Genomic DNA, 128,385 nt, shown 5'->3' on the forward strand with positions numbered 1-128,385 from the left:
GACATATAATGTTTCCTTTACCTGAAAAACTCTTATCTGACTAAACCTATCAAGCCTCTGGATCCAATATTGACATCATGACCTCAGGGAATCTTCACATAGACACCACTTACCCAGGCAAAATTTTCATGGTGCTCTTTTTGGTAGAAATTTCTTTCTTTCATTTCTTTCTTTCTTTATTTATTTTATACAAGTTTAGTTAATCAATGTTTATCTTCCCCATCTTCCTCTGAGTTCCAAGATTAGGTCTACTTTGTCAGTCTTTGAACCAGTGTATTCCAGAGTCTAGTTCAGTATCTGCCTCATAGGAAGCTCCCAGTATATACATCTACTCAATGAAAACTAAGCTCTTAGATATGAATCAGCACAGCTAAGGACAGGAAAAATAAGGATCATCAGTCAAGGAGATGACACCTGTTTTGCAACCAGCCTTCGCTGTATGCATGCATCAGGTGCAGTGCAATAACTAATTGAACTCCAATGAGTTTATTCTAAAAATTGATGATTTATATTACTTTGTTATATAAAGAAAGGGATAGACAATACATGGCCACAAGTAAAACCACAACATCAACCACAAATGGCACATGACCTATTCTTCTTACTTATACTACATTTTTTTCTTAATACAAGATTATTTCAGAAAAAAAGTACTAAATGCAAACAGCCAATCCAACTGAAAATAATTAACTTTAAACTACCAGGAATTCCAAAATCCATATGCCACATTTTCTCTATATACTCTCCAATTTTCTCTTATGTAAGCATATACATAATTTTTCTGAAAATGATATCATACAATATATTGTCCTATTATGTCTCTCTGAGTATTTGTATAATTCTTTTCATGTAGGTCCCGTATTCATTTGGCTCCTTGGCAGGTTGCATATCACTTTTCCTATTAATATTCTCATGTATGAATCTGATTAACTGATTAGCATGAACTGGAGAAAGGACTGTCCTGTGTAGGGCTGAACTGGTCACCTTGCTAAGAAGTCAAATCAAATGAAGTCTAACTGCCCACAGATGATCACTGTGTATATATAGTACCCCAGGCCAGAGCACCCCAGGACCTGATGGTTTGTGGATGAGCTCTACCCATGCCTTCAGCACTTTTTCTTATAGATTAAATAACCTCCCCTTCATTTAAAGTGCTCTGATGCAATTCAAGGAGACCAGGATGTTATAGAGAAAGGATATTAAATACAAGGCACCCTGATCTCTGAGTTTCTTTCAGCATGCTCCCTGTGAGAGCTCTGACAGTGAAAAATGCTGCCATGGTATAAACGACACTCTCCAGAGCACTGCAAGCCTAAAGCTACTGACAACAGGGCATTATGAAGGGTTCACCACACAAGTTCAGCAGGAAGTCTGTGAATCCAAACAATACCCTTGTGCTAATATGGTAAGTGGAGAATTTCATTAAGAGTTAATGGAGGATGTGACAGTCATATAAAGCTTAAAAGGACATAAATGTCTTTCTAAATAATAAAATATTTATGGAAATTAGTAAGGCAGTAAGTAATTTTGCTTAGCAGTGAACAGCATGGGCTATGGAATAAGATAGAACTGGTTTGAGTCTGGCTCCAACACCCACTAGTCAGATAATACTGGGAAAATAGCTTAAATGGTTGCTATATACTGGATTGTGTTGCCCAAATTCATATGATGAGCCCTAACCCCCAATGCTATGGTATTTGGAAATAGGGCCTTCAGAATGTGATTAGGTTAAGAGGTCAGGGTCCTCATCATGGGATTAGTTAGTGCCTTTGTAAGAAGAGGCATCAGAGAGCCCTCTCTTTGCCTCTCTCTGTCCTCTCTGTCCACTAGATGAGGGCCCAGCAAGAATATGGCTGTCTGCAAACCAGGAAGAGGGCCCATATGAGAAACTAAATTGGCCAGCACCTTGACCTTGGGCCCCCCAGCATCCAGAACCAGGAGACATGCCTGTTATTTAAGACATCCAATCTATATGTGTCATAGTAGACCAAACTAAGATAATAGTCTTCTTTAAAAAGAAGAAACTTTTCCTCATAGGGTTGATTTGAAAATCAAGGGACATAATGCATATACATTACTTATCACAGTCCCAGTGCATCATGAGAAATCAATATGCAGTAGGTACTATTATTCTTACTAAGGTAAAGACGTTAAAAATGCTGATAGAAGAAATGTTACCAACAAATAATAGAGAGAAATGACATAAATAATAATGCAACAACTGAAACTCTGATTTGTGTAGAAAGGTATAGAAAAGGAAAAACAAGGCCAGAAAGATAAAAAAAGCTGCCTTTTGTCATAAAGAGAAATGGAAGCTTCTTTGTATTAATAAAAAATAAGTACATAATTGAAAGATTTTATGCAAAGGAATGCCTGACCACTCTAACATTTTAGTAAATACACACACACATATATACACATACATATATATGTATACACACAGATATAGCAAATATATATATAATACAAATATTATATATATACACACACATACGTATGTTCTGGCAATTATCCTGAGGAATGGATAAGAGACACAGGAGGCAGGCGGATGAATTGAAAGCACAGGTGTGCTGGAGCCCACTCATTCCCCAGCTGGAAATTAGAAAGAACTGATTGTTAAATATTCAGTAATTTTTCTAGCTTAACATTTGACATAAAATCAACAGAAGTGGCGATATTTACACCATTGCAATTGGCAAACACTACAAATCAGGGTTCTTCCATGGTTATTGATATAGTTTAAATTAATATCTACCATTTTTGTAACTGTATTCTATTTGTTGCATTTGTTCTTTTTTTCTTTGTCCCCTCTTTTTTGCCTTTTATAGTTTTAACTGATGATTTTGTGATTTCTTTTTCTTTCTTCTCTTAGCATATGAACAATACTTATTAAATGTTTTAGTAGTTGCCTGAATGTTTCCAAAATATATTTTAAGTTATCTAAATCTACCTTCAAATAAGACCATATTGCTTCACATATAATACAGGTAACTTCAAGCTGAGAATTCCCAATTCTTTCACCTCTTTCCGTATGACATTTGTATCACTCATATCATTTATCTATATGCTTTAATTATTGAATACATTGTTCCTATTATTACTTTAATGAAACGGTTATCTTTTAAATCAATTAATAATATGAAAAATTTTTGAAATTTATCTTATCTTCATATATGCCTTCTCTGATGCTCTTCTTTTCTCCATGTAGATGTAAATTTCTAACCTACATCATTTTTCTTTTCCCCAAAGATTTAACATGGGCTTGCCTCCTGACAACAAATTCACAGTTTTTGCATGTCTGAATCTTCTTTATTTCTCCTTAACTTTTCAATGGTAATTCTTCTAGCTACAGAATTCTGGGTTGGTATATCTTTTTTTTTCAATCTTTTAAATATTTCACCCCACCCTCTTTCATCTTCTTCCTGCTTCGAATGTTTCCAACAGGAAGTCCACAGTAATTCTTGAAATCATTTTTGTATAATAAAGTGTTTTACTTTTCTCTGACTTCTAACAAGATTTCCCTTTTCTTTAACTGCACTTTGAATATAATATGCTCAGATATGATCATTTTATATTTATCTTCCTTAATGTTATCTGAGCTTCCTGCATCTGATGATTTCAGCCTCTGATTAATTTTTAAAAATATTTGGTCTACTAAAAAAAATTTAGTCTACAAAAAATATTTTTTATTCTACCAAGACTAATTAAGAAAAACAAGAAAAAAATAATATAAGTGAGCAATACTAGGAATGTAAAAAAATGACACCACAGATAATACATATATTAAAAAGATAATAAAAGAATATTGTGAACAATGTTATTCCAGGAAATTCAGTTACTTAGACATAATGGATGAAATTCTTGTAATGTACAACTTACCAAAACTGTCTCATAAAAAAATAAAATATCTGAATATGCCTGCATCTATTAAAGAAAATGAATTCATAACCAAAAATCATTCCATAATGAAAGTTTTGGGAATAAACACTTGATGAATTCTATCAAATATCTGAAGAGAAGATATTAACAATCCTAAACATACTCTTTTAGAGATGCAGGTTTAATGTCATACAAAAATTAAATAAAGATATTACACAAAAAGGAAAAAAAGGACAATTGCCTCACAAAAATAAATGTGAAAACATTTTTTAAATATTTTAAAAATAAACTTATCAATATGTAAATAAATGTTAAAGCATCATGAAAAAGTATGTTTTATGTCAGTGATAATAAGATTGGTTTAACACTTAAAATGCAGTCACCCTTTCCTATTTCTTGAGAAGGAAACATCTATTTTCTGGTGCAAGTGGCTGATGACTCTATAAATGTGTAAATCAATTTTGCTAACTGAAGCTGCCATACTAATAGGTTGGTTTCCTTCTTACCCTTAGGGATAATCAGTTGGTAAAGGACTTTAACACTCTCCATTTACATTTTCTTCTCAGAGACCACAAACCTTCACAGAAGCCTTGATCCATGGGCCTACAGTGGACCTTAAAAGCTCTGACTGTGGTTTCTTGATCTGATTGCTCTTCTACTGCTCTTGCTTTTCTTTCTCCTTAGAATCTTTCTGCTGTCTGTTAGACTGATGGCTGGGTACCGTGACAAATGTTTTCTATGAAAAGCCATATAGTAAAATCTTTAGGCTCTGCAGCCACATGAACTCTCCTGCAGCTTGTCAACTCCACAGATGCACCATGGAAAAGATATTGACAATGCATAAATGAGTAAATATAGCTGTGTTTCAATAAAACTTGATTTACAAAAGCAGATGGTGGGTTTGTTAGTATTGTCCCACAGACAGTAATTTGCCAATATCTTATATAGGACATCACTATGGTGAGAAATTTTCCCAGGGACCTTTAATGACACTGGGAATTAGTACTTCAGATGTTAAAAAGTCACACAGGTTTACCCAGACATTTTCCCTCATGTCAGGTGTTCTTGTATGTTCTATAGTGAGCTTTCTGTGTGACAGGACAAATGAATAACTGGCCACTGCCTCAGAGTCAGGAAAAATGCCCATTTTTTAGCATTTCTTTGCTCCATCTATTAAAATTTCATCTGGACAATATGGATTAGGGAGCATTTTTCTGAATTGTCTTTATTGGTGATAGCAATTTGTGTGTTGTATGCTGAAGTCCCAGTTGAGGACGTTATCACACATCAAAGGATCACAAGTAAAGAGGTAGAAAAATGTCCTGAAACATGGTCCTGCCATGTGTCCCTACCCTCTAACCTCTGGATTGGGTCCTCTCTAACATCCCTACCAAGTACCTTAAGACCACCTCAAGACACTCTTATTAACAGCAACATAAAGCCTACGAAAGGAAACTATGATATCCAAAAATGTTTGTGGCCATCGCTCCACAGATCTTCCTTGCTTCCTCTTGACTTACTCCTGCTTTGGAAAAGGTATTCATAAGGTTTCACATGAAGACTTCAACTCTTCTGCCATGACCCCACTTTGGAATGAGACAATCAGCTTTATTCTGCTCATCTGTAGCCTCACATCATTTGTCTGTGTTACCTGTGAAGGAAACCAAAATATTTCTCCCCAAAACGTTGAGCATTTTTAAGTTAAAGACACTGAAAACGCAGAGGGACACTCTGCCTCAGCCTCGCTGTCCTGATGGCAGGACATAAAGCCATCCTTACTAGAGACAGCACTTGCTCATCAGCTCAGAGAAGGCAGCACCAGGCACCCAACAAATCTGGGAACAGACTTTACTATTTTCTCACATTTTCCCACCTTTTAAAAGACTGGTATTGCTCTCTCCTTTGTCTTGTCACTGCATAGATTTCTGATTCTTTGTTGAATACCATTTGAACAAGGCTATTCAGTGACTGCCTGGAGAGAGAAATGTTAATACTTTTGAGCTGAGGCCTCTTCCATGTGATGAGTACAGCAGGTATTAATACATGTCTGCAGGTTTTTCTTTTGTTAATTGGACTTGTTTTTAAAAAAGTGTCTCAACTAAGAAGCCAAAAAGGGGGAAAAAAGTAGAAATTCTGTTTTTTCCCCTACAGATGTCGTTGGGCCACTTTTTTCAGTCCTGGCCACATCCTGTTTGCAGATCAGATGGTGAGTTAACACAACACCGTCTGCTGGCTGCTGCCCTTTATTTGACATCTGGGAGTTGCAATACCCTGAAGGGCACCCAAATCCTTACAAGAAAAAAAACAGTGCTAATCCAAGTGTTTACCACTCTCCTTACCCTGCCAGAAACTCACTACACTTCCAGAAATTCCCAGGCTTCAATGTTTTCATGATATGAACCTACTATCCACTTGTTTTTATCCATTAGTAATGCAGAAAGCAAGAGCAATCAGGAATTTAATCATTGAGGTAAAGCAGCCTAGTCATAGGCAAGGGGACAGAGAGTGTCAAACTCTCTTATGTATATTGGAGGAAGGATTTACATGTTCATAATGATTTTCTGATCTGTCAAGTCCCAGGTTTGTCAACTAATAACTGGGTGAATGTTTCAGGTAGTATTTAAATCAATAGTGATTGCATAGCAGACATTCCCCCATCCAAGAGATGCAGCCAAGTACCAGTAGCAACAGATGATTCTACCGAGATCTCCTCCTGTCTCTCCATGCAGTGTGAAGGAAGGAGGGAGACCTGGCTGGGTGGCTCATTTTGCTTCTCTTACATCTGAGCCTCATTCAAGGGAATATAGGTCTCTAATGACCATGTGTGAGACTGCTCCATGAGAAAGTTCTAATGTCGGAAATTCTTTCAGCTATTGACATTTGTAAAGAAAAAAAACATTTATTGTACAAATTTATGAATTATAAGTGTAATGTTTTCACATGAATATGTTGCATAGTGGTGAATTCAGGGCTTTTATGGTACTTATCACCCAAATAATATATGTTGTACCCACTAAGTAATTTCTACTCATGCACTCCCTTCTTTGCCCTCTCTCTTTTTATTTTGGTAAAGATAATTACAGGAAGGAAGCTGGTTATTTTCCCTGACAAAGAAAATCAGAATCGAAAGCTAAAACCATTGATGGGAGGAGTCTCAACATTGTTTCACAACTCCTCTCTGCCTGGAGCCATTGCACAGTATGAGCCAGCCAGCACTAGTCAAGTTATTAAGTGACTGTAACCAGGGCATTTTTTTCCAAGATTGTAACATCCTGCAGCTCAGTTTCTGAGAGCCAAACAAGCATTGATTCCTGCATTTCTGAAGACCTCCAGATCTAGACTACTGTTGAAAAATTTCCAGTGAGGTGAGTTCTGTGGCTATTATTTTTAAAGAAGATCTGGATTCTTCCTTGAAATCCACTAGATCACAAAGAGAAAATCAGTATTGGTTCTTCCAGGTATGTGGGGAGGGGAGTAGGGTTGATGTCGGCTATTCTCAGGAAAATGAAAACTGCAGTTGCTTGGTTCTAACCCTTCATTTACTTAGAAAGAGAGTGGATAGTTTTTAATTCCATCACAACTGAAGCCTGAAAAAGTGGAAATGCATTTTGACCATTGCAGATTTTAAAATTAATTTTCGGAGTGTCTATTAACATAAGTTGTAATGTGGAAAAAGCCTTTGGTTTTCTTTGCTGGAGGTGCTCAGGAACTCGGTGGCTGTAGTGGGGCCTGGGTAAAAGACAAGAGAGTGGTGTGAACAGTATCATGAAATAATATTAAGGAAAAATCACATCTGAAGATAAAACTGTATCTTATGGTATTATTCCAATTTTACAAAACATTAGAATCAATGAACACTCAGAGTAGGAAATTTTGTTTCACAAGCACAGATAGTCCAATAAGTGGTATGTTAATATTTTCATAAGTATGTTTAACTTACTTTAACTCCATTCTACCACAGGTGTTCAAGGGAGTATTTCTACCATTTCTTATTACTTTATGCTTTCTTGAAAGTTAATTATTTTTTTGTCTGTTGGTAAGGTGGTGAAGTCAATTAGGAAAAGATTTCAACTGCAAACTTTGGGAATTTTTAAAAGACTTTATGTACCTTGGTACAATATTTATTACATGTGTGCTTGAATAGAATGGGAGATTTTAAACTTTGATTTCTGAACTATATAAATGTTAGATAAATCTTGTTAATTTATTGATCATGCTGCTCAAGTTTTTATATCTTTACTATTTTTTTACCTTGTTCATTTAGTAATTAAGAGATATACTTACTGTTTTCCTATCATAAAATTGTGTTATTCTTTGTCATTCTCTCAAATTCATATATAGTATGTAATATATATACTCACACACACATATATATAATGAATATTATATGTATTTTAATCATCTGTACATGTATACAAACATGTATGCACATATATAAATATACACGTGTGTAGGGGTGTGTGCCTGTCTGTGTGATATGGAAAGAAATATATAATAGTAATTATAGGGACATGAAGGATTATAAGATAATTACATAATATATATTTATTGTAAGGTTTTTGGATGATTGGCGCCAGAGAAAGACTAGTAGAGCGGAAAGGGGCAAGTAACAAGGCTTTATTTGAGCGGTCCCGAGAGAGGGGCCAGAGAATTCGTGCCACCCAGAAGTTTTGAGTAGGCTTATATATGTTTTTTTAAAGTTGGGGGATGGGGTCTATTGGCGCAAAGAGTTTTGGCGGGAAGAGTCGGGGATTTTCCGTTGCGGTTTCAGGGCAGAACGTGGAACAGCCAGGTCCGGGGCTGTTCCTGGATATGCCCACAAAGTTGAGTCTGGCAGGTGTTGGGGGAAGGAGGATAAGAATTTAGAGGGGGGTGGGGGAGGCATCTCCTGGAGACCGGCTCTGTGCCAATCTTACATTTATCATTATTAGATAAATTCATAATTTAAACATTCATTTTCCTATGAATTGAAACTTTTATCATTATTTTGTATATGAAATTACTTTTTGTCTCAAAATCTATTTAATGTTATACTAACATAGATAAACTGGCTTTCGTTCAGTTACTCTTTGCAAGATTTTTTAAAAATTTCTTCACCTTTAAGTAATTGTTTGTTAACAACATATATGTAGATTTCTTAAATCAAATTTGATGAAAGTTTTCACCTAACTGGTTAGGATTTTTAAGTAGATACTGATATTATCTATCTGCTATATTCAATTTATGACACTTCTATAATCTCCTGTTTGTTTTGCTTTTTTAAATTTATACCTCTATCTCACCTTCTAAGACAAATTCATTAGTAAATTGTCATATTCTTTTTCCTTTGTCTTTCCACCAAGTTGGTATACTTTCTGTTTCTCTTCTCTCTGATTGGGCTTTCCTTTTTAAGATATAAGCACACATAATCAAGTTTGTTTTTCCTACTTGCTTATCTTTTGGTCTACATTACTTATTAATTTTATTTATTGCTTTCTTACTGAATATTACTTCCGATATATGTGTTCATGTTAGTCTTTCTCTTGCAAAAATACTTGGGCCTTCAGTATCAAGGAAGAGTTATTGAGGCTTTTATGCTTTGAATGTCATTTTAAGTAGATTAAAATTCTAGTTTTGAAATTACTTTTTCCTCAAAACAAGTGGATAACACCCTTTCTATACCTGTGTGATTATACATTTTTTGAAATTCAGAATTTGGAGCATTCAGAAATGCTATTTAATGCTTATACTCTAAATATTGTATTACTGGAAACTCCATTGTATTTGATTTCTTATTCTAAAATCAAAAGCCCTAATATTTTACAACAAAACATATGAACATTGACATTTAAGTGAAAAAAATAAATATTATATATAGCGTTCTGCCACATCACATTTTTTAATTTGCAAATAAATTGTGTTTTCATAGTGACAAAAAAATCACAACTTACCATTTTTAAATTTTTTTGGTTTTGCAATAGGTTAGAGATTTTGAATCAGCATTATATAAAAATTACTTCATAGTCCTACTGTTGGCAGTTTTATTATTAAAAATCAGTTTCAATCTGATACTTGAATCTTTGTGGGTGATCTATTCTTCATTTCTGGAGCCTTCCAAAGTAGTCATTTCGTATCTAATATTCTTCAGTTTCACTATAATATGGCTTTGTATGGATTGTCTCTTCATTCTATGAGCCTTTGCAATCTGAGGACACTCATGTTCCTCAAGAAGGAAGCAAATAACAGCTCCAGGAATTATTTATAAAATATCCCAGTTATACAAAAGGTGCACAAAGACATGGCTCTTAAACTAAAAATATTCATTAATTTAAAAAGAAAATTGGAATCCATACCATGCATTGAGTATTGTCAAGGAAGTGCTAAATACTTCCAGGTCAGTCTATGTGGGACCTGGTCTATGTTAGGACTCTGGGTGAAACTTTTAGAAGACAAAGACTCCAGTGAGACTGAAAGGTTGTATGGGAGGTAGTCAGAGAAAGAAATGTAATATTGGCTTTTCAGACATTGAGAAAGGAATTAGCAAATTCATGAAGCATTAAAATACAAGGTGTGTTGTACATTTACAAAATATAGGATATAAGGAATACAAAAGTATCAGAAGTAAAAAAGATGCAGATATTCAAGGTCTTCTGAGACATTTTAGGAGTAAAAAAATTTTCAAAATGAGCATGGGGAAATATTGAAGGATTTCAGTGGGATAAAAACATGGCTCTGTGAAAAGAACGAATTAGATAAATCAAGCCTAAATAATAATAAACAGCTAATGAAGTAATTCCAGCCAACAAATGCTGTGTCCCTATACAAGGGAGCATGCAGATGTTTAGCAAAGTGGTGGCATTAAGGGCATGGAGGGCACAGAAGACAGTCCCAGATCAAGGCAGACAGGATGCCAATGAGGGCTGACTATGAAAGAGACAAGGGGACTCAGATTGAGACCCCAGCTTGGAACTCAGAAGGATATTCTATAAAGTAGGAGGCTGCAGACCATTTAAACAGAAACCAGTTTAGTCACAGTGGGAGTGAGAAGAGTCAGTAACCAATAGGCAGACATTGGGTGTTGGGGTCCAGCTCCAACAAAGGATGGGATAAGGAACCAGAAACTCTGGCACTGCACAGCCCATAGCCTAAACTCTAGCAATTCTATGTTTCAAAACCTCCTTCCACTACACACACCTTGAGTCACCTCAACCATCCTCACTCATTAAACAGGATGAATTTCATACACATCCCTAATGTGGCAACTCACGACCCAATGTCAACAGTGACATATCTGGTCATTAAGTCCCTTTTTGTCACACACATCCATGGAAAACACTTTCATATGGGCTCCTCACTCAGGTAGGCATAAGCAGTCATTTAAATTGTCTGTATATGTGTGTAACATTCTATGCCATTTTTCTCTTGTATGCTCACCCATGTCTTTAGAAATGGCAAATCAACGTGGGAGGATTATTCTGCTTAAAGTATTATATGAAATCAATGCTGATCATTTTAAGATGATTAAGTTCTTACTGTCTGGTGCTTTAAATCTGACTGAAAAAATGCAAGAAGAATATGACAAAGTTCAGATTGCTAACTTGTTGGTAAAAAGGTTCCCACGTGATGCCGGTGTGGACAAACTTATACAACTCTGCAAAGATATACCAGCATTCCAAGGATTTGTTAAAACTCTTAAAGAAGAAAAGTCAAAAGGTAACAGGGAACAGGGAACACTAACTACCTCCCTGCTACTCTCCCCAACTCTTCTCAACCTTGACTAGAACCTCACCTTGGACACAGTGGATACACCCCTGTCAAGATTTGTGACTGCGGCCTTGGCAGTGTTGGTACTTCACATGCCATGTTAACAACTTAGAGCATTCCAATTCTAATGCAGATTGTTGTATTTTGGAGGGTGTATTTGGGATACAGTGAAAAAACAAAAGTGAGAGGGAGTTGATGAGAGACTGAGACTTCCAATACATTAGAAAGACCAGGTAATGACAAAATAAAATTTTAAAATTTGCAGTGTATATTAGAAATATGTGCATTTAACCAAAAATGTATCTGTCTCATTGAGACTATTTAACCCATCATCACCCCTTATAACAAAAAAGAGGTAGTACTTAAATATAACCCTACCTCTAAGAAGTGTGAAAAACTTTCCTGTTGTAAAGTCACTGAATTTAAAAAATATACATATATATATATATATATATTTGAAAAAGTCAAAGTCCAAAATCACCATATCTCCCCTCACAAATCTGTACCACATTTCCATGCACTGGTTTCTGTAATTTGAATATATTATCTGCAGAACATGACCAAACTGTCAGCATCATGAGCACATTCAATTTTTAAAAGGAAATGATAGGAGAACAGGATGGGGAGGGTCTTGACTAATCACATAGAGTTCAGAGGACAGGAAGGATGTGCTCAGTGCATGGGGGTGGGTGGTGTACAGGAGCACGAGACAGTGCCTGTACCTGTGCTGTACTGCCGGTTACCTTGAGGCCAGGATGGACTGATGCAGTGGAGTAAAACCTGAGCCTCCAGCAGGAGCTGGGAGGGATTAACATAGAAACTACTTCAGCTCTCTGAGACCATGAGCTCTGGGTTTATATGTCCTTTTTTTCTTGCAATAGTTGTGAAAAAAGTTAAATCCACACCAGAAAAAGGAACACCCTCAAAAAAGAGCAAGCAGAAAGAAGAGGGTCCTTCTACACCTGCCCCCTCCACAAGCAAAGTTCTCACACATGAAGGAGCAGAGGTGACTCCTGGACCTCAGGTAAGATTGAGGAAGAGGAATAGGTGTCACATCCCACAGAAGAAACTCTTCTAAGCTCTTCCTCTCAAGCTCTACATCAGATAGTGATGTCTTCATTAGTTTGCCATCTGGTTTAAGATTCAGCAAAATGCCTGATAATTGATGATCCTTTTTGTGCAAGATAGCTTTCCAAAAACTTTAGTAAACATAAAATAAATATGCATATTCATATATATTTCCTAAATATATCTTCATCTCCAGTAGAGGAGTGTTAACTTGAGAATCAGATAGGAAAATACTTTACCTGAGTTTATGAAAACCTAGTTTTTCTACTTCCAAGTCTGCACATTCATGAACAGAGGTAATTAGAGAAATGAAATGATTTGTATAACTTTCTCTGCCTCCTTTGTTTAAAGAAACCATATATGTCTACCTCTTACAACTGGCCAAGCATGGACGGAACCCACTCAAGTTTCCATGAAACACATTGATAGGTATAATAAGCCTACTTCCCAGGAATGAAAATGTGCTCTACTTTTTTTGGGAATAACAGGAAAATAAAATTACTTTCAGAAAAGAAAAAACACAGCCAAAAGAAAGGACGGGACTAAAAGGAGTAAGGTGTCGGAGGAGCAGACTCAATCTCCATGTCTTGCCGGAGCCAGCACATCCACAAGCATGGGCCGTCTCCCACCTCCCCAGACCTCATCAGCTCCATCCAACACTTTCCCACCTGAGGTATGCTCTTCCTGGTCCCTTTTGCCTCAATTTCTTCTACTAAAAGCACAGAAATCTGATTTCAGCTTCTACTTTAAAATAGCATCAATAATTAACAAGTTAATCAAAGGTATATATTGAGAATTCACTACGTTTTAAGCTTTTGCTTCCACAGGGATATTGATGAACCTGACATTATGTCTCAGTGCAGAAAGTTTTCTGTGCTGAGTTGTCCCTTATGGTGTAGGGTCCATAACAGTACAGGGAGATACAGCAGTTGGGTCCCTGTCCACTGCTCCCATCTCTTTCATAGCTCTTCTCTTGCTCACTAATTTCTTCAAGTTTTTTTGACCAACACCATGCTCCTTTCCACTTCAGGATTTTCACATGCCATGTTACTTTCACCTGGAAGACTCTTACCTGGCCAACCCTACTGACCCTCTACATCCCAAACACTGATCTCTTGTCCTCAGGAAATGCTCACTTAGACCACAGTGACCTTGGTAAAAACTTCAGGATGTTCTCTGTGGTAGAAACTTGCTTCTTTCTTTGCTACTATTTATGACAACTGAAATTAAGAAATGTTTATCTTTCCTGCTTACTCTGAGTTCCAAGATCAAGGCTACTTTGTCAGTCTGTGGACCAGTGTATCCCAGAGCCTAGATCAGTGTCTCCTCCTAGGAAGCTCTCAGTAAATACATTACTCAATGAAAAAGTGAAAACTAACTTCTAAGACATGAATCAGAACAGCTTATGAAAGAACAAGTAAGGATCATCTGACCCAAAGAGACATGGTGTCTATTGTGAGTCCCAAGGGTTGTAAAAACAAAAAGAAGTGATGCAACAGACAGGTGCAGTTGAGGAGTTTAGAAAAATCTAGGCTGAAAGAACACCATATACCAAGATGTAGAAATGGAAGGAAGTGAACTATAATTTATAATTACAAGTTTCTGATGATACTTCTGAAGTTGTCCCTTTCTCACACTTGGACAGGCCAACCTTTCCTGTATGCATATATCAGGGACAGTCTAATAACTAATTGAAACTCCAATAAGCTTTATACCAAAAATGAGTGACTTATATTTCTATGACACACACCCAAATGGATAGTCTATAATGGGCCACAAGTGATGAACCAAAAACATCAACCACAATTGAAACAAGGTCTATTTCTTTTTCTTACAATAGATTTTTATGTTAACACAAGATTATTTCAGAAAAGAATTACAAAATGCAGACAACCAGAAAATCAAACAGAAAATATTTAAATTTAAATTACCAGCTATTACACCATCCATATTATGCTACAATGTTTTTTGTATCCTCTTATTTTCTCATATGGAAGTACATACACAATTATGCTTAAAATGGTATCATACAATATATTGTCTCATTCTTTCTCTCTGAGTAGCTGTACAATTCCCTTCATGTATGCTCTGTATTCCATATAAGTTTTCATATTTCTGTTACTATTAATATTCTCATGTTTGCCCTATATTCAAATGACTCCTTATAAGATTGCATATTAGTGTTGCTATTAATATTCTCATGTATGAGTCTGCTGTTACTGATTAACTTGCATTGGGGAAAGGACTTTCCAGTGTTAGGTTGAACTGCTCATGTTCATGAGAAGACACATCCAATCAAGGCCAGTCATCCACAGGTGATCACCGTGTGTGGTATCCCAGGCCAGAGCATCCCACAGCCTGCTGGATTGTGGATGAGCCCCACCCATGCCTCCCACAATTCTCCTGATTGACTACACCACCTCCCTTCATTTAAAGTGTTCTGCTGCAAATTTAGGAGACCAGGACATTATGGAGAAAGGATATTAAAGACAAATCACCCTAATCTCAGGTTTCTGACAGCAAGCTCCTCCTAGAGCCCAACATTGAGAACTGCTGCAGTGGTGGAAGTGGCCATCTCCAGAGCATCACTACCCTGAATCTTCTGACATTAGGGTATCAGGAAGGCTTCAGACCACATGTGTTCCCACCTGCTGTAACAGCACTGAATGTTAGACAGAGGAACTATGACTTACACTCTCAAAATTTCCCAGTCTACACTAGTGATAACTGAAAATTCTTCATGTCTGTGGTTTGCAGTGGGCACCATCTTCCATTTTCAGTGCTATTTAATAATATATGTCTATAGTTGTGCTCTCATGCTCTAACTTGGTAAGCCTAAGACTACAATTTATTATTTTGTTCTTAAATTTCTTTAAAAGTACTTCATGGCAGAGCTCTCAGAATCCACTGCTCTGATGTTCCTCTTATGCTTTATTTCTTGAGGATTATTCTTTCACAAAATGTCTGCCTGCTTTCCACACATGCAGTCTCCTCTATGACATCCTCTGGCTATGGCACCAGTTCAGGATATGCTCTGCTGCCCTGCACAGCGACCCTCATCCTGACCACAGCTCTAAACATCTGTAAATGTTGCTGGGCTCCAGGTCATGACTGAGGTCACTGGGTAGTGGTTCTGTATTCCCCACTCAAAAATTTTCCTTTGTTCTCCTGTGCTATTGTACACAGATCCCAAAACCACCGGCCACCTCTCAGACAACCACTAGAAAACTTGATCTCCAAAAGGGCCCGATGGTGGTGATGGTGCTGAGTGCAGCAGATCCATTTGCATATGAGTCCTCAGAAAAGGAGACCAAAAAAATGTTTCATGCTACGGTGGCTACAGAGAAACAGTTCTTTCATATGAAGGTTTTCAACATCAAGTTGAAGAGAATATTCACCAGAAAGAGAATCATCACCATATCAGATTATTTTGAATATGACCATCTCCTAGAGGTGAATGAAGCCTCTTCTGTATCTGAAGCTGGTCCTGACCAAAAGATTGAGGTTCCAAACAACGTCATGAACAGAGCAAAGGAAACCCTGCCGATAGATATTATTAAAACGCAAGCTTCTGGGACTATTGTATATGGATTATTTACACTACGTACGGTAAGTCCTCAAAATTCTTTTGTTTCATTTCTCCACCAATACCTGGAAAAAGAAGACTTTTGTGGTGCTAAATGCAGTTTTGCCTGTTTCCTGAACATTAGAACCCAAGATTCTCTCAAGACTAATAAGTTGGTAAAGTCTTTTCTCAGGATAACACTGGGAATTAGGGAACCTATTAATATTTTCCTTCCCACATTTTCCTTCCCAGAATATTACCCTGTACTTTTTAGCAAAGTGATCCTGGGAAGACTTGAGATTTCATCAGCTCTGAACTATGTGTTATTCTAAGCTACGATGATTAAGCATAGTGTAGGGTCTAGATCCATATACATATTCTACTAAATTTATTTGTTTGTTTGTTTGTTTGTTTTTAAACAGAATCTCACTCTGCTGCCCAGGCTAGAGTGCCGTGGCATCAGCCTAACTCACAGCAACCTCAAACTCATGGGCTCAAGCGATCCTCCTGCCTCAGCCTCCCAAGTAACTGGGACTACAGGCATGTGCCACAACGCCCAGCTCATTTTTTCTGTTTTTAGGAGAAACAGCTCTTGTTCAGGCTGGTCTCCAACTCCTGAGCTCAAGAGATTCTCCTGCCTTGGCCTCCCAGAGAGCTAGGATTACAGGCATGAGCCACTAAGCCCAGCCTAAATATATTTTTGATTATTACCTCAGCTGTAGCAATAATCACTCTATTTTCATTTTGGATGAAGTATTCCCCTTTGAGATTTGAGTTCTGTTTTTTACAGTCAGAGCAAGTAATGAATCGCCTGATCATGCCTGGAACACAAAGGCAGTCAACGAGTTAGGATGATGTTGTAACCAAATGAGAATCATTCATCAAAAAGATATTGAACAACTGAGAAGTCTGAATTTAGGTGATACTTAGAAATTCAGGTAATCTAAACTTGCCATTTAGATATGACAATTAAACAAAAAGCACACAGTGGTTTACCATAAGACATTCAGACCAAAAAAAACTATAACCTGCTATTGATTCAAGTAATTTCTCATATGATCAACAGCTCACAACATAGTGTATTTAATTGTTTTCTAGCAAAACCCCTTATTTCCCCTGTATTATTTTCTGTCCACACTCTTAAAGTGATCATTGTCATGAACCCAATTCTAGACTTGAAGAATTATAGCCTTGGTGAGCAAGAAAGTGAAAAGTTTCAGCTCAAGGACCTGAGCTCAGGAGGGTGAGAAGACTCAGTAAATGGAGAAGGTAGAAAAAGTAATTAGGGAGTTACTAGAACCTTCCATTTTATTACAGATCTCTCATAAGCTACTGAATACATAGATGTAGCAGATGGCCATCCTTTTGCATAGGGGAAGAGGTCAAAAAAGCCTCCCAAGGATTTCAGATTCCTCTGGATAAAGGTGCTTTGGGAATCATAGCTGTCCTGGAGGAGAAAGCAGCAGAAATTTGGAAAATAGCCCACTGTTCTAGAGCTGTCAGAGAAATACCTAGAATATGATAATAAGAAAGAACTCACTGAGAAATTCTGGTTTAAGGCACATGTATGTTTGTACAGTACTACCACTTGCTGTCCTGCTACTTGTTTTAACCTTATGTCATACATAAGGTATGTTCTCTTATGTATGATAGTTAACTGTGTTCTCAAGAATTGTATATAAATTTTCTGTTCCAGAAAACAGTAAATAAGAACAACACAATCTATGAAATCCATGATAATGAAGGAGAAATTGAAGTAGTGGGGAAGGGAAAATGTCACAATATTCCCTGTGAGGAAGGAGATAAACTTCAACTTTTCTGCTTTCGACTGAGAAAAAAGAAACCGACATCAAAACTGATTTCTGAAATACATAGTTTCATTCAGGTGAGAATTAGTTTTCCAAAGAGGAAATGATTTGCTTCCAGTTTTGCAAAATCCATATAAGTGCTTTCTAAGACATAGAGTCAATCCAAAAGCATGAGAAAGCAGGTGGTGCCTAGTACTCATATTTCAACAGTGAAAATTATTAAAATATATTAAGAGAATGGCATCCATCATAGGCTTCAACAGGATTTGAAACATGCGCTAAATGCTAAAATATTTGAAGAAATTAGGAGGGTGGGTACTAATTTACATAGTGGTAAAAAAAAAAAAGCAAGGAATTTAGAGTAGCATAGACTTGGTCTACATCTTGCTCATTTGTTGCATGATATTGGGGAAGTAGCTTACATGTTCCTCATCAGATGCTTTGATAATTAATGAGATTATGGATGTATATTTATTATCTCCCTGCCTTGTACATTATTAGAAATCAGCATGCACTACTTACTATTGTTCTTAGCAAGGTAAAGACAGACACTGGCAGAGAAAATATCAAATACAAAAAGTCAAAATTGTAAAAGAGCATGTGAGTTCTCTACAACTGTGGTATATGTTGAACAGCATGGGAAAATGGTGGTAGAGAGATAAAAAGCAGCCTCTACTGAGGTGGCTTACGTCATAAAGACAGAAATGGAGTTTTCATTGTAAAAAAAAAATCAATAAGTAAATATTGAACAATTTTGTGCATAAGAATGCCTAATCATTTTCCATGTTAGCAAAAAATATTTTGGCAATTTTCTGCAGCAATACATTGCAGACAGGCTATGTTTGGAGGTAAATAACATCTATTAGAACCTAATAAAGGATGACATTCTCAAAAATGAAAAGATGCTGTGTTTCATGTAATATTGCAAACAATTAAACAGAACAATGAATAATTTCAGGTAAAGACAAAAGCAAACCAGAGAAAATCTGATTTGAAAACCATGAAACCTCCCGAGGAGCAGAGTGAGGCTCCAAAACATTCAGAGGCTGGCACAACCCTGACTCAGAACCATCCCCAGATTCCTCATATGGCTCGAGCGGCCCCATCAAGCACTTTCTTATTTAAGGTACAATTTCCTGAGTCCCATTCCTCGTATCTCCCAACCGTAATTACAGGATCATCAGAATGTTGAAAGAGCTTCTCTTCTCATCCCTAGCTATGTAAAATCCCTTTATGAAATCAAATCACTAATACATTTATCAAATGCATACACTGAAATTTTAGCAGGTACAGTCCTTTGCTATTTAAAAGGTGTGCATTTATGAAACGATTGCTGACCTCCAGAGGGTTACTCTCTCGTGTTGGTGCAGCTGTAAAGAAAGGGAGGGGAAGAGGTCAGACAAGTGTAGATGAAGACCAGAGTGTATTCAGACTCTACATTCCAGTTTCTTTCACCCCGTTCCCCTTTGCTTCAACTTCTTTCACCCCGTTCTCCCTCTGAATTTATTTCCAAGCTTCCAAATTCCTTCCAATGTTACATATCTTCACATAAGTTATTTACTTGTTGGGAATCCACTCCCCTCATCTCATTATTGGCACAAATTTCCTCAAATTTCATGTGCCAAGTGAAAGTTTTTCTTCTGGCAAATTCTCACTGAGACAGGACTGCCACATCTGATGAGCTTTCCCATCCATTCCTTTTACAGGTCTTCTTTGTCAATAAGGTTAAACTGCTGCTTTCACAGAAGTGAATCAAAAAGCTTATTTTAAAAGATGTCTCTCATACCAACTTCATCTGGGGTTTCCCCTTAACAGAGTCAACACAGCACAAGAAATGAGTTTGCACCAAAGCAAACTCCAGCATAGAACATGGAACAACAATGACAATATTGTATTTCTACTTTTTGAGCACTTACTAGGGACTTGTTCTAAAATATGTGTTTCTTATATACTTTCTGTCATTCATTCTTGACAATAGTAAAGAGGATGATATTCTCTGTTCCAGTTCATATAACATAAGGTTGAGATGCACAGAGCTTAAAAATCTTCCAAAGTTTTCAAAGTTAGAGTCAGAATCAGGACTCATATCCAGCTTCATTGAAATCTAAAACTTAAAACATTAATGATTATATCTAGCTTTAAATTAAGAGTTGAGATATACCAATGTCAGTAATTTATTTATAGAAATTTCCAAATTGATAATGTCATGTTCTGCATATGTTTGCATTTCCCAGGATCTGAAAACCTTCTCCTAAGGAATTAAGTCCTAAGGGTGATCAAAGGGTGTTCCAATAAGGAAGTAACTTTCCAGAATTAGAGTTCTGTCATCTTTCCCTCTAACAAAGAGTGCATTTTATATATTAGGTTACTGAATGCTAGAAGTAGCAAAATGTATGGAATTAACCTAACATAATGAATGGTCAAACTGGTAAAAATGAGTAAGAATAAAGGTAGTAAATTATATGATGATAAATCCACTACCTTACCTGGGGAAAAAATATAAAAAACGGCTTACTGAGAAGGTCCATGTAGATTCTTGAATATTTCTAAATATTACTGAGAACCCTAAAAGATGATGGCTATGCATGATACAAAAAAGCAGAATTCTGCATCTGGATTTGTGTATTTGACAGACTCCTTCTAGCATGGTGATGATCAAAACACATAAGGCAACATAGTGCTGGGTTTCCTGGGACCTAAAGAACATGTAATAGGAACCATTTTGTATATTTGCCTGATGAGAAAAACTTAACTAACCAACATTTTGTGAGGCTTGCTCCCTTGTAATCAGGCAGAGTTACCTACCAAAACATGACCCAAAGAATTATGCTTCACTAAGTTAGCTTAAACCAGATTTCAGCATAGGTACAGCCAGTAGTCCATGCCAAACCAATGACATTTCTAGCCCCTGAGCTTTGACATTTTCAGGGTGCATATGGTAATGCTGGTTTCTCTGTATGCAGGAGAGGGGATTAAGGACTCTACATCTACACTATTATTCCAGAGAAAATTGACAGTGAGGATCCTGTTAAAAGGCATAAGATACAAAAGAAAATATGTATAATTTTTCATCTCATCCTGAAAATCATTACCAGGAGAAAATAATCTATTTTCCTTCAGACAATTTAAACACAATGACCAAACTTCTGATCCCACAGGGATGAAGGATCCCCAGAGCAGAATCAGCCACTATAAACTGCAGCAATCAACTTACCTTCATTCTCATTTTTCAGGCACTTCCATAAACCTCACCCTGCAGTATTGTAAGCAAGGAAACACCTTTCTCTTCCCATTCTGTGTGCTTCCCAGCAACATAATAACAAGTGTAATCAGATCTTGAAAGACCATTTCATTGAATCCCTGCTAAATACAATCTCTTTCTTTGTGCATTAAGATCCTAATAGATGCTACGTCCTTTGCTGTTCACAAGGTTTATGTTCATGAACTTATTCCCAACTCAAGAGAATTACTGAATTCTATTGGTCCAGGTGTGGAGAGAGATTGAGCAGAAGTAGCCAGAGGAGGAAAGATGAATACAAGATCATGTTCATCATCTCTGTTCCAGTTTCCCTTCACACTGTCACTTTGTTCATGACCATACTGCAGGTTTTATTCTAAATAATCCATGTTCTTTCCCAAATCAGGAGTTTTGACAAAGTTGTGACTTCCTTTGCTGGGATCGCTTTCTCCAGTCTCTTCTCTAACCCAGCTCTGCACAGCTGCCAGCCTATATCCCTCCCTGTGGCCAGTCCTCACTGGTACCCTCCTTTCAGAATACACCAGACCCTCCCATTGTGGGTTCTCGCAGGTCCTCCTTACGTGCTTTCCCAGGTGCCTTTACTTTCCTTGTAGCATGTAAACAACTGGAATGAAGGCGTCATTTTCTTCCTTCTAGACTGGAAGCTCAGATGGTAGGTTCTCTACCCCAGGGAACAGAGCACAAGGGGCAAAGTCAGTTCCTGCTGTGCACATCAACCCCTGTCCCAGATCACCTTGACCTGTCCCATGAAAGATCCCTGCACTCAGAGCTCTGAAGCCCGTATCTGAGGTGAAAGGGCAGGAATTTAAAGGGAAAGCAAGAGAGTTAGATCAATACTTTCTGTAATTGCTTTTCACCCAAGCCTCAGGCTGCATTCCGAGGCAGAGGCTGACACCTTCCACCGCCATATACGCACCCTGGAAGACAGGCTTCCTATGTACAGGGGTTCTTGATTTTGTTTGTTGTTGTTATTGTTGCAGTTGTTGGTTAGTTAGTTTCAATAAAGCATAGTTTCCTCAATAGTTTTTACACGTTTTATTTGAGGGATGGAATCAGTAGCCTGTACCTTTTTGTCATCTTGGCACAAATGGCTAAGGCTGGAGCCCTTGTCCAGTCACTGCAACCTCAGATTCATATTCTCTCTGCCACTTCAATAACTTAAGTGGAAATTTCCAGACTACTATACTTTTGTCACTCATATTTCTTGGAAGTAATTATGTTAGAATTTCTAAGTTCCACCTCCCAAAATATGAATCACAATCCCTTCTACAGGTATACAAATTACTGTGCTATACCTGAAATTCCTGGAGCGCAGGAATGTCAGGAGGATCTTAAGCCTAAACACACCATGAAGCCATTTGTTCTCTACTGTCCAGCCACCAGCTGTGCAAAGAGTGTCTCTCTGAATAGTTTCTTTATGGCTCATTAGAGGAGCAGGACAGTTTGCTCCACTCAACACAGGACTTAGCAAAGATTTTTTTCCATGATAAAGGTTTTATATGCATTGTACATTTCTCTCAGGAGTATCTACAGATTTTACCTAGAAGATCAGCTAGCTCACAGTGTGTTTTTGTCATATTGCCAGAAAGAAAAACATGAATAGAGCCAATACCTAATCATTATCAGTTCAGATCCATTCTTCCTCTGCTACGTCAAAAACATAAGTGGACCCTAGGACAAGTATATATTCTCACATAAACTGAAATGGAAAGGAAGGTGTGATGTTCTTTCAGCTCCCACCTACCTAAACTTGGGACACAGACATTTCTGTAGCCACAGGAATCATTTGGCTATACTTAAATCGTGTGTTCAACACAAGAATTCTAGGGAGGGTCAATGTCTCCATGACCTCATGCACTTAAGCATGCCATACAGCCATTCCCCGCTGCCCACCACCTCTATAATATGCCTGTAAAGTGAGGCTGACCACTCCCGCTATGACCCAATCTCTCCTAAGGAAGCCCTTTCCTTTACTCTTCTTGGGTTCTGCAAAAGATTTTCTACAGGACATAGTGTGTTATGCTTTTGGATTCAAAATCAGAAGACTGTTATTTTCTGTGATATCTTCTAACTTGTCTGCATTTAGAATGGCCTGAGTAATGACCAGGGGCAATGGGAGGAGAAGCATGCCTCTGTGGGAGAAAAACTCAGTTTATGTTTCTAAATTGTTAGCCACTCAAAGATTTGTTTTAAGAGATGTAATAATTTACTGGTGCTGAAAACAACTGGGAAGGATAAATAGTGACAGAAATGGATGTAGGTAATCTTTTGTGTAACTGATGCATTGATTTGTCTGCATTAATCATCATCTCAAAAATTCAAAGATTTATCTTCTTAAGTTAATGACCTACAGACCACCTATGTTTTTCTTTCTGATGTTATTCTGTTTCTCATAATATTTTATTTCTTTATGTTTTTCTACCTTTATTTATTTCAAGCATTGAAATTCACCTGCCAAGATGAAAGTATATATTTTAACGGATTCTGAAAAAGAAAATAAAAAGAACAGTGTATCTAGAATTCCTAGATATCAAGTAGGAATGACAAAATAAAAAAACAGACATTTTTACAAAAGAGAAAATAAAAATGAGTACTGAAAACATAAAAAGAGGTTCACCTTTAAAAATAAACAAAGAGGCCGGGCACGGTGGCTCATGCCTGTAATCCTAGCACTCTGGGAGGCCGAGGCAGGTGGATTGCTTGAGGTCAGGAGTTCGAGACCAGTAAGAGCGAGACCCCTTCTCTACTAAAAATAGAAAGAAATTATCTGGCCAACTAAAATATATATAGAAAAAAAAATTAGCTGGACATGGTGGCACATGCCTGTAGTCCAAGCTACTCAGGAGGCTGAGGCAGTAGGATCGCTTAAGCCCAGGAGTTTGAGGTTGCTGTGAGCTAGGCTGACGCCACGCACTCACTCTAGCCTGGGCAACAGAGTGAGACTCTGTCTCAAAAAAATAAATAAATAAAAATAAAATAAAATAAAAATAAACAAAGAATGTAAATAGGGCTATAATACTGTTCTATATGTAAACACAAAATTACAAAAGTGAAACTACTCACATCATCCATGTTGATGAGCATGTGATGCACTGGGCAACACTGTCGAGGGAAATACAAATAAGTACAGATCTTTGGAAACCAATTTGGCATTATTTCAAAACTGAAAACCTGCATACCGTACAAATCTTACAATTTCAATTGTGCCTATGAATATGAGGAGAAAGTATAAAAATATTCACAACAGCATCACATGCACTGGCAAAATTTTGGAAGAATGTATGCCCAATGACAGGTGAATGAACAAATAACCTTTGGAATATTATGCTGGCTTAAAATTAAGTAAACCGCAAATTGTGCATCACAGATCATCTTAGGCATATAGTAGTAGGAAAAAGCAAACCACAGTAAATTTTAAATAATATAATAACATTTTTGTAAGTGCTAAATCTAATAAAAAATAAATGCCATACTGCTTAGAAATGAATAACTTGTGCGCTAAAGCTATTTTTAAAGCAAAGATTTCATGAGAATTCAGAACTGTCCTTACCCTATGAAGCTAAAACGGGTAGAGGATGGGTTCAGAGAAAAGCAGGCTAGTAATCTTTTCTTTCTTAAACTGTGAGTGTTTTCTTAGCCACTCATGCTACAAATTATGTAGCATTAAATGTCAAGCAAAATGAAATGCTTATTTTCTAACTCAAAAAAAGGTACTCTTGTCAATAAGATCGTATTACTATGTGTGGCATACTTAGAGAAATATTTTTAACAAGATGATTTCCACCTCACCTTGATCCAGAGAATCCATCAACAGAAACAATATAAACCATTAAAAATCTGTAGATTGGGCAGAAATCCAAACCTTCCTTGACTAGATTGTGAACTAACAAGGGCAATAGTTATATTTCTGCCTGTTAAGCATTTACTAAACTTATTATTTGTGTATTATATAACTTAATCTTCATTACAACGCCATAAGTATGATACTGTTTGTCTCACTTCACATATGACAATACTGACATTCACAGTTTTGGAAAATGTTCCTTCCAGTATGAGAGAGCAGACTTTAAGTTGTCTGAAGTATATTTAGATGTGTGCATGTGTAGGTATTTCAGCATGGACATTGGCAGGTTTGGCGTTGTTTAGTGGCCTGAAGTCTGCAGCCTCCAATGCAGGAGATGCAGGAGAGTGGTCAGAGACCGCTTTGCTCAGGGAGCTGGGGTGCAGCAACAGGCTCCCCTAGCCCCTCCCACCCACCACTTTTTTAGAAAGTGGTACAAAGGAATTAGATTGTAAAAGCTGGAAATGAGAAAACTTTGGCAAATTGACATCAAAATTGTAAATTTTTTACAATCAAAATTGTAAATTTTACAACTGGGATTCACTATTATAATTAATAGTAGTGAAAATATAACAATTTATAGACATTCTTTGATATCAGTTAAATGAGGCACAAAGAACCAGGTACTGGAAATTCCCTAGGTGGAACCTGGAACCCCTGAGATTATGACCATGAATCCTAGAAAATTCTGTTTGCCTCATATTACCAGCAGTACCTCATATCATTCCTCCAAAATTGTTACTACAAGACAATCCTTACAAGGCAAAGATCAGTTTGCCCAAATAGATGGAGAGCTGGGTATACTAGAGACAGAAGAGCACATGACAGGAACCTGTTTATTTGAAGAGAAAAGATTGCTTGTAAACATTCCTCAGTTCGCCTGGCTTTATTCTCCAAATTTCTGCGCTTATCACAAGAGAAACTCATCTACCAACAAATAAGCCCAAGAGATGTGCTTGACAAAGTTGTTGTACATCAGTGTATAATAGAGGTAGAGCCAAGAATCTAAGATCAATGTTATTTTAATCATCTGAGTTTTGACTTTTCCAGACCAAAGACTGTAATGCTGTTACCTATATGTGCTGTAGTATGGTTAAGGAAGCTGAATTTATGCTAGTATTCAGAGAAAATTAGCAGAGGAAAGATCCTATAAAAAAGAATTTTGGAAAAAAAAGAATGTATCACATTCAACTCATGTATAAAAATGGGCCCCCCAAAATATTGCTTTCCATCATAAAATGAAAGACTAAATCACCCAAATTTATTACTTCAGAAGGAAGCACCCATTCCAGGAGCAGAAACATCCTCTGCAAGCTTCAGAGGCAGCACATCAACTGCACCCTATGGTTATTTTTACATGCCATATCAAGGAATCCGGTCGGACAGTTTCTTTAACAAGGTACCACCTTCCTGTTGCCACTGTTTTTGCCTCCCTCAAACATAAGGGTTGATCAGGGTTTTGAAAAGATTCCCATTTAATCTCTGACTAAATATAATTTCATTATTTTACTATACCTCTCATTATTTGTCAATATGTAATTGAATATGTCATTGCATTCTACCTCCTTCGGTATTCACAAGGTGTGCATTTATGAAGTCATTTCTGTATGCAAAAAGATTATTGTCTTTCATTGGCCCAAACAAAGAGTGTAAGGAGAGGCATCCAGACAAGGAGAGATGAAAACAACATCAAATGTATGTTCATAACTTACATTCCAGTTTCCTTTCACAACTTTCCACTACAACTAACAACCATCAGTTAGGGTTGATGTTCAAAATTCCTTCTCCTTCCCATATAAGGTGTTTTGACATATGGTACTTCCTTTGCTTAGAATCATTTATTCCCATCTCTTCATTGATGTGTGTCTGGGCCAAGCAAAATCCTTTCTTCAGACAAAACTTGATTGATACCCTCCTTCCACAATAGAGCACCTCATGCCAGTGTTATCTGAACAAGGTCCTTTATTTGCTTTATAACATATATCAAAATCTGATAATTGAGTGTTTTTCAACCCTCCTAGAAAATAGGCCCCGATTACAGGTTTCATGTCCAGGGAAAAAGCAGACAGCAGTGCACAAATGAGTGTATCTCTCTGTCCAAATGAAATACATGTCTACCTTTGTTTGGCCATGATGTGACCAGTGTGCTCACCTCTGCCCAGGGCACAGAAGACTGTTATCTAGAGTGAGTGGGGAGAAGCTAGAGAGAAAGGCAGGGGGAGCATTTCATCACCACTCTCTTACCCAGATTCTCACCCAAGGCCCAAGCTGCACTCTGACCCAGGCTGCAGCCTCCTCCACCACCCCACATGTCCTCGTTGAAGACAGGATACCTATGTACAGGGGTTCGCAATTTATAGTAGTTTTTCAGTTTCTTTATGTGTTTGTTGGTATTGGTAGGTCCAAGAATCCTATTTTCTTCTATAAATTCCACGTATCTTATTTGAGGGTCAACGGTAGCAGTCTCTGCTGTTTGGCCAAGTTGGTTTAGGTGACCAAGAATGGAATTCATGCCTAGTCATTATCAGCTCAGACACATTTTTCTTTGTTACTTCAAAGACATAAGTGGACACCCCAGGACAACATTCTAGGAAGGAACTTATTTCTCCTACATTCTGGCTTAGAAGGGAGCATGTGAAGTTTTCCTAAGTCCCATCTTTCTAAATAGGCAACATGACCATTTCTACAGCCATAGGAGTTATTTGGCTGCACCTAAACCACCCTTAGCACATAAATCCCAGCCAGGGTCCTATGGCTGCCACACTTAGCCACCTCATGCATTCATTTCTCCTTTGATATACAGTATCTCCGCAGGGGGCCTAGTAAATGTCTGATCAATTCCTCTATGATTCACTAACTCTGAAGGAAGTCCTTGCTCATATACATCTGAGTTATCCCAAAGATATTGTTTGCAATATGATTCTCTATACTTTTCTATTGAAAACGAAAAGCAAGTTATTCTTATTTTTTATCTTTTGTCATGACTCCTCTAAAGCAAACAGCACAGAATGGTTTGGAAAACAAATGGAGATATTGCTAGTTTAAAATTACTGTATAGGGAAATAAACAAAGTATTATTTTTATTCCCATTCACCATAACTTTATTTGGGGTTTCCACAAAACGGTCAACATGAATCATGATATATCTGTGGACTGGGAAGACATATAAACCTTGCATAGACTGTGAAATAATAGTGACAATAGTGATATTTCAGCTATTTGAGCATCTACTGGGTAAAGCTGGAAGTAAAAGTTGTATTTTTATGTACATCATTCCATTTATTCTTCAATACACCCTGTGAACACAGTAGGAAGCTCATGTTCCAGGCAAAAAAAAATGTCTTCTTTTCTGGACAGGTTAAGTTTGAGGTTGCCATAGGACATATACAACCTATCCATATGATATGTATGTATTATACTTGACAGATAATTTGAGCTGGGCCTTTGAATTACATCAGTATAGACATAGTTCTCTAAGTAATAGCTGTGGCTAATATTATCTAAATAAATAGTGATATTAATGTCACTAATTTAGTGAATACTCAGAATGACTCAGCCTCTTCTAAGGGGTTTCCAATTATCTTAATTAAACTTTATAAAAATCCAGTTGTTTTATGTATTAACTAATGTAATTATTTGTGATTCACAATGATGAGGAGAGGGAATTTAATTGGAGGGCGGTCAGCAGAGCTCTTATCAGACTCAAATAACCAAGGATGCACCTGAGAGAATCAGAACCTGCCTTCGGTGAGATACATATACTACCACAGACAGGGGTGGTTGGATCTACATGACAAAGTCCATGCGTTTTGTCACACTGACAGACACATTCATGTGGGATTCTTGGAACACTAACAAAGGCTAATACTGGAATGCTAACAGCTCAAAATGAACGCTGACATATTCTGGCACACAGACATGCACATGCTCTCAGATTGCTTTAGTTCAGGAGGCCAACAGTCAAACATTCCAAATCTTTCTTGATAGCAGTTGCACCAGGAATACCTTTGGTACCCTCTGCTCACCTTTCTGCCCAATAAGAACCTTCCCCTCAACTCTTGGCATTGGGTTCACCAGCTCCTTCCTCTTTACTGTTGTTCCCTGACATCTCCTGTCTTCCACTTGTGCTCATGCTGGTAGCAGTATCTCATTTCATGGTCCCAGAAAAGGGGAGGGGAGGCATGACTCAAAGGACAAGAATTCATTAAAGTAGGTGGGTGAGAGTGAGAAAAGAGTCCTTTAGAAGGGAATGGAGGAAGAGATGTGGCCCATGCTGGGAGACAGTGTGAGTAAAGGGAGCAATGTATGACCACCTGCATTTCAACCTTTTTTATCTTTATTTCTTTCTTCTTCAAGGTCCCCAAGGACGAGGATACCAAATAACCATTCAATCTAGACTTCACCTAAAGTCCTCTTTCTAAAAACCTGGATTCCATTGATAATAATGTTTATGGAGATACCCACTGAAATATAACAGGGTATATACCAGCTATTAATTCTAGGGAATGGGGTGTTAAGGGTGTTTTTTATTTTTTACTTTTTTATATTTTCTTAATATCAATTTTTATATTTACAACTTTTGTAATTTGAAAAAATAAATAAACATTATTTCTAAAAGAGTGCTTCCCCAGCAGTCTCTTTAATCCATTTGTAAGTTGCTTAAGAACAGTTTGTAGCTTGCCAACCAAGGTGGGGCACAAGAGCCTCAAACAATGTTTGGACTTTTACATTTGGTGTGATCTTCACAGGGTTAGCACCAGCTGTGCCCTGCCCGTAGAAACCAGGCTGAGCGGCAGTAGGGGTGAAACCCAGCCTGTGCTTCAATTGTCAAGCCCTGTGTCCTAGGGAGGGGTTGCTCTAGCCCAGAGCAAAGGATATTCTTTCAGAATTGGTTTCCTGAAGAGGGCATAAAGGGGTAATTTGTCAGCCAAATGGGGCATCTTGTGGTGATTTGCATGAAGGCTCTTGAATGTTAAAAGAATTTCTGGCCCTGTCTGATGTGAAATACCTGGTTTCATTCATTTCCTCAAGTACCAACAGCTCCTCAGTAGCTCTCAAATCATATTTCCTGGTTCTCACATTCCACATATAGGGATCCATGAGAAAATTGTTTCAGGCAAATACTTATTTAGGCAAACCAAAGAATAATTAATTTACTTTAGTGTAGAATGCATAAAGTAGATAGAAAAACTGAAGCTTACAGTGTATTTATTGATCACATATTTGGTACCTGGTATTTTGCAATTATTTTATGTCACTTAATCTTCATACCAGCTTTAGAAGGTTGATCATTTTCTCCTTCTTTATTGCCCTATCTAAGGAAAAAAAAAAAACGGAACAGTTAACAGTAAGGCAAAATCACTTTCCCAGTGACACTTCTATGATCATTTATAGCCTCGATATAGAATGCAAGCTTGTCATTCTGGTTTGGGGTAGACATGCTAATGTCCCAGGAACAAGGTGAGATGAAAATTAAACAATGAATAAGACAGGATTCTACCTCAGATGGAGAGAGCTGAAAAGAGCCTCACTCTCATTCTTAAAACAAAATAAAGTGAAATAATATGAAAAATCAGAACCTTATAAACTCAGAGAACTGTGGTGGTCTGAAGCTATTTATGCCTAATTACTACATGGAAAAGAGACATTACAGTTATGCCCTTATGGTTTGAGTCCAAATATCCAAGGAATAAAAGTAGTTGGTTTTTGCCCTTATGTCTTTTATGAGAAGCTATGGTAGATTTAAATGCCATGACTAAGATCTGTTATACATTTTTTTGTTTGTTTCCAAATATATTTTTAGTTTTCGTTGTTTGGAGAAACCAGATTTTGAAGGAAGTTTAGAAGCTACAGAATCCTGTTTCCTCATCTACAATGAGAAAACTGAAGATTAGAGAGATTAAATGGTCAAAATCACAACATCATTCAGCTAGTTAGGAAACAAATTTCATTCTGAGAAGATGTCACAGACGGCTAAAATGTCCTCTAAATTCAAATTTAACTATGGATACTGGGGAAATGACAACTTTATATACAACTGATGTTTGTATTCTGAGCTATTCTAGCATATTCATATTTATATTACTTTATGTAACCATGTGTGATTGCTCACTAGTATGTAGGTGATGGTGATTAAGAGTGAGAGAGGGAGTCATTTAGGTGCTTGGCCCAGTGCCTTTCCTTTCCTTTAGATCATGGTGATTCCCCTGTGAAATTGTAATTTCTAAGGACAGTCTGTCTCTACATGAGATAAGAAATTACCCTCTACCCAAAATAATTTGCTTCTTTGTTTTGTTTTCAGTTAAATAGTTCATCCTTTAATACCTTGAACCCACTCTATCTTATCTTTTTGCACCTCAGCCTACATCTGAGCTCCTCCTTGGGATCAAAATCAAGTAGGTAAGAAACTGGAACTTCCCTACATTTGAAGTGTGTTGACCAAAGAGGATAGAACAGGTCACAGAGATCTTAATCTCCTCTCACAGACATCTTAGAGACTAGTCTGTTCCAAGTGGTTTTAAGGTATGCAAGAGGCAGAAACCTATCTTTGGGAGGATCTCTGGAGTATCAGAATATATTTATAATTAGAATAGGCATACCCCAGTATATTGGAAATATTATTTCTCTAAAACTGCATAGTGAGGCATGTATTATTTGTTTATTGTGATTAGAACACTTCACAAGAGATCATCTACTTAAATGTGAAGTTTACAATGCAGTACAATTAACTATAAGCACAATGTTATATGGCAGATCTATAGAACTTATCCATCTTGGGTAACTGAAATTTTATACCCATTGAATAGCAACTCCCATTTCCCACTTCCTCCATCCACCCGCAACTACCATTCTACTCTCTGCTTCTATGAGTTTGACTCTATTAGATAATTTATGTAAGTGGACTCATGCAGTGTTTATATATCTTATACATCATATATACCTTATATGAGTGGGCTTCTGCAGTATTTTTTGTCTCTGACTAGCTTCTTATATTCAGCATAATGTCCTCAAGATTCATCCGTGTTGTCACGTATTACAAAATTTCCTTTTTTAAAAAAGAAGAAATAATATTTCATTATATGTATACAACATTTTCTTTACACATTTATTTATCAGAGGAGCATTTAGGTCATTTCCACATATTGGCTATTTGAGTAATGCTCCAGTGAACACAGAAGTGATTGATATCGCTTCAAGATCCTGATTTCAGTTCTTCTGGATAAACACCAAGAAGGGGGAATGGTGGATCATAACTGTTTACCATAGTGGCAATACCGTTTTCATTCCCATAATAATATACAAAGGTTCCCACTTCTCCAGGTACTCACCAACACTTGTTCTTTTTTTTTTTCTTCTTATAATAGCCATCTTAACAGGTGTTTGGTGATATCACATTGTGGTTTTGATTTGCATTTTCCTGATGATTAGTGATGTTGAGCATCTTTTCATATGCCCATTTGCCTTTGTATGTCTTTTTTGGAGAAATTTCTATTCAAGTCCTTTGCCTAATTTTTAATATCCAAGAAATCATTGCCAAGACTAATGTTAGTAAGCTTTTCCTCTATGTTTTCTTCTAGAAGTTTTATATTTTCAGGTCCTACATTTAAGTCTTTTTTTTTTTTTTTTAAGACAGAGTATCACTCTGTCACCCCTGATAGAGTGCCGTGGCATCAGCGTAGCTCACAGCAATCTCAAACTCCTGGGCTCAAGCGATCCCCCTGCCTCAGCCTCCCAAGTATCTGGGACTATAGGCATGTGCCACCATGCCCTGCTAACTTTTTTTTTTTTTTTCTATTTTTAGTAGATATGCAGCCGCACTCTTGCTCAGGCTGGTCTCCAACTCCTGACCTCAAGCGATCCTCTCGCCTTGGCTTCCCAGAGGGCTAGGATTACAGGCGTGAGCCACCGTCCTGGCACATTTAAGTTTTTAATTTACTTTTGAGTTGATTTTTGTATATGGTCTAATTTGACCATAATGAAGTCTAATTTCATTCTTTTACATGTGGGTATCCAGTTTCCCCAACACCATTTTGTTGTAGAGAATAGTCTTTTCCCCAGGCATATTCTCGGTACCATTGCTGAAAATCACTTGACCATTTATGCATGGGTTTATTTCTGGGCTTTCTATTCTTTTCCATTGCTCTATGTGTCTCTCTTTATGGCAGTGCCATACTGTTTTAATTACTGTAGATTTGTAATATATTTTAAAATGAGGATGTGTGATGTCCCCACTTTTGTTCTTTTGTCTAAAGATTGTATTGGCTATTCAAGTTCTTTTTTTCCCCCATTACTGTAAAAAATGGCATAGGGATTTTGATAGTGATTGTATTGAATCTGTAATTATTTTGTGTAGTAGGCACATTTGAACAATATTAAGTTTTCTAATCCATGAACGTCAGATGTCTTTACATTTATTTGTGTTGTTATTTCATCAATGTATTGTACTTTGTAGTGTTCAAATCTTTCATCTTACTTAAGTTTATTCTCAAGTATTTAATTCTCTGCCAAACTATTGTAAATGGATTATTTTTCTGATTGTTTTTTGTTAGTGTATAGAAAAACAGCTGATTGTCATACATGGTGATTTTCTTTCCAGTAACATTACCGAATTCATTTATTAGTTTTAATAGATTTTATTATGGAGTTTTAGGGTGTTCTATATATACATACATATATGATCATGCAAACAGAGATGTTTTACTTTTTCTTTTCCAATTTGGATGTCTTTTCTCTCTTTTTCTTGCCTAATTGCTCTGCCTGGGACTTCAGTACTTTGTTAAATAGAAATCATGAAAGTTGGCATTTTTGCCTTGTTCCAAATCTTAGAGGAATAGCCTTCAGTTTTTCACCCTTAAGTATGATATTAGCTGTTCACTTTTTATATATGGATGTTACTATATTGAGGCTGTTATGTTATTTCTTTTCTACTTCTAGATTGTCAAGAGTTTGGGGCATGAAAATGTGTTGAATTTTGTTAAATGTTTTTCTTTGTGTCTGTTAAGATGAAAATGTGTTTTTTATTCATTTTGTTAATGTGATAAATCACATTAATTGATTTTCCTTTGTTGAACCATCCTTGCATATCAAGGATAAATCCCACTTGGTCATTTTGTATGATCCTTTTAAGGTACTATTGATGTCTATTTGCTAGTATTTTGTTGAGAATTTCTGCATAGACAGTAATCAGAGATATTAGACAGGAATTTATTTTTCTTGTATTGTCTTTTGTCTGGTTTTGGTATCAGGGTGATGCTGGCCTCATAAATTGGTTTGGAAGAGTTTGTGAAAAATTGGAATTGATTCTTCCTTAAATGTTTGATCTTTAAATGTTTCAGTCACCAGTGAAACAATCTGGTATTTGGCTTTACTTTAAAGAAAAGATTTTGGTTAATGAGTCAATCTTCTCCTTAATTATAGGTCTGTTCAGATTTTCTATTTCTTCATGATTCAGTCTTTTTAGGTTATATGGTTCCAGGAATTTATTCATTTGTTCTGGTTATCCAAGTTGTTAGTGTATAATTGTTCATAGTAGTCTCTTATGATCATTTTTATTTCTATGTCATCAGTTGAAATGTCTCCTCTTTCATTTCTGATTGTATCTATTTGAGTGTTCTCCTTTTTCTTAGTTTGTCTAGTAAAATGTTTGTCTATTTTGTGTTTTTTCCAAAACAAAAAGCAAGTCTTAAGCTTTCAATTTTTTGACACTTTTTTTAGACTAAAGTGAAAATATACTCTGTCAGAAGTGAGATTCAAACCTATGATCCTAAGACGTCAGGAGAGAATACCAAGGGTGTGTGTGGAAGGCCACTTGATAAAGAGATTAGGTGTGTGACAGATGAATAAATCAACCATCTCAGCTGAAATGCTGCCAGCTTGCACTGAAGTATACTGAGCATGGAGCCAAAGGAGATTATTCTTAAGCTTTGTAATCTAATAAAATTTGCCCTGCTAGTCCTTGGACTTGTTAGGAACCTGTGTTCCTTTTCTTCCTTCTGATTTCCAACTTCTGGAATGAAATGTCTATCCTATGCCTGTGGACCATAGTATTTTGGAGGAAGGTAACATGTTTTCTAGTTTTTTAGGTTCACAGATGAAGAAGACCTTTTCCATGGAATTAATCATGTCCTGAATCTCACCCATATTTATTTTGATGATATTTAGTTGAGATTTTGGACTTAGTTAATTTTGTTGAATAGGTTAAGACTTTGGGAGATGTTGGGATGAGTTGAATATATTTTGTGTTTGATAGGGATATGAATTAATGGAGGTCAAGAGTGGACTATAGTGGGCTAATTGTATCCCCCTAAAATGCATATGTTTAATCTCTCATCCCTAGTACCCCTAATATTTGGATGGAGGGTCATTACAGAGACAATTAATTAAGCTAAAATGCATACATTAGGGTAATCATTTTCTAATACACATATATATGTGTATATATGCATATATATACACACACATGTCTCCACATTTTCCTTTTTTATAAGGACACTAGTCATAAATTCAATATGACTAGTGTCCTTATAAAAAAGGAAAATGTGGAGACATGTGTGTGTATATATATGCATATATACACATATATATGTAAATGTTCTGTAAAAATGAAGGTAAAGAACAGAATGATGCATCCATGAGCCAAAGAGTAAAAAAGAGTCCTGGTGAACCACCAGAAGCTAAGACAGAAACATGGAATAGATAATTCCTCAGAAGAAGTCAATCCTATCGCCATCTTGATCTCAGGCTTAATTCCTCCAGAAAATTGAGATAACAAATGCCTGTTGATTAAGTCATCCAGTTAGTGGTATTTAGTTACAACAGCCCTTGGAAACTAATACACTCTTAAAGAACCATATTCCTTTATTTTTATTGATACATAATAATTGTACATATTCATGGATTACATGTTACATCTTGAAACAAGCACACAAAATACAATGATCAAATCAAGGTAACTGGGACAAGATTCACCTGAAACATTCATGATTGATTTATGTTGGGAGCATTTGAAAACTTCTAGCTATTCTGAAATACAGTAAACTATCATCAACTATAGTCCATATTCTCTTTAATGAGAGTACTTAGTTGATTACATTAATTGCTGTTAAGAAAAATATCTGCTTTCAAAATTAAAGTATAAGCTCTATAAAATTTGGATGTCTTTTTAATTCTCTCTTTTATCTGCAGAACCTTAAAGAATTTCTTGTAGCTATGAAGAACTCAGTAGAATGAATGAATGGATAAATGGACAGATGAACGAATGACATGCTGGCTCCTCACCAATGCCTCCTTAATGCCACTGTAAATTTAGCTTAAGTTCCGTAGCTCTATGGCCAAGTTATATTTCATCATGGAAAGTCAACTTCCAGTCATGACTTGAACAAGGCTGTGTATCACAATGGCCATATTTAAATATTTAAGGTACTCTCAGGCAGAAGAGGACAAGAGAAATTATTCAATACTGTTTCTGATAGAACTTGAGCAGTTCTAGGCTAAAGAAACAAGGTGATCACTTTGAATTTAATAGAAATAAAAATTATTTGATTATTAGATTAATTTAATAGGACTAAGAGCAGAATGAGCTGTGTTATGAAATAGTGTTATGAAAGGTCATCTGTTATGACCTTTCTTTTTTTTCCCTTATTCTTTTGGCTGTCATAGTCTGTCATTTCTTATTTTTTTTTAAATTTCTTTTTAACTTGACAGATAACACTGTATGTTTCATTAGCTACAACATGATGCTTTCAAGTATATATACATTGTGAAACAGGTAAATCTAGCTAATTATCAAATACCTTAACTCATGAATATCATTTTTGTGTTGAGAATACATAAAATCCACTCCCTTTACATTTTTCAAGAATATGATATATCATCTTTAACTATAGTCACCTTGCTATACAGTGGATCTCTTGAAATTGATTTCTCATATCTAACTGCAATTATGTATCCTTTGACCAGCATCTCTGTGTTCCTTTCTCTCCTTTAACTACTCCAGCCTCTAGTAACCATGGTTCTACTCTTACTTATATGAGCTCAACTATTTTAGGTTCCATATATGAGTGAGAACATGCAATATCTGTGTTTTTGTGCCTGGCTTATTTTACTTAAAATGTGTTTTCACAAATGAAAGGATTTCCTTCTTATTTACAGCTTAGTAGCATTCCTGTTGTGCACATATACCACAGGTTCTTCATCCATTTATCCATTGATGGGAAAATTAAACCTATTCCATATCTTGGCTACTGTGAGTAGTGCTGCCATAAACATGGGGGTGTAGCTATCTCTTCAACATACTCATTTCATCTACTTTGAATATGTATTCAGTAGTGGGATTATTGGCTCATGTGTTATGTCATTTTTAGTTTTTTGAGGAGCCTCCTATTTTCCATAATGGCTATACTAATTTATATTACCACCAATTGTGTATAAGTAAAGGTTCCCTTTTCTCCATATTCTTGACAACAGTTGTTATCTTTTGTCCTTTTGAAAATAGCCATTCCAACTGGGGTGAGGTGAAATCTCATTGTGACTTTGATTTGTATTACCCTGAAGTTTAGCGATGTTGAACGTTTTTCATATACCTGTTGGTTATTCGTATGTCTTCTTTTGAGAAATGTCTGTTCAGGCCTTTGGCCCATTTTTAAATCAGATTATTATCATTATTAGTATTTTTAGTTTGCTAGTCAGTTATTTGAATTCTTTATATGCTTTGGATATTAACCGCTTGTTGGGAAACCTGTATATTCACACGCAGAAAAGTGAAAATAGAACTTTATCTCTCACTATATGCAACAATCAACTTGAAATGGATTAAATACTTAAGTGTAAGACCTGGAGTTATGAAACTACTGGAAGAAAACATAGGGAGAATGCTTTCTGACATTGGGGTGGGCAAGGGTGTTTTTGATAAAATCTCAAAAGTACAGGCAACAAAAGCATAAGTGTAAAAGTGAGATTACATTACTCTAAAAAGCTGCTGCATAGTAAACAATCAACAGAGTGAAGAGACAATTTACAGAATAGGAGAAAATATTTGTAAACTATACATCTGACAAGGTGTTACTACATTTCAAACAACAGAAAGTACTTGACCCTCTGTCAGATATATTACAGAGGTATCTTTACTCAAGAAAGAAGTAAAACTAACCTTCCAAAGTGAGGGGAAAATGCAAATTCCCCACCACACAGAACACTGTGCTATGCTAGCTTGGCGTGTCACTTCTCTTGTGCCCAGCACTTTCTTGAGGTAGAGGCAACTGGTGTAAACCAGCCCTGACTGCCTTAGAACTGCTTTAGCTGACCTATAATACCCTGAAGCTAATTGTAACACTGAAATCCCCACCTAGTGGAGAATTGTAATATCATTAACATAACCTGTATTATATAAAGGCACATGATGATTGTGCTGTGCATGCTTGATTTGTTTCAGTGGAAACATGCAATGATTTAATGGAAGAGCTCTGCTTTACTCACTGGGACAGGATTTAAAGCAACATCACTGGTGGGCAGACACAGATTTTGCTAGCAAGACAGCTGCTGCGGAAAAGTTCCTGTGCTACCCAGGAGCAGAAATCCTGAGTAAGTAACCTCCAATAAACTCATCTAACTCACTACGCTAGACTCATCTTAGTCATTCTTTGGTCTCTCAACTCCATCTCAGTTTGGGGGGTGGTTTTTCTATTATGTCTCAAGATATTCCTAAAACACAAAGGGTTAAGTTAGTTACATAAAACTGGTTTCAGAGAGATATTCAGATGAAGTCTCCCTTCTCTGTTGGCAGTATAGGAGAGAAAACAGAGGGGAAAAAGCCAAGGATATCAACGTAACATTCTACCATATCACATTAGCCATTTTTCATTTCATACATAGTGGTACCAAAGAAATATTTTTGGAAAAGCATATCTGCCCACCATGTATATCTCATTTTCCTTAATCATTAGATGCAAATTTTCATTTATTTCATTTATTATTCTCAACCTGTTATTTTATCTTATAAGACTTTTACAGACTTTAATCACACTCTTTCTCAGCTTCCTTTCCCCAGGCTTACGTGTCCTCATATTTTCAATTTCTCTTTCCCTCTACTGATCTTGCCTATCTAATGATTACTGACTTTGTCTTCATCCAAGATTTCTCTAGATCTCCTCTTCCTTCCACGAGGTGAAGTCATAAGCAGAATAGTATATACACCACTCTGTATGCAGACATAACAATGGTTATATAAGAAAAGAACTCTCCACAAGGAATGAGAGATGAAACTTACAGAAAACAAAATGAAAGGTGATTTTTTCCCATCATAGTCAGGGGCAGCAGAGACACAAATAAATTTCCTATATGCAAAGTACGCCAAAGATGGAATTTTACAACTATAATGGAACTTAATTGATTTCTTCTACAGAGCAGTTGGTTGCTTTGGCACATTATGTGAAGTTACTCTTACAAAGTGGCCAAACCTAAGAACTACACTTTCTAACTTTAGATAACCTAGGAATATATAATGCACAACACAGTCCCTTCTGTAAAGTGCCTTAGATACAACCTAGCAATTTATTAATATATTCATGTAGCACTATGGCTTATATCATCACTTACAAACTATCATTTAGCCTTCCTAAAAATCTTGTGACAGAAGCCATGCTTACACACACACACACACACACACACACACACAGAGGCAAACATTGTGTAAAAGATGGCATAATTTTTGTTGTTAGAGTTGAACTTTAAATCTTTAAAATCTTAAAATCAGTCATCCGATTGTGGAGAGCCTGCTTTGACTCTCTTCCCATCTCCCCCTAGCACTCGGGACCTTTGAGGGGGAGGCTCTGCGAATCCTTCCAGGCTTGCCCAACTTAACCATGCCCAACCTCACCCATCCACCCACCTCTGCTGTGGTGGAGATCAAGCAACCCCCTCAGAGCTACAGGGCCCCTCCCAAAGCCTGGGGGCATTCAAGTGCTCCACCTGAGGGACTAGAGCTTATTATAGGCACAAAAGAACATCTCGGCAGTTGGCTCTTTCCTCCAAGCATAAACCACTGACAGGAAGAACAATTTAATAGTTCATTACAGCATCTACCAACACAATCAAACAGGGTATGGCTAATCGTTACTGATAAGCATCACCCACCATCTCAGAGATTAAGTTGTGGGTCCCAGTACAATTCACACTGCTGGGAAGAGGTGAAGACAGCAGGATAGAAGCAACCTTAGGAGACACCTCTTTTTAGGAAAGAAAACTTACAGACAGCTCGATCTGTGAGGGGTCTCCCTCCTCTACGGCAGACCTCTGGGCTGGTTGGGGAGCTGCTCAGAGTCTGTGCAGAGATATTCCACCAGAGAACAAGTGCAGCAGAGATCTTGTACTTGCCAATCCCAGGTTTCTGCAAGAGACACCATCTTTATTGCTCTGGCACATGGAGAAAGGTCCACTCAGAACCCAGCCTCCCAGCCTTTGCATCACCCTTGCTGGGCCAGGGAGGGAAGAGACACTCCCACGTGTTATGCCCTGTGACTGGGGGTCCGAGTATACCTCGTCCTCGATGTGTGAGCTGACAGCCGGGGAGCCACAGGCACCACTTAGGAAGCCGGGGCGACTGCTGCAGTGGGTCCTACGTGTCAAGGGGGAAACTTGGTCAACCAGCAGCTCTGGCCCACCTACACAGACCCTGGGCTGCTGAGACAAACCCCTGCCTGCACGATTGGACATCAGCAGTCACCACACTGGTGGAACAGCCCCCCATATGGGTGACTCTGCTCTCGAAATCCCCAGAGCCATCTCTGAAGATCTCTCTGTGCCTGAGTCCGAGACTCTGCCCCTGTAGGTCGTCGGCCCTGAATGGACCTGCAACTCACCCCTGAGACTCTGGAGTTGTGCTGGACATCAAGACTCCACCACTGAGTCCCCAATACTACTACTGGGCTGGTAGAACCTCCAGCACATCACTTAGGACTCCCCAGCCCTGAGCAGCTATCACTGCTGGACTTGGTTCAAGAGAATCCCCAGCAAAGGAGAACAGGTGTCCTGCAATCCTTTTAACCCAGAGCCAAGAGACGAGGAGCCAGATGAGAAAAAAAGGCAGCAAAACAACCCTGGCAACATGAAAAAACAAAATAGTTTGACACCCCCAAGGAATCACAATGGAGCTACTGTAGTGGACTCCGCACACAAGAAAAGTGCAAAATTGACAGAAATGGAATTCAAAATATGGATAACAAATGAGGTGAATGGAATTGAAGAGAAAGTTGAAAACCAACAAAAAGAAGCCAAAAAAGTTTTCAGGAAATCAATGAAAAAATGAAAAAGTCACTAAAGAGCTAGATAACACAAGAAAAGATATAAAAGAACCTTAAAGAAATGAAAAAGTCATTTACAGAATTTCAAAACACAGCAGAAAACTTCCACAACAGGCTAAAACAAGGGGAAGAAAGAATTTCAGAGCTTGAATACAAGTCTCTCAAGATAACTGAGTCATTCAAAGAAGCAGAGAAGAATATTAAAAAGTCTGAGTAATCACTAAGAATGATATGGGACTATGTGAACTATTAATAACATTTGAATTATAGGTATCTCTCTGGGTGAAGAAAGAGCTAAAAGCATGGAAAACCTGTCTGAGGAAATTATTGAGGAAAACTTCCTTTATATTGCAAGAAATTCAGACATACAGATACAAGAGGGACATCAAACATCAGGAAAATTCATAGCAAGGTCATCTCTAAGACACACAGTAATCAACCTGCCAAAATCAAAATGAAAGAAAATAATTTGCAAGCAGCAAGATGAAAGCACCAAATAAGCTACACAGGAAAACCCATCAGGCTAACTGCAGACTTCTCAAAGGAAATCTTATAAGCCAGAATGAATAGGCACCCAGTCTTCAATCTTCTTACACAGAACAAATGCCAGCCTAGAATTTTGCATCCTGAAAAACTAAGTTTCACAATCGATGGAGAAATTAAGTCTTTTCCAGACAAGCAAACACTGAGGGAATTTTCCATGACCAAACTTGCCCTGCACAAAATACTTAGAACAAGACTATCCACAGATTAGCATAACAGATTCCCACTGACGTACCATCACCTAAAAAAAAAAACCTCACAAAACTCTCAGCTGTTATAAAACAATAGAACAAGAGGTAGAATAATGCAATCAGGGACTTTCCGACAGTATGAACAGGCCAACATGAGCTCACAGGTGCACAGAGGGAAGTAAAACTCAGTGGAAATCAACCAGGGGTGAGGGGAGAGGAGTGGAGGGGCAAAAACCTACCTAATGGGAACAATGAATGCTATTTGGGTGATGGGCACACCTATAGCCAGGACTCAAGGATTAGAGAGTGATCCATATAACCTAAAACATTTGTACCCCCTTAATATTTTTAAATAAATTGGCAAAAAATAGAAAAATTAAAAAATCTGTGGAGATGAAAAGAACACAGAAAATGCTAAAGATTTGCACAATGTTTTGTTAAAGAAATTCCTTACAAATGTTCCAAATTCTCCTTTTTAAAAAAGAAAAAATCACAGCCAACAGTGAAAGAAAAGAAACTACATGTGGATCTATTTGGTGTCTTCATGACCCCAGGGATGCCCACACTGCAGTTTGAGAAGTGTGGTGCTGCGCCATGCGCAATAGCTAACCACTGGGTAGCATCTTGCTGTTTGCAATGTACTTTGGCGTGGAGCCTGGGAGGTGGAACAGGGAAAAAAATTTCAGGGAGCACCTACTTATCTCTGAAATGGAATGATAATTACTACCCCCACCCCCAGGTGTAAGTACCCAGCATAAGATACCTGACACAGGACACTTGCTATTTATTATAATCTCCCAGTTATTACAATTTAAATTAGGTGGAATAAACTTCACTAAAGCCACACAGCCAGTAAAAGGCAATAGAAAACACTGATCCAAAGTCCCCTGAATCCACATCCTCTGTTCTTTGTTTCCCAACTGCCTTCTTGTACAGAGTATGGAGTGATCCTGTTTTAAAAAAGAAAGAAAGAAAAATAAGGCTGGTGTTATTTGCTGTGATTTGGAAGGTACCACCCCCAAATAGCTAGCCCTGTTATAACTGAAGCATTAATGTTAGCATTTTCTTTTGCCTTAATCATTTGTCTCTCTTCACCTAGAATATGTGCACAGCTTGTTCTCCCACTCAATTCAGATTTCTCCTCAATTGCACCCTTCTAAGTTCAACCTTTAGTGAGCACATGCTGCAAAATAGAAAATGATCCCATTATTCTCTATTAACTTACATCATTTGCAGTTCTTTTCTGGGGATGTGGCAGTGTGTACAGGGTCTTCCTCTATCACCCAGGGCTAGAGTGGTGTCATCATAGCTCCTGGCTCAAGCAATTCTGCCTCAGCCTCCCAAGCAGCTGGGACTACAGGTGTACACTACCACAGCCAGCTAATTTTCCTAATTTTTGTAGAGATGGGGTCTCATTCAGACTGGTCTTGACTCCTGGCTTCAAGCAATCCTCCTGCTTTGGCCTCCCAAAGTGCTAGGATTACAGGGGTAAGCCACTGTGCATGGCCCATTTGTAGCTCCTGATTGCACTTATATACTTGACTTTATACTATACATGCTGCTGCTATTTATTTATTATTTTAATTGGCAGTCTACAGAAATAGAAGTGACTTGTAGGAATGAACTTTGCCTGCTGTTCATTGCTATACTCCTATGACCTAGAATAGTAGCTGGCACACAGTAGGTATTTAATAAACACTGATTAAATGAATATTTGTTGAATCTACTGTCTAAGCTTCCTTCTCTAAAAATTCCGCCCTGGGCATCTCCACTTACTAGATTCCCTAGTTGCATTTGGTTTGATTAATCAAGAGCCAGAGTTACTTGAGCATGAATAGAGTAAATGTCTTCAGTGTACAATTTCAAAGAGGGATTTCCAAGCCATAAATAGCATAGATAAAAAGCAGAACAAATCACTATAATCAAATTATAGTTCTACTTGTGGAATAATTTCAAAAGGGAGAAAGGTTGAGAGGGCTTTTCAAAATTTAAGATATTATGCCATATATATAACACCATATATAATCAAGGTAGGAAACTTTCAAATTTCTGTCCCCAGAAGGAGTAATCCAGCTTCCTATGGTCCCATCCCTCCAGCTAACCTAGATTGTAAAAAGGAAGTAAAACATTGTGTACTATGTGGAAACCAAAAGTAACTGAATTTGTAAGTTATTACAAAACATGGAATTTATTTTAATGTTTCTGTTATTATTTTTTCACCATAATTTAACTGGTGCATCCAATATTTATTTAGACTATGGGCGTACTTTTATTCTGGATATGCCATAATATTCTGCAGTTATGAAATCATACAGTATTTAAGTTACTGCCACAATGTTAAGAAGCAATAACTTGCTGTATTCCAAACTCCTTGGAGGAGCTCGGTCTCTGCTCCCTGAATAATCCCTTATCTCTTTGCAAATTGATGATGCTCATGTGGGGGCTGGGGGTGTGTGGAACCTGTGACCTCAAGGCTACATGTGGCCCTCCAAATCCCCAAGTGTGGCCCCTCAACTGAATCCAAACTTCATAGAACAAACCCCTTTATTTCACACTTGTAATCCTAGCACTTTGGGAGGCCAAAGTGAGAGAATCACTTGAGGCCAGGAGTTTGAGACCAGCCTGAGCAAGACTCCATCTCTACAAAAAATAGAAAAATTAACCAGCTGTAGTGGCACACACCTGTAGTCCCACCTACTCAGGAGGCTGAGGCAGGAGGATCACTTGAGCCCAGGAGTTTGAGGTAACAGTGAGCTATGATGATGCCACTGAACTCTAGACAGGGTGACAGAGCGAGACTCTGTCTCAACAAAAAACAAATAAAAAAAGGATTTGTTCTGTAAAATTTGGATTCGGTCAAGGATCCAGAAGGCCATGTGTGGCCCCAAGGCCGTACCTTCCCCACCCCTGGATGACTAAATCAGTTTTTGGTTCTGTTAGCCTGAGGAGCATTAGCCACTTGCCTTTGGCTAGGAAACAAGACAGACCACAGTAGTAGGCATTTGCTCCACTAACATTCTACAATCTTTTATGTCCATAACTGTATTTTTTTTCCTGTCTTACACTCAAGCACTGATGCCTGAAACATCCAAGGATACAGAAACATGTATTTGGTTGCTTAGGAGTTTCTTTCCTTGGAACAAAGGTTCTCAAGCCCTGATCTAAAACATTAAAGAAAATAAAATTCAAACACCACTTCTCCATTACTTGCAAATTATTTTTCTCTTCCCCATTTGTCAACAGCCCAAATCAGGCAAAAATATTAAGAAATATAAATTCTAATTCTTTTTTCCCTTATTGAGTAAATTTGAGTAAATTATGGATTTTAGTAATGTGAGGTAAGAATTCCAAAAAGTAGATATTTATGGTGCAGAGTTCACTATTGACAGCAGTAAAGATTTTCATGATCTATTTTAGGATGAAATGATCATCTTAAGAGGCAAAAGAGGAAGTATTGAAATAAAGCAGAGCAAAGGAATTATCAATCTAGTAAAGATTCTCAATGATGCTTCCTGGAGAGTGGTCTATCTTAGATGAAATAAGCAAATAGAGCATGGAGACAGCAAAGATAAAGCTAGAGTAGGTGCTATGGTTTCAGTGTTTTCTTCTTCACTCAAAAACTCATGCTGAAAGTTAATTCTTAATGCAACAGTGTTGGGAGGTGGGTACTAATGGGATGTGCTCAGATCTTGAGAGCTCCACTCTCACAAATGGATTAATGCCAGTCTGAAAAGGGCTTGAGGGAGTTAATTAGCTTTTTTTGCTTTCTCAAGGTGCAAAGACACAGCAAGAAGGCCTCACCAGATAATAGTGCCTTGATCTTAAATGTCCCAGCCTCTAGAAGTGTGAGAAATAAATTTCTGTTATACATAAATTACCTAGTCTGCTATTCCATTACAGCAGCACAAAACAGACTGAAACAGTAGGAAAGTATGCCTTGTCCATTACAGTGAGAGTCAGAGAACAGTGATTCAGAAATGTCACTCACTCATATACTGGCCATGTACCATGCAATGAAGATGAGATTAATAGTGCCAACTCCAGCTGTGCACAGTAGGACGGAACTGATCCACATCACCCCTGAGATTAACATACGAATTCGCTATCCTCTCCTGCCCCAACACTGAGTCTCATCTTTTTTTTTTTTTTTTTTTAATATATATATATATTTTTTTATTTCAGCTCATCATGGGGGTACATAAGTTTAGGTTATATACATTTTCCATGTCCCACCCATCCCCCCGAGTCAGAGTCCCAAGCGCGTCCGTTCTCATTCTCCAGACAGTGCACCTGGCACTCATCATGTAGTCATACCTCCATCCCCTCCCCCCCCCACCTCCCCGGGTCTGCACCTTCAAGCATGACCATTCCCCAGAGGGTGTGCAACGCACTCATCATGTAGGCATACACCCATCCCCTCCCCCCACCCCCCATCCCAGTCTGATATCCAATTGGTATCCTTCCCTGATGTACATTTAGGTGATGATCAGGGAAACCAGTTTTCTGGTGAGTACATGTGATGCTTGTTTTTCCATTCTTTGGATACTTCACTTAGTATAATGGGTTCCAGCTCTCTCCAGGAGAACCAAAGAGATGTCGTATCATCGTTATTTCTTATAGCTGAGTAGTACTCCATGGTATACATATACCACAGTTTACTAATCCATTCGTGGATTGATGGGCACTTGGGTTGTTTCCACATCCTTGCGATTGTAAATTGTGCTGCTATAAACATTCGGGTACAGGTGTCTTTGTTAAAGAATGACTTTTGTTCTTCTGGGTATATGCCCAATAATGGGATTGCTGGATCAAATGGTAGGTCTACTTGAATCTGTTTAAGGTATCTCCATATTGCTTTCCATAGGGGTTGCACTAGTTTGCATTCCCACCAGCAGTGTATGAGTGTTCCTGTCTCTCCGCATCCACGCCAACATGTGTTGTTTTGGGATTTTTTGATAAAGGCCATTCTCACCGGAGTTAAGTGGTATCTCATTGTGGTTTTGATTTGCATTTCCCTGATGATTAGGGATGTTGAGCATTTTTTGATATGTTTTTTGGCCATTCTTATGTCTTCTTTTGAAAAATTTCTATTCATGTCCTTTGCCCATTTTTTGATAGGATTGTTTGATTTTTTCCTGCTGATTTTCCTGAGTTCTAAATAGATTCTTGTTATCAGTCTTTTATCTGATGTGTAGTATGCGAAAATTTTTTCCCATTCTGTAGGCTGTCTGTTTATTTTCATGACTATTTCTTTGGCTGTGCAGAAGCTTTTTAATTTAATCAGGTCCCAGTCGTTTATTTTTGTTGTTGCTGCGATTGCCTTAGGGGTTTTCTTCATAAATTCTTTGCCTAGACCAATGTCTGTAAGAGTCTTTCCTACATTTTCTTCTAGAATTCTAATTGTTTCCCATTTAAGGTTTAAATCTGTTATCCACCGTGATTTGATTTTTGTGAGAGGTGAAATCTGTGGGTCCTGTTTCAGTCTTCTACATGTGGCTATCCAGTTTTCCCAGCACCATTTATTGAATAGGGACTCTTGTCCCCAGAGTATGTTTTTGTCTATTTTGTCAAAGATTAGATAGTTATATGAGGATGATTTTATATTTGGGTTTTCTGTTCTGTTCCACTGGTCTGTGTCCCTGCCCTTGTGCCAATACCAAGCAGTTTTAAGAACCACAGCTTTGTAGTATAGTTTGAAGTCTGGCAAATCAATACCTCCCATTTTGTTTTTATTGCTTAAGATTGCTTTTGCTATACGGGGTCTTCTCTGATTCCATACAAAGTGTATAATTATTTTTTCTAAATCTGTGAAAAATGATGTTGGTATTTTAATAGGAATTGCATTGAATCTATAGATTACTTTGGGTAGTATAGACATTTTAACGATGTTAATTCTTCCAATCCGAGTCTCATCTTTATTTCCCTCCAAAGTGGAGAGCTTATCCCCAAAACAACAGAAACAATTGCTACTACTAGAATTGTCTGGAGTTTATAGCTTTGTGCAAAAGTAAAAATGAAAGAAGACAAAACTTCAATACAAACTACAAAATTACAGGGAAAGACTAGTTGGGAGAAGCATGCAAGTTGGAGAGGAGGGAATGCCACTGCTGTGAAAATGTGTTCTGGGAACTGACCTCAGAGTGAGCTGTAGGAGGCTGCAGTCCATCTGGAAAATGCTTACTGGTGCCAAGTTAACTGCTGCTTCCTGAAACCTCCTCCCTCCCCTTAGGAATGTGGACTATATTGCAGGAAATTCAAACAATCCCTGTAAGCAGGAAGTAAATAGATTAGGAGAGCAACCAGAGGGCTTAACACACTATTAGTGCTAAGTGTGTTATCCCTGCTTTCTCTTTCCCTATTCTTCTTACACATTATAAAAGATTAGACAGTCATGCATTGCAAACAGTGAGATCCACCTCCTCTTGCTCCTGCTTACCACTGCCAAATACGTAAGTTTCTCCAGAAAAAGTCGTTGACTAGCTAACAACCTAGAGCTGTCTGCCTATTTCTTTGGTCTTAGCTTATGGGGGGTGATTCTTGGTCCTGCAGGAACTTTTCCTATCAGTTAACTTACTACTTAAACACATTCACTCTTGGTGCAGGTGCTCTACCTTCCTTAACTCAATTTATCTATAGAATGTAATCATCCTATAACTCTATCACATAATAATATAATTTAATCATAAAACACATGTTAAGTAGAACACAATCTATGAAATACAGAAAAATATAAAAGCCATAAATGCAGTGGGGAAAAGAAAATAGCACAATATCAAAGGTGAGGAAGGAGTTAAGCTTCAACTCCTGCTTTCAACTGAGATCAATGAACCAAAGACTGAGGCTGACATCTGAAATTCATACTTTCATTAAGGTGGGAGTTGGATAGACAAGTATTAATTTTCCAAAAGAGAAAATATAGTTTAGGCTTAGTAGAATCCAGTTCCTGTGTTTGAATCCAAAATGTCCAGCCTAAACAGAAAGTGTGAGAATCCATGCAATGCCCATGTGCTAATACTGTAAGTAGAAAATTTTGTTAAGAGATAATGAAGGAAATGGCATTCATATAAGCTTAAAAGGATGTGAATGCTGGGCTAAATAATAAAAGATTTATAGAAATTAGTAAGGCAGGGAAGTAATTTTGCTTAGCAGTCAAAAACATGGACTTTGGAATAAGATAGACCTGGTTTGAATCCAGCTCCAGTATTCACTAGTCAGATAATATTGGAAAAACAGCTTAAATGGTTGCTACAAACAGGATTATGTTCCCCAAATTCTTATGGTGAAGCCCTAACACGCAATGTGATATTTGAAAATATAGGACCTTTGTGTGGGAAGTAGGTTATGATGGTGGTATCCTCATAATGAAAGTAGTGCCCTTATAAGAAGAGGCATCAGAGAATTCCCTCCCCTCCCTTCCCCTCCCCTCCCCTCTTTTCCTCCCTTCCCCTCCCCTCCCCTCTTTTCTTTTCCTTTTTTTCTTTCTTTCCAGTAGGTGAGGACCCAGCAGGAATATGGCTATCTGCAAGCCTAGAAGAGGGCCCACACCAGAAACCAAACTGGCCACCACCTTGACCTAGGAAGCCCCAGTATCCCGAACTAAGAGAAACATCTTTCATTTAAGCCACATACTCTATGATATTTTTTATATGAGCCCAAATGGAGTATGACAATAGTCTTCTCTCAAATGGGGAAACTCTGCCTTGAAAATCAAGTGACATATGTATATACTTTATTTAATACAGTCTCACTGCATCATGAGAAATCAATATCTAGTAGATACTATTGTTCTTAATGATGTAAAGACATTGAAAATACTGATAAAAGAAATGTCACCTACAAATACTCAAAATTGTGAAGCCACATAAATAGTTCTGCAAAATTGAAACACTGGTATATGTGGAAGGGTATGGAAAATGAGGCCAGAAGTTAAAATAGTAAGCTCCCTTTTGTCATAAAGAAAGAAATGGAAGATTATTGTTAAAAAAAAAAAGTACATAATGGAGAGATACTATCTCTCAGAACATGATACCTCTCAATCAACATTTACCTATATGTTTAATATTTTACCTGTGCATTCTGGCAATTATCCTGAAAAATACATAAGAGAGAGAGAGAGAGAGACATACACACACTATGTTTGGAGAAAGAGAGATGAATTGAAGCCAATGGTGTGCTGGAGCTTGTTCATTCCCCAGCCAGAAATTAGAAAGAACTGATTGTTAAATATTCAGGAATTTTTTGAGCTGATTGTTAAACATTTGGCATCATGAAATCAACAGAGGTGCTTATATTTACACAATGGAAATTTATAAATGCTACAAATCAGGGCTCTTCTGCAGTTATTGTTGTAGTTGGATTACTATCTTTTTACCATATTACCACACTATACTATATTACTGTGTTTTAACTGTATTCTACTTGTTCCATTTGTTGTTTGTTTCTTTGCCCCCTCTTTTTCTGCCTCCTATGGTTTTAATTGAGCATTTTATGATTCCTTTTTATTTCATCTCATAGTATACAAATTATACTTCTTATTAATTTTTTAGCAGTTGCCTGAGAGTTTCCAAAATATATCTTTAAGTAATGTAAACCTACCTTCAAGTAACACTATATCACTTCACATAGAATGCAGGTAACTTATAACGGAGGATTTCCAATTCCTCCATCTCTTCCCCTATGACAACTGTGTCATTCATTTCATTTATCTATATGCTATAAGCACGGAATATTTTAATTACTATTACCTTAAGGAAATGGTTATCTTTTAAGTTAAGAATAAGAAAAATGTTCTAATTATATTTTATCTCTGGAAATCAAATACCGCAAGTTCTCACTTATAAGGGGGGCTAAATAATGCATACACACAGACGCAGAGGATGTAATATAGATAACTGGAGACACAGAAGGGTAGGAAGAGGAATTGCTTAGTGAGTATGACATACACAATTTAGGTGATGGCTACAATAAAAGCCCAGACTTCATAGCTATGCAATATATCCAGGTAACAAACTGCACTTCTACCCCCTAAATCTATAATAATAATAAAATTGTACTGAAATAACTAGACCTTTAGTATGAAATTGTTTGTTAATCTAGCTGGGTGTTAGAACATTGTTTAATGTTTGCTTTTGCTGTAGGTGCCACAGGCTTCAAATCCCTTTAGTGTTCTTTTGTCTCCTTTCTTGAATTTGGATTTCCCTAATCATCCTCCTAAGAGAGAGTCTGCCTACTAAGACTAATTAAGAAAAATAAGGAGGGATAATATAAATGACCAATAACAGGAATGTAAACAAATGACACTATATATGATACAAATAATAAAAAGATAATAAGAGAATATTACAAGCAATATTATGCCAGTAAGTTTGGTTACTTAGGTCTAAGAGACAAAATTCCTATAAAACACAACTTACCAAAACTGTCTCATAAAGAAATAAAACAAATAAATATTCCTGTGTCTATTACAAGAAAGGATGTCATAATCAAAAAATCTGTCTACCGTGAAAGTTTTAGGAATAGACACATGATAACTTTTATCAAATATTGGAGGAGAAAATATTAACAATCCTCAACATATTCTTTTAGAAATACCAGTATTAGTGTAATACTAAAATTAAATAAAGATATTATACAAAAAGAAAAAAGACCATTTCCCTCATGAAAATAAATACAAAAATACTTTAAAAATATTTAAAAATTAAACCTATTAATATTTAATAAATCATAAGCCATTATGAAGAAGTGTTCTAAGGGGTATAAGATTGGTTCAACATTTAAAACTCTATCACCCTTTCCTGTTTTCTGAGAAGGACATACCTCTTTCCTTAAGAAGACAAAGAAGGAGGCACTTGTTCAAGTGGCTGATGACTCCATGAATGTGTAAACCAATTTTGCTAACTGAGCTCCCATATTAATAGGTTTTATTCTGGCCTTTACGGATAGTTGGAGAAGGCTTTAACACTCTCTATTTCCATTTTTTTCTCTTAGACCACAAACCTTATTATAAGCCTTTAACCATGGGCCTTAAAATCTCTGACTATGGTTTCTTGATGTGATTGCTCTTCTACTACTCTTGTTTTTCTCCTTACAGTCTTTCTTCTAGACTGACAGCTGGGCACAAGTTGACAAAGTTTTCTGTGAAGAGCCATGTAGCAAAATCTTAAGGCTATGCAGCCAGATGAACTCTCCTGCAGCTTGTCAATTCCACAGTTCCAACATGGCACAGACATTGACAATGCATAAATGAGTAAGCATAGCTTTGTTTCAATAAAACTTAATTTAAAAAAGCAGATGATGGGCATGTTAGTATTGTCCCCAAAACAGTAATTTGCCAATATCTTGGGTAGGATATCACTCTGGTAGGAAATTTTCCTGAGGACTTTGAATGACATTGGGAATTCGTATTTCAGATGATTAAGAGTCATGCAGGTTTATCCAGACATTTTTCCTCATATCAAGTGTCCTTGTATGTTCTCTTAGTGAGCTTTCTAGGTGATGGACCACGACCAATTATTCGGCCACTGCCTCAGAGTCAGGAAAAAGAACCTTTTTAAACATTTCTTTCCTTCATCTATTAAAATTTCATCTGACTGTGTGGATTATGGCGCACTTTTCTGAATTGTCTTTACTGGTGTCAGTAATTTGTGTGTTGTATGCTGGAGTCTCAACTGAAGACATTTCCCTACATGATATAATTACAGGTGAAGAGGCAGAAAAACATCCTGAAACATGGTCATCCCTGCCAGGTATCCTCTACTCTCTAATCTCTGGATTGGGTCCTCTCTGACCTCCCTCATAGCCCTCTCTACTAGATACTTTAAAACTAACTCAATTCATGCACATTAACAGCAACCTAAAGCCTGTGAAAGAGAATCAGGAACACCCAAAGGTGTTTGTGACCGTCACTCCACAGGTCCTCTTTGCTTTTTCATGACTTACTCCTGCAAAAAGGTATTCATATGGTTTCACATCCAGACTTCATCCATGCTCTCTGTGACCCTAGTTTGCATTAAGACAATCAGCTTCCTTATGCTGCTTAGATGGCCTCAGATCATTGTCTCTATGAGCTGTCTTTGAGGGTCCTTGTTCCACACATGGCCACGTCCTGCTTGCAGATCAGATGGTGGATTACAGCACCATCTGCTGGATTATTCTATTTATATGCCATGTGGGGTTACAGTACTCCTGAGGGCACCCACCATCCTTAGCTGAAGAAACACTGCTGAACAGAGAGTTTAACAGGCCCCTGCCTGTAAAAAGTTCAGTACACTTCCAGAAGGTTCAATACTTCAGTATGGTCATGATATGAATGTACTACCCACTTATTTTAATCTGTGAATAATCCAGAAAGCATGAGTAATCATGAATCATTGAGGTAAAGTAGCCTAGTCATAGGCAAGAGGTCAAAATCCTTTATGTACATTTGAGGAAGGATTTACATGTTCATAATGGTTTTCTGACCCAACAAGCCCCAGATTTGTTAACTGCTACTAACTGGGTGACTGGTTAAGATAGTATTTAAACCAATAACGATTCCACAGCAGACATTCTCCCACACAGGAGATGCAGTCAAGTACTAATAGCAATAGATGGTTCTACCGAAATCTCCTCCTGCTACGCCACCTGGTGTGCAGGAAATGAGGAAGACATGGTTGGGTGGCTCACTTTCATTCTGTTACATGTGAGCATCATTCAAGGGAATTTATGTTTCTAATCACCCATGTGTGAGAATGCTGGATAAGAAGGTTTTAATGTTGGAAATCCTTTCAGGTATTGACATTTGTAAAAAATATATATATATTTAATTTATTTATTTGTGCAAATGTGTAGGGTTAAAGTGTAATTTTATTACATGGATATATTGCATAGTGGTGAATTCAGGGCTTTTATTGTACCTATCACCCAAATAATGTATACATTGTACCCACTAAGTAATTTCTTATCATCCACTCCACTATCTACCCTTCCTCTTTTTATTTTGATAAAGATATTTACAGGAAGGAAGCTGTTCATTTTCTCTAAGAGAATGGAAAACTAAGAACATTGACGGGTGGAGTCTCAACGTTGTTTCACAACTCCTTTCTCCCTAGAGCCATTGCTCAGCATGAGTCAAGTCATCGAGTGACTCTAACCAGGGCCTTTTTTCCTGTTGCCTTTTGAAATATTTCATTTAAATAGCATTTCATGAGATTATAACATCCGGTAGCTCAGTTTCTGAGATCTTTACTGATGTATCTCTCTACTGAAAACAAGCATTGATTCCTGCATTTTTGAAGACCTCAAGATCTAGACCACTGTTGAAGAAATTTCCAGTGAGGTGAGTCCTATGGGTATTATTTGTAGAGAAAATCTGAGCTCTTCCTTAAAATGCGCAAGATCACGAAGAGAAAATCAGTAATGGTTCTTCCAGGTTTGGATGAGGGGAGTAGGGCTGATGTAAACTGCACTCAGGAAAAGGAAAACTGTAGTTGCTTGATTTTAACCCTTCACTTACTTAGAAAGACAGTAGACATTTTTAATTCCATCACAACTGAGGCCTGAAAAAGTAGAAATGCATTTTTACCATTAAAGATTTTTAAATTAATTTTCTGAGTCCTACTAATTTCCCACCAAACTGATATTATAATTTGGAAAAAGTCTTTGGTTCTCTTGGCTGGACAGTGCTCAAGTATTTGGTGACTGTGGTGGGGGCTGGGTAAAAGACAGTGGTGTGAACAAGATCATGAATAATATTAAGTGAAAACCACATCTGGACATAAAGCCATTTTATGGTATTATTCCAATTTCACAAAACATGAGAACAAATGCACACATAGTAGAAAATTTCTCAGTTGCACAAACACAGATATTCCAACAAGTGGTGTCTTAATATTTTCATAAGTATATATAACTTTAACTTTACCTCCATTCTATACCAGGAATTTAAGACAGTATTTCAGTCATTTTGGGATTACTCTATGCCCTCCTGAAAGTTAATGATTTTTTTGTCTGGTGGCAAATTGGTGGAGTAAATTTTTTTTTTTATTTCAGCTTATTATAGGGGTACAAGAGCTCAGGTTATATATATTGCCCACGTCCTGTCCATCACCCTGAGTCAGAGCCTCAAGGGTGTCCATTCCCCAGAAAGGGTGCCTGGCACTCACCATGTAGTCATAACTCCATCCCCTCCCACCACCCTCACCTCCCCGAGTCAGACAGTCAAAAATGGCCATTCCCCAGACGGTGAGCAACACATTCATCATGTATGCATAGACCCATCCCCTCACCCCACCCCACCCCCGCCTCAGTCTGATATCCAGTTGGTATCATTCCCCAATGTGCATTTAGGTGATGATCAGGGAAACCAATTTTCTGGTGAGTACATGTGATGCTTTGTTTTCCATTCTTGGGATACTTCACTTAATATAAAGGGTTCCAACATGCTCCAGGAGAATCAAAGAGATGTCGTAGCACCATTATTTCTGATAGCTGAGTAATACTCCATAGTATACATATACCACAATTTACTAATCCATTCGTGAATTGATGGGCACTTGGGTTGTTTCCACATCTTTGCAATTGTGAATTGTGCTGCTATAAGCATTCGGGTGCAGGTGTCTTTTTTATAGAATGACTTTTGTTCATCTGGGTAGATGCCCAATAAGGGGATTGCTGGATCGAATGGTAGGTCTACTTGAATCTGTTTAAGGTATCTCCATATTGTTTTCCATAGGGGTTGCACTAGTTTGCAGTCCCACCAGCAGTGTGTGAGTGTTCCTGTCTCCCCGCATCTACACCAACATGTATTGTTTTGGGACTTTTTGATAAAGGCCATTCTCACTGGGGTTAAGTGGTATCTCATTGTGGTTTTGATTTGCATTTCCCTGACCATTAGAGACGTTGCACATTTTTTCATATGTTTGTTAGCCATTTTTATATCTTCTTTTGAAAAGAATTTTATATTTTCTTGTTATCAGTCCTTTATCTGATGTGTAGTATGTGAACATTTTTTCCCATTCTGTAGGTTGTCTGTTTACTCTCATGACTGTTTTTTTGGCTGTGCAGAAGCTTTTTAATTTAATCAGGTCCCATTCGTTTATTTTTGTTGTTGCTGTGATTGCCTTAGGGGTCTTCTTCATAAATTCTTTGCCTAGGCCAATGTCTGTAAGAGTCTTTCCTACATTTTCTTCTAGAATTCTAATAGTTTCCCACCTAAGGTTTAAGTCTCTTATCCACCGTGATTTGATTTTTGTGAGAGGTGAAAGCTGTGGATTCTGTTTCAGTCTTCTACATGTGGCTATCCAGTTTTCCCAGCACCATTTATTAAATAAGGAATCTTTTCCCCAGAGTATGTTTTTGTCTGCTTTTTCAAAGATTAGATGGCTATATGAGGATCGTTTTATGTTTGGATTTTCTGTTCTGTTCCATTGTTCTGTGTCCCTGCACTTGTGCCAATACCAAGCAGTTTTAATAATCACAGCTTTGTAGTATAGTTTGAAGTCTGGCAAATTAATACCTCCCATTTTGTTTTTCTTGCTTAAAATTGCTTTTGCTAAACGGGGTCTTCTCTGGTTCCATACAAAGCGTAAAATTATTCTTTCTATATCTGTGAAAAATGATGTTGCTAATTTAATAGGGATTGCATTGAATCTGTAGATAACTTTGGGCAGTATAGTCATTTTAACAATGTTGATTCTTCTCATCCATGAGCATGGTATGGTTTTCCACCTATTTACATGTTCTGCGATTTCCTTCCTCAGTGTTTCGTAGTTCTCCCTATAGAGGTCCTTTACCTCCTTAGTTAAATATATTCCTAGGTATTTTATTTTCTTTGCTGCTGTTTTGAAGGATATTGAGTCCTTAATTTGGTTCTCCGTTTGACTGTTATTGGCATATATGAATACCTCTGATTTGTGTGTATTGTTTTTGTATCCCGAGATGTTACTGAATTCATTGATCAATTCCAGGAGTCTCTTGGTTGAATCCTTGGGGTTTTCTAGATATAACATGCTAACATCAGCAAAGAGTGAGAGTTTGATCTCTTCTTTCCCTATTTGGACTCCCTTGATTCTGCTCTCTTGCCTGAGAGCTCTCTCAAGGACTTCCAATACTATGTTGAAAAGTAATAGGGACAGTGGGCAGCCTTGTCTGGTTCCAGTTCTGAGTGGGAATGCTTTCAATTTTTCCCCATTCAGTATGATGTTGGCTATGGGTTTGTCATATATGGCTTGTATCATTTTTAGATAGGCCCTGTCCATGCCTACTTTGTTAAGTGTTCTTATCATAAAAGGGTGTTGAATTTTGTCAAATGCTTTTTCTGCATCTATTAAGAGAATCATATGATTTTTATTTTTGCTTCTATTTATGTGGCGAATTACATTTATAGATTTGCGTATGTTAAACCATCCCTGCATCTCTGGGATGAAGCCCACTTGGTCATTATGGATGATTTTTTTGATAAGCACTTGGATTCGATTTGCTAGGATTTTATTGAGAATTTTTGCATCTATATTCATAAGGGATATTGGTCTGTAGTTTTCTTTTTTTATTGCATCCTTTCCTGGTTTTGGTATTAAAATTATGTTGGCTTGGTAAAACGTGTTGGGGAGAATTCCCTGCTTCTCGATATTGGAGAATAGTTTATGCAGGATGGGCACCAGTTCTTCTTTGTAGGTATGGTAAAATTCAGGTGTGAACCCATCTGGTCCAGGGCTTTTCTTTTTGGGAAGGTTTTTTATTGCTGTTTCAATTTCAGATCTAGATATTGGTCTATTCAGGAATTCTATTTCTTCCTGGTTGAGTCTGGGAAGGCTGCGTGTTTCTAAAAATTGGTCCATTTCCTCCTCATTTTCCATTTTGTGTGCATAAAGATTTTTGTAAAATTCATAGATGATGTCGTGTATCTTTGTGGCATCGGTCATGATTTCTCCTTTCATGTTCCTGATGGAGGTAATTAGAGTTTTTTCTTTTCTGCTCTTGGTTAGCCTAGCCAAAGTTGTGTGAATCTTGTTTATGTTTTCAAAGAACCAACTTTTTGATTTATTAATTTCCCTTATAGTTTATTTGTTGTCTTTTTCATTCAGTTGTGATTTGATCTTAATAATTTCTCTCCTTCTGCTTGGTTTGGTGTCTGTCTGTCTGTTCTTCCTTCTCCAGCTCTTTCAGTCTATTCATTAGATTGTCTGTTTGTAAGTTTTCTGTCTTTTTGATATAGGCATTTATGGAAATAAATTTTCCTCTCAGGACTGCTTTAGCTGTGTCCCACAGATTCTGATAAGTTGTGTCTCCATTGTCGTTTAATTCAAAGAATCTTTTGATTTCTGTCTTGATTTCTTCATTTATAAAATAATCATTCTGGAGAAGGTTGTTTAGCTTCCATGACGTTGAGGAGGAATGACAGTTTCTGTTAGGGTTCATTGTTACTTTTATTCCACTGTGCACTGAGAAGATGCATGGTATAATTTCTATTATTTTAAATTTTTTAAGACATGCTTTATGTCCTAGGATATGGTCAATCTTGGACAATGTCTCATGGGCTGATGAGAAGAAAGTATATTCAGTGGATTTTGGGTAGAATGTCCTGTAGATGTCGGTCAGGCCCCTTTGTTCTAGCATTCTATTTAAATCCTTTGTTTCTTTGTTTATTTTTTGTTTGGAGGATTTGTCTGGTACTGTCAGCAGTGTGTTAAAATCTCCAACTATCGCAGTGCTCTTATCTATCATTTTGTCCAAATCAAGTAGGGTTTGCTTTATGAATCTGGGTGCACCTAACTTGGGTGCATATATATTAAGTATAGTTATGTCTTCTTGTTGAATTGTACCCTTCACCAGTATATAGTAACCATCTTTGTCTTTCAGTACTTTTATTGATTTAAAAACTAAGTTATTGGAGATTAAAGCAGCCACGCTCACTTTCTTTTGACTTCCATTTGCTTGAAATATTGATTTCCACTCTTTTATTTTCAGTCTAAATGCATCTTTGCAGGTTACATGAGTTTCCTGAAGACAGCAGATACTTGGCTTGTACTTTTTTAACCATTGGGCCAGCCTGTGTCTCTTGAGTGGGGAATTCAATCCATTCACATTTATTGAGAGAATTGATAAGTGAGACTGATTTCTGTTCCTCATGTTGGCTTGAATTTCATTATTCTGTTTTCTCACTTGAGCCATTGTGATAACTAGGTTGTTGTTTTCTCATGTTTAGTTTTATATTTGTGGGTCTTTCTTGTGCTGATCCCTGTGAAGCCCTGTTTTGGGTATTTCTTGGAGAGCTGCTCTTGTCTTGGTGAATTCTCTGGGTTTTTATTTATCTGAGAATGTGTTAATTTCACCTTCATATATAAAGCTGAGCTTAGCTGGGTATAAAAGCCTAGGCTGTGCATTATTCTGTTTCAGAAGAGTGAGAATGGGGCCCCAGTCTCTTCTTGCTTGTAAGGTTTCAGCTGAGAAATCTGGCATAATTCCGATGGATTTTCCTTTGTATGTAACTTGTTTCTTCTTCCTTACAGCTCATAGAATGGCCTCTTTAGTGGAAATTTTTGTCAATCTAATAACTGTATCATATGGTGTCTTCCTATTTGGTATGAATCTGCCAGGGGTTCTTTGAGCTTCTTGAGCCTGTATATCTAGAGTTTTGGCAAGACCTGGGAAATTTTCCTCAATTATGTCTTCAGATAGCTTATCTAGCCCTTGCTTATTGTCTTCTTCACCCTCAGGAATGCTGATAACTCTCATGTTAGGCTTCTTCGCATAATCCCACATTTCTTGTAGGCTCTGGTCATTTCTCTTACTTCTTTGCTCCATCTCTGTGACTGACTTATTTAATTGGAAAGTGCTATCTTCGATCTCTGAGATCCTTTCTTCTGTTTGATCTACCCTTCTCTTTAGACTTTCCACTGTGTTTTGTAGCTCCTTGAATAAATTCTTCATTTCCAGGAGTTCAGTTTGATTTTTCTTCAATATTTACATTTCTTTACTGAATTTTTCTTCCAAGTCCTGGATCTTTTTTGTGGTACCTTTGTGTTGGTTATCCATTTTTTCTTGCATAAAATTCAGCTTACTTATGATCCACGATTGAAATTCTTCCTGGGACATATTGCTATTTTGGGTTTGATTTGTGTCAATTGGTGGAGAATTAGTAATCCTCCTCGAAGGCAAGGTTTCAGCTTGATTCTTTGTACTCCCAGAGTTCTTTCGCTGAGCCCTTCCCATCTGGATCAATCCTTAGTTCCCTTCTTTCAGCTTTAGGCTGGACAGAGGCACTCCGTGGTGCTGAACTTGGGCTGTGCAGCAGCCCAGGTAAGCTGCCTCCTATGTCATGAGGGGGAGCCCTTCACGTGTCGTTCAGGATTTTGCCACCTCAGCTTGGGGGCTGCTCCTGTTGGGTCCAGCCTCAGAGAATTAGTTTGACCTGAAACCGGTTTGAGAGTCCAGTCACTGGGCTGTTCCAATTGCAGACAGAAAGCAACTTTTTCCTTGCCTCTTCCTCTCCTGAGGTGGTTTCTGCCTCTCTGTGCGCGAAAGACAGTGGCTAGGGGGAGGGGGGTACCCATGTTCGCCCAGTGCCCTGGCTGCTGCAGCTCCCGGGCGTGATGTTCCGCCCCACCCCAATGTCCGCAAGGTCCACGTTCCACTGCCTTGCGACTGGGGAAGCCCTCAGTGTTCACGCAAAGGTGGAGTTTCTAGTGGGGGGCCACGGACTAGGGGATGGAGCCGCCCGGTTCCCAATCTCTCTGCAGTGGCTAGGCTGTGGACCCCGACAATGGCGGCTGCCCGCCGCCAGTCGCTGGTGCTGGGGGCAAATGTTCAGGGGCCGGAGGAGCCGGGATTGAGGGAGCCCAGCCGCCCACGTAAAGGAGACAGTGTGGCGTCCCCCAGGTGTCTTTTGCTGCAGCCCAGCACAAACCCTCTCCCACCAGTTGCAGTCTGCCCACAGAGCTCGGGGGTCCAAAATGCCTCCTGCTCTTGTCTCCTCTCCACAGAGCCCTGCATCTCCCGTGGTGATTCTCCACCGGCTTCAGGCAGATCCCTAATTGAGTGGGTGTGGAGATCAGTGGGGAAACAAGCCGCTTTCCTGTGGGGCTGAACCCACTTCACTCGCTGGTGAGGCGGGTACAGCCAACCCATGCTCCCCTCTCTATTGTCTGTCCCGCACTCTCCAGATTGTCACGATCTGATTTCCCGTTCACCTCGTCTTTTCTTGCTCTCTGTGTCCCACGCTGATTCTCCGTGGATTCACACCGCTGTTCTTGTGGGGGAGCGATCCTCTAGCATTGTGGCAGACTGAGATCCATGCCTTCCTCTCCAGGAGCACAAATCCAGGAGGTCACCACCACTCTGCCATCTTTCAGCTGGTGGAGTCAATTAGAAAAAGATTTCTATTGCTAGCTTTTAGAACTTTTAAAAGACTTTTTACATAGCCTGCTACAATATTTATTTCTTGTGTGCTTGAATAGAATGTAAGATTTTAAATGTTGATTTCTTAATTTTATAAATGTTAGAGAAATCTTATTAATTTATTGATTATGCTGGCAGAATTTTTTTGTCTTTACAAATTTTACCTTGTTCATTAAGTAGTTGAAATATATACTGATATCCTATTATAAAAGTGTTATTCCTTGTAGTGCTCTAAAATTCATATATAGTATATAGATATACTAACACACACCTACATATAATATCTATTATATATATGTAATCATGTATGCATGTATACAAACTCATGTACACATATATAAATATATATGTGTGTAGGGGCATGCGTGAATGTCTGTGTGTGTATTAAAAGAGATATATAATAGTAATTATATGACACTGGAAGACTATAAAGTAATAACAAATAATATATTTTATTATTATATTAATTCATAATTAAGACTTGTATTTTCCTAAGAGTTGAATGTTTTATTATTATTTGGTATCTGAAATTACTCTTTGTCTTAAAGTCTAGAGTCAGCTTTCTTTCAGTTACTCTTTTCAAGATAATTTTTTAAATTTTTCACTTTTAAGTGATCGTTTGTTAATATATATGTCCATTTCTTAAATCAAATTTGATGAATGTTGTCACTTCACTTGTTAGGCCTTTTAAGTATACACTGCTATATTCAATTTATGGCACTTCTATAAACTCCTCATTGTCTTGCTTCTTTAACTTATACCTCAATCTCACCCTCGAAGACAAATTCATTAGTAACTTGTCATATTCTTCTTCCTTCCTCCTTCCAGCATGTTAGTATACTTTGTGTTTCCCTCCTTTTCCATCAGGCATTTCTTCTTAAGACATAGACATGCATAATGAAGTTCATTTTTCACACTTATCTTTTGCTCAGTAGTATTTTAAAATGTTATTTATTTTTTTCTTGTTGAATATAGCTTCCAACACATGCATTTGTGTAAGTCTTTGTCTTACAAAAATAATGAGGACTTCAGTATCAGAAAAGAGTGATTGAAGCTCTTATGTTTGAATGTCATTTTGTCTAGATTAAAATTCTAGTTTCAAAATGACTTTTTCCTCAAACAAGTGGAGAACATGTTTTATATACCTGAGGGATTAGACATTTTTTGAAACACAGAATTTGGAGGCTTCAAAAAGGCTGTTAATACATGTATTCTAAATACTGCATCACTAGAAACTCCAGTGGGATCTAAGTCATTATTCCAAAATCAAAAACAATAATATTTCGCAACAAAACCTGTGAACACTTACATTTAAGTGGAATAAACTAAGATTATACATAGCTTCCTGTCACCTCACATTTGGTCTTATTTTGCAAATAAATTATGCTTTCATATCCACAAAAAAATTAAAACTTTCCATTTTTAATTTTTTTATTTTGCTATAGATAAGGGATTTTGGAACAGAATTACATAAAAATTACTCCACTATCTTGCTATGGGCAGTTTCATTTTTGAGAATCAGTTTCATTCTGATTATTGAATCTGTGTAGGTGATCTATTCTTCATTTTTGGAGGCTTTCAGAGTAGTCATTTTGTATCTAATATTCTTTAGTTTCACTATAATATGTCTTTGTATGGATTGTCTCTTCATTCTACGAGCCTTTTCAATCTGAAGATGCCCATGTTCTCTAAAGAAGGAAGTAAATAACAGTGCCAGGAATTAAAATATCCCAATATACACAACATATTCAAAGACATGGTTCTTAATCTAAAAATGTTCAACTTAAAAAGATAATTGGAATTTATACTATGCACTGTGCATCATCAAGAAAGTGCACAAAGTGCTAAATACGTCCAGGTGAGTCCACGTGAGACCTGGTCTATTTTTGGACTCTGGGTGAAGCTTGCAGAAGACAAAGACTCCTGTGAGACTGAAAGTTAGTATGGGAGGTTGTCAGAGAAAGAAATGTAGGGATCGCTTTCCAGACAGTAAGAAAGAAATTAGCCACATCATGAAGCATTAAAATAAAAGGTGTGCTATATATTTCCGAAACATAGGATATAAGGAATACAAAAGTATCAGAAGTAGAGATGATGTAGATATTCAAGGTCTTCTGAGACATTTTCAAAGTAAGAAATTTTTGAAATAAAAATGGGGAAATAATGAAGGATTTCAGTTGGGTAGTGGGATAAAAACGTGACTTATGGAGAGAAAACTGGCCCTGGGAAAGAATTCATTAGTTAAATCAAGCTTTAAAAATATCAAATCAGGCAGTTAATGAAATCATTTCAGCCAATAAATGCTGTGTGACATTGCAGGAGAGAGCACAAAGATGTTCAGCAAAGTGATAGTATTAAGGGGTCAGAGGGCACAGAGGACACAGTCAACACCAAGGCAGATGGGATGCTAATGAGAGCTGACTAAGGAAGAGACAAGGGGACTCATATTGGGACTCCAGCTCAGATACTCAGAAGCATATTTGTATAAGGTAGGAAGCTGTAGACCATTTACCCTAAAACCAGTTTAGTCACAGTGGGAGTGAGAAGAGTCAGAAATCAACAGGCAGGCATTGGGTGATGGGGTCCAGACCCAGTAAAGGATGAGATGGGGACCAGGGACTCTGGCACTGCACAACCCATGCTCTGAACACTGTAACAATTGCCTGTTTCCACACCTCCTTCCACCAGACCCACCTGGACACAACTCAACTTATTCATGCTTGTTAAACAGGATGAATTTCATAGGCATTCCTAATACAGCAATTCTCCACACAATGTCCACAGTGGCATATCTGGTCCTTAAGTCCCTCTGTCACACATATCCATAGAAAACACTTTCATATGGGCTCCTCTCTCAAGTAGGCATAAGCAGTCATTTAAATTGTCTATATAGGTGTGTGACATTGTATGTCACTTTTCTCTTGTAGGCTCACCAATGTCTTTAGACATGGCAAATGAATGCTATAAAATTATTCTACTTAAAGCATTAGAGGACGCCAGTGATTATCAGTTTAAAATGATGAAATTCTTACTGGCCAGTACGTTAAACCTGATATGGAAATGCAAGATGAATATGACAAAGTAAAGATTGCTAACCTGATGGTTGACAAGTTCCCACGTGATGCTGGTGTGGACAAACTTATCCAACTCTATAAAGATATACCAGCACTTCAACCCATTACAGAAACACTTAATAATGAAAAGTCAAGAGGTAACAGGGAACAGGGAACATTCCCTCTCTGCCACTGTCCCCAACCCTTCTCAAACTTGACTAAAACCTCACCTTGGACAAAGTTTGTACATCCTTGTCACAAGTTGTGAATCAGTGGCCTTGACAGTGTTGGTACGTCACATGCTAACAAATTAACAACTTAGAGCATTCCAGTTCTAATGTAGAATGTTGTATTTTGGAGGGTGTATTTGGGATGCAGTGAAATAACTAGAATATGAGGGAGTTGATGAGAGACTGAGACTTCTAGTACATTAGAAAGGTTAGAAAATGACAAAATAATACTTTTAAATTTGTTGTTTATAACAGGTACAATGCACACTATATGGGTGCTGAACACACTTAGAACTTTGACTCAAATGCTACAAAAGCAATTTATGTAACCAAAACGTTTTTACCCCCATAATATTCTGAAATGAATGTATATATTAAAAAATAAAATAAAATTTGTTGCTTATATCTGAAATATGTACATTTAACCATGTTAATGTATCTGTCCTATTGAGACGTTTTAATTCTTCATTAACCCACATAATAAAAAAGAGGTAGTAGTTAAGCATAAGACTACCTGCAAGACGGGTGAAGTTCTTCCCTGTCATAAAATGACTGAGTTAAAAATATATGTGGGTGTTTGTGTTTATACATATATAAAACTCAAAGTCCAAAATCTCCATATCTCACCACAAACTCATATCACATTTCCATTCACTGGTTTTGTGATTTGAATAGATTATCTGGAGAACATGACCAAGCAGTCAGCATCATGAGAACCTTTGATTTTTAAAAGGAAATGATAGGAGAACAGGACTGGGAAAGATCTTGACTGATCACTCACAGTTTGGAGGACAGGAAGGATGTGCTTAGTGCACAGGGGAGGCATATGAGAAACACTGAGGAACATGAGACAGTCACAGTACCTGTGTTGAGACTGTCGGTCACCTTGAAGCCGGTCTGGGCTAATGCAGTGGAGCACGCCTGAGTGCTCAGCAGGAGCTGAGAGGAATTAGGATGGAAACTGCTTTAGCTCTCTGAGACCATCAGCTCTGGGTCCATATGTTCTCTTTTTTTTTCTTCATTAGTTGTGAATAAAATTGAATCTACACCAACAAAAGGAACAACCCTCTCAAAAAAGAGCAAGAAGAAAGAAGAGGGTCCTGCCACACCTGCCCCCTCCACAAGCACATTTCTCACATCTGAAGGAGCAGAGGTGACTCCTGGACCTCAGGTAAGATTGAGGAAGAGCAATGGGTTCCAAGACCCACAGAGGAAAGTCTGATAAGCTCTTCCACTCAATCTCTGTATTGGAAAGTTATGTCAGCAGGAGTTTCCCACCAAGTTTAAGATTCAGAAACTTGTCTAGTATTTTATCTTGTTCTTTGTACAAGGTAATAAGCTAAAAACTTTAGTAAATATAATTCATATATATATATATATATAAACTAAGTATATCATTGTCCCCAGTACAGAGGTGTAGTAATTTGAGAATCAGATAGGAAAATGATTTGCCCATGTTTATAAAACCCTAGTTTTCCTGTTTCCAAGTCAGCACTTCCTTCAATGGAGGTAATTAGAGAAAGGAAATGATTTGTATATCTTTCTCTGCTTCCTTTGTTTAAAGAAAGTGTATATGTCCACCTCTTATAACTGGCCAGAGATGGACAGAACCCACTCAAGTGTCCATGAAACACATTGATAGATATAATCAGCCAACTTCCCAGAATGAAAGGGTGCTCTACCTTATTTGACACTAAAAGAGAATAACAGGAAAATCAAACTATTTTCAGAAAAGAAAAAGCATAACCAGAGGAAAAGGTGAGAGTGAAAGGTGTCAGAGGAGCAGACTCAGACTCCCTGTCCTGCAGGAGCCAGCACATCCAGAGCCGTGGGCCATCCCCTGCTTCCCCACACCTCATTAGCTCCACCCAGCACTTCTTCAACTGAGGTATGCTCTCTCTGGTCTCCTTTGCTTCAATTTCTTCTACTAAAAATACAGAAATCTTATCTCATCTTCTACTTTAAAATTGCATCAATAATTAGCAAGTTAATCAAAAGTATATATTGAGAATTCACAACATTTTAAGCCTTTGCTTCCACAGGGATATTGATGAAACTGACATTGTCTCTGAGTACAGAATGCTTTCTGTGCTGAGTTGTCTGTGGAGGGACAGAGAGGTGTAGGGTCCATAAGAGTACAGGGGGATACAGCAGTTGGGTCACTGTCCACTGCTCCCACCTCTTGAACTCCTCTCCCCTTTGCTCACTGATCTGTTCAAGTTTCCTCGACCAACACCATGCTCCTTTCCACTTCAGGATTTTCACAAACCGTGTTACTTTCACCTGTACAACTCTTACATAGGCAACCCTACTCTTCCTTTAGATCCCAACATTGATATCTTGTCCTCAGGAAATGCTCACTGAGACCACGGTGACCTTGGTGAATCCTTCATGGTGCTCTCTGTGTTAGAAATATCTTTCTTTATTTTCTACTATTTATGATAACTGAAATTAAGAAGTGTTTACTTTTCCCACCTTACTCTGAGTTCCAAGATTAGAGCTACTTTGCCAGTCTATGGACCAATGTATCCCAAAGCCTAGATCAGTGTCTGACTCATATAAAGCTCTCAGTGAATACATTTACTCAATGAAAAAGTGAAAACTAAGTCCTAATATACGAATCAGGACAGCTAATGAAAGAAAAAGTAAGGATTGTGTGACCCAAAGAGACGTGGTATATATTGCGAGGCCCAATGATTGTAGAAACAAAAAGAAGTGATGGAATTTGGAGGGGAGCTTAGGAGCCCAGGAAAATGTAGCTGGAAAGAATACCATACACCAAGATGTAGAAATGAAAGGAAAGTAAACTACAAATTTTAATCGTATATTTCTGGTAATACATATGAAGTTGTCCCCATACCAAATTTAGACGGGCCAGCCTTTGCTGTATACATGCAACAGGAACAGTCTAGTAACTAATTTAAACTTCAGTGAGTTTTATTCCAAAAATGAGTGATTTATATTTCTACGATACACAATGAAACGGATATAGACTATGATGGGCCATAAGTGATGAACCCACAGCATCAGCCACAAATGAAACATGTTCTTTCTGATAATAGATTTTTATCTTAACACAAGATTATATCAGGAAAAAAGTCAAAATGCCAACAGCCAGACACTCAAACAGAAAATATTTAAATTTAAATTACCATAAATTATGTCATTCATATTATGCTACATTTTTTCTATACCTTCTCTGATTTTCTCCTGTGGAAGTAGATACATGATTATTATAAAAATGATATCATGCAATATATTGTCTCATTGTTTCTCTCTGAGTAGCTGTACAATTCCCTTCACGTATGCCCAGTATTCAAATGACTCCTTAAAAGGTTGCATATTAGTGTTGCTATTAATATTCTCATGTATGAGTCTGCTGTTACTGATTAACTTGCATTGGGGAAACGGCTTTCCAGTGTTAGGCTGAACTGTTCATGTTCATGAGAAGACATATCCAATCAAGGCCAGTCATCCACAGGTGATCACCGTGTGTAGTATCCCAGGCCAGAGCATCCCACAGCCTGCTGGATTGTGGATGAGCACCCCCCCATGCCTCCCACAATTCTCCTGATTGAATAAACAACCTCCCCTCATGTAAAGTGTTCTGCTGAAAATTTAGGAGACCGGGGTGTTATACAGAGAAGATATTAAAGGCAAATCACCTTGATCCCAGGTTTCTGACAGTGAGCTTTTCCTAGAGCCCAACATTGAGAAATGCTGCAATGGTGGAAGTGGCCATCTCCAGAGTGTCACTACCCTGAACCTACTGACGTTAGGGTATCAGGAAGGCTTCAGACCATGCGTGTTCCCACCTGCTATAATAGCACTGAATGTTAAACAGAGGAACTATGACTTATACTCTCAAAATTGCCCAGTCTACACTGGTGATAACTGAAAACTCTTCATGTCTTGGTATGCAGGGGACACCATTTTCCATTTTCAGTGCTATTTAATTTTATTTGTGTATTTTATGCTCTCCCATTCTAACCTGGTAAGAGTAAAACTACAGTTTATTATTTTGTCCTTAAATTTCTTTAAAATTACTTCTTGGCAATGTTCTCAGAATCCACTGCTCCTCTGATGTTTCTCTTATGCTTTACTTCTTAAAGATTATTCTTTCACAAAAATATTCTCCTGCTTTTCACATATATAGTCTCCCCTGTGACATCCTCTGGCTATGACACCAGTTCAGGATATGCTCTGCTACCTGCTCAGTGACCCTCCATCCTGACTGCAGCTCTAAACATCTGTAAATGTTGTTGCTGGGCTCCAGGTTATGACAGAGGTCACTGAATAGTGGTTCTGTATTCCCCACTCAAAAATTTTCCTTTGTTCTCCTGTGCTATTGTACACAGAATCCACAACCACCAGCCAACTCTCAGGTAACCACCAGAGCAAATACTCTCCCAAATGACCCAATGGTAGTGATGGTACTGAAGGCAGGAAAGCCATTTGAATATGAGTCCCCAGAAAAAAAGACCAAAAAAGTGTTTCATGCTACAGTGGCTACTGAGGAAAAGTTCTTCCATGTGAAGGTTTTAAACCACAACTTGAGGAAAATATTCATCAGAAATAGAATCATTACTATATCAAATGTTTTGAAATATAAAAGTCTCCTAGAAGTAAATGAAGGCTCTATGGTATCTGAAGCTGATGTAAAGACTGAGGTTCCAGACAACATCAAAAAAAGTGTAAAGAAAACCCTGAAGATTGATATTATTAAAGTGCAAGCTTCTGGAACTATTGTACATGGGTCATTCATGCTACATAAAGTAAGTCCTCAAAATTTTTTTGTTTCATTTCTCCACAAATACCTGAAATAAGAAAGTTTTTGTAGTGCTAAATGCAGTTTTGCCTATTTACTGAACATTACAACCCAGGACTCACTCAAGGCTAATGATAAGAGGGTAAAGTCTTTTCTCAGGATCAGACTGGGAATTAGGGAACCTATTAATATTCTCCTTCCCACGTTTTCCTTTCCAGAATATTACCGTGCACTTTTTAGGAAACTTTTCACTGTGAAGCCTTGAGATTTCATCAGCTATGACTATGTATTATTCTAAGACACAGTGATTAAAGATAGTGTAGGGTCTAGTGTAGGTGTAGGGTGACAGTGTAGGGTCTAGATCCATATACATATTCTACTACATTTATTTTTTATTATTACTTCAACTGTAGCAATAATCACTTTATTTTCATTTTGGATGAAGTATTGCTCTTTGTAGTTTGAGTTCTGGTTTTTACAGTCAGAGCAAGAAATGAATTGACTGATTATGCCTGGAAAACAAAGGCAGTCAACAGGATGATGTTCTAACCAAATGGGAAACTCATTCATCGAAAAGGTATTGAACAACTGAGAAAGATGAATTTAGGTGATACTTAGAAAGTCAGGTAATATAAACTCATCATTTAAATATGTCAGTAAAATAAAAGAGCACAGAGTGGTTTACTGATATGCCAGAGTCCAGATACATGACACTAGTTGTCATAGGGCATGCAAACCCAAGGAAACATCTATACCCTGCTACTGATTCATGTAATTTCTCGTATGATCAATGGCTCACAACACCATATATTTGTTTTCTAGCAAAATCCATTATTTTCCCCACATTATTCTTTTCACACACTCTTAATGTGGACATTGTTATCAGCACAATTCTAGAAATGAAGAGTAATAGCCTTGGTGAGCAAGAAAGTGGAAAGTTTAACTGAGCTCAGGAGGGAGAGAAAGACTCAGTAAACAGAGAAGGTAGAAAAAGTAATTAGGGAGTTACTAGAAGCTTGCTTTTTATTACGGATCTCTCATACCCTACTGAATAAATACTTGTAGCACATGACCATCCTCTGTACATAGGGGCAGAAGACAAAAAAGCATAACAAGGATTTCAGATTCCTCTGGATAAAGGTGCTTTGGGAATCACATTTGTCCTAGAGATGAAAACAGTAGAAATCAGGAGGATAACCCATTGTTCTAGAGCTGTCAGAGAAATACCTAGGATGTGTAAGACTTAAAAAGGATCATAAGAAAGAGCTCACTAGCCAGGCAAGATGGCTCATGTATAATCCTAACACTCTGGGAGGCTGAGGTGGGAGGATCACTCGAGGTTAGGAGTTCAAGACCAGCCTGAGCAAGAGCGAGACCCTGTCTCTACTAAAAATAGAAAGAAATTATCTGGACAACTAAAAATACATATAGAAAAAATTAGCTGGGCATGGTGGTGCATGCCTGTAGTGCCAGTTACTTGGGAGGCTGAGGCAGAAAGATTGCTTGAGCCCAGGAGTTTGAGGCTGCTGTGAGCTAGGCTGACACCACGGCACTCTAGCCTGGACAACAGAGTGAGACTTTGTCTCAAAAAAAAAAAAATAATAAAATAAAGAAATCCTGCCCTAAGTCTTATGTATGTCTTTCCCTTACTACCACTTGCTGTCCTGCAACTTGTTTTAACCTATCACAAGGGTCTTTTTATTCTATGTTGTAGTTATTAGCTATGTTCTCAGGAATTAGATATTAATTTTCTGTTGCAGAAAACATTAAAGAGCAACTACACAATCTATGAAATTCAGGATAATACAGGAAACATGGAAGTAATGGGGAAAGAAAACTGTCACGATATTCCCTGTGAAAAAGGAGATAAACTTCAGCTCTTCTGCTTTCAACTGAGTAAAAAGAACCAGACACCAAAACTGATTTCTGAAATACATAGTTTCATTCAGGTAAGAATTAGTTTTCCAAAGAGGAAATGATTTGGTTTAAGTTTTTTTTGAGAACCAGATTTATGCTCTTTTACACATAGAGTCAAGCCAAAAGTATAAAAGAATACATGGTGCCTTGTACTCATATGTCAATGGAAAAACTTACTAAAATATATTAAGACAATAACATTCTTTATTGGCTTCAACAGGATTTGAAACCTGTGGTAAATGTTAAAATATTTGAAGACATTAGGAGGGCGGGGTACTAATTTCACACAGTGGTCAAAAGCGAGGGATTGGGAATAGGATAGAATTGATCTACATCTGGCTGATTTGGTGCATGATATTGGGAAAGTACCTTACATGACCCTCATCAGATGCTTTGATAAATAATGAGATTAAGGATGTGTATTTCTTATGTCAGTGCCTTGTCCATTATAAGAAATCTATATGCAGTAGGTATTATTGTTCTTAGCAAGATAAAGGTACACATTGGAAAGACTTCTAGGCAGAGAAAATATAACATGCAAAAAATCAAAATTGGAAAGCAGCATATGAATTCTGCACAACTGTGGGATATGTTCAAAGGTATGGAAAACTGATGGTAGAGAGAAAACGACCAGCCTCTACAGAGTAGCCTTTCCTCTTAAAGCCAAAAATGGAGTCTTCGTTGTAAAAATAAATAATAATTAGTAAGTACATATTGAAAATTTTACGAAGAAGAATGCCTAATCATTTTACCTGTTAGCAAAAAATATTTTGGCAATTTTCTTCAGCAATACATTAGAGACTGTAACCAATACCGCAGCCTTCTCAACCACCCCACATGTCCTAGTTGAAGACAGGATACCTATATATAGGGGTTTGCAATTTGTAGTAGTTTCTCAGTTTCTTTGTATGTTTGTTGGTGTTGATACGTCCAAGAATCCTAATTTCCTCTATGAATTCTACATACCTTATTTGAGGATCTGCTTTTTAGCCAACTTGGTTTAGATGACCAGGGATGGAATTCATGCCTAGTCATTACCAGCTCAGACACATTTTTCTTTCTTACTTCAAAGACATAAGTGAATGCCCCAGGACAGCATTCTAGGAAGGAACTTATTTCTCTGCATTCTGGCTTAGAGGGACTATGTGAAGTTTTCCTAAGTCCCATTTTGTATATAGGCAACATGACCATTTCTACAGCCATAGGAGTTATTTGGCTGCACCTAAACCATCCTTAGCTAATGAATCCCAGTCAGGGTCCTATGGATGCTACACTTAGCCACCTCATGCATTTATTTCTCCTTTGATATACAGTATCTCTGCAGGGGGCCTAGTAAATGTCTGATCACTTCCTCTATGATTCACTAACTCTGAAGGAAGTCCTTGCTCATATACATCATGGGTTATCCTGAATATATTACTTGTAATATGATTTCTCTATAGTTTTGTACTGAAAACCAAAAACATGTTATTTTTATTTTTTGCAACTTTTGTCATGACTGGCCTAAAGCAAAGAGCACAGAATGGTTTGGGGAAAAAATGAAGATATTTCTGGTTTAAAATTACTATGTAGGGAAATAAACAAGGAATTACTTTTATTCATATTCACCATAACTTTATCTGGGGTTTCCACAAGACAGTCAACATGAATCATGATATATCATGTGGACTGGGCAGACATACAAACCTTGCATAGACTGTTACATAACAATGACAATGATGATATTTCTGCTAATTGAGCAACTACTGGGTAAAGCTGAAAGTGAAAGTTGTGCTTTTATGTATATTATTATTCCATTTATTCTTCAATACACCCTATGAACACAGTAGGAACATGTTCCAATAAAGAAAAAAGGCTTCTTTTTTGGACAGGTTAAGTTTGAGTTTTCCATAAAATATCTATGAGTATCCATATGATATGTAAAGATGAAATTTGAAATATAATTTTGATTGAGCCTTTGAATTTCATAACTATAGACATAGTTGTTAAAGTACCAGCTGTGCCTAATATTATCTAAATAAAATAGTGATATTGATGTCACTCATTTAATGAGTTCTCAAAATGACAGCCGCTTCTAAGAGGTTTTCAGTTATTATCTTAATCAATTCTTGCAAAAATCCAATTGTTTTAAGTTTTAACTAATTTAGCTAATTTAACTATTTGTGACTCACAATGATGAGGAGAGGGAATTTAATTGGAGGGCAGTCAGCAGAGCTCTTATCAGACTCAAATAACCAGGATGCACCTGAGAGAATCAGAACCTGCCTTCGGTGAGATACATATACTACCACAGACAGGGATGGTTGGATCTACATGACAAAGTCCATGCACTTTGTCACACTGACAGACACATTCATGTGGGATTCTTGGAACACTAACAAAGGCTAATACTGGAATGCTAACAGCTCAAGACGAACGCTGACATATTCTGGTACACAGACATCCACATGCTCTCAGATTGCTTTAGTTCAGGAGGCCAACAGTCAAACATTCCAAATCTTCCTTGATAGCAGTTGCACCAGGAATACCTTTGGTACCCTCTTCTCACCTTTCTGCCCAATAAGAGCTTTCCCCTCAATGCTTGGCATTGGGTTCACCAGCTCCTTCCTCTTTACTGTTGTTCCCTGACATCTCCTGCTCTTCCACTTGTGCTCATGCTGGGTAGCAGTGAGTATCTCATTTCATGGTCTCAACAAAGGGGAGGGGAGGCATGACTCACAGGACAAGAATTCATTAAAAAGTGTAGGTGAGAGTGAGTAAAGAGTTCTTTAGAAGGGAATAGAGGAAGAGGTGTGGCCCATGGTGCGGAGACAGTGTGAGTAAAGGAAGAAATGAATGACCATCGGCCTTTCAACTGGTTAATCTTTATCTCTTTCTTCTTCAAGGTCAGAAAGGCCAGGAAAAGCAGGAAGCAAACACTCAATCGTGATTCAGATATGGAATCTGCACCAGAATCCTCCTAAAAACCTGGATGCCGTTGATAATGATGTTTATGCAGATAAGATCCAAGTGCAAAAAAAATGTGTTTGTGTATCTATATAGATATATATCTATATGATTGAAATATGAAAGTATATATACCAGCTATTAATTCTAGGGAATAGGGTGTTAAGAGTGTTTTTTATTTTTTACTTTTTTATATTTTCTTAATGTCAATTTTTACATTTACAGCTTCCATAATTTGAAAAAAAACCAAAACATTATTTCTAAAACAATGCTTCCCCAGCAGTGTTTTTAATCAATTTGTGAAAACAAATAGTTTGTGGCTTGCCAATCAAGGTGGGGCACAAGGACTTCAAACAATGCTTGGACTTTTACATTTGGTGTAATCTTCACAGGGTTAGCACCAGCTGTGTCCTGCCCACAGAAACCAGGCTGAGGGGCAGGTAGGGGTGGAAACCAGCCTGTGCTTCAATTGTCAAGCCCTGTGTCCTGGGGAGGGGTTGCTCTAGCCCAGAGCAAGGGATGTTCTTTCAGAATTGGTTTCCTGAAGAGGGCATAAAGGGGTAATTTGCATCAAGGCACTTGAATGTTAGAAGAATTTCTGTGCCTATCTGATGTGAAATATCTGGTTTCATTTATTTCTCAACTACCAACAGATCCTCAGTAGCTCTCAAATAATATTTTGTCACATTTCACATATGGGGATCCAACATAAAGTTGTCTCAGGCAAACAGTTAGGTGAACTAAAGAATAATTAATAATTAATTTACTTTAAAGTAGAATAAATAAAGTAGATAGCAAAACTGAAACTTACAACGTGTTTATTGATCACATATTTGGCACTTGTATTTTGCAATTATTTTCTGTCACTTAGTCTTCATATTAGCTTTAGAAGGTTGACCATTTTCTCCTTTTACTAGCACCATCTTAGGATAAAAAGAAAAGGTAACAGAAAGGCAAATTCACTCTCCTAGTGCCACTTACTTAGGTGGTCATCATACTGTCGATTTATAATCACGGCCTATTATTCTGCTCTGGCGTAGTTGTGCTAATGTTCGAGGAATAAGGATGAGATGAAACTTAAACAAACAATAAGACAGGATTCTCCCTCAGCTGGAGAAAACTAAAAAGATCCTCACTCTCATTCTTACAACAACCAAATAAAGTGAAATAATATGCAAAATCACAACCTTATAAACTCAGAGAACTGTGGTGGTCTAAAGCTATTTATGCCCAATTACTCCACTGAAAAGAGACACTACAGTTCTGCTTTCATGGTGTTGGGGCAAATTTGCAAGGAATAAAAGTGGTTGGTTTTTTCCCCTTACACTACTCTTTTCTGATATGTCTTTTATGAGAAGATTTGTATAGCATGACCACGAACTTTTACACACTTTTTTGTTTGTTGCCAAATATATTATTATTTTTGGTCATTTTTGGGAAACCAGATTTTGAAGGAAGTTTAGAAGCTACAGAATCCTGTCTCCTCATTACATTGAGAAAACTGAAGATTAGAGAGATTAAATGATCAAAATCACAACATCATTCAGCTAGTTAGGAAACAGATTTCATCCTGAGAAAATGTCACAGGCGGCTAAAATATCCTCTAAATTCAAATTTAACTTATGGACGTGGGGAAAATGACAATATTATATACAAATGATGTTTGTATTCTGAGCTATTCTAATATATCCATATTCACGTTACTTTATGTAACCATGTGCAATTGCTCACTAGTATGTAGGTGATGGTGATTAAGAGTGAGAAAGGGAGTCATTTAGGTGCTTGCCCAGTGCCTTTGCTTTCGTTTACATCATGCTGATTCCCCTGTGAAATTGTAACTTCTAAGAACAGTCTGTCTCAATGTGAGATAAGAAAGAAATTACCCTCCACACAAAATAATTTGTTTCTTCATTTTTTTTAATGTCTTGACCCTACTCTATCTTATCTTTTTGCACCTCAACCTACATCTGAGCTCCTCCTTGGGACCAAAATCAAGGAAGTAAGAAGCTGGAACTTCCCTTACATTTGCAGTGTGTGGACCAAAGAGGTTAGAACAGGTCACAGAGATGTTAATCTGCCCTCATAGACATCTTAGAGACTAGTCTGTTCTGAGTGGTTTTGAAGTATGCAAGAGGCAGAAACCTATCTTTAGGAGGATCCCTGGAGTATCAGAATATCCTTATGATTAGAAGAGGCACACCCAACTCTATTGGAAATATTATTTCTCTAAAACTGCATAGTGAGGCATGTATTATTTTTTATTGTGATAAGAACACTTCACGAGATCATCTACTTAACAAATGTGAAGTTTACAATACAGTACAATTAACTATAAGCACAATGTTATATGGCAGATCTATAAAACTTATACATCTTGGATAACTGTAATTTTATACCCATTGAATAGCAACTCCCATTTCTGCCCTTCCTTCATCCCCTTGCAACCACCATTCTACTCTCTGCTTCTATGAGTTTGACTATATTAGGTACTGTTTATAAGTGGATTCATGCAGTATTAGCCATCTTTGACTGGCTTCTAATATTTAGCATAATGTCTTCCAAATTCATCCATGTTGTCACCCAAACAAAATTTTCTTTTTTTTAAAAGAAGCACTAATATTCCATTATGTGTATACAACATTTTCTTTACCCATTTATTTGTCAATTGGACATTTAAGTCATTTCCACATCTTGGCTATTTTGAATAATGCTACAATGAGCACAGAAAGGACAATATGTCATTAAGATCCTGATTTCAATTCTTTTGGATAAATACCAAGAAGAGGAAAAGTTGGATCATATAGTATTTCTACTTTTACTTTCATGAGAAACTGCCATACTGTTTCCCATAGTGGCTGTACCATTTTTCATTCCCACCAAAAATATACAAGGGTTCCAATTTCTCCACATACTCACCAACATTTGTTACCTTTTTTTTTTTATAATAGCCATGTTAGCAAGTGTGAGGTGGTAACACATTGTGGTTTTGACTTGCATTTCCCTGATGATTAGTGATGTTGAGCATCTTTTCATATACCTGTTTACCATTTGTATGTCATTTTTGGAGAAATTTCTACTCAAGTCCTTTGCCCATTTTTCATTGAGTTATTTATTATTTTTTTGCTCATAAGTCATAGATGGAACTTATGTATTTTAGATATTAACCTCTTATCAAATAAATTACAAATATTTTCTTCCATTCCATAGGTTGTGTTTCTGCTCTGTTGACTGCTAGCTTTGCTATGCATAGGTTCATAGTTCATTGTAGTCCCACTTCACCATATTTGCTTTTGTTGACTATGCTCTGGGGTCATTTCCAGGAAATTATTGCCAAGACTAATGTCAGAAAGATTTTCCACTATGTTTTCTTCTAGAAGTTTTATATTTTCAGGTCTTACATTTAAGTCTTTAATTTGCTTTTGAGTTGGTTTTTGCGTATGGTGTAAGATAAGGATCTAATTTTGTTATTTTTCAGGTGGATATTCAGTTTCCCCAACACCATTGTGTTGTAGAGAATAGTCTTTCCCCCATGCATATTTGTGGTACCGTTGCTGAAAATCACTTGACCATTTATGCTTGGATTTATTTCTGGTCTTTCTATTCTTTTCCATTGCTCTTTATGTCTGTCTTTATGGCAGGGCCATCCTGTTTTAATTACTGTAGATTTGTAATATATTTTAAAATGAAGATATGTGATGTCCCCACTTTTGTTCTTTTGTCTGAAGATTGTTTTGGCTATTCATGGTTTTTTGTGGTCCCCTGTGAATGTTAGGATTTTTTTTCCCATTACTATAAAAAATGTCATAGGGATTTTGATAGTGATTGCATTGAATCTGCAATCATTTTGTATAGTAGGGACATTTGATCAATTTTAAGTTTTCCAATCCATGAACATGAATGGGATGTCTTTACATTCATTTATGTTGTTTTTAAATTATTTCATCAATGCATTGTACTTTGTAGTGTTCAAATCGTTCACCTTAAGTTTGTTCCCAAGTACTTAATTCTCATTCGAACTTCACAGCTATGCAGTATATCCAGGTAACAAAACTGCACTTGTTTCCTTAAAATCTATAAAAAAAAATTGAACTGAAATAAATAGACATTTTGTATGAAATTGTTAATCTAGCTGGATGTTAGGACATTGTTTAACATTTGCTCTAGCTGTAGGTGCCAAAGGCTTCCAATTCCTTTAGTGTCTTTTGTGTCCTCTCTTGACTTTGGGTTTCCCTAAGCATCCTCCTAAGAGAGAGTCTGCCTACTAAGGCTAATTAAGAAAAATAAGAAGAAATAATATAAATGACCAATACCAAAAACATAAATAAATGACAGTACAGTAAATACAAATATTAAAAAGATAATAAGAGAATATTACAAACAATATTATGTAAATCTGGTTACAATCTAAGAGACAAAATTCATATAAAACACAAATTAACAAAACTGTCTCATAAAGAAATAAAACAAATAAATATCCCTGTATCTATACAAAAAAGGAAGCTAACTCACAAGTCTTCTACAGTGAAAGTTTTGGGATTAGACACTTTATAAATTCTGTAAAATATCTGAGGGGAAAATATTAATCCTAAACACATTCGTTTAGAAATACCAGCATTACTGCCATATCAAAATTAAATAAAGATATTATACAAAAAGAAAAAGGCCATTCTCTCATGAAAATAAATCCAATAATACTTTTAAAACATTTAAAAGTTAAATCTATCAATATTATATAAATCATAATTTATGATTTATAATCATAACACTTTATGAAAAACTGCTGTAAGGTGGATAAGATTCATTCAACATGTAAAACTCTATCACTCTTTCCTATTTCCCAATCTCTTTCTTTGAGAATGCAAATGAGGAGGCACTGGTTCACGTGGCTGAAGACTCACTCCATGAATGTGTAAATCAATTTTGCTAACTGAGCTCCCATAGGAATAGGTTTCATTCTGGCTCTTAGGGATAATCACTTGGTGAAGGGCTTTAATACTTTCCTTTTCCATTTTCTTCTCTTAGACCACAAACTTTATCATAAGCCTTTATCCGTGGGCCTACAATGGACCTTAAAAGCTCTGACTGTGGTTTCTTGATATGATTGCTCTTCTACTGCTCTTGCTTTTCTCCTTAGAGTCTTTCTCCTGTCTACTAGACTGATGGCTGGCTACTAGTTGACAAACATTTTCTATGAAGAGCCATACAGTAAATACATGAGTGCATTAATAAAATGTGGTATATGTATACCATGGGGTACTATTCAGCTATAAGAAATAATGGGGATATAGCACCTCTTATATTTTCCTGGATAGAGCTGGAACCCATTCTACTAAGTACCCCAAGAATGGAAAAATAAACACCACATGTGCTCACCATCAAATTGGTTTCACTGATCATCACCTAAGAGCACATGTAGAAATAACATTAACCAGGTGTCGGGCAGATGTAGGGGTGGAGGGATGGGTGTATACCTACATAATGAGTGTGATGCGCACAGTCTAGGAAATGGACATGCTTGAAGCTCTGACTCGGGGCGGGGGGGCAAGGACAATATATGTAACCTAAACTTTTGTACCCCCATAATATGCTGAAATAAAGAAAAAGTCAGGAAAAATGCACATTTTTAGCATTTCTTTCTTTCATCTATTAAAATCTCACCTGCACAAATGGATTATGGAGCATTTTTCTGAATTGTTTTTATTGGTGGCAGTAATTTGAGTGCTGTGTGCTGAAGTCTCAAACAAAGATACTGACCCACACGAAATGATTATAAGTAAAAGGTAGAAAAATGTCCTGAAACGTAGTCATTTCTGCCGGGTGTCCTCTATGCTCTGACCTCTGGATTAGGTCCTCTCTGACCTCCCTCATATCCCTCTCTACTACATACCTTAACACTAGCTCAATTCATCCACCTTAACAGCAACCTAAATAAAGCCTGTCAAAGAAATCAAGAGCACCCACAGATGTTTGTGACCATCACTCCAGATCCTCCTTGCTTTTCCTTGATGCATCCCTGCTTTGGTAAAGATATTCATATGCTTTCAAATCCAGTCATGTATCCTCTTTGTGACCCTAGTTTGGATCAAGACCATCAGCTTTCTTCTGCTGCTGCATAGATGGCTTGGACTATTGTCTGTATAAGCTGTCTTTGAGGCCCCTTGTTCTACTCGTGACCACATCCTGCTTGCACATCAGGTGATGTGTTAACACATCTGCTGGATGGTGGTATTTATATGACATGTGGGGTTACACATGAGGGTACCCACTGTCCTTACCAGAAGAAACGCTGCATAACAGAGAGCTCAACAGGCCCATCACTGTGCCAGAAGTTCAGTACACTTCTACAATATTCAAGAATTCAATGCTGTCATGATGTGAGTGTAGTATCCACTTCTTTTTATCTCTCCATAATGCAGAAAGCATGAGTAATCATGCATCATTGAAGTGAAGTAGCCTAGTCATATTCAAGAGGACAGCTAGTGTCAAACTCTTTTACTTAAATTTGAGGAAGGATTTATGTATCCATAATGATTTTATGTCCCAGCAATCTCCAATTTTGTCAACTACTAACAACTGGGTCAATGCTTCAGGGAGCATTTAAACCAATAGCAATTCCATAGCAGACATTCCGCCATCCAGGAGATGCAGTCAAGTACTGGTAACAATAAATGATTCTACCAAGATCTCCTCTTGCCACTTCACTCAGTGTGCAGGATAGGAGGGAGACATGGCTGCGTGGCTCACTTCACTTCTCTAATATTAGAGCATCATTCAAGGGAATTATGTCTCTAATGACCCATGTCATTGGAGGATAAGAAGATACGAATATTGGAACTCCTTTCAGCTATTGAAATTGTAAAAAAAAATTAATTAATTTTTTATTTATTTGTACAAATTTATGGGGTACAATTGTAACATTGTCACATGGATATATTGCATAGTGGCAAAGTTAGGGATTTTATTGTATCTGTTGCCTAAATATTATATATTTTACCCATTAAGTAATTTCTCATCATCCACTGCCCTCTCTACCCTTCTCCCTTTTACTTTGGTAAAGATACTTACCAGAAGGAAATTGTTCTTTTTCTCTGAGTTAATAGATTCACAAGATAAGAACATTGTTGGGTGGAGTCTCAACATTGTTTCACAACTCCTCTCTCCCTGGGCGATAGCACAGTATTAAACAGCCCAGCACTAGTCAAGTTATTAATCGACTTTATCCAGGGCCTTTTCTCCTTGTTGTCTTTGTGAACACTTCATTTTGTTAGTGTTTCAGGAGATTAAAACATCCTGCAGCTCAGTTTCTGAGAGCTTTCCTAATTCATTTCTCTACTGAAAAGAGGCATTTATTCCTGCATTTCCGAAGACCTCAAGATCTAGACTACCGTTGAAGGAATTTCCAGTGAGGTGAGTCCTGTGGGTATTATTTGTAGAGAAGGTCTGCGTTCATCCTTAAAATGCACAAGATCACAAGGAGAAAGTCAGTATTGGTTCTTCCAGGTGGTGGGATGAACCAAATAGGATTGATGTGAACGGTACTAAGGAAGATGAAAACTGCAGTTGCTTGATTTTAATCCTTCACTTACTTAGAGAGATAGTAGACATTTTTAATTCCATCGCAACTGAGTTCTGAAAACATGGAAATGCGTTTTGACCATTGCAGATTTTAAAATTAATTTTCTGACTGTCTATTACCATAAGTTGTAATGTGGAAAAAGGCTTCGCTTGTCTTGGCTGGAGGGTGCTCGGGAACTCAGTGGCTGTGGTGAAACCTGGGCAAAAGACAAGTGGTGTGAATAGTGTCATGAAATAATATTAAGGAAAACTCACAACTGTATATAAAGCTATATCTTATGGCATCATTCAAGTTTCACAAAACATCAGAACAAATGCACACATTGTAGAAAATTTCTCATTTTCGCAAATGCAGATATTCCAATAAGTGGTGTCTTAAATTTTCATCAGTATGTGTTACCTTCACTTTAGCTCCATTCTATAGCAGGTGTTCAAGGCAGCATTTCAGTCATTTTGGGGTTACTTTATGCCCTCCTGAAAGTTAATCATCTTTTTGTCTGGTGGCAATGTAGTAGACTCAATTGGAAAAGTGTTTCTATCACAAACTATTAGAATTTTTAAAAGACTTTTTAAGTAGCCTGGTACAATATTTCATGTGAGCTTTAATAGAATGTGAGATTTTAAATGTCGATTTTTGAATTTTATCAATGTTAGATAAATTTTGTTAATTTATCAATTACACTGGCAGAATTTTTTATGTCTTCACAATTTTTTACCTTGTTCATTTAGTAATTGAGACACTGATATCCTATCATAAAATTATTATTCCTTGTAGTGCTCTCAAATTCACATATAGTGTATAGATATGCTCTTGCATGCACATATATAATGTATATTATGTGCATATATAATCATGTGTATATGTATACAAACATGTATACATTATATAAATATATATGTGTGTAGGAGTATGTGTGCATATCAGTGTGTGTGGAAAGAAATACATAATGCTAATTATGGGATAATGAAGGGCTATATTTATTACTATTAAATAAATTCATAGTTAAAACTAGGTATTTTCCTAAGAGTTAAACCTTTTGTCACTATTTAGTATCTGAAATTACTTTTTGTCTTAACGTCTGTTTGGGGTTATGCTAACATAGATAAACTGGCTTTCTATTAGTTACTCTCTGCAAGATAATTTTTTAAGGTTTTCACCTTTAATCATTTGTTAACAACATATATGTAGATTTCTTAAATCACATTTGTAGAAAGTTGTCACTTAACTGGTTAGTCCTTTTAAGTATATGCTGATATTAACTATCTGCTATATTCAATTTATGACAACTCTATAATCTCCTGCTTGTGTTGCTTTATTTTTAACTTACACCTTTATCTTACCCTGTAAGACAAATTCATTAGCAAATTGTCATATTCTTTTTCTTCTTCTCTCTACCATATTAGTATACCTTGTGTTTCTCTTCTCTCTGATCAGGATTTTCTTTAAAACACATATGCACACATATTAAAATTCATTTTTCACATGAACTTATGTTTTAGTCTGCAGTATTTTTAATTTTATTTATTGTTTCCTTGCTGAATATTACTTCCTATAGATGTGTTCATGTAAGTCTTGGTCTTGCACAAATACTGAGGCCTTCAGTATCAGAGAGGAGTTATTGAGGCCCTTCTATTTGAATGTGATTTTGTCTAGATTAAAATTCTATTTTCAAAATTAACTTCTCCTCAGAACCAGTGGAGAACACCTTTTCTGTACCTGTGGGATTAGACATTTTTTGGAAACAGAATTTGGAGGCTTTGGAAAGGCTACTAATGCATATATTCTAAATATTGTATTACTAGAAACTACATTGGGATCAGATTCATTATTCCAAAATCAAAAGCTCTAATGTTTCACGACAAAAGATATGAACACTCTTATTTAAGTGGAATAAATAAAAACCATACATAGTCTCCTGTCACCTCATGGTTGGTTTTATTTTGCAAATAAATTGTGTTTTCACATTCACAATAAAAATCAAAACCGTCCATTTAAAAAAAATTTTTGTGCTTGCTATGGATAGGGGTTTTAGAACATAATTATATAAAAATTACTCCATTGTCCTGCTGTAGGCAGTATTATTATTGAAAACCAGTTTCGATCCAATTCTTTAATCTTTGTGGATGATCTATTCTTCATTTCTGGAGGCTTCCAGAGTAGTCATTTTGTATTCAATATTCTTCAGTTTCATTATAATATGTCTTTGTATAGATTGTCCATTCTATGGGCCTTTTCTTTTTTAAAAAAATTTCAAAATATTAATGAGGTACAAATGTTTTAGATTACATGGATCACTTTTGTCATGCTTGAATTTCAGCTAAAATTATGTCCGTCACACAAATAGTGTTCATAGTACCCACTAGGTAGGTGTTTGCTCTTCCCATCCCCCCTGGCTGATTTCCACTGAGTATTACTTCCCTCTGTGCACATATGTGTTCATTGGTTAATTCTAATTTAATAGTGAGTACATGTGGGGTTTGTTTCTCCATTTTTCAGATACTTCACTTAGGAGAATGGTCTCTAATTCCATTCAGATTGTTGCAAAGGGCATTAACTCATTCTTTTTATGGCTGAGTGTACTCCATGGTATACATATACCACATTTTATTAACCCACTCATGAGTTGAAGGGCACTTGGGTTGATTTCACATCTTTGCAATTGTGAATTGTACTGCAATAGACATTCGAGTGCAGGTGTCTTTTTGATGAAAAGTCTTCTTTTCTTTTGGGTAAATACCCAATAGTGGGATTGCTGGATTGAATGGTAGATCCACTTTTAGTTCTTTGAGGAGTCTCCATACTGTTTTCAATAGAAGTTCTACTAATTTGCAGTCCCACCAACAGTGTATAAGTGCTCCTTTCTCTGTGCATCCACGTCAGCATCTATTGTTTTGGGACTTTTTAATAAAAGCCATTTTAACTGGGGTAAGGTGATATCTTATTGTGGTTTTAATTTGCATTTCTCTAATAATTAGTGACACTGAGCAATTTTTCATATGTTTATTAGCCATTTGTCTTTATTTTAAAAAGCTTCTGTTCATGTCTTTTGCCCACTTTTAAATAGAGTTGTTTGTTTTTTCCTTGCTAATTTGCTTGAGTTCTTCTTAGATTCTATATATTAGCCCTTTATTGGATGTATTGCTTGTGAATATTTTCTTCCATTCTGTAGGTTGGCTATTTGCTCTGTTGATTATTTCATTAGCTATGCAGCTTTTTAGTTTAATCAAATCCCATTTATTAAGTTTTGTTGTTGCCATGATTGCCATTGGGTCTTAGTCATAATTTATTTGCCAAGGCCAAAAGATAGAAGAGTTTTCCTACTTTTTCTTCTAGAATTTTTATGGTTTCATGCCTTAGATACATGTCTTTTATCCATCTTGAATTAATTTTTGTAGTGGTAAGAGACAAGAGTCATTTTTCATTCTTCTGCATGTGGCTATCCAATTTTTTCAGCGCCATTTATTGAATAAGACCTCTTTTCCTGTGTGTACATTGTTTTCTAATTTGTCAAAGATCAGTTGATTGTAGGTATATGGTTTTACATGTGGGTTCTCTGTTCTGTTCCATTGGTCTATATCTCTATTTTTGTACCAATACCATGCTGTTTTGGTTACTATAGCCTTGTAATATAGTTTGAAGGTTGGTAATGGGATGCCTCTAGATATTTTCTTTTTGGTTAAAATAGCTTTGGCTATTCAGGCTCTTTTCTGGTTCCAAACAAAGCATAGAATTTTTTTTTCCTAGATCTGTAAAGTATGACATTGGTAATTTGATGGAGAATGCATTGAATCTGTAAATCACTTTGGATAGGATGGACATTTTAACAATGTTGATTTCACATATCAATAACCATGCTATTTTTTATATTTGTATGTATCCTCTGTGATTTCTTTCCTTAGTGTTTCATAGTTCTTCTTGTAGAGATCTTTAACTTCATTGGATAAGTAGGTTCCTAGGATTTAATTTTCTTTGTAGTTATTGTGAGTGGTACTGAGTCTTTAATTTGACTCTCAGCTTGACAGTTATTAGTATAGAGAAATGCTACTCATTTATGTATATTGATTTTGTTTCCTGAGACTTCGCTGAATTTGTTTATCCACTTCAGGAGACTCTTGTTGGAGTATTTGCACTTTTGTAAATACAAAATTATATCATCAGCAAAGAGTGATAGTTTGACCTCTTCTTTTCTGATTTGGATATCCTTAATATCTTCTCTGATTGCTCTGGATAGCATTTCCAACACTATGTTGAATAGAAGTGGTGACAAGGGGCATTCTTGTCTTTTTCCAGATCTAGGGGGTACGCTTTCAACATTTCCCCATTCAATTTGGGATTGTCATATATGGCTTTTATAACACTGAAAGATATTTCTTCAATGCTTAGTTTATTGAGGGTTTTTAATATTTAAACAGTGCTTGATTTTGTGTAATGCTTTTTCTGCATCTACTAAGATGATCAAATGGCCTTTGTTTTTCTTTTTGTTTATATGGTGAATCACATTTAATGACTTACATATGTTGAACCATCCTTGAATCCCTGGGATGAATCCCAGTTGGTCCTGGTAGATTATTTTTGCATGTATTGTGGAATTCAGTTGCTAGTATTTTACTGAGGATTTTTACATGTATATTTATAAGGGATATTTGTCTGTGGTTTTTCTGGTTTTGTTGTGTCCTATCCTGGCTTTGGTATCAAAGTGATACTGGCTTCATAGAATGAGTTGGGGAGGATTCCCTTCTTCTCAATATTATAAAATAATTTCTGTATTATTGATATCAGGTCTTCTCTATAGGTCTGATATAATTTGGCTGTGAATCCAGCTGGTCCAGGGTTTGATTTTGTTGGGGGGATTTTTACTTCTGTTTCCATCTCATTGTTCATTATTGGTCTATTCAAGAGATCTATTTCTTCCTGGTTTAGTCTGGGGATGTTGTGTATTTCCAGGAGCTTGTTCATTTCCCCTATGTTCTCTAGTTTTTGTGCATAGAGATTTACATAGTATTCATGGATGATGTTTTGTATTTCTTTGGTATCAGTTGGAATATCACCATTTTCCTTTCTGATTGAGCTTATCTGGACCCTGTCTCTTGTGTTCTTGGTTAGTCTAGCAAGAGTTCTGTCAATTTTATTTATCTTTTCAAGGAACCAACATTTTGTTATGCTAATTCTTTGTATTGTTTTGTTTGTTTGTTTGTTTATAATTCATTTAGTTCTACTTTGATCTTCATTATTTCTTTTCTTCTCCTGGTTTTGGGTTTGGTTTGTTCTTCCTTTTCTAGTTCCTTGAGATGTGACATTAGGTTGATAATTTATGATGTGTTAATTTGTGATTTGTCTTTTTGATGTGGGCATTTAAGGCTATGAATTTTCCCCTCGGAGCTGCTTTTTCTGTATCCCATAGATTTTGAAAGCTTGTGTCCCTTTGTTATTCACTTTGAGGAATCTTTTGATTTTCATCTTAATTTCGTTTTTGACCCAAAAATCGTTCCACAGCATGTTGTTTAATTTTCATTACTTTGTGTAGGTTTGAGGGTTTGTCTTGTAACTGATTTCTAGTTTCATTCCACTGTGGTCTGATAAGGTACATGGTAAAATTTTGATTTGTTTTGAATTTGTTGAGACCTGTTGTATAGCCTAAGGTATGATCTGTCTTGGATAATGTCCTATGTGCTGCTGAGAAGAATGTATATTCTTTGGTTTGGGGTAGAATGTTCTGTAAATGCCTGCTAGGACCATTTGATTTAGAGTTTGGTTTAAGTCTGTTCTTTATTTATTTTCTGCTTTGATGATTTATTGAGTTCTGACAGTGGTGTGTTGAGGTCCCTGGAAATTACAATAGTGCTATTTATTTCTTTGCTTAGCTCTAGTAAAATTTGCTTTATGCATCTGGGAGCTCCTGTGTTGGGCACATATATATTTAGGAATGTTATGTCTTCTTGTTGGATAGTTCCCTTTACCATTATATGAACTTCTTTGTCTTTCTTTACCTGTGTGGACTAAAAGTCAATTTTATCTGATAGCAGAATGGCTACTCCAGCTCTCCTTTGATTTCCATTTGCATGGAATATTTTTTCCATCCTGTCACAATGAAACTCTGTGTGTCCCTGTGGATTAGAAGTGTTTCATGTTTCCTGGAGACAGCGGATACTTGGGTGGTGTTTTTTCATCCATTTCTCCAGCATTGACAGGAGCATTCAGTTCATTAACATTGATTGATAGCATTGATAATGTGGAATGTTGGTCTGTTCATCCTTTTAGGTAGTCACTTATTGCTGTTTTACCACTTGTTCTATTGTTTTATAGGAGTTGTGGGTTTTGGGGGGCGTTTTAGGTGAATTTACACTAGTGAATATCTTTTGTGCTGATTTGTGTATAGTGCTCTTCTGAGTATTTCATGCATTGCAGGTCTGGTCATTGCAAAATTCTGGAAAAGACTTATTGTGTTTGCTTGTGTGTAAAAGACTTAATTTCTTGGTGATACTTAGTTTTATACAATACAAAATTTTAGGTTGGTAGTTGTTCTGTTTAAGTCAATTGAAGATGGGGCCACAGTCTCTTCTGACTTTTAAGGTTTCCTATGAGAAGTCTATAGCTATCCTGATGGATTTTTTCTTTGTAGGTTTTTTGATGCTTTCATCTTGCTGCTTGCAGAATTTTCTCCCTCATTTTGACTTTGGCCAGGTTGATTACTATGTGTCCTGGAGATGACTGATTTGCTATGAATCTTCATGGTGTTTCATGTCCATCTTGTATCTGTATGTCTGAATTTCTTATAAGGGAAGTTTTCCTCAATAATTTCCTCAAATAGGTTTTCCATGCTTTTAGCTCTTTCTTCTTCTCCCTCAGGGATACCTATAATGTGAATGTTAGTTCACTACACATAGTCCCATATCTCAGTGATTGCTCAGACTTATTTATACTCTTCTTTGCCTCTGTGAATGACTGGGTTATCTTAAGAGCCTTGTCTCCAAGCTCTGAGAGTCTTTCTTCTACTTGGTTTAGCCTGTTATTGAAGCTTTCTGCTGTGTTTTGAAATTTTGTAAATGACTCTTTCATTTCTTTAAGTTTCATTATATTGTTCCCTGTTCTGTCTAGCTCTCTAGTGATTTTTTCATTTTTTTTCATTGATTTCCTGAAATATTCTGTGGCTTCTTTTTGTTGGTTTTATATTCTGAATTCCATTTTTATCATTTCAGCAATTTCCTTGTAGGTAGAGTCCACTACTGTAACTTCATTGTGATCCCTTGGGGGAGTCAAACTTTTTGTTTTTTCACATCAAGAGGGTTCTTTTGCTGGTTTTTTCTCATCTAGGTCCTCTTACCTCAGCTCTGGGTTAATAGGATTCAGGGCACTTGTTCTCCTTTCCTCAGGACTCTCTTGAACCAAGTCCAGGATTCATGGCTGCTAAGGACTCAGGGTTCCTGAGTGAAGTGTTGGACATCGGGTAGGTTCTGCCAGCCCAGTCATAGTGGAAGGACTCAGTAGTGGGGTCTTGAGGTCCAGGAACAATTCTTGAATCTCAAGGCTGGAGTTGCAGGCCTGGCATGGGCCCTTGAGCTAGAGGGAAAAAGCCTCAGACTCAGGCAAAGCAAGAGCTTCAGAGCTGGCTCTGGGGATTTTGGGAGCAGTGTGGCACAGATGGGGTGGCCTCTACCAGTATGAGGACTGCTGATCCCCAGTCATGCAGCCTCAATGGCCCAGGGTCCACATAATTGGGCTAGCACTGCTTTGTGGCCCAGGTTCTCCCTCCAGAACTAAGACCCATTGAGACAGTTGCCCTAGGCTTCCCAAGTGGTACCTGTGGTGTATGGTACTCCTCCTCTGTTCAGCTCCCATGCTGGGGAGGTGATATGCTTAACCCCAGTCACAGGGCACAATATAGGGGAGCATCTCTTCCCCCCTTAGCTTGGCAAGTGTAATTCAAATGCTATTGCTGAAATGTTGCATGCCATGTAGACCTGGCACCATGCACCAGAACAATCAGGGTGGCATCAGTTGCAGAAACCTGGAGTTGGCAGGCACCAGATCTCTGCTGCACCTGCTTTCCAGTAGAATGACTCCACACAGGCTCTGAGCAGCCCCCTGATCACCCCAGAGGTCTGCAATGGTGGAGGGAGACCCCTCATGATCAGGTTGCCTATAACTTTTCTCTCCTAAAATTCATTGTCACCTCAAGTTGCTTCTATACCACTGTCTTTCTGTCTTCCTAGGAGTATGTATTGTATTGGGACCCTCAACTTAATCTCCAAGATGGTGGATGGTGCTTGTGAGTAACAATCAGTCATGCCCTGCTTGATTGAGTTGGTAGATGCTATAATGAGCTACAGAGTTGTTCTCCTGTCAGTGGTTGATGCTTGCAGGAAACAGCCAACTGCAGAGATGTTCTTTTGTGCCTGTGATAAGCTCTAGTCCCTCAGATGGAGCACTTGAATGTCCCAGGCTTTGGGAGGGGCCTTGCAGCTCGCAGGGGGTTGCTTCATCTCCCTCACAGCAGAGGTGGGTGGAGGTTGGGCATGGTTAGACTGTGGGAGACAGGAAGGCTTTTCAAAGCCTCGCCAGGGCTCAGAGGTTGTTTTTCCTGCCTCTAGGGGAAGCTGCTGAGAGGAGGGTCAAGGCTGGTTCTCCAAGCCAGAAAGGCTGCTTATGGGGGAGGGGCTGCATGTCGCAGACCAGCTGTGGAGAGTGAGCTTCACCCTTCTTGCATTGCCCCTGCTCTCAGGCCCTGAACGTGCTGGGATCTTCCCCACTGGAGACCCCTCTCTTATCTGACAGCACGGCTTTCCTGTGGGGGTGATGGCACTTCTCCAGATCGCCACTTCTTGTACCTCAACAGTGTTCTCCTGTCAGTTCCCCCCACTTTGCCTCCTGAGTCCAGCTCCCATACCTCCTCACTGTGTCTGCCTGCAAACTGTTCCAGTCCTGGGGTCACAGGATCCAGCCTGCATGTCTACCTGCTGGTGTGCATTTCCACAAAATGCCAGCAGGCAAGGAGCTCCCAAATCAGGCACCCTGGGTCACTTGCAGGTTCTCAAGGTGAAAGGCATGGGCTCCAGTCTGTGGAAACCTCAGACTGCAGGACATGCCAGCTGGTGAGAGGCAGCTGCTTGCAAATTCTCAGTTCAAACTATTCTCTGGTTGCAGTGGACTGGGGAAGGGAGGGGAGAGTTTACAGTCTGAGTGGAAAATAGCTGACTCTCTAGCCTCTGGAATCCCTGTCCTCATAGGGGAACCCCACACAGAATATCCAAGCTCTGGGATCATGCATGTTCTCCTCACAATTCCATGGTTGCCTCAGAGCTTGGGCTTGTAGGGGTGGAATAGCTTCCTAGGAACCTGGTAGGCCACTGATCACCAAGGGAATTTCAGAGGGAAAAAGGGATACCCCTTACCCCTTCACTGGGCTCTGAGGCTCTCTGGATTTTGTCCTCACAATTGTCTTCATTTCCTTTATCCTCCTCCTTCTCTGCTTTGCAGTTTTTCTTCATGATGTCCCCAGTAGGCTCCGCCACTTCTCTCACTAGTCTTAACCTGGGCTATGTCCCCTCTCCCCTCTCCTTTATCTGAAACCCTTCTCTCTTCTGGGACTGTGCAGAAAGTGGTATCTCTAGGCAGCCATCCTTCCTCCCTCCAAACTCTATGGGCCTCTTCCATCTGAGGACACCCATGTTCTGTCAAATAGGAAACAAATAATAGTGCTAGGAATTAAAATATCCCAATTATACAAAAGGTATGCAAAGACACTGTGCTTAAACTAAAAATTTTCATTAATTTTTTTTAAAAAAATTAGAATCAATATCATATACTGGGTATCATGAAGGAAATGCATGAAATGCTAAAGACATCCAGGTGAGTGGGTCAGCCTACATTAGGACTCTGGAAGCTTGCAGAAAACAAAGCCTCCAGCAAGTCCTAAGTGTTGTATGGGAGGTAGACACAGAAAGAAATGTACAAATGGCTTTCCAGACAGTACCAGAAGTAAAAAAAGATGCAGATATTCAAGGTAATCTAAGACATTTTAGGAATAAGAAATTTTTTGAAATGAGAATGGGGAAATATTGAAGGATTTCAGTGGGATAAATATGTGGCAAGCCAAAAGCAGAGAGAAAACTGGCTCTGGGAAAAGAGCTACTAAGTTAAATAAAGCCTAAAAAACATCAAGCAGCTAATGAAATCAATTCAGCTAATAAATGCTGTGACCCTGCAGGAGAGAGGATGAAGATGTTCAGCAAAGTGATAGTATTAAGGGCACAGAGGGTGCTAAAGACATGGTCAACACCAAGGCAGACAGGATGCTAATGAGAACTGACTAGGGAAGAGACAGCGGAGGACTGGGATTGGGACTGCAGCTCAGAACTCAGAAGGGTTTTTGTGTAAGGTAGGAAGGAGGCTGCAGACCATTTAAACATAAAGCAGTTTAGTCACAGTGGCAGTGGGAAGAGTCAGGAAACAACAGGCATCTGGCAACAGGCTCCAGCCCCGGTATAGGATAAGAGTGGGAACCAGAATATCTGGCATTGCACAGCCGATACTCTAGACACTGTAATGATTGACAGTTTCTAGACCTCCTTCTACCACACGCACCTGGACCCAACTCAACCATCCTCATTAAACAAGATGAATTTCATAGACGTTCCTAATGCAGCAGTTCTTGACCCAATGTCCACAGTGACATATCTGGTCTTTAAGTCCCTCTTGGTGGGACCTCTTCCCACATCCATGGAAAGCACTTCCATATGGGATCCTCACTCGGGTAGACATAAGCAGTCATTTAAATTATCTGTATAGGTGTGTTACATTCTATGCCAGTTTTCTCTTGCAGCCTCACCTATGTCTTTAAATATGACAGATGAATGCTGGAAAATTGTTCTACTTAAAGGTTTGGAGGACACCAGTGTTTACCAGTTTAGAATGATTAAGTTCTTACTGACCAGTACATTAAACCTGAGGAAGGAAATGCAAGAAAAATATGACAAAGTTCAGATTGCTAACTTGATGGTTGACAAATTCCCACGTGACACCAGTGTGGACAAAATTATACAACTCTGCAAAGATATGCCAGCACTTCAACACATTGCAGAAATTCTTAAGAAGGAAAAGTCAAAAGGTAACAGGGAATACTCCATATCTGCCACTGTCCCCAACCCTTCTCAACCTCGACTAGAACCTCACCTTAGACAAAGTTGGTACATCCCTGTCATAATTTGTGACCCAGTGGCCTTGACAGTGTTGACACTTCAGATGCCAACAAGTTAACAACTTAGAACAACCCATTTCTAATGGAGATTTTTATATTTTGGAGGGTGTATTTGGGATGCATGAAAGAATTAGAATGAGAGGGAGTTGATGAGAGACTGACATTTCCATTATATTAGAAAGGTTGATAACGACAAAACAAAATTTTAAAACTTGTTCATATTTGAAATAAGTACATTTAATTGATTAATGTATCTGTCCTGTTGAGACTATTTAGGCCATCATTATGCCTTGTAAAAAAAAAAAAATAAAAGAGGTAGTAGTTAAGTACAAACCTACCTCTAAGAAGGGTGAAATTCTTCTGTGTCATAAAATTACTAAGTTAAATATATATATTTAAAGCCAAAGTCCAAATCACCGCACCATACCTCACAAACATATATCACATTTCCACTCACTGGTTATGTAATTTGCATAGATTATCTGGAGAACACGACCAAGCAGAGAACCTCATGAGAATTTTTTATTTTAGAAAGGAAATGATAGGAGAGCAGGATTAGGAAAGGGTTGGACTGATCACTTGCAGTTCAGAGGATGGGAAGGATGCACTCAGGCCCGGGGGAGGCAAACAGGAAGCACTGAGGAGCCCAAGACAGTGCCTGTGCCTGTACCTGTGTAGTGACTACTAGTCACCATGAGGCTGGGCTGGGCTAAAGCAGTGGAGCTCACCGGAGCTCTCAGCAGGAGCTGAAAGGAATTAGTATGGAAACTGCTTCAGTTCTGTGAGACCATCAGCTCTGGGTTTATATGTTCTCCATTTTTCTGCATCAGTTGTGAATAAAATTAAATCTACACCAGAAAAAAGAACAACCCCGTCAGAGAAGAGCAAGCAGAAAGAAAAGGGTCCCACTACACCTGCCCCAGAAAGAAAACGGTCCACAAGCACATCTCTCACATCTGAAGGCACAGAGGTGACTCCTGGACCTCAGGTAAGATTGAGGAAGAGCAATGGGTTTCAAGACCCACAGAGGAAAGTCTGATAAGCTCTGCCACCCAATCTCTCCATCAGACAGTGATGGCTTCATTAGTTTCCAATCAAGTTTAAGATTCAGAAAATTGCCTAATAATTGATCATCTTCTTTGTTCAAGATAATAAGGGAAAAACTTAAGTAAGTATAATGTACATATATGTAACCAAAATGTATCTTTAACCCCAATAGAGAGGAGTAGTAATTTGGGAATCAGGTAGGAAAATGCTTTGCCTATGTTTATAAAATCCTAGTTTCACCACTTCTGAGTCAGCACATCCCTCAACAGAAGAAATTAGAGAAATGAAATGATTTGTATAACCTTATCCTCTTCCTTTGTTAAAAGAAATGCTGAATGTCCACTTCTTATATGTCCAGGGATGGACAGAGCCCCCTCAAGTTTCCATGAAACACATTGATAGCTATAATAAGACAACTTCCCAGGAATGAAAATATGCCCTACTACATTTGACACCGAAATTGAATAACAGGAAAATCAAACTATTTTCAGAAAAAGAAAAACACATCCAAAGGAAAGGATGGGACCAAAAGGATTAAGGTGTTGGAGGAGCAGACTCAGCCTCCCTGTCCTGCAGGAGCCAGCACGTCCAGAGCCATGGGCTATCCCTCACCTCCCCAGACTGCATCAGCTCCACCGAGCACTTCCGGGTATGCTCTTCCTGGTCTCCTTTGCTTCAATTTCTTCTACTAAAAATAAAGAAATCTTATCTCATCTTCTACTTTATTATTTTTTTTATTTCAACTCATCATGCAGGTACATAAGTTCAGGTTATATGCATTGTCCATGTCCCGCCCCATCCCCCTGAGTCAGAGCCTCAAGCGTGTCCATTCTCCAGACAGTGCGCCTGGCACTCACCATGTAGTCATACCTCCATCCCCACCCCCCACCCCCAACATCCCCAAGTCAGCACCTTCAAGCATGACCATTCCCCAGACAGTGAGCAACGCACTCATCATATAGGCATACACTCAGCCCCTCCCCCCACCCCGCCCCCCGTCTCAGTCTGATATCCAATTAGTATCCTTCCCCGATGTGCATTTAGGTGATGATCAGGGAAACCAATTATCTGGTGAGTATATGTGATGCTTGTTTTTCCATTCTTTGGATACTTCACTTAATATAACAGGTTCCAATTCTCTCCAGGAGAACCAAAGAGATGTTGTACCACCATTATTTCTTATAGCTGAGTATAGCTCCATTGTATACATATACCACATTTATACAAACCATTAGTAATCCATTCGTGGATTGATGGGCATTTGGGTTGTTTCCACATCTTTGCAATTGTGAATTGTGCTGCTATAAATATTCGGGTACAGGTGTCTTTGTTATAGAATGACTTTTGTTCTTCTGGGTAGATGCCCAATAATGGGATTGCTGGATCGAATGGTAGGTCTACTTGAATCTGTTTAAGGTATCTCCATATTGCTTTCCACAGGGGTTGCAATAGTTTGCAGTCCCACCAGCAGTGCATGAATGTTCCTGTCTCTCCACATCCACGCCAACATGTGTTATTCTGGGACTTTTTGATAAAGGCCATTCTCACTGGAGTTAAGTGATATCTCATTGTGGTTTTGATTTGCATTTCCCTGATGATTAGGGATGTTGAGCATTTTTTCATATGTTTGTTAGCCATTCTTATATCTTCTTTTGAAAAATTTCTATTCATGTCCTTTGCCCACTTTTTGATAGGGTTGTTTGATTTTTTCTTGCTGATTTTCCTGAGTTCGAGATAGATTCTTGTTATCAGTCCTTTATCTGATGTGTAGTATGCAAAAATTTTTTCCCATTCTGTAGTCTGTCTGTTTATTTTCATGACTGTTTCTTTGGCTGTCCAGAAGCTTTTTAATTTAATCAGGTCCCATTCATTTATTTTTGTTATTGCTGTGATTGCCTTAGGGGTTTTCTTCATAAATTCTTTGCCTAGATCAATGTCTGTAAGAGTCTTTCCTACATTTTCTTCTAGAATTCTAATAGTTTCCCACCTAAGATTTAAGTCTGTTATCCACCGTGATTTGATTTTTGTGAGAGGTGAAAGCTGTGGGTCCTGTTTTTGTCTTCTACATGTGGCTATCCAGTTTTCCCAGCACCATTTATTAAATAAGGAATCTTTTCCCCAGAGTATGTTTTTGTCTGCTTTGTCAAAGATTAGATAGCTATATGAGGATGGTTTTATATTTGGATTTTCTATTCTGTTCCATTTGTCTGTGTCCCTGCACTTGTGCCAATACCAAGCAGTTTTAATAATCACAGCTTTGTAGTATAGTTTGAAGTCTGGCAAATTAATACCTCCCATTTTGTTTTTCTTGCTTAAAATTGCTTTTGCTAAATGGGGTCTTCTCTGGTTCCATACAAAGCATAAAATTATTCTTTCTATATCTGTGAAAAATGATGTTGCTAATTTAATTGGGATTGCATTGAATCTGTAGATAACTTTGGGCAGTATAGACATTTTAACAATGTTGATTCTTCGGATCCATGAGCATGGTATGGTTTTCCACCTATTTACATGTTCTGCAATTTCCTTCCTCAGTGTTTCATAGTTCTCCCTATAGAGGTCCTTTACCTGCTTAGTTAAATATATTCCTGGGTATTTTATTTTCTTTGCTGCTATTTTGAAGGATATTGAGTCCTTAATTTGGTTCTCCGTTTGACTGTTATTGGCATATATGAATACCTCTGATTTGTGTGTATTGATTTTGTATCCCGAGATGTTACTGAATTCATTGATCAATTCCAGGAGTCTCTTGGTTGAATCCTTGGGGTTTTCTAGATATAACATGCTAACATCAGCAAAGAGTGAGAGTTTGATCTCTTCTTTCCCTATTTGGACTCCTTTGATTCTGCTCTCTTGCCTGAGAGCTCTCACAAGGACTTCCAGTACTATGTTGAAAAGTAATGGGGACAGTGGGCAGCCTTGTCTGGTTCCAGTTCTGAGTGGGAATGCTTTCAATTTTTCCCCATTCAGTATGATGTTGGCTGTGGGTTTGTCATATATGGCTTGTATCATTTTTAAATAGGCCCTGTCCATGCCTATTTTGTTAAGTGTTCTTATCATAAAGGGTGTTGAATTTTGTCAAATGCTTTTTCTGCATCTATTGAGAGGATCATATGATCTTTATTTTTGCTTCTATTTATGTGGTGAATTACATTTATAGATTTGTGTATGTTAAACCATCCCTGCATCTCTGGGATGAAGCCCACTTGGTCGTGATGGATTATTTTTTTGATAAGCACTTGGATTCGATTTGCTAGGATTTTATTGAGAATTTTTGCATCTATATTCATAAGGGATATTGGTCTGTAGTTTTCTTTTTTTGTTGCATCCTTTCCTGGTTTTGGTATTAAAATTATGTTGGCTTGGTAAAATGTGTTGAGGAGAATTCCATCCTTCTCGATATTGGAGAATAGTTTATGTAGGATGGGCACCAGTTCTTCTTTGTAGGTATGGTAAAATTCAGGTGTGAACCCATCTGGTCCAGGGCTTTTCTTTTTGGGAAGGTTTTTTATTGCTGTTTCAATTTCAGATCTAGATATTGGTCTATTCAGGAATTCTATTTCTTCCTGTTTGAGCCTGGGAAGGCTGCGTGTTTCTAAAAATTGCTCCATTTCCTCCTCATTTTCCAATTTGTGTGCATCTGTCTTCAGGAAACTCATCTAACCTGCAAGGATGCATTTAGACTGAAAATAAAAGGGTGGAAATTGATATTTCAAGCAAATGGAAGCCAAAAGAAAGCTGGTGTGGCACTTTTAATCTCTGATCACTTAGTTTTTAAATCAATAAAAGTAATGAAAGACAAAGATGGTTACTATATACTGGTGAAGGGTACAATTCAACAAGAAGACATAACTATACTTAATATATATGCACCCAACTTAGGTGCACCCAGATTCATAATGCAAACCCTACTTGATTTGAACAAATGATAGATAACAGCACGTTGATAGTTGGAGACCTTAACACGCCGCTGACAGTACAGGACAGGTCCTCCAAACAAAAAATAAACAAAGAAATAATGGACTTCAATAGAATACTAGAACAAATGGGCCTGACTGACATCTACAGAACATTCTACCCAAAATCCACTGGATATACTTTCTTCTCATCAGCCCATGGGACATTCTCCAAGATTGACCATATCCTAGGACATAAAGCATGTCTTAAAAAATTTTAAAAAATAGAAATTATACCATGCATCTTCTCAGATCATAGCAGAATAAAAGTAATAATGAACCCTAACAGAAATTCTCATACCTACTCAAAGTCATGGAAGCTAAACAACCTTCTCCTGAATGATTATTTTATAAATGAAGAAATCAAGACAGAAATCAAAAGATTCTTTGAATTAAGCGACAATGGAGACACAACTTATCAAAATCTGTGGGACACAGCTAAAGCAGTCCTGAGAGGAAAATTTATTTCCATAAATGCCTATATCAAAAAGACAGAAAACTTACAAACAGACAATCTAATGAATAGACTCAAAGAGCTGGAGAAGGAAGAACAGACCCACCCCAAACCCAGCAGAAGGAGAGAAATTATTAAGATTAAATCAGAACTGAATGAAAAGGAAAACAAACAAACCATAAGGGAGATTAATAAAACAAAAAGTTGGTTCTTTGAAAACATAAACAAGATTGACACACCTCTGGCTAGGCTAACCAAAAGCAGAAGAGAAAAAACTCTAATAACCTCCATAAGGAACATGAAAGGAGAAATCACGACTGATGCCACAGAGATACATGACATCATCATCTTCTACTTTAAAATAGCACCAATAATCAGCAAGTTAATTAAAGGGATATATTGAGAATTCACAACATTTTAAGCTTTTGCTTCCACAGGGATATTGATGAACCTGACATTGTCTCTGAGTGCAGAATGTTTTTTGTCCTGAGTTGTCTGTGGAGGGACAGACAGGTGTAGGGTACATAAGTGTACAGGAGGATACAGCAGTTGGGTCACTGTCTACGGCTCCCGTGTCTTTCATACCTCTTCCCTTTCCTCAGTAATTTGTTCAAGTTTCTTTGGCAAGCACTGTGCTCCTTTCCACTTCAGGATTTGCACAAACCATGTTACTTTCACCTAGAGAACTCTTACTCACCTGGGCAACCCTACTCTTCCTTTAGATCCCAACATTGATGTCTTGTCCTTGGGAAATGCTCACTGAGACCACAGTGACAAAGGTGAAACCTTGATGGTGCTCTGTGGGAGAAGTTTATTTCTTTATTTTCTGATATTTATGATAACTGAAATTAAGAAATGTTTATCTCTCCCACCTTACTGTGAGTTCCAAGATTAGAGTTCCTTTGTCAGTCTGTGGACCAGTGTATCCCAGAGCCTAGATCACGTCTGCCTTGTAGGAAGCTCTCAGTAAATACATTTATTCAATGAAAAAGTGAAAACTAAGTCCAAAGATATGAGTCAGTACATCTAATGAAAGATCAAATAACTTTCATTTGACCCAAAGAGATGTGGTATATGTTGTGAGGCCCACACATTCAAAACCAAAAAGAAGTGATGGATTAGGAAGGTGGGTTGAGACGTTTAGGAAAACCTAAGGCTGAAAGAACACCATATACTAACACACAGAAATGAAAGGAAGTGAACTTCAACTTATATTTATATGTTTCTGATAATTCTTATGAATTGTCCTCTGGACAAATTTAGAAAGTCCAGCCTTTGCTGTATGCACGCATCAGGGACAGTTTAATAACTAACTGAAACTTCAGTGAGCTTTATTCCAAAAATGAATGACTTATATTTCTATGATAAACAATAAAACAGATATAGACTATGATGGGCCACAAGTGATGAACCCACAGCATCAGCCACAAATGAAACATGCTCTAAGTGTTTTCTGATAATAGATTTTTATCTTAACACAAGATTATTTCAGAAAAAAAGTCCAAATGCCAGCAACCACTCAAACAGAAAATATTTAAATTTAAATTACCATAAATTGCACCATCCCTATTATGCTACATTTTTTTCTATACCCTCTCAGATTCTCTCCTATGGAAGTACATACACAATTATGCTGAAAATGGTATCATATTGTCTCGTTATTTATCTCTCAGTAACTGTACAATCCCCTTTATGTATGCTGTGTATTTAAATGACTCCTTATAAGGTTGCATATTAGTGTTGCTATTAATATTCTCATGTATGAGTCTGCTGTTACTGATTAACTTGCATTGGGGAAAGGACTTTCCAGTGTTAGGCTGAACTGCTCATGTTCATGAGAAGACACATCCAATCAAGGCCAGTCACCCACAGGTGATCACCGTGTGTGGTATCCCAGGCCAGAGCATCCCACAGCCTGCTGGATTGTGGATGAGCCCCACCCATGCCTCCCACAATTCTCCTGATTGAATAAACAACCTCCCTTCATTTAAAGTGTTCTGCTGCAAATTTAGGAGACCAGGACATTATGGAGAAAGGATATTAAAGACAAATCACCCTGATCTCAGGTTTCTGACAGCGAGCTCCTCCTAGAGCCCAACATTGAGAACTGCTGCAGTGGTGGAAGTGGCCATCTCCAGAGCATCACTACCCTGAATCTTCTGACATTAGGGTATCAGGAAGACTTCAGACCACATGTGTTCCCACCTTCTGTAACAGCACTGAATGTTAGACAGAGGAACTATGACTTACACTCTCAAAATTTCCCAGTCTACACTAGTGATAACTGAAAACTCTTCATGTCTGTGGTTTGCAGTGGGCACCATCTTCCATTTTCAGTGCTATTTATTTTTACTTGTCTATTTGATGCTCTCCCATCCTAACCTGGTAAGAGTAAGACTACAATTTATTATTTTTTCCTTAAATTACTTTAAAAGTACTTCATGGCAAAGCTCTCAGAATCCACTGCTCTGGTGTTCCTCTTATGCTTTACTTCTTAAAGATTATTCTTTCACAAAATGTTCCCCAGCTTTCCACACATGCAGTCTCCTCTATGACATCCTCTGGCTATGGCACCAGTTCAGGATATGCTCTGCTGCCCTGCTCAGCGACCCTCCATCCTGACCACAGCTCTAAACATCTGTAAATTTTGCTTGGCTGCAGATTATAACTGAGGTCACTGGGTAGTGGTTCTGTATTCCCTACTCAAAAATTTTCCTTTGTTCTCCTGTGCTGTTGTACACGAACCCCAAAACCACCGGCCGCCTCTCAGGCAACCACTAGAAAATCTGATCTCCGAAAGGGCCCAATGGTGGTGATGGTGCTGAGTGCAGCAGATCCGTTTGCATATGAGTCCTCAGAAAAGGAGACCAAAACAATGTTTCATGCTACGGTGGCTACAAAGAAACAGTTCTTTCATGTGAAGGTTTTCAACATCAAGTTGAAGAGAATATTCACCAGGAGAATCATTACTATATCAGATTATTTTGAAAATGCCCATCTCCTAGAGGTGAATGAAGCCTCTTCTGTATCTGAAGCTGGTCCTGACCAAAAGATTGAGGTTCCAAACAACATCATCAACAGAGCAAAGGAAACCCTGCTGATAGATATTATTAAAATGCAAGCTTCTGGAACTATTGTACATGGATTATTTACACTACGTACGGTAAGTCCTCAAAATTCTTTTGTTTCATATCTCCACCAATATCTGAAATTAAAAGTCTTTTGTGGTGTTAAATGCAGTTTTGCCTATTTACTGAACATTAGAACCCTGGACTCTCTCAACACTAATGATAAGTGGACAAAATCTTTTCTCAGGATAAGACTGGGAATTAGGGAAACTATTAATATTCTCCTTCTCATGTTTTCCTTCCCAGAATGTCATCCTGCACTTTTTAGGAAAATGCTCACTGTGAAGCCTTGAGATTTCACCAGCTATGCCTATGTATTATTCTAAGCCACAATGGTTGAGAACAGTATAGGGTCTAGATCCATATACATATTCTACTAAATTTATTTGTTTGTTTATCTGTTTATTTTTAAAGAGAATTTCACTCTGTTGCCCAGGCTAGAGTGCCGTGGCATCAGCCTAGCTCACAGCAACCTCAAACTCATGGGCTCAAGCGATCCTCCTGCCTCAGCCTTCCAAGTAACTGGGACTACAGGAGTGTGCCATGATGCCCAGCTTATTTTTTTCTGTTTTTAGGAGAAACAGCTCTTGCTCAGGCTGGTCTCCAACTCCTGAGCTCAAGCAACTCTCCCGCTCTGGCCTCCCAGAGTGCTAGGATTATAGGCGTGAGTCACTGAGCCCGGCCTAAATATATATTTGATTATTACCTCAGCTGTAACAATAATCACTCTATTTTCATTTTGGATGAAGTATTGCCCTTTGAGATTTGAGTTCTGTTTTTTAAAGTCAGAGCAAGTAATGAATCGGCTAAACATGCCTGAAACACAAAGGCAGTCAACTAGTTAGAATGATATTGTAACCAAATGAGAATCATTCATCAAAAAGGTATTGAACAACTGAGAAGTCTGAATTTAGGTGATACTTAGAAATTCAGGTAATCTAAACATGCCATTTAGATATGCCAGAAAAAAAAAAAAGCACAGAGTGGTTTACCATAAAACATTCAAACCAAAATCAATCCATAACCTGATATTAATTCAAGTAATTTCTCATATGATTAACAGCTCACACCACAGTATATTTGTTTTCTAGTAAAACCCCTTATTTTCCCTGCATTATTTTCTGTCCACACTCTTAAAGTGATCATTGTCGTGAACCCAATTCTAAACTTGAAGAGTTATAGCGTTGGTGAGCAAGAAAGTATAAATTTGGAACTTAAGGACCTGAGCTCAGGAGGGGAGAAAGACTCAGTAAATAGAAAAGGTAGAAAAAGTAAGAACCTTCCATTTTATTACAGATCTCTCATAAGCTACTGAATACATAGATGTAGCAGATGGCCATCCTTTTGCATAGGGGAAGAGGTCAAAAAAGCCTCCCAAGGATTTCAGATTCCTCTGGATAAAGGTGCTTTGGGAATCATAGCTGTCCTGGAGGTGAAAGCAGTAGAAATTTGGAAAATAGCCCACTGTTCTAGAGCTGTCATGTATGTATGTTTGTACAGTACTAGCACTTGCTGTCCTGCAACTTGTTTTAACCTGTCACAAGGTATGTTCTCTTATGAATGGTACTTATTAACTATGTTCTCAAGAATTGGATGTTAATTTTCTGTTGCAGAAAATAGTAAATAAGAACAGCACAATCTATGAAATTCAGGATAATACAGGAAACATGGAAGTAGTGGGGAAAGGGAAATGTCACGATATTCCCTGTGAAGAAGGAGATAAACTTCAGCTCTTCTGCTTTCAAATGAGAAAAAAGAACCAGACACCAAAACTGATTTCTGAAATACATAGTTTCATTCAGGTGAGAATTAGCTTTCCAAAGAGGAAATGATTTGGTTTAAGTTTTCTAAGAATCAGATTCATGCTTTTTTACCCATAGAGTCAAACCAAAAGTATGAAAGAACAAATGATGCCTTGTAGTCATATTTTAATGGAGAAACTTATTAAAATACATTAAGATAATAGCATTCTTTATTGGCTTCAACAGGATTTGAAACCTGTGCTAAATGTTATAATATTTGAAGACATTAAGAGAGTGGGGTACTAATTTCACACAGTGGTTAAAAGCGAGGGATTAGAAATAGGGTAGACTTGGTCTACATCTGGCTGATTTGTTGCGTGGTATTGGGGAAGTAGTTTCCATATTCCTCATCAGATGCTTTGATAATTAGTGAGATTATGGATGTGGATTTCTTATTTCAGTGCCTTGTACATTATGAGAAATCTACATGCAATAGGTACTATTGTTCTTAGCAAGGTAAAGACAGACATTGGAAAGTCTTCTAGGCAGAAAATATATCATATATAAAAAAATCAACCTTGTAAAATGGCATGTGAGTTCTCTGCAACTATGGTATATGTTGAAAGGTATGGGAAACTGATGGTAGAGACATAAAAAGCAAACTATACTGAGGTGTGTTTTGTCATAAAGATAGAAATGGAGTTTTCATTGTAAAAAAAATCAGTAAGTAAATATTGAAAAATTTTGTGCATAAGAATGCCTGATCATTTTATATGTTAGCAAAAAATATTTTGGCAATTTCCTGCAGCAATACATTAGAGACAGGCTATGTTTAAAGGTAACTAATATCTACTAGAACCTAATAAAGGATGATATTCTCTGAAATGAAAAGATGCTGTGCTGCTTCTCATATTGAAAGCCATTAAACAGAAAAATGAATACTTCCAGGTAATGAAAAAAACAAACCAGAGAATCTACGACTCCAACACATTGAAAATATCCAAGGAGCAGAGTGAGGCTCCAAAACATTCAGAGGCCGGCGCAGCCCTGATTCAGAGCCATCCCCGGACTCCTCAGATGCCTCCAGAAGCCCCATCCAGCACTTTCTTACATAAGGTACAGTCTCCTGAGTCCCATTCCGCGTGTCTCCCAACCACAATTACAGGATCATCAGAATGTTGAAAGACTTTCTCCTCTCTTCCCTAGCTGTGTACAATCTCTGTATGACATTAGACCACTAATACATTTATCAAATGCATACAGTAAAATCTTACTAGGTCATAGTCCTTTGTTATTTAAAAGGTGTGCATTTTTGAAATGATTGCTGCCTCAAGAGGGTTACTCTCTCGTGTTGGTGCAGCTGTAAAGAAAGGGAGGGGAAGAGGTCAGACCAGCGTAGATGAAGACCAGAGTGTATTCAGACTCTACATTCCAGTTTCATTCACCCCTTTCCCCTTTGCTTACAGGAAATACCTCTGAATTTATTTCCAAGCTTCCAAATTCCTTTTAATATTACAAATCTTCACATAAGCTATTTCCTTGTTGGGAATCCATTCCCCTTATCTCATCATTGGTACAACTCTCCTCAAATTTCAGGTGCCAAGTTAAAGCCTTTCCTCTGGCAAGTTCTCCCTGAGGCAGGACTACCAGAACTGATGAGCCCTCCCATGCTTTCCTTTCACAGGTCCTCTTGTCAATAAGGATAAACTACTCATTTCACAGAAGTGAATACAGAGGCTTGTTTTAAAGATGTCTCTAATACTACCTTTATCTGGGGTTTCCCTTAACAGAGTCAGCACTGTGCAGGAAATAAGTTTGCACCAGACCAAATCCCAGCATAGAACATGGAACAACAATGACAATATTATGTTTCTACTTTTTAATCACTGACTAGGTGCTTGTTCTAAAATATGTGTTCCTTATGTATTTTTTCTCATTCATTCTTGACAATACTCATGAGGATGCTATTCTCTGTTCCAGTTCAAATGAAATAATGCTGAGGTGCACAGAGCTTAAAATTCTTCCCAATTTCTCAAATTTAGTGATATAGTCAGCATACATAGCCAGCCTTATCGAAACCTAAAACTTGAAACACTAATAATTATATGTGGCTTTATATTAGCAATTTAAATATACCAATGTCAGTAATTTATTTATAAAAATTTCAGAATTGATAATGTCACATTCTGTATGTGTTTGCATTGCCCAGGCTCCTAAAGCCTTCCTCTAAGCAATGAAGTCCTAAGGGGTGATCAAAGGGTGTTCTAATAAGGAATTAACTCTCTAGAAGGAGATTCTGTTACCGTCCTCTCTAACAAAGACTGCATTTTATATATTACATAACTGAATGCTACAAGTAGCAAAATCTATGGAATTAACCCAATATAATGAATGGTCGAAATGGTAAAATTTAGTAAGAATAAGGGTAGTAAATTATATGATGAAAGATCCACTTTCTTACTCTTGGCAAAAGGTGAAAAAAAAAAAAGAAAAAAATACTTACTGGGAATGCCCAGATGGATTCTTGAATATTTCTAAACATTATTGAGAACCAAAAAGATGGTGGCTATGCATGCTACGAAATAGCGGAATTTCCAAAGGATGTGTGAAGAAATAACATCACATTTTAAGATTTAAAAAAAAAAAAAAAAAAAACAGCAGAATTCTGCATCTGGAATTGTGCATTTGACAGAATCCTTCTAGCATGGTAATGATCAAAACACATAAAGCAACATAGTGCTGGGTTTCCTGGAGCCTAAAGAGCATGTGATAGAAACCATTTTGTGTATTTGCTTGATAAAAAAAGCTTAATTAACAAACACCTATTAGTGCAACCAACTTTTAGTGAGGCTTACTCCCTTGTAATCAGACAGGGTTACCTACCAAAACATGACCCAAAGAATTGTGCTTCACTAAGTTAGCTTAAACCAGCTTTCAGCGTAGGTATAGCCAGTAGTCCATGCCAAACCAATGACATTTCTAGCCCCTGAGCTTTGACATTTTCAGGGTGCATATGGTAATGCTGGTTTCTCTGTATGCAGGAGAGGGGATTAAGGACTCTACATCTACACTATTATTCCAGAGAAAATTGACAGTGAGGATCCTGTTAAAAGGCATAGGAAACAAAAGAAAATATGTATAATTTTTCATCTCATCCTGAAAATCATTACCGGGAGAAAATAATCTATTTTCCTTCAGACAATTTAAACACAATGACCAAACTTCTGATCCCACAGGGATGAAGGATCCCCAGAGCAGAATCAGCCACTATAAACTGCAGCAATCAACTTACCTTCATTCTCATTTTTCAGGCACTTCCATAAACCTCACCCTGCAGTATTGTAAGCAAGGAAACACCTTTCTCTTCCCATTCTGTGTGCTTCCCAACAACATAATAACAAGTGTAATCAGATCTTGAAAGACCATTTCATTGAATCCCTGCTAAATACAATCTCTTTCTTTGTGCATTGAGATCCTAATAGATGCTACGTCCTTTGCTGTTCACAAGGTTTATGTTCATGAACTTATTCCCAACTCAAGAGAATTACTGAATTCTATTGGTCCAGGTGTGGAGAGAGATTGAGCAGAAGTAGCCAGAGGAGGAAAGATGAATACAAGATCATGTTCATCATCTCTGTTCCAGTTTCCCTTCACACTGTCACTTTGTTCATGACCATACTGCAGGTTTTATTCTAAATAATCCATGTTCTTTCCCAAATCAGGAGTTTTGACAAAGTTGTGACTTCCTTTGCTGGGATCGCTTTCTCCAGTCTCTTCTCTAACCCAGCTCTGCACAGCTGCCAGCCTATATCCCTCCCTGTGGCCAGTCCTCACTGGTACCCTCCTTTCAGAATACACCAGACCCTCCCATTGTGGGTTCTCGCAGGTCCTCCTTACGTGCTTTCCCAGGTGCCTTTACTTTCCTTGTAGCATGTAAACAACTGGAATGAAGGCGTCATTTTCTTCCTTCTAGACTGGAAGCTCAGATGGTAGGTTCTCTACCCCAGGGAACAGAGCACAAGGGGCAAAGTCAATTCCTGCTGTGCACATCAACCCCTGTCCCAGATCACCTTGACCTGTCCCATGAAAGATCCCTGCACTCAGAGCTCTGAAGCCCGTATCTGAGGTGAAAGGGCAGGAATTTAAAGGGAAAGCAAGAGAGTTAGATCAATACTTTCTGTAATTGCTTTTCACCCAAGCCTCAGGCTGCATTCCGAGGCAGAGGCTGACACCTCCACCGCCATATACGCACCCTGGAAGACAGGCTTCCTATGTACAGGGGTTCTTGATTTTGTTTGTTGTTGTTATTGTTGCAGTTGTTGGTTAGTTAGTTTCAATAAAGCATAGTTTCCTCAATAGTTTTTACACGTTTTATTTGAGGGATGGAATCAGTAGCCTGTACCTTTTTGTCATCTTGGCACAAATGGCTAAGGCTGGAGCCCTTGTCCAGTCACTGCAACCTCAGACTCATATTCTCTCTGCCACTTCAATAACTTAAGTGGAAATTTCCAGAACACTATGCTTTTCTTACTCATATTTCTTGGGAATGATTATGTTAGAATTTCTAACTCTTGCCTGCCAAAATATGAATCACAATCCCTTCTATAGGTATACAAATTATAGTGCTGTATATGAACTTCCTGGAACACAGGAATGCCAGGAGGATGTTAAGCCTAAACAGGCCATGCAGCCATTTGTTCTTGGGCATCTAGCCACCAACTGTGCAAAGAGTGTCTTTCTGACTAGTTTCTTTGCGACTCACTTGAGGGCCAGGCAAGTCTTGCTCCACTCAACAGGGGTTTTACCAAAGATTTTTTCCATGATAAAGGTTTCATATGTGTTGGAATTTATAACCAGAAACAGGCTATTTTTATCATTGATTTCTTCTATTAGGTAGACGTAAAACCAAGAATACAAATTAGCATGAGCAGGAACAGAGACAGTAGGGGAGAGAAATTACCCAAGAAAAAAACTAGTTAATGATTTAAAATGACAGCAAATATTATATTTTCTCATGCAAATTCTATGCCATTGTGATGGGACTCTTTTACTTAACTAATTTTGAGATGATAATAGCCTAAGATATTCTTGTCAATAAGAGGCAGAAATAAATAGAGTAGTTTCCTTAATAAAGTACTTTCCATAGCACCTTGATTTCGGCTTTCCATTAACAAGGTAAACAGAGCATAAGACATCAGTGAATCAGAGCCAATATGCAAACCTCTTCAGGAACAGTGTAATTAAGTTGAAAAATGGTATTTCTACTTTTTAAACATTACTGAATTCTAGTTCTAAAACCTGTGTTCTTTGTATGTATTGTCATATTCCTTCTTCATAACACAATCTTGAGGATGCTATTCTCAGCCTCATTTTATGTTAGAGAAAAACAAAATGCACAGAGTTTAAAAATATTCCTCAAGTTCACAAACATAGTGAGTGTGCTGAATGTAAATTATGTGTACTTTTGGTACATTTTTGCATTCATTCTTCCTTATACCACCATTATGATGTCATTGTTAGTCACATTTTGCATTTCTAGACACTGAGAAGTTTTAGAGAGTAAAACTCTAATCAAGTTCACAATGGTTTGTAGTTTTAAGCCAAGATTCAAATCTAGCATTATTGAACTCTAACTCAATTGAGCATTTAATGGGCATATATTGTTTCCAGAATCAGAATGTAGATGTTAAAACATCTGCATCATATTTACATATAGTTAAAATTAGACATTGTTATGGCTTTGGTTTGTTTTTATAATCATTTCTGCAAGGCTTTAGTGAAAAATTAGGTGCCTGTGGGACACTATCTCAACCTTTTCTTTTACTGCCATGTTAAGACTCATGTGTCCATCTGCACCTAAGAACCAGATGCCTATGTCTTCAGTGAATGGGCAGGAAACTTGAAGCTAAGGTAAAAGGATAAGTAGACCACTATTCTCCAATCTTGTGTCTCATCCAAGTGTCAAACTGCATTGAGAACCCACTGCTTCCTGCCCCACTAACCCATGTGTGCCAGCTGAAGACAGAACTCCTATGTAAGGAGTTCGATATTTTTTGTTTTGTTTTGCTGTTAGTGATGTTCTTATTGACTGGTCAATCTCGATAATTAACATTTACCTGTACACTTTCTAAAACTATTCTTTGGTGGATGGATCTATCAGTCTAGCCTACTTGCCATCTTGCTTTAAGTGTATAGATGGAGCCTGTGCCTCGCCATTAGTAGCTCAGATCCATTTTTCTCTTTGCTACTTCAAAGACAAAATTAGACATTTCAAAACAGTTTTCTGAGGCATAATGGCTTGGAAGAAACTAGTTCACAATGTCTAAGTTCCCAATTGCCAAAATATGTGACAGCCATTTCTACAGACAGAACTATTATTCTACTGTACCTAAATCCCTCAGACACAGGGATTTTAGAAGGAAGCACTTGTCTCCAAGGCTGCCTGTCCTAAAATGCACCATGTACCTTTTCTTCTTTGGTGTTCAGCCCAAATGTTGTCTCACCACTGAGTCTATGAGTCATCAGCTAAGCAGGAAAGCCTTGCCCTTACTCATTATGGATTCTCTCAAAGATTTTGTGTGTGACATGGGTTCATAATGCTTCTGGATGCAAACCCAGAAGAAGACAGAAGTATGACCTTCCATTGTGTCTCCTCTAAAGTGTAGAGCACTGAATGGAATGAAACATAGTCAGGGAGGGTAGTAGAAAGACATTACTATGAGGGAAATGATCAGCTACTATAGTATGCATTGAAATCTAAGATTGTCGGTAACCAAATTCTGCTCATGTAATGAGAACATTTGTTTTGAATCATTTTAAGAAGAAATTGCTCAATACACTTCTGTCAAGGAGGTTAGACTGCTAAGTGTGGAAGAAAGAAATAGTGAAGCTTCTTTAATAGTCTTCCTTTACCTTGTCAATCAGAGATTTCCTACAACTGGGTAAACATAAAGCATAAAATGTCCGTGAATACAACATACGTACAAAACTCTACATGGACAATGAAATATTAATAACAATAAAATAATATTGATATTTATGAATATTAAACATTTATCAAATTCAGGAGCAAAAACTGTGTTCATCACAACACTGTGTCATATATTCTTTATTGCATCTCTATGAGGATGCAATTTTTATACCAATTGTCAATTGAGAATGCTGAGGTTCAGAGAGGTTAGAAATCACTTCCAAGCTGATAAAGTTATTTAGTGTTGGAGGCAGGATGCATATCCAACTTAGTCAATGACAAAACTTTGGTAGTTTGGGGATGTATTTCTTCCAATGTGGGAAAATAGATATTAAAGTGTCTATAATATACCCATGAATATTTCAAATAGATAGTGTTGACATTTGTATTTGTTTTCATAATCTAGACCTCTCAAATCTTCTAAAACAGAATGAGGTGTATGAGGGGTTAGGAGTGTGTGTTCTCACCAGGAATCCATAATTAATAAGCAGGTCTTCTAGCCCTTTTCATCCATCTCTTTAAGGACAAAAGAAATACATTTTAAAAGCCACAAGTGGAAAGAACCACAAGATTTGATATTGAAGGTACAATAATATTAAGGACTTTCATGAGTGAAATTAAAGATAGTCAAATATGATTTTCCAGACAGGTATTGGGAATGCCCTAGTGGAATCTGAAATGGTTCTGATTACTGTTAAGAATGCTGAACGACTCTGGATACCTGATGCAAACCACAGGACAAATAGAATCCTGCCCCGAGAACTGTGCTTTCTCCAAATGCTTCCAGCAAAGTGAATATCAGTATGCTCAAACAATGGAAACTGAGTTTCTGAGACCTAAAGAGAAAATGACAAGAATTCATTTGTGGAGTCTCAGCCACACCCCTGGAGATGTCAGAGCAGAAGCCCCAGCCATGGCTGCAAACCTAAAGAAGCTGGTGATCGTGGGGGATGGTGCCTTTGGGAAGATGTGCCTCCTCATTGTCTTCAGCAAGGATCAGTTTCCAGAGGTCTACAGCCCTACCGTCTTCAAGAACTATATTGCAGACATCAAGGTGGACAGCAAGCAGGTGGAGCTGGCTCTGTGGGACACAGCAGGGCAGGAAGACTATGATCGTCTGAGGCCTCTCTCCTACCCAGACACTGATGTCATCTTCATGTGCTTCTCTACTGTCAGCCCTGACAGCCTGGAAAACATTCCTGAGAAGTGGACCCCAGAAGTGAAGCACTTCTGCCCCAACATGCCCATCATTCTAGTGGGAAATAAGAAGGACCTGAGGCAAGATGAGCATACCAGGAGAGAGCAGGCCAAGATGAAGAAGGAGCCTGTTCAGTCTGAGGAAGGTTGTGACACGGCGAACCGGATCAGTGCCTTTGGCTTCCTTGAGTGCTAAGCCAAGACCAAGGAAGGGATGTGGGAGGTATTCAAGATGGCCACTCGGACTGGCCTCCAGGTCTGGAAAAATAAGTGTGGGAGGGACAGTCTCATCCTCTGAGATTCCCCAAGGCTTCCCTTACATGTCACACTCTCTTCACAGAGTTACAGAAATTACCCAACCTCCAACCCCTAGCCTCTTAAGACTCCATGCTGAAGGCTCCCTTTTCAGTTCCCTCCTGCCCAGGACTGCACCAAGCTTCCCCAGCCCCAAGGTGGTGGTAGTGGTGGGCCTTTGCCCAATCCCCTGGGATCCCAGACCTCTGCCCTGCGCTTCCTGAGCAGAGCCCCTGGACCTCTGGCTCCCTTTGACCTTCCCCAAAGGATGGTCACACACCAGCACTTTATGTACTTCTGGCTCACAGGAGAGTGCCTGGGGTAGGGGACTTAGGGGACATTACCCTGGGGTTTCTCCTTTGGGCAGGGGTCTTATCTCTGACTGCACTTGCTTGAGGGGATGAATAAAGACCACAGGTTACAAAAAAAAAAAAAAAAGAATCCATTTCTGTATTTGCTTGACGCAAATAGTGTCCATCAATTCAGCTAACTTTGTTCTGAAACGTGCTATCCTTGTAAGCTGGGAGGATTATTTAACAAAAATAACCCCAAGAGAGATTGATTGACCTCTAGATGTTGGTCTAGACAGGTTTTCATCAGAAATAGAGCAAGAATACAATCACTCACCAGTAAAATTTCAGTCAACACAATGAAGACTGTAGGGCTGGTTTGTGACTATACAGGAAAGAGCTACAATATCTAAATTTAAGCTATTTTCTAGAGAAAATGCTGGTGGGGGGATAGTGTGAAAAGAATAAAATGAAAAAATAAATTTTTAAAAATAAAACAGGTAGGGATTGATAAAGATAGAGATAGATATATAATTAGGCTTCATTGCATAGTGAAAATGATTAACCAGAAAATACAATCTTTTCCTCAGAAAACGGATGCTATGATTCCCAAAACTCATGATGCCAATAGGACAAGGTCCGTCCAACGGTGACGTCAAATTGTGCACACTTCCAGCATCAGGAAACCTCCAAATCTGAGCCATGCTCAGACTTCACAGAAAACTCCACCAGCCTCATCCTTAATCAAGGTACCAGCTTCCTGTTGCCATTCTTTGTGCCTCTCTTTTTCATAATTAATGGGATGGCCAGAATCTTGACACAGCTTCTCAAAATAGTTATGACCAAATAAAGAGGGTGGTTTTCTCTTACATCTAAGTGTTTGTTCACCGCTTTCCCCGTTGATTCATGAACATACTTCAAGATTTACTTTCAACATTCTTGCTCCTTCCCACATATGGTGTTTCATATATGGTGCTTCCTTTGTCTCAAATCTGTTTCTTCTGCCCCTTCACTGGGCCTTACGTATTTCTGGGCCAACCTAAAACCTGTCCTCAAGCAAGAACCCTGACTATCCCCTCTAAGAATAAAACAGTTAATCTCTTTGGGGCCTTCACATGTCCCCTCATTTCCTTTATAATATTTATCATGCTGTAATTATAGTATATTTTCAACCCTACAAGTCCGGTAAGTTTACAGATACCATGTCCAGAGAGTAGAAGACAGGATTGCATGAATGAGTTCATGTCTGTATGCATTACATCCTATCCCAGACTGCATTTTACTTACCTATAATATGGCCTCGGCAGTTATATGTGCTCTGCGCCAAAGAAGCCCTATATCTGCAGTGAACAGGTCAGCTTAGAGAAAGGCAAGAGGATTCTTAAATAGCTATGATTTTGTCTAGTCTCACTCAAGCCCCATGCTGCACACTGACCAAGCCTTCCCCTTGCATGACTCATCAACACCTACCAGTTGAAAAGAGGCCTACTCTATACATGGGTTCTCAATATGTGGCTGGAATTTTGTGCGTGTTTTTGTTTTCCTTCTTGTTGTACTTACCAAAAGTATATATTTCCCTCAAGTGTGTTTACGGATTTTATATAATGGAGCAGGTGCCAGGCAGTGTGTTTTTCTCATTTTGTTAGAAAAAAACCGTGAATATCGCCCATACTTCATCATTACCAGCTCAGTTCCATTTTCTCTCTGCTGCTTCAGAGACATAAGTGGACCCCAGGACAAGTATGCATTCTCACATAAACTGAATTGCAAGGGAAGGGGTGATGTTCCTTTAGCTCCCCGTACCTAACCTTGAGACACAGACATTTCTGTAGTCACAGGAATTATTTGGCTATACTTAAATCCACTGTAGAAAAAAAAAATTTATGCTGCTAAAATGTTAGCCATTCAAAAATTATTTTAAGAGATAAAATAATTTATTGGTGCTGAAAACAACAAAGAAGGATTAATAATGACAGAAATGGATGTAGGTAATCTTTTGTGTAACTGATACATTCATGTGTCTGCATTAATCATTACCTCATAAATTCAAAGATTTATCTTCTTAAGTTAATGACTTCCAGACCACCTATGCTTTACTTTCTCTGACATTATTCTGTTTATCATACTATTTTATTTTTTTCTTTCTTTTTTTATTATAAGCATCGAAATTCGCCTGCTAAGAGGAAAGTATATATTTTACCTGATTTTCAAAAACAAAAGAAAGAACAGTATATTTAGAATTCCTAGATACAAAATAGGTATGACAAAATAAAAAAACAGACATTTTTTACAAAAGAGAAAATAAAAATGAATACTGAAAACATAAAAAGAGGGTCACCTTTAAAAGTAAACAGGGAATGTTAATAGGGCCATGATACTGTTCTATATGTAAACACAAAATTACAAAAGTGAAACTACTCACACCGTCCATGTTGATGAGCACGTGATACACTGGGAAACACTGCTGAGGGACATACAAATAAGTACAGATCTTTGGAAACCAATTTGACATTATCTCAAAACTGAAGACATGCATACCGTACAAATTTTATTTCAATTGTGCCTATGAATATAAGGAGAAAGTATAAAAATATTCACAACAGCATCACATGAATAAGCAAAATCTGAGAAGAACTTATGGCCAATGACAGGTGAATCAGCAAATAACCTTTGGAATATTATGCTGGCTTAAAATTAAATAAAATGCAAATTATGCATCATAGATACATCTTAGGCATATAATAGTTGGAAAAAGAAAATTACAGCAAATTTTAAATGATATAGTAACATTTTTGTAAGCTCTAAATCTAATAAAAACTAAATGCCATATTGCTTAGAAATGAATAACTTGTGTGCTAAAACTATTTTTAAAGCAAAGATTTCATGAGAATTCAGACCTATCTTTACCTATGAAGTTAAAGAGGATAGAAGATGGGTTCAGAGAAATGCAGGCTAGTAATCTTTTCTTTCTTAAATTCTGAGTGTTTTCTTAGCTGCTCATGCTACAAATTATGTAGCATTAAATGTCAAACAAAATGAAATGCTTATTTTCTAACTGAAAAAAAAGGCACTTCTGTCAATAAGATCGCATTACTATGTGTGGCATACTTAGAGAAATATTTTTAATGACATGATTTCCACCTCACCTTGATCCGGAGAATCCATCAACAGAGACAACATAAACCATTAAAAATCTGTCGATCAAGCAGAAATCCAAATCTTTCTTGAATAGACCGTGAACTAACAAAGGCAATAATTATATTTCTGCTTGTTAAGCATTTACTAAATTCATTATTTGTGTATATTATATACTTATTCTTCATTGAAACCCCATAGATATGATACCGTTTGTCTCACTTCACATATGACAATACTGACATTCACAGTTTTGGAAAATGTTCCTTCCAGTATGAGAGAGCAGACTTTAAGTTGTCTGAAGTATATTTAGATGTGTGCATGTGTAGGTATTTCAGCATGGACATTGGCAGGTTTGGCATTGTTTAGTGGCCTGAAGTCTGCAGCTTCCAATGCAGGAGATGCAGGAGAGTGGTCAGAGACCGCTTTGCTCAGGGAGCTGGGGTGCAGCAACAGGCTCCCCTAGCCCCTCCCACCCACCACTTTTTTAGAAAGTGGTACAAAAGAATTAGATTGTAAAAGCTGGAAATGAGAAAACTTTGGCAAATTGACATCAAATGTAAATTTACAACTGGGCTTTCACTATTACAAATAATAGTAGTGAAAATATAACAATTTATGGACATTCTTTGACGTCAGTTAAACGAGGCACAAAGAGCCAGGTACTAGAAATTCCCTAGGTGGAACCTGGAACCTGAGATTATGACCATGAATCCTAGAAAATTCTGTTTGCCTCATATTACCAGCAGTACCTCATATCATTCCTCCAAAATTGTTACTACGAGAGAATCCTTACAAGGCAAAGATCAGTTTGCCCAGATAGATGGAGAGCTGGGTATACTAGAGGCAGAAGAGCACGTGACAGGAACCTGTTTATTTGAAGAGAAAGGATTGCTTGTAAACATTCCTCAGTTCACCTGGCTTTATTCTCCAAATTTCTACACTTATCACAAGAGAAACTCATCTACCAACAAATAAGCCCAAGAGATGTGCTTGACAAAGTTGTTGCACATCAGTTTATAATAGAGGTAGAGCCAAGAATCTAAGATCAATGTTATTTTAATCATCTGAGTTTTGACTTTTCCAGATCAAAGACTGTAATGCTGTTACCTGTATGTGCTGTAGTATGGTTAAGGAAGCTGAATTTATGCTAGTATTCAGCGAAAATTAGCAGAGGAAAGATCCTGTAAAAAAGAACTTTGGAGGGAAAAAAAGGAATGCATTATATTCAACTCATTTAGAAAAACATCCCCCAAAAATATTGCTTTCCATCATAAAATGAAAGACTAAGTCACCCAAATTTATTACTCCAGAAGGAAGGAGCCTTCCCAGAAGCAGAAACATCCTCTGCAAGCTTCAGAGGCAGCACACCAACTGCACCGTATGGTTATTTTTACATGCCATGTCAAGGAATCCAGTCGGACAGTTTCTTTAACAAGGTACCACCTTCCTGTTGCCACTGTTTTTGCCTCTCTCAAACATAAGGGTTGATCAGGGTTTTGAAAAGATTCTCATTTAATCTCTGACTAAATATAATTTCATTATTTTACTACATCTCTCATTATTTGTCAATATGTAATTGAACATGTCATTGGATTCTACATCCTTCATTATTCATAAGGTATGCTTTCATGAAGTCATTTCTGTCTTCAAAAAGATTATTGCCTTCCATTGGTCCAAATATAGAGAAAGTACGAGGAGAGGTATCCAGCCAAGAGAGACGAATACAACAGTATGTTTGTAACGTTCCAGTTTTGTTTCATAACTTTTCACTACAATTAATGACCATATGTAAGGTTTGATGTTCAAAATTCCTTCTCCTTCCCATATAAGGTGTTTTGACATATGGTACTTCCTTTGCCTACAATCCTTTACTCTCGTCTCTGCATTGGCCCTGATATGATTCTGGGCCAACCAAAATCCCTTCTTCAGGCAAGACTTCACTGATACCCCCGCCTGAATCAGAGCACATCATGCCAGTGTTTTCTGAACACGGCCCTTTATTTTGTTTATAATATTTATCACAATCTAATAATGGAGTGTTTTTTCAACCCTACTAGAAAATAGGCCTTAATTGTAGGTTTCATGTCCAGGGCAAAAGCAGACAGCAGTACACAAATGAGTGTATCTCTCTGTCCAAATGAAATACATGTCTACCTTTGGCCATGATGTGACCAGTGTGCTCACCTCTGCCCAGGGCCCAGAAGACTGTCATCTAGAGTGAGTGAGGAGAAGCTAGAGAGAAAGGCAGGGGGAGAATTTCGTCACCACTCTCTTACCTAGATTCTCACCCAAGGCCCAAGCTGCACTCTGACCCAGGCTGCAGCCTCCTCCACCACCCCACATGTCCTCATTGAAGACAGGATACCTATATACAAGGATTTGCAACATGTAGTAGTTTCTCAGTTTCTTTATGTGTTTGCTGGTGTTGATGGGTGCAAGAATCCTATTTTCCTCTATAAATTCCACATATCTTATTTGAGGGTCAAGGGTGGCAGTCTCTGCTTTTTAGCCAACTTGGTTTAGGTGACCAGGGATGGAATTCATGCCTAGTCATTACCAGCTCAGACACATTTTTCTTTCTTACTTCAAAGACATTAGTGGACACCACAGGACAGCATTCTGGGAAAGAACTCATTTCTCCTACATTTTGGCTTAGAGGGACTATGTGAAGTTTTCCTAAGTCCCATTTTGTATATAGGCAATATGACCATTTCTACAGCCATAGGAGTTATTTAGCTGTACCTAAACCACCCTTAGCTCACAAATCCCAGCTAGGGTCCCATGGCTGCTACACTTAGCCACCTCATGCATTCATTTCTTCTTTGATATACAGTATCTCTGCAGGGGGCCTAGTAAATGTCTGATCACTTCCTCTGTGATTCACTAGCTCTGAAAGAAGTCCTTGCTCATATACTTCATGGGTTATCCCAAAGATATTTTTTGCAATATGACTTCTTATGTTTTCTTATTGAAAACCAAGAAGAAGGTATTCTTATTTTTTGTATCTTTTGTCATGATTTCCATAAAGCAAAGAGCACAGAATGGTTTAGAAAACAAATGGAGATATTTCTGGTTTAAAATTAATATATGGGGAAAAAAAACAAGGTTTTTTTTTATTCCTATTCTCCATAACTTTATCTGGGGTTTCCACAAGACAGTCAACATGAATCATGACATATCTGTGGAGTGGGCAGACATACAAACCTTGCATAGACTGTGGAATAACAATGACAATGATGATATTTCTGCTAATTGAGCATCTACTGAGTAAAGCTGAAAGTGAAAGCTGCGTTTTTATGTATATTATTATTCCCTTTATTCTTCAATATACCCCTATGAACACAGTAGGAAGTTCATGTTCCAGGCAACAAAAAATTTCTTCTTTTATGGACAGGTTAAGTTTGAGGTTGCCATAGGACATATACAAGCTATCCATATGACATGTATATATTATACTCGAAAGATAATTTGAGCTGGGCCTTTGACTGAATTACATCAGTATAGACATAGCTGTTTAAGTAGTAGCTGTGGCTAATATTATCTAAATAAATAGTGATATTGATGTCACTAATTTACTGAATACTCAGAATGACTCAGCCTCTTCTAAGGGGTTTCCAATTATATTAATTAAACTTTATAAAAATTCAACTGTTTTATGTATTAACTAATGTAATTATTTGTGATTCACAATGATGAGGAGAGGGAATTTAATTGGAGGGCGGTCAGCAGAGCTCTTATCAGACTCAAATAACCAAGGATGCACCTGAGAGAATCAGAACCTGCCTTCGGTGAGATACATATATTACCACAGACAGGGGTGATTGGATCTACATGACAAAGTCCATGCACTTTGTCACACTGACAGACACATTCATGTGGGATTCTTGGAACACTAACAAAGGCTAATACTGGAATGCTAACAGCTCAAAACGAACGCTAACATATTCTGGTACACAGACATGCACATGCTCTCAGATTGCTTTAGTTCAGGAGGCCAACAGTCAAACATTCCAAATCTTCCTTGATAGCAGTTGCACCAGGAATACCTTTGGTACCCTCTTCTCACCTTTCTGCCCAATAAGAGCTTTCCCCTCAACTCTTGGCATTGGGTTCACCAGCTCCTTCCTCTTTACTGTTGTTCCCTGACATCTCCTGCTCTTCTACTTGTGCTCATGCTGGGTAGCAGTGAGTATCTCATTTCATGGTCTCAACAAAGGGGAGGGGAGGCATGACTCACAGGACAAGAATTCATTAAAAAGTGTAGGTGAGAGTGAGTAAAGAGTTCTTTAGAAGGGAATAGAGGAAGAGATGTGGCCCATGGCAAAAGAGACAGTGTGAGTGAATGCAGAAATATATGACCACCTGTATTTTAAGTGTTTTATCTTTATTTCTTTCTTCTTCAAGGACAACAAGGACAAGGATACCAAATAACCATTCAGTCTAAGCTTCACCTAAAGTCCTCCTCCTAAAAATCTGGATTCCATCAATAATCAAGTTTTTGGAGATAAGATCTAAGTGCCAAAAAAGTTTGCGTGTGTGTGTGTGTGTGTGTGTATACATATATATGTGCTTGAAATATGACAGTATATAAACCAACTATTAATGCTAGAAAATAGGATAAGGATGGTTTATATTTTATTCTTCTTACTTTTTTGTATTTTCTTAAAGTCTGTGGTTATTTTTTAACACTTTCATAATTTGAAGAAAAAATAAACATTTTTTTTTCTAAAGGAGTGCTTCCCCGAAGTCTCTTTAATCCATTTGTGAGTTTCTTAAAAACAGATTGTAGCTTGCCAACCAAGGTAGTGCACAAGGGCCCCAAACAACGTTTGGACTTTTACATTTGGTGTGATCTTCACAGGGTTAGCCCCAGGTCAAGAATGCACCAGCTGTGCCCTGCCCACAGAAACCAGGCTGAGGGGCAGGTAGCGGTGAAACCCAGCCTGTGCTTCAATTGTCAAGCCCTGTGTCCTGGGGAGGGGTTGATCTAGCCCAGAGCAAGGGATATTCTTTCAAAATTGGTTTCCTGAAGAGGGCATAAATGGGTAATTTGTCAGCCAAATGGGGCATCTTGTGGTGATTTACATGAAGCCACTTGTATGTTAGAAGAATTTCTGGCCCTGTGTGATGTGAAATATCTGGTTTCTTTCATTTCCTCAAGTACCAACAGCTCCTCAGTATCTCTCAAATCATATTTCCTAGTCCCCACATTCCACATATAGGGATCCGTGAGGAAATTGTCTCAGGCAAACACTTATTTAGGCAAACCAAAGAATAATTAATTTACTTTGGTGTAGAATGGATAAAGTAGGTAGCAAAAACTGAAATTTACAATGTATTTATTGATCATGTACTTGGTACCTGATATTTTGCACCTGATATTTTCCAATTATTTTGTGTCACTTAATCTTTACATCAGCTTTAGAAGGTTGATCATTTTCTGCTTTTTATTCACCTTATATATGGGGGGAAAAGGGGAACACAAAGGTAAATTCATTCTCCCATTGACACATAGGTGATCAATAATAGTCTCGATTTAGAATCCAGGCCTGGAGAGCAAGATGGAGGACCAGAGACACCACCAGCAAGAGCATTTATGTAAGAGGGAGAAGTTTTAAATGAAAGGGAAAAATCAGACAGACAAACATAGATCAGATGAGGGCCTGAAGCAAGGGTGCCTGAAACTACAGGAGACTCTATAGGAAGAGGTCGCAGAGCAGAGCTGGAAGGAGAAGGGCATTGGCAGGGATTGAGCCCCAAAAGGCTCAAAGACCAGCGAGAAGTGTAGCTGGAGCAGTTAACGTTCCCCTCCGTTGCATCTCAGACTGTTGTGGGGCTCCCGGGCTGCTGGAGAGACCTTCTGCTAACTTGAGCCTAGTTACTGTGCTGCCAGTGAGCAGAAAGCTTCTTGCAGACAGGACACCAGACCCCCAGCCCTGCTGGGATGCCTCCCCCTCCACAGACCCAAGCCCAACATAATTTTGCACAGATGTAGAAAAAATAATTCTATGCATCATATGAAATCAGAGACTACCCTGTATACCAAAGCAACCTTAAACAAAAAGAACAGATTGGGAGGCATCAGCATACCAGACTTCAGGCTATGCTAAAAGGCTATAGTAACTAAAACAGCATGGTACTGGCACAAGAATAGAGACACAGATCAATGGAATAGAACAGGGAACCCAGACATAAAACCATCCTCATATAGCCATCTGATCTTTGACAAAGCAAACAAAAACATACATTGGGGGAAAAAAATCCCTATTCAATAAATGGTGCTGGGAAAATTGGATAGCCACATGTAGAACATTGAAACAGGATCTGCACTTCTCACCTCATAAAAATCAACTCAGCATGGATAACAGAATTAAATCTAAGGCATGAAACCATAAGAATTCTAGAAGAAAATATTGAAAAAAACTCTTATAGACATCAGACTAGGCAAAGAATTTATGAAGAAGACCCCAAAGCAATCACAGCAACAACAAAAATCAATAAATGGGTCCTGATCAAATTAAAAAGCTTCTATACAACTACGGAAACTGTCACTGGAGTGAATAGACAACCTCAAGAATGGGAGAAAATATTCGCATGCTATACATTCAGTAAAGGGCTGACAACTAGAATCTATATAGAACTCAGGAAAATCAGCAAGAAAAAATCAAACAACCCCATTAAAAAGTGGTCAAAGGACATGAACAGAAACTTTTCAAGAGAAGACAGACTAATGGCCAATAAACATATGAAAACATGCTCAACATCTCTAATTATCATCAGGCATTGCAAATCAAAAGCACAATGAAATATCACTTAACTCCAGTGAGAATGACTTTTATCAAAAAGTCCCAAAACAGCAAATGTTAGCATGGATGCGGAGAGATAGGAACACTCATACACTGGATTGCAAACTTGTACAAACTGTATGGAAAATAATATAGAGATACCTCAGAGTTAAAAGTAGACTTACCATTTGATCCAGCAATCCTATTATGGGGCATTTACCCAAAAGAAAAAAAAGACATGCTATAAAAAAGACATCTGCACTCGAATGTTTATATCAGCACAATTCACAATTGCAAAGATGTGGAAACAATCCAAGTGTCCCTCAATATATGAGTGGATTAGTGAAATGTGGTATATGTATACCATGGAGTACTATGCAGCCATAAAAAATGGTGAACTACCAATTATATTATCTTGGATGGAACTAGAGCCCATTCTTCTAAGTGAAGTACCATAAGAATGGAAAAACAAGCACCACATGTACTCACCATTAAACTGGTACTAATCGATCAACATTAATGTGAACATATGGGAAGTAACATTCAACGGGTGTCGAGCAGGTGGGAGCAGGGAAGAGGGGATGGGTAAATTCACACCTAACTGGTACAGTGCATGCTGTCTGTTGGATGGACACACTTGTAGCTCTGACTCGGGGAGTGCAAAGGCAATTTAGGTTACTAAAGCATTTGTACCCCCATAATACCCTGAAATTTAAAAAAAGGAAAGAAAAATACTATTTCATAATACACTTCAATGATACCATTCAGAAGGAATTTACACAGCTATCCATGACAATATAGATAAATCTCATATACATAATCCCAAGTGAAGGAAGCCAGATACAAGGAGCAAATATTGATTTCCATTATTTCAAGTATTTGATTATTTCTTGTTTTGGGTATTTACATGGGTGTGTCAATTGGAAAAAAATCAAACTTTACCCTTATAATTTATGCATTTCTCTGCATGTGTGTTAGACACAATTTAAACAATAAAAAACACCATTCTGCAAATAAATAAATAAATAAATAAAATAGAATCCAGGCCTGTTATTCTACCCTGGGGTAGTTGTGCTAATGTTCGAGGAATAAGGATGAGATGAAAGTTAAACAAACAATAAGACAGAATTCTCCCTCAGATGGAGAAAACTGAAAAGATCCTCACTCTCATTCTTACAACAACCAAATAAAGTGAAATAATATGCAAAATCACAACCTTATAAACTCAGAGAACTGTGGTGGTCTAAAGCTATTTATGCTCAATTACTCCACGGAGAAGAGACACTACAGTTCTGCTTTCATGGTGTTGGGGGCAAATTTCCAGGGAAAGAAGTGGTTGGTTTTTCCACTTACGCTACTCTTTTCTGATATGTCTTTTATGAGAAGATTTATACAGCATGACTTGAACTTTTAGACATTTTTTTCATTTGTAGCCAAATATATTATTATTTTTGGTCATTTTTGGGAAACCAGATTTTGAAGGAAATTTAGAAGCTACAGAATCCTGTTTCTTCATTACATTGAGAAAACTGAAGCTTAAAGAAATTAAATGGTCAAAATCATAACATCGTTCAGCTAGTTAGGTGTTGTGCCTAAGAATACTGAGTTATAGAAATGCCCCCTGTATTTCTGTAGACAAGATTTGATTTCAGAAGTCAAATAAGGCTTTGCCTTAAAGAAAAAATAAATGTGTTAGTTCAAAAGCTGCCTCGCCTCAGGAGGGCATCTCATTGGTCAGTATAGCTGCACTTCAAAGAGACAGCTGTAAACTGGGCCTAAGGTTCTCACCTGTTTTGAAAGACAAGACAGGCCTCACCTAGGACCAAAAGGTTGCCAGAGCTGACTGACAAAGACCCCCCCCACCCAGATGAGAGCTGATCAAATAGATATGCTAATGCTCAAGCTGGGCCCAGACAGAACCATGCAGTTAAAGTAATTAACACAAAACACAGCTCATGTTGACTTCTGAGATCCTCTCTGTCTCCCAGAACACAATCACTGGAGCCAAGATGTCTCTGTTTTTTGCTAAAGTAATAGCCTTATCAGAAAACTTAGAAGTTTGCCCTAAGAAGATTTTGTAACTCATTGTTCCCCTAGATAGAGTTAGTTAAAGGATCTGTAGTAGCCTTTTAGAAGACTTTGACCCTAAACCAAACTGCCTGTTAGTATATAAATCCCGTTGCCCTTGGGAATGGGAGCCTGTATCTACCCCATAAAATACCTGTGTGGAGTTTCAGTCTTTGATATATTTTTGCAGGAAGAAATATATCCATCCGGACACCCTCTCTTTGTCTATTTTCATAAACCTTTACTTTATAAACTATATCTTTGGCTCTGTGTATTATTATTATTATTTTATTTTTATTTCTGTTTCCTACTATTTTTTCATCCTTTGCGTTGACCGCTGCCTGAGAGACCTGACTGGAAAGAGAAAACTTCTTTGCAGAGAGAGTAGCTAACTCCCCGCAGTTAGGAAATAGATTTCATCCTGAGAAGATGTCACAAACGGCTAAACTGTCCTCTAAATTCAAATTTAACTTATGGACACTGGGAAAATGACAACATTATATACAAATGATGTTTATATTCTGAACTATTCTAATATATTCATATTCATATTACATTATGTAACCATGTGTGATTGCTTGCTAGTTTGTAGGTGATGGTGATTAGGAGTTAGAGAGGGAGTCATTTAGGTGCTTTGCCCAATGCCTTTGCTTCCCTCAACATCATGTTGATTCCCCTGTGAACTTTTAACTTCTAAGGACAGTCTGTCTCAAGAAGGAAATTACCATGAAAAGAAATAGAAGCATTTGGTTCTATTAATATATTTTTTAAGTCTATGCAATAAACCCTTCATGTTTTCCTGCCATGGAAGGTGCACCATCTGTACATACACTTACTAATTTATCAAATTAAGTCCAACTTCATGACATTTATCTTGAAAGTTGTTGAAGATATCTATTCCCCACATTCTGTTAGCAAGAGTGGTCAAAGCGAGTAACTCTTCATAGCAAAGCACATTTTCTGCTATGACCTGAATGAAGTCTAAAGCTTGTACCAAGTCAATAGTATCAGTTGATTCATTGAAAGTGATTGAACAATATATATTTACCTTTTGAAGCATCACGTGAAGTTGTTCTGTTAAGTTGAAGGCTAATTCATGCTGCCGATCACTTATGATTCAACCTTGAAAGAGGCAGTTGTTAGTACTTTGAAATGTTATCAGGGTCTAAAAAAAAAAAAAAAAAAAGGAAATTACCCTCTACCCAAAATAATTTGCCTCTTTATTTTTTTTCCCCTTAAATAGCTTCATCCTTTAATGCCTTGACCCCACACTATCTTATCTTTTTTCACCTCAACCTACATCTGAGCTCCTCCTTGGGACCAAACTCAAGTAGGTGAGAAGCTGTAACTTCTCCTAAATTTGAAGTGTGTTGACCAAAGAGGATAGAACAGGTCATAGAGATGTTAATCTGCTCTCATGGATCTTAGAGACTGGTCTGTTCCAAGTGGTTTTAAGGTATACAAGAGGCAGAAAAATATCCTTAGGAGGGTTGCTGGAGTATCAGAATATGATTACGATTAGAAGAGGCACACCCAATTATATCAGAAATATTATTTCTCTAAAACTGTTTAGTTAGGCATGTGTTTTTTTTATTGTGATAAGAACACTTCACATGAGATCAACCACTTAACAAATTTCAAGTTTAAAATACAGTATTATTAACTATAAGCACAATGTCATATAGCAGATCTTTAGAATTTATCCATCTTGGATAACTGAAATTTTATGCCCATTGAATAGCAACTCCCATTTCCCCCTTCTCCAGCCCCTTGCAATCACCATTCTACTCTCTGCTTCTATGAGTTTGACTATGTTAGATACCTTATATACGTGGACTCAGGCAGTATTTATACATTTCTCACTGGCTTATTATATTCAGCATAATGTCCTCAAGATTCATCCATGTTGTAACCTATTACAAAATTTTCCTTTCTTAAAAAGAAGAAATAATATTCCATTATATGCATACAACATTTTCTTTACCCATTTATTTGTCAATGGGACATTTAGCTTGTTTCCACATCTTTGCTATTTTGAATAATGCTGCAACGAGCATGGAAGGGATAATATCTCTTTAAGATCCTGATTTCAATCCTTTTGGATAAATTCCAAGTAAGAATGTTGGATCATATGATATTATTTTTTTAATTTCATGAGTAAGCTCCATACTGTTTCCCATAGTAGCTGTACCATTTTTCATTCCCACCAAAAATACACAAGTGTTCCAATTTCTCCACCTCCTCATCAACACTTGTTATCTTTTTTTTTATTAATAGCCACATTAACAAGTGTGGGGTGGTATAACATTGTGGTTTTGACTTGCATTTTCCTGATGGTTAGTGACGTTGAGCATCTTTTCATATACCTGTTTGTCATTTGTATGTCTTTTTTGGAGAAATTTATACTCAAGTCCTTTGCCCGTTTTCTAATTGTGTTATAATTATTCATTTGCTATTGCATTGTAGATGATCCTTATTTGTTTTACTTATTAACCTTTTATCAGATAAATTGCAAATATTTTCTTCCATTCCATACATGGCCTTTCCACTCTGTTGACTGATAGCTTTGCTATGCATAAGGTTTATAGTTTATTGCAATCCCACTTCACTGTTTTTGCTTTTGTTAACTATGCTCTGGGGTCACATCCAACAAATCATTGCTAAGACTCGTGTCAGAAAGCTTTTCTTCTATGTTTTCTTCTAGAAGTTTTATATTTTTGTATCTTACATTTAAGTCTTTAATTTACTTTTGAGTTGATTTTTGAGTATGATATAAGATAAGAATCTAATTTCATTTGTTTACATATGGATATCCAATTTCCCCAACACCATTTTGTTGTAGACACTATTTTTTTCCAATGGGTATTCTTGGTACCCTTGCTGAAAATCAATTGACCATTTATGCATGGATTTATTTCTGGGCTTTCTATTTTTTTCCATTGCTTTATATGTCTGTCTTTATGACAGGGCCATCCTATTTTTATTACTGTAGATTTGTAATATATTTCAAAATGAGGATGTGTCATGTCCCCATTTTTGTTCTTTTGTCTGAAGATTGTTTTGGCTATTCAGGGTCTTTTGTAGTTCCATATGAATATTGGGATTTTTTTTCCTATTTCTGTAAAAAAAATGTTATAGGGATTTTGATAGTGATTGCATTGAATCTGCAACTATTGTGGGTAGTGGGCACATTTGAACAGTATTAGTTTTCCAATCCATTAGCATCAGATGTCTTTACATTTATTTGTGTTGTCTTTAAATTCTTTCATCAATGTATTGTATTTTGTAGTGTTGAAATCTTTGACCTTCTTTCAGTTTATTCCTAAGCACTTAGTTCTCATTCAAACTTCACAGCTATGTAGTATATCCAGGTAACAAAACTATACTTGTATAGCCTAAGTATGTAGAAAAATGGATTGAAATATTAATAAATAGGCCTTTAGTATGAAATGGTTTGTTAGTCTATCTGCATGTTAGAACATTGTTTAACATATGCTCTAACTGTGAGTGCCAAAGGCTTCAAATAGCTTTTGTGTCTTTTGTCTCCCCTCTTGACTTGGGGTTTTTCTAAGCATCCTCCTAAGAGAGAGTCTGCCTACTAAGAATAATTTAGAAAAATAAGGAGAAAATATAAATGACCAATATCAAAAATGTAAACAAATGACACTACAGATAAAATATTTAAAAGAAAATAAAAGAATATTAAAAACAACATTATGCTAGTATGTTTGGCTACTTAGAACTAAAAGACAACGTTCCTGTAAAACAAATAACAAAACTATCTCATAAAGAAATAAAACAAATAAATATCTGTATATCTATATAGAAAAGGAAGTTATAACCACAAATCTTCCTACAATGAAAATTTTAAGATTAGACACTTAATAAATTCTGTCAAATATTTGGGGAGAAAATATTAACAATCCTAAACACATTATTTTAGAAATACCAATATTGCTGTCATACCAAAATCAAAAAGATGTTACACAAAAAGAAAAAAAAGGCTATTTGCCTCATGAAAATAAATGCAAAAATACATTTTAAATATTTAAAAATTAAACCTGTCA

The 128,385-nt window shown here is 37.6% G+C and overlaps 3 protein-coding genes across 7 annotated transcripts; all 3 read left to right on the forward strand.

Annotated features, from left to right (window-relative positions):
* Positions 1-7,075: 7,075 nt before the first annotated feature.
* Positions 7,076-66,026, forward strand: LOC123635156 (pyrin and HIN domain-containing protein 1-like). 3 transcript variants are annotated; one of them, XR_006734062.1, is made up of 10 exons: positions 7,076-7,244; positions 11,305-11,571; positions 12,504-12,646; positions 13,199-13,363; positions 15,877-16,299; positions 17,952-18,140; positions 19,022-19,189; positions 26,437-26,562; positions 38,593-38,741; positions 65,875-66,026. XR_006734062.1 is itself a non-coding variant. In XM_045547037.1 (9 exons), the coding sequence occupies exons 2-9, from the start codon at positions 11,307-11,309 to the stop codon at positions 38,611-38,613; spliced, it is 1,500 nt and encodes a 499-aa protein (XP_045402993.1). In that variant the 5' UTR covers positions 7,076-7,244; positions 11,305-11,306; the 3' UTR covers positions 38,614-38,776. The 3 variants fall into 3 exon arrangements, 2 of the variants coding, with proteins under 2 accessions (XP_045402993.1, XP_045402992.1); XM_045547037.1 differs by lacking the exon at positions 65,875-66,026 and having other exon boundaries at positions 38,593-38,776; XM_045547036.1 differs by lacking the exons at positions 38,593-38,741; positions 65,875-66,026 and adding an exon at positions 29,520-29,750.
* A 23,426-nt stretch (positions 66,027-89,452) lies between these two features.
* LOC123635157 (pyrin and HIN domain-containing protein 1-like) lies at positions 89,453-103,542 on the forward strand. 3 transcript variants are annotated; one of them, XM_045547040.1, is made up of 6 exons: positions 89,453-89,500; positions 90,267-90,322; positions 92,903-93,160; positions 94,081-94,238; positions 94,789-94,946; positions 103,449-103,542. In XM_045547040.1, the coding sequence occupies exons 1-6, from the start codon at positions 89,454-89,456 to the stop codon at positions 103,453-103,455; spliced, it is 684 nt and encodes a 227-aa protein (XP_045402996.1). In that variant the 5' UTR covers position 89,453; the 3' UTR covers positions 103,456-103,542. The 3 variants fall into 3 exon arrangements, with proteins under 3 accessions (XP_045402996.1, XP_045402994.1, XP_045402995.1); XM_045547038.1 differs by lacking the exon at positions 103,449-103,542 and adding an exon at positions 101,478-101,598; XM_045547039.1 differs by lacking the exon at positions 103,449-103,542 and adding an exon at positions 101,478-101,598 and having other exon boundaries at positions 94,108-94,238.
* Positions 103,543-104,617: 1,075 nt separating this feature from the next.
* On the forward strand, positions 104,618-112,974 carry LOC123635158 (rho-related GTP-binding protein RhoC-like). The gene is made up of 3 exons (XM_045547042.1): positions 104,618-104,693; positions 111,193-112,000; positions 112,919-112,974. The coding sequence occupies exon 2, from the start codon at positions 111,248-111,250 to the stop codon at positions 111,938-111,940; it is 693 nt and encodes a 230-aa protein (XP_045402998.1). The 5' UTR covers positions 104,618-104,693; positions 111,193-111,247; the 3' UTR covers positions 111,941-112,000; positions 112,919-112,974.
* The last annotated feature ends 15,411 nt before the right edge of the window (positions 112,975-128,385 follow it).

This window comes from Lemur catta, chromosome 3 (genome assembly GCF_020740605.2).
Source record: "Lemur catta isolate mLemCat1 chromosome 3, mLemCat1.pri, whole genome shotgun sequence".
NCBI lineage: Eukaryota > Metazoa > Chordata > Mammalia > Primates > Lemuridae > Lemur > Lemur catta.

Excerpts from the sequence above, each read along its gene's own strand:
- LOC123635156 (XM_045547036.1), top strand. The coding sequence starts at position 11,307 with ATGGCAAATCAACGTGGGAGGATTATTCTGCTTAAAGTATTATATGAA. Across the intron at positions 13,364-15,876 it reads CCAACACTTTCCCACCTGAG|ATCCCAAAACCACCGGCCAC; the intron begins GTATGCTCTTCC and ends TATTGTACACAG. Across the intron at positions 19,190-26,436 it reads CAAGCACTTTCTTATTTAAG|AAGGAAGCACCCATTCCAGG; the intron begins GTACAATTTCCT and ends TTATTACTTCAG.
- LOC123635158 (XM_045547042.1), top strand. The coding sequence starts at position 111,248 with ATGCTGAACGACTCTGGATACCTGATGCAAACCACAGGACAAATAGAA.
- LOC123635157 (XM_045547038.1), top strand. The coding sequence starts at position 89,454 with ATGGCTGCTAAGGACTCAGGGTTCCTGAGTGAAGTGTTGGACATCGG. Across the intron at positions 90,323-92,902 it reads CAAGATGGTGGATGGTGCTT|ATGAATGCTGGAAAATTGTT; the intron begins GTGAGTAACAAT and ends TAAATATGACAG. Across the intron at positions 94,239-94,788 it reads AGGTGACTCCTGGACCTCAG|AAAAAGAAAAACACATCCAA; the intron begins GTAAGATTGAGG and ends AACTATTTTCAG.